The sequence below is a fragment of the Ricinus communis genome, chromosome 1 (genome assembly GCF_019578655.1).
Source record: "Ricinus communis isolate WT05 ecotype wild-type chromosome 1, ASM1957865v1, whole genome shotgun sequence".
NCBI lineage: Eukaryota > Viridiplantae > Streptophyta > Magnoliopsida > Malpighiales > Euphorbiaceae > Ricinus > Ricinus communis.
The window spans coordinates 8,122,312-8,260,876 of NC_063256.1; the positions used below are offsets into that span (position 1 = coordinate 8,122,312).

A 138,565-nucleotide genomic window follows, 5' to 3' on the forward strand; every position below is an offset into this window, starting at 1 on the left:
TGCCAAAGGGACACATCCATCAAATCTTCATATCCGGTGCACACGCAAAAGGAAAATCGCAAGTTCAATGCATTTGGCTGCTGCAGGCCGCAATTCTACGAGAATTAAACCAAAGTGCATATAAGAATAATAGTAATCGTACAAATTCCAGATTATATGTCATTTTTAACATGCTTTTGTGCCTTTGTGAAATCGGCATCTTTAGTGCTCGGTTATGAATTGACTGAAGATTTCAGCGAAACGACAAACTGTGATTGAGCATGACAGACACCTAAATGAAATACATTTTCCATTGAACTTGGTCATTACGGTTGAATCAAACCAAGCCCTGAAGATAGACTGAACACTGTATCAAGGGTTTGATAGCATTTCAACAAGCACGAAAGGACAACTTTAGTTCATTTGATTTAAAGAGAAAAAAAAGAAGTAAAGTTTCATTTCTGTTTTTAATTGCCTCTCATTTGCCGAGAGGAATGGACAGGCTTTCTCCATTATATTGCAATATTGCATGCCCTACCAAGATCTAGATCAGTGAATTTGATTCAGCATTGGATGGAAGAAGAGGACTAAAGCTGAATCATTTAGTAGATATTCCGTAGTTGGTCAACCCAATTACAATGGCACAAACCAACCAACTATTTTTAGCCATCCAGTCAGCCATTAACTAACATCATAAGAGACAAATCTTATCAGCTCGTCTTCAGTATCTACTAGGGGAGTATTGACCATCATCATCAGCAGACTTTGTTAAGATAATCTACTGCTTGCTTTGGAACTGTCTCAGAAAGAAATAATGATGCTTTCCCAAGGTGACAGCTTAACGCTTGAACTTCACCACCAAGGGAGAACAACAGCAAACTTGTTTACTTGTTTACTCATCTATATCCATATTTCTACTCCAAGCAAAGATGAGCCCCCAGATTACCTTAGGCATAAGCTAATTGGTGGATTTAGCCTAAATTACAGAGGAAATTACTTGTGTTACTTCTTTTCCTTGTCAAACCAAGGCAGCTCTTTCAGACAACGAATAACCCATCAATAATTGGACATCTTGTATCTAGCTCACAAACTAGCCCTTTTTTCTTCACCTTTTGCTAAAGCGTTCATGGGGCTCCAACTGAACTTCGATATGCATTCTTGACCAAAGTTCTCCAAATTTACTGTAATAAGTCTTCTTAAACCAGTGTAGAATCTCAGAATGCAGTTCATCAGGATTCTGTTTCCACAGCTCTCTTAACATCGCACAGCTATCAACGAACTTTGTATTTAACTTGTATAAAAGGTTTCCAACCCGACTTTCACCTGCGGCTTCTTGGTTCAAAATGATACTAGGACGGGCTGCCATATGTTCCCTGCAGGGTCTTAAGCATGGCAAAACCTGGCCTTCAAGCAAGGCACAAGCAAAGACCTTCACACGATCTATGTCATTGCTAATTGGCAGACTGCACAGTGGAAGCTGCCACAGATGAGGCTTAAAAGTTGGCCTGAGCCAACAATATACTTGATCAGTTTCAGGCTCATAATATGGTTTGGGATCCTCAACAGTAGAAAGTCTGCATAAAGACCCAGCATATTTGACAATCCACTCTGGTTTAACACTTGTTGCTCCATGAATGTATGGCCGCTTTGTATGCAGCAATTCACTGTATACCAGAAACTCAGGAGGTGAACTCGAAAGATATGACCAACGATGGAGGAATACATCTTCTTTAACCTTGCAGGCTTGATACCGTACAGAATTTACTCTTCTGTCCCCTTCAGATGACTTTGAATCTCCTCTGATTCGTTTTGCAATTCTATCTGCCCAGCCAGCACAGATAGCTTGGCATAAGAGCTCTTCCTCATCCAATTTAAGTTTTCTGGATAAGACCCTCCAAGCTTGTTCTACATCCCCCATGTTTCCATGACTCCAAGAGAAATCCTGCTCAAACCCATGATTAACATTTTTATTAAAGACTAGTTGGAGAATCTGCTTTCTTAGCTTGGACATTTCTTCCATGGTTTTAAGGTGTAGTGCATTTTCAGAGCAGAACTCAACTGGGCTATTAGAAAGTTCAAAACACTGTAATGCATAGGCTATAGTCAGAGCATCACTGGTCAGATTGGAAAACTTTTCTCGAGAGACTTTGAGTGTCTCTTTCAGTTTCTTTTTTCTCAATTTTTCCTGCTTGTCCAAGTTTTTCTTATTGTCTAAGGTGCCAGATCCCCCATCCTGATCTAAGACATTGTTATCATCCTGACTTCCTTCAAACTGTATCAGAAAAGGATTAGACAAGCTCAATGCTGCAGCTGCTGCAGCTGCATAACCTAGAATCAGATGCGGCCTGGCAAAATTTCTAAACTTCAAAATTTGGATAACAGTAAGAAGCATTCGAGAGTGGCGAGGACCCATGGGAAAATAAGACATGGCCTTCCCGAGGGCTGTCAATCTCCCATTTTCATCAAGTGCTTCAAGAATCTTTAAGCAATCTTCTGCTTCTTTCAATGCATTGGCCTCTGGAGGAGTTGGAAAAGGGAAATTTTCTACCTGGATTAGATAAAAAGAAAAAATAGAAAAAACAATAATTAGTAGAAGGATTAGATAGTTATGATGTACCTATAGCTTCTATGAACTGCGCATAATCACAAATTTAAGGAAACTTGTAAATGGCCATGAATGATAGATCCAAAACATCAAGCCAACAATGTACAAAATATTCATAGGACACAAAACAGATCAACAGGCTTCAGGCCTTTGCACTCCAAAGCCACTAATTTAGTTGTGCTGAGACTGAATACTTGGGAATAGCACGTGAACCAGAGATTTGAAAAAAAAAGCCCTGAAACACACTATTGGAAAATTAATTGGTCATAAAACCAATATGCACAGGATTACCATCAAGCAATCATCCATCATATTCAACAATTGGTTCAAAAAAAAAAATTCAACAATAAAATAGTCAACCACCAAAACATGCAATGAAGCACACCTTAACGCTCATGGATTTCAGGATAAGAACAATGTTCTCAAGAGGCACTTTAGAGATTTCAGCACAAGAGAAGTCAGGGAGTATGTTATTAAAGACTGCAGATGAATAGAGGCGGTAACAGTGGCCAGGCCCAGTTCTACCAGCTCGTCCAGCCCGTTGAGCAGCTGATGCCTTACTGATCCATTGTATTTCATATGTTTCCATGCCATTAGAGGGGTTATAGTTCTTCACTTTTTCCCTTCCAGTATCAACAACATACTTTATGGCTGGGATGGTTAAAGAGGTTTCAGCAACATTAGTGGCAACCACAACAAGCCGCTCCCCTTCCTTGACCTCATCAAATATACGCAACTGTGCTGCTGCAGGAAGCATGGCATAAAGAGGCAAAACACGCAATGCACCAATAGAGATGCCCTTACCTCCTCTACTATTCTTCCCTACACTGTGGTTAGACTGCTCTACCCATTCTTCTGGCACAAAAGGAGTCTGTTTACCCTCAGAATTAGTTTCAGATTCAGGCTTTCCAGCCAATGCTTCAAAAGCAGCCCTTAGAGAGGAAAGACTCCCTTCCTCTCCTAAAACATCTAAGACATTACTGCCATTTTTGTGAATGCTCTGGTCAGCGGAATCTACATCATCACTGACAAATTCCAATTCGCTCTCTGTTTCTGAATCATGAGAGATATCTGAGTCATCCTCATTAAAAAATGGCACATCTTCATCGAGGGAGCTAAATCTGTCAGTTTGATGTTCATCTGAGTTCCCCCGATTCTCAAATGCCTCATTGATGTCCTTCATGTTAATTCCCTCGATCGAATTTATTTCAGATGCAGTGGAGAATTCGTTCCCCTCAACAGCTCTAGTAGTCAGTTGTTTTGATGCTTTGTGTAACTTCTGGCACAAGTACTCTACCTCTCTCTGCCCCGTGACAAACACTAGTATGCCTCCTTGTGGCAGCCTCTTGTGGATTGACATGACCTTCTTATAGGCTTGGCCAATGTAGTCCACAATATCTGTTCTCTTCGAAAAATGCACAGTTACTGGAAACTGTCTGGTGGGAACTTCAATGACAGGAGAAGAGTAACGCAATAACTTGGTTCCAGAAACAAAATCTTCCACTCGCAAAGTGGCACTCATCAGGACTAGTTTGAGGGGAAAAATCATATTTTCAGGGGTTATGCTTTGTCCTGAAAGCACCAACTTTTGTTGGTGCTCATATGTCTTCTGCAATTGAGAACAAGATTGTATATAGTATATATAGAGGAGGCAGAAGAGCCATAACCTTTTTCTTTACTGCTTAAAGTTTGTTTCAAATTTTACCTGGCGGAGTCGAACGACATGAGAGAGCATTCCTATGAGTATGTCTGTGTTCACACTTCTCTCGTGAGCTTCATCCAGTATTATGACAGAGTAACGCTTTAATAAAAAATCACTCTGCAAGGCAAAATAATCCTATAGTGAAACAATAGAAAAAAAAAAATAATAGCATAAGGAAGTCCAGTTTTACTAAACAATTGTCATTATTCGTGCTCTTGACAGGTAATGCTAGCTCATAAACAGATGACTTTGCAAGCAATGCCAAAAAAGGCTTTAGCAGACCATATAGTCCATCAATATGCCACACATCCATTCAAAAAAGAATATGCTACAGATATTACAACAATATCAGAATTTTACAACCTCAAATCCAATTGATACAGCTACATATCCAAGAAACTTAAAATTTCCAGGAGAAATTTCCACTGGGGTTGGAAATGGATAGATATGTGGAGCAACATTATACTTTTCAGTTACTTCTTTGTTTTTTCTCATATTGCAGCGCTATCTAACAACGTAAGGCAAAACCTAAGACTATTATCACATGTATTGTTGGCACATCATCTTTTAGAACACCAAAATGCAGTTGAAGTAAACCTGAAGTTCTCGTAATAAAATTCCATCAGTCATAAATTTGATTGCAGAACTGTCTCCAATCCTCCTGTCATGTCTCACTTGAAAGCCAACCTCCTTACCAAGATGAAGGCCAAGCTCATATGCCACACGTCTAGCGGTTGCAAGAACAGCAACACGACGTGGTTGAGTAACTCCAATAACCCCACCTCGAGCAAGAGACTGATTAGAACCAAAGCCTGCTTCATAGAGGAACTGAAACGATGAAGCTGAAATTAGGATGCTCCTAAACATATAAGCAGTTTAAAAATTGAAAAATAAACAGTAAGAAGCGTCAAATAAACCAACCTGAGGAACTTGTGTAGTTTTGCCACACCCAGTTTCTCCACAGATAATAACAGTGGAATGATAATTTATAGCTTCCATTATCTCCTGCTCCATCATAACTATTGGAAGATCCTTCCTCTTCTCTTCCACCTCATTTGGCCTTACCACATGCACCACTGTTGGGGTTTCTATATGTCTTTGCAAAGAACAATCTGGTAAATTGCTAGGCTTTGCCGAATCTACGATTACTTTCTCATCTGATTTACCCTATTCCATGTAATAAACCAAGTCAGTAATCAGACAGCACCAAACAAAGATACAATTAAAAATATCTCAGTACTTGCAGACTTAAAGGTGTGACTTATTATATCAAATAAGTTTGCTGAATCTGTGATGCCAAAGTTACACAAATAACTTACCATTGACTGTGAGGTTTCTAATGAAGAATGCTTAGAGTCTTCTTGAATAGGTTTACAGGTATTGAGACTACAAACTTCTTCAGCTGAGAAGACAGAAGCAGATGCACCATCCAGGCCAGGTGTATTGCCACTACCTAGCTTTTGGCAACTAGCCATTGGATTAGAAGCATCAATTACGATTTCAGTTTCTGTCACCAAAGGCTGAAGCCAAAGGTCATTCTCATCCATAGCTTGCTGTGAGTGCGTTTTTTCTGATTCAGCTTCTGTCTCACGGGAAGTACCATCACCATGTGAAACTCCTAGACCTGCCTTGGAAAATTGTACAGCCATAATGCGTTTTTCTTTCACAGTTTCAACCTGAATGAAGATAAACTTAATAAGGAACCTAACACGCTCCTAATTATGAAAATTAAACAATGATACAGACCCGACTTATATTTTTTGATGATCGGAGAAGAGAAAAGGCATCCTCAGGTATCTTGTATTTCCTGAAAATAAATTTACATCGGCTAATGTCAAAGCTTCTTGGGGAGATAACAAACAAGAATGAGGCACTAAAAGGCGGTGACATACTCCAAGGTCTCAATGCTTTTTGCTAGCAAAAATTCTTTCTCCTTCTCCTCCTGCATAAGAACAAAAGCTTCCTCAAAACTTCAATTTAAAGGAAGATGAAATAAAGCAAGCTGGAAGCAATTAACAATCACACACCTCCAGCTTCTTCAATTTCCTTTGCTGGTATTTGCTCAGCTTTGGTTGTTTATTTTGTTGGAATCTTTCATCTTTCTGTACAACAATAGAGTTAAGCCAAGCAATTAAACATTAACATAAACCAATATCCGCCGCACATACCCGATTCATTCCTTTCCTTTTATTTGATTTCTTCGCAGGCAAGATTAATGCATTGCTATCACCTTCCAAACTACCAAATTGCAAGCAACGTTGTTAGTAGCTTTGTTTCCCATAGTTTTCTCAACAAAAAAACAGAGTAAAGCCGAAGGAACAAAGGGTAAGGGAACATTAAAAAGAAAAAGAAAATTTTCAGATTACCATGAATTTTCTATAGACAGTTCCATGTCGACTCTGTAAAGCTAAAACTAGATGTGGCCGCTGAAGAATTACCCAGAAATACAGAAAGAAAGAAATTTCACGTTCAAATTTAACAACGGAGATAAGTCTCGAACTAATGCTTTCTTATATATAAATATGAAGAGATTGTGAAGAGAAAAAACGGCAAAAGTCGTTCACTACACTGCGATATGAGACGCCGGGTATGTGTCTGAAAGAGAAGAGAAAAGCGAGGGTGATTTTATTTTAATTCTAGGGATGGGAAGGCCCATCTGATTAAGTAAGCCCTGTCTTTAAACACTAAATCAGACCCTAAGCGTAGGATGTGTCATTCAACAAGCCTAATTCCGTAATTATGAAGATGTGGCCCAAGTCCAAATTATTTAAAAAGAGACTGATTACCATTTTTTTTTTAAAAAAACAAAATAAAAGAGAAAAAAAATTGTCCTGAAGTGACTCCGGGAATTATATCTTGATTATTGTTTTAGAAAAGGTTGTTGGTGATTTATGATTTGTATTTTCGTTAATTTATTTTCATTAAATTAATATATATATATATATATATATCACTATGAATATTATTTTATATAAAAATGATATTTGATTTTTTTACGAAAGTTAGATTCACTAGTTTTGCCATGCATATCAAAATATTTATAGTTGACATAAGCATTATTCATTAGTTTATATTAATAAATACCACATTAATTTAAACTGACATATATAATATAATATAAATTATTATTGCAGTTAATAAATAAAAAAATTTAAGCTAAAATTAATATTATAAATATTTATATTGTGGTATAATTTTTTTTAACAAAGTAAAGTTAATAAACAGTGAATATTTAACGTTTAAATAGTAAACATTTTGTACATGTTTAATTATTATTTAGTACAAATTTAATCAATATGAATTTCTTTTAAAAAAATCCGCGTCAATACTTTGAAGCACCATTAATTTTTTACATATTTGTTAAAATTTTGATGCATATATTATATCTGGGTCGAACCATAATATAGTTTGAGGATAAGTATGTAAGACCCCTCCTAACCGCGTTGTTGAGCATATTTAAAATGGAAAAAATACATTTTTTTAATTGAAATACTTTCATTGTGTAATTTAACATAACTTATTATATTTATAATTTCCATTTCCACATAATTATTATATTTTTAAGTTTTTATATTAAATTATTAAAAGCTTAAAACTAAATTTCAGATAATAGATAGTTATTTTAATAAATAATAATAAATATTAATAATTGATTATAAATTTGATAGTTAAAATTATATAAATATAATATCCTGTGCTTACAATAATAAGAGAGATTTTAATTCTATGTTTTTTAATATTAACATTGTTAGGTCTTAAAATTTTAATTAACAGTTTAAATTTTTGTGTGGAATGATTTTTGATAAAACTTCTATGATTAAAAAAATCTAGAATTCAATTATTAGTTATGTCTGTTATTAAATAAATATTTTAATACAAAATAAAGTGAGGCTAAATTTGTTGATATTTCGAGCTGAAACCTGTAAAGTAATATAGAAGCACAGTAGATATTCAGGTCCAAAGATGTGATGGAGTAATACATGTTATATTTTAAACTTTAGTCTTACCAGATATTGATTGAATGGAACTCGACTCATATACGTGAAATCAAACTGGTATCTTTTGGCTTGAAAATGGTGGATTCATGCATAGTAAGAACCAGAATTCATGCTCAGGAAGGACCATAACAAGCGGTTCTGAGCTGATTGTAATCCAGATTGTACCATTGGCAGCTCCAGAAATACCCAAAGATAAGTTGGAGTCTTCTTTAACAAAATTATCTCTATTATGTATATTGTGAAATACATGAATACATTAAAAAAAATAATTATAAAAAATAAGCTTTTTATGAGAAAAGAAGTCTTAAAAATAAACTTCATGATTGCAAAATCAAGTGAAAGCCAATCCAGAAAGATTGAAGAATTGGTTGGTGTGAAGAAGCATCAGAAATAGTTGTTATAGCACAGCAATGTAAGAGTCACAAAAAAAGAATGGTGACTAAAGCTTACACAAATTGGGTGGTTTTATATAAGGCCAATTAGATTAAAGGTATAATGCAATCTTTTTCATTTTCATTTTAACAAGAAGAAACAGAAGTGGGTTCTTCAACTCATTTCATAATACATCTTCATTTACCCTTCACCTCATAATCATCAGCAAGCTAATTATGCTTATCTTAAGCATTAATTATATGGAGCCCATCAAATTGACATATTTCTGTATCATACTCTGCATGGTACTACCATCAAATCAATACAATAATTATGAAACATTAGTTTTTATTTCATCTACTTTATTTATGTAGCCTGACCTAAAAGGGCAGGAACCATGCGTGTAGTTTGAATTAATATTATTGGTACAACCAAACCTAAAATTGCCTAAACTTTTACCTGTAAATGCCTGCTATTTCTAACTGTATCCTTTTGGAAAAAGCCTAAAATATCAGCTATTTGGGCTATCTTCATTACTCCTTTTTAGTGATTAATTAAAAATCTATTACAACGTCAAGTTTTCTCATAACTTTGGAAATATTTTATAAAGCAACATCATATAAAATTTTAATAAATAATATACGTGGCTTTGATATGGTTATATAATAATTTATTATAATATTAAATACTAATAAAATAAAATAATAATTTTAAGTGCTTATTAAAATAAAATGATAACTAATATAATCAAAAAATTAATAATTATATAAATGCCATTAATTTATTATTTATATCTACTTTTTACTATTTTTTATGACCATTAAATTTTAAAAACATTAAAGCAAAATGGTAATTAAGTACATGTTAAATTAAAATATAGCTAGAAACAGTTATTTTCTTATAATATAATATATTAATAATTAAAATAAGATACTTTAAATTTAAAAATTCAAATTATAAAATTATTAATGATTGGCCATTAGCACAAATAAATAAAATGATATTACTAAATATTTATTAAAATAAAATAGTAATCAAATATAATAAGAAATGAGTGATTACATAATGACATTAATTTACTATATATTTATTATGAGTTTTCTAATTATTTTTATAACTATTAAATTTTAAAATTATATAAATAAAATAATAATATTAATTGCTATTAAAATAAATAAATAATTAAATAAATTATATTTTATAATATAATAACTTTTATTAGAATAAAATATTTTAAACTTAAAATTTATATAATAAATTTATTAATAATTATGCATTAGCACCGCCTATTATGGCGAGGTAGCACTTACTAGAAGAAATATGAATAGCATAACCGACTCTTATTTTGGGTTCAATTGCTACTTCTACTGCAAGGCATTGGCTATTGTCATTCTTCTGCATAAGTTGCTAATGATTTGCTATTATTGAAAAAATGAAAAAGAAAAAAAAAAAAACTAAAATCTTTGTAGGGTCAAAAATCTTCCATAAAGATGTGATATGAAAAGTACCCATTTGGAGAGACAATGGGAAGCTCTACGCAAGCCGGTCCAGAATCATAATCTCATACCAAGGAACCATAGGATATATAATTCAGTTTAATTATAGATTCTCAAGATATGCCTTGACATTACATCTAATCTGCTAATATTAATCACTCTGAAAATGAAGATAGTTAGTTACTTGTATTTGCTTTTATAATAAAGATCAAAGTAGCAAAGCTTTACATCTCTGTTTCATTGTTGCTTTAGAACCCTCTTAAAATAGTGATTTTTCAGTTATGGCTTCTCCATATATAAAAAAAATACACAGGAAGAGGAACCCCCACGTAAGCCTGAACTGTTCACAATTGAACGGTAATGAACCCACATTACATAACTGCAGATGTAATTGTGCAAAACTATTGTTTTCCAGAATAAGCATATACTGTAATCTTCATATGTGACTCCATCATTATCCTAATTTCTCAGCATCTCTTGGAAAATGAAGTTTTATGCTGTCCATTTACAAGAATTTTTCTCAAAAGAAAGTGACAATAATCATATATTTTTTTCTCTAGGGAGGTCGACCTATAAGTTACAAATATGAAATTAGATCAAATTCAACAATTATTTATATGATAATAATTGAAAAATAAATAATTTAAAAAGTCACTTTGCAAGTTGGCCTCAGAATGCAAACTTCATTGAGCTCAAATACTAAGAATTATAATAATAATATTATTAATTATTATTTTAGCCAATATTTATTTTGATAAATGTAATAGAAGTGAAAATCACTAAATTATTGAAAGAGAAATTAAAAGGGAGTAGCTAAGTTAATGAGCATCATAAAATTTACTTATAATAGGACCTTACAGTTATAGAAGCTCTCTATAAAAAAGGTGATTAATTAGTCTCTTAGACATAACATTCTATCATTCACTCCACAAGAACAAATTAATAATAACCAAAAGAAAGGTCAAAAAATGTTAGCAACATCTCTGCTTTACCCTCTCCTTACTACCATTGCCCTGTTCTTAGCACCCGGATCATATGCTATCAACCAAACCCAAAATCATTCTTCTTCTTTACCATCAACATCCTCTACTATCACCTACCATGGCGGCCATCTCTTGACGGAACCAAGTGGTATCAACGTGTACATTATATGGTATGGAGCTTTCTCTATAGAGGATAGAACATCCATAATTGATTTCTTTGATTCTTTCGATCAAAAAGATCATGAAGAGCCTAGTGTCTTAACCTGGTGGAAAACAACAGCTTCTTACAAGGACAAGGAAAACAACCCAGTTTCAGGAATCGTTAAACTCGCTAAACAAGCTGGTGATATATATTCTTTTGGAAAGAGGCTTCATCGTGGCGAAATTCAAGAGATTGTCAATAAGAAGATAAAGGGTGATAGATTACCTGTAGATTATAATGGTATATACTTGGTTATGACTTCTAAGGATGTGATCGTGGAGAAGTTTTGCATGGGCTCTTGTGGTTTTCATGAGACTAGTGTTGGGCCTTCCAATAAAAGATTGGTGTATGCACATGTAGGTGACTCTTCGCAATGTCCTGGTTTATGCGCCTGGCCTTATGCAATTCCAGCTTATGGTCCTCCAGGTCCTGCGCTGGTACCACCTAACGGCGTTGCTGCTGATGGAATGATTATAAACATTGCTACTGTTCTTGCAGGAGCTGCCACAAATCCTTATAAAGATGGGTATTTTCAAGGTGATGCCTTGGCACCATTAGAGGCTGTTACGGCTTGTCCTGGAATGTTTGGTGCTGGAGCTTACCCAGGAAATCCTGGACATCTAATTCAGGATAAAGAAAGCAAGGCGAGTTATAATGTTCATGGTGAAAATGGCAAGAAATTTCTCCTTCCAGCGATTTGGGACTTTTCGAGCTCCAGCTGCAAGGTTATTACTTAAATTAGAATTACTATCAGGTTTATGCAGATATTGATAGAAATAAGCTTGAGAAATTGCAGGTGTGAGTAGATACTGTAGTATTGAATAATTGGATATAGCTGAAGTCCATATCCAATGTTTTATTTCTTTTTCCTTGTTCTTGGTATCATGTGGCTGGCATAAGAGAAAAGGAGTGTATTTACATATAGTAATTACATAACAGATTTAGATGGTTGTGAATAGCCAATATTGTCTTTCTGGTTGAAACTAGACATTAAACAAAAGCAGATTCTACTTGCCTGCTTCGGTCTCCAGATGCTTCCAAAACTCTTGAAATGGATTTTTATTATGCAATTATAAATCTCGATTCCCCCTCTTTGCTTTAGATAAAACTGAAAATTAAACACTGAAAAATTAATCCCTTAATAAACTAATGAAATTCTTGATAACTACAATTATTCAGAATCATCGAAATTCCTGATCCGATATCTATGCCTTTGTTATATTAGTTTTAATATTGGCTATGAAATGCATATTTGAAATAATTATAAAAATATAAAAACAACAACAATATAGTGAAAATAATTTCTTTCAAAGAAATATACAACAATAGTATAAAAAATAACTTACCATATATTAAAGATATAAAAGTCAAATACAGAATTTTTAATGTGATAGTTTTGATTCAAAAATGTGTTAAAGGTCATAAAATCACTATATCAAATCTAAAATATATTGATAAACTAATAATTTAAGGTTTTAAGTAGAAATTTAAAGTAATTTACTGTAAAGCAGCAGTTCAAGTAATTTTTTACTTAACTGAACCTACTACTATGATCAAACTATCTTAAAAATAACAAAGAGTATATACTTAGTGATAAATTGAGTTATCAAAAAAACTACCCTTTACTTTTATTTATTTTAAGCCAAAGGTTGTCCGAATTGTTCCTAGACATAAGTTCAGTTTATGCCCTGTTTATAAATTACATTAGAGTATCATCTAAAAGAAAGCGTGCCTGCAAATCAGGACGAGAAATTGGTGCATGTTTAGGGTCATTAGACCTGAAAGTGCACCCTGAATTATCCAAGTCATGTTTGCTTTCAACTAAGAGAAGAAGGAGGGGAGAAGAAACTTAATCATGCAAATGCAAATAACATCTCCATGTGCAGCATAAGCTAGCAGATTTCATTAGGACACATACATAAAACAAAAATGCAGCGCTATACTAGTAAAGTGTTTTCGAAATCTCCTTCCAAAAGAATAACATTTTACATTGCCGCATGTGATTTCTCAATTACACTGGAAAAGAACCTTACAAAAAATGGAGGCGGCTTTCTATTATTAACCCCTTAAATAGTCGGTTGTTACTTATCTGATGAATAAGAGAAGCCAACTGGAGGAAAACCTCTTAAAAATGTGTTTTATGTTTTAACAAAATAGATTCTCCGCCTACATTATTATTCCCCACATGCGATCTGTTGCATAAACCACAATGAACATGCAATGTCCAAGCATCAGGAAAACAATCCTCAGAAGCATGAAACCCCTTGTAGGTTAATCAGTCAGATGGGCCAATCATTTTTTCAGGCACCACAAGGTTATCAAATTCTTCACCGGTGAGCACTCCAAGTTTCAATGCAGCTTCCTGCAGAATTAAATGTTGCAAGATACAATAGTTTATCAATCTAAAGTTTTCAAGGCCATTAAGGAAGAGGTATATACGCACACAAATATATAAACTATAAATATCCTGCTTTGCAAAAGCACTTCTTTCCTCTAAGGCATTATCAATCCAAGTTAAATTATTTTAGGTGCATTTTTTTGCCCTTGGCAGCTATTGAACTGAGAATTGTCTTGCATGATGTTGCCAGATTCATGAATCTAACTAGAATAGAAACCATCAAAGTATACATACATCACAGATCACATAAACATAGAATCAAAAGATAAGAAGAAACTATGACCTTTAGAGTACTTCCTTCCTTGTGAGCAAGCTTGGCAACTGCTGCAGCATTGTCATAACCAATTTTCTGAAGAAAAGCTAGTCGTGTAAGTCAAAAATTGAAAGTGTAGAAAGCAAAGAAGACATAAATATGGATGTGGAATAAGAACTTACAGGATTTAAGGATGTGACAAGCATTAGCGACTGCAAGATCATGCAATTTGTCACATGGCAGGAAAACACAATCAATCAGGTTTCCAATCTATCAAATCCAAGATTCATCTAAACATTCTGAATTTTAGCAGGAACTGACCTCATGAAGTAATTTGGAAATTCTTTCCCTATTAGCTTGAATTCCCCTCACGCAGTTCTTCTCAAAGGAAGCAGATGCATCTCCAAGCAATCTTACTGACTGTCACCAAAATATTGTAACGCAATAGTTCAGTAAAGAAGCCCTAATGCTCTCCATGACTGTCAACTATAAGTCCAAAACAATGATTGAGTAAAGAAGCACAGATATTCAGCCACATGGATAAATTCAAGTAAACTCAAAATTGCTGCATTGACAGCATAATATATTATTGTGCATTTTTTGCCAGTACAAAGAAACACCAAAATTCTTATCAGTTGCCTAAAGATGCCATATGGAAGTACATCATTATGCATCTATAGCTTGAAAACTCAAATAACATAGAGAATTTTCTTGCAACTGGTTTAGCTCAAACCATCTTTATTTTAACATTGAGCAAGAAGCACTATTTTTCCCTATGCAACCACCAATTAGTATAAAACTTCAAATAAAATCTTTCATTTCACTTTTGTTTCCAAGGATGTACAAAGTCAAAAACTGCTGGAATTAATTTACATAAGAAACCATCACATAATCTCATATCAGATAGTGTCAAGGAATTGATACTTGGAACTTATTAAAGAAGAAGAATAGCACATCAAATAACTAGGAAAATCAACATACATGTAGGAGATTGCTAGCAATCATAGGCTTGAATACATTTAGTTCAAAATGGCCATTTGATCCACCCACTGTAACAGCAACATGATTTCCCATAACCTGTGAAAGTTAGAAAATGCATAAATACAATTTCAGAGAAAGTTCCCATAATGCAAATAAAGAAAAAAGAGCTGAAGACATCACTCTCATCAACTGCTTTCAGATGAGTCCTCCAGTTGCCCAACTGATTTCATGGAAATGTAGATGACATCAAATTTTACCTGAGCACACACCATGGTAAGTGCCTCACACTGGGTAGGATTAACCTTTCCCTGAAATAGGAAAAAAAATTGGTCGCATTACATAAGGAATATAAGATAAAATAATAAAAATTATCTATTGTAACAAGTTTCTAGTCCATAAAGAAAAAAGTGAGAGAATATTACTGGCATAATACTGCTGCCTGGCTCATTTTCAGGAAGTATGAGTTCACCAAGACCGCATCGTGGACCACTGAACAAGGAAAAGAGTGTAAAACTAACAAAGCTATAGCAATTTATGACATGATGCAGGTAGGGAAAGGGTCATCCAACTAGTGTACAAACCTTCCTAATAACCGTACATCATTTGCAATCTTCATCAGAGAGGTAGCAATTGTGTTAAGGGCTCCACTACTTTCAACAAAAGCATCATGCGCAGCCTGTCACAACCCCACAGCACAATGAAATCAGAACAGCAAATCAACTTAATGAACTTCTCAATATAAGTGTGGTTGAAGTTTTTTCTAAGCAGAAAGGAAGGAGAAAGAAGATACAATCATGGAGACAATAGAAACTGACCAAGGCTTCAAACTTGTTTTCTGCTGTGACAAATGGTAAATTTGTTTCCTCAGCCACTGCTGCAGCTATTTTGACATCAAACCTAGATAGATGTTAAGCATCAGTAATTGTTTTCACCTCTAAATCTTGTCAGCAATGTATCTCTTTTTTCAAAGGCAATTAGTAGAAGTCATCAACTTTTCAAGTCAGCTCTCAAGAGAAGAGAGGCCCTAAATAGAGTAAAACCTTATATCAGTTTGTCCAATAGAATAGACTAATACCTCAAATATCTATGTTTTCAACTTTTCCTTTTTTGAGTACATAAACAAGTGACAGCTGGTAATCTTTCTTAGTTGCATATCTACATGTAACTATAGGCTAAGTAAGACACGTTCATACGCATTTATTAAATATTTACCTACAAAAGAATTTTACTCAAAATATCTGCAATACATAAAAAATCTGTAAATGAAAGCTCACACCTAGTGAATGCTTTAACTAGGATCATGGTTTCAGGCGAGTAATTATGGTAAACAAAATACAACCCATCAGTGATGTGCACTTAAAATGATACATATTTGCTTACAGACTAGTATAATTTATAAAACAAATGCATACAAAAATAATGCTGTGCAAGCATAGGAAAAATGGGAACAGCCTCTTCTTTTTTATGCGTGCAGTTTGTACAGGGAAGAAGGAGGGAAGGTGGGAGGGCAGGGTGGGGAGCATCCATTCACGTATAAAAGAAAAGCTAGAAGAGAACAATGAAAGCAATGATCATGAAGTTAAGATGATATAGATACAACCATAGGAGTAACAAAGCTTGAGAACAAAAAAGTTTACTTTTAACGCATCACATACCCCTTCTTTGTGTTCAATCCAGTTCCAACAGCAGTTCCACCTTGTGCAAGCTGCATAAATATTATCTCTAAGCTGTCAAAACTCTTAAAGGGGAAAAGAAGTGGACAGAAGGATAGAGATATTGAGTTTATCTAATATTTGTCTGGCCAACCTGATACATGCGGGGTAGAGTAACCATGATCCTATCAATTCCATACTTCACCTACGTGGCATAAACAACCACAGTAAACACAAACAATTGAAGAAGCAACCAAATAGGAGAGAATTGCTGCAGAAAAGATATCTAACTTGTGTAGTGTAGCCACTAAACTCTTGCCCGAGGGTCAAAGGTGTTGCGTCCTGAGTATGTGTACGTCCAATTTTGACAATATCTTTGAATTCTACAGACTGTACAGGACAAGCAACAATTAACCTGAGGTAATAGTAACAGCAGCATAATGCAAGAATATTCATTAAATGCATAAAACACCATCTCATAGATATGTTAAAATACAAAGCGCTGCTTGCTCTGTTTAAGCATGAAGCTGAGAGGCTTGATCCTAGTGCATAAAAATATTAAAAGAACAAAACAATACAGCCTATACTATGTGTAGGATATATAGAAGTTCATTCTATTTAAATGTTTGTATTTGATTTTATAGAAGAATAGTGAATATCAAACCTTAGCATGTAATGTTGTCTGCAAGTTTCTTAAGTTGGGAATCAATCTTTTATTTATTTCTGTTGCAGCCGCAATGTGCATTACCTGGAAAAGAAGAAGAGACAGCTGATTAAAATAAAAGCTACACGAACCAATAATTTCAACAAGGGAAATACACATAAAGGTTTCAGATAGACAATTTGTAAGTAAATAAAAAAAGTACTAGAAAAGAAGAAAAATAAACAAGACTTACAAGTAACTGCAAGTTAAAAAGTAAGCCACACTTACAGTTGGGAAGGTATCATTAGAAGACTGTGATCTGTTCACATGATCATTTGGGTGTACATACTTTTCACCACGCTTATGGCCAAGAATCTCAGCTGCTCTATTGGCAATGACCTGGAAAATCCATCACAAGGTTGCTTCATTTTCACCCCACTTAGTGACTAACAAAATAGATTCTACAAGTCCTTGACAGATAACGATACAGAATTCCACAGTAGAGAAGGCTATGCCTTTTAGTACTAATTCATCAAATAACAAAATTTGAATTGTGCTAACCTCATTGGCGTTCATGTTACTCTGAGTGCCACTGCCAGTCTGCCAAACGACAAGAGGAAAATGATCATTTAGTTTCACTTCAGCTACCTCTTGAGCAGCTTGCATTATAGCCTTCCCTATAGATGGATCAAGGCCATACTCCATATTCACCTACAACAATATAAATCAGCACCTACCTTATTTAAAGCCAAATAATACCATTGCAAAAGACAAACAATCAACACAGCACTAACTAAAGCAGAAAAGAATAGAATTTAATAACAACAGTAACAAAACCTTAGCAGCGCATTTCTTAAGAATGCCAAAAGCACGAATAATCGGCTCCGGCATCCGCTCACGCTCACCGCCAATTTCAAAGTTTTGAAGTGATCTCTGCGTTTGTGCACCCCATAACCTAAACCACAAAACAATTAAAGCAATAAACAAAGAAACTTCTAAGGGATTACTACTACGTGCTTAAATAGAAAAAGAGAAAAAAGAAAGAAAAAGAGAAAAAAGAAAGGAAAAGAAAAACACGAACTTGTCATTAGGTACTTGAATAGGCCCAAAAGTATCCCTTTCTTCTCTGAAGGCAGTAGAATACAATCTCCAGCTAGCATAACGCAATGATCCTACCGCACGCGTTGTCGTCGATTCACGAGAGATTCGCCGAGCTATAGTCCCCATCGCCATTTTCTTTACTTGAATTCAACTAATCCTACACAAACAAAAACATCATCGCCAAATGTTCACAAGCAGATTCATTAACAAATAACAGGAAGAAAGAGCAAGGATTCATACGATATCGAACTTGAGCCGAAACGATGAAGATTTGGAGGATCGCGCGAGTCGAGGTTGCTACAGAGAGAGAAGTAAAACTAGCTGGGACTAAGTAGAGCAGCGCTATTTCCACTCCAGAAGGCTTGATTATGGCGCTCCATAATATTCTTATTGACTGAATTACCCTCCGAAAAACTAGTATTATCATTACCCTTTTGGACTATACCGTCAATGAAGAAACCAAAAGAAAAGCAGCAGATATGATTTTTGCAGCATGGCACGTGACGCTAAAAGGTGGGATTCTTTCAGCATGTTTTTATTCAATTTAGGCGTCTGTTTGCGTTTTTGGTTTTGGGCTTTCCGGCATGGTTGCGGTATGGTCAAATGAAGGTTTCATGACGACTGTCAATTATTGGTTTGCTGAGGCCCACTTCTCTGTGACACTTTATATATATATATATATATATTGGTAGTATCAGTGACACATTTTTCTTTTTCCCAAGTGACAGATTGTATTTGTTATGTCTAAAAGAATTTACTCTCTTTTTCGGCCAATTTCGTCTCAGTTTCATTGATGGGAGGATACGAACAAGATCGTTAGGAGGGTCCAAGTACCCACCTGGTTTTAAGAGTAGACTAACATTTTTACTCGTCCACTCCGCGGCTTGATTTTTAACCCTCGTCAACTCTTTTCTTAAAAAGAACAATGTTGAAAAGATAAGCGTCATAGTTTTATACTTCTCTAAGATAGTTTTTGATTTTTCATGAGGACTCTTCATTGTTGTAATTATAATAACAATTAAAGAATCAGTTCACAATCAATTGGAGTCCATTTGTTCCGGACTGCGCACCTAATTGCCTGCCTCCCTTGGGGCTTCTACAGCCTGAGGGGAATCCCATTGATAGACAGCAACATAGCCGAATACTAGTCTGCCTCGAAAGTCTCTATATAAGGCTACAACAGTGGCCTAGTTCGTTAAAGTTGAATAAGATGCATCCAAATTGATGTTAATATGAAGAGGTCAATTTTGAAACTTTTGACTGCATGCTCATTTCTGGCCAGCCAAATTGCCCAACATGTATTAGCCGCAAGTGAGAGCTTCTCTCCTGCACCCTGACTGCAAAGCACCAAATTCATATTTTGCCACCAGAATCAAGCTGAAAGTTAAAGAATAAACATGAGCGCAGCCTAGAGTGGTTGTCAGCCATGCTACTGGCGAGTGATCACAAAGCAGAAGCATATATTGAATCTCAACGTCAGCATTCTCGCATGACAAGTTGGCCATTCTTATAAAGCAAATTCAATTGAATTTCTTCTAATTTAAATTTAAATTCAACTAATATTAAATGACTAAAACTAACCATCTGATTATTCGGACTTTGAGCTCATAAATTGTTTGTATTTTTTATTTTTTATAACGTGAAATCTCTAACAACATATTTACTAAACGACGGTTATTGATATACTATTTTAGACCAAGTTACAAATAAGTTATTCCAAGCTCAGCCCCTTAACTAGCATACAGAAAAGGAAGCATTGGGAAAATAGGTACCTGTTATTATCATAGCCAATACAAATTTAGATTTTGTGATAGACAGGGGCTTCATTTATTTCGCCAGCAACGTCCTACTAAACCTTCTCCAAACACCTAAAGCTCATATCCCCTTCCCACTCTGGAGGAGTTCTAAGGCAGAATGTAAGAAAATCAATGAATTTTCTTCTTTCCTATATTCTCACACCAAGGCTGTCTTCTCTAAGTTTAAGTTCACTCTCTAAAGCTCAAGTCTAGTCCAAATCTAACTCATAATGAATGTTGAATGATTGGGTGGAAGAGATGAGTCCAATGGAATGGACTCTGGGCTGCATTATTTGGTTTCAAACCTTATCACTTTGGGATTCAATATCATTATCACTGAATTTCATTTTCAACCTCCTTTTTTGAGTCTCGAGCCATGCATTCCTATATCATGTACGGAATCAAGCTTCAATTTGGCGGGTAGCCCCATAATCTGTATATGAAGAAGTAATTATAAACCGGCCACATATTTTGTTTGTTCTAGAGACTTCTCTTAAATGAGTGACCCAAAAGTCCCTTAAAAAACCTTCTCAAATGAACAGACATCAGAAACTTTACTGAAGTTTCCAGTTAATATTTCCTGCTCATTCTACTATACAAGAAAAAGAAGCTATTAACCTTAATTATTGCGCTATCTCAAATAAACCAAAAACTCAATCAAGATTTTCATTTATTATAGTCGTTTGGTGCATGTAGAAATTTCTTATTCTTAGTTAGCTTTGATTAAATCCAAACCTGTAAGGTTTGTCGTTGGTAAATAATGTAAGGCGTAGCTTTTAGCTTGAAATTGAATATATCAAATTGGTTGGCCAAGAATGCGTTAGATTCTTCCTCCCCCGGATTTAGTTAGATTGTTAGTCCAGGATGTTTTGAGGGTTGACTGCTCTTCCTTTGCTCTTGGTTGAGGTTTTCTTGCGTTGGGGCTTTGCCCCTCTTTCTTACCAATATATATATATACATTCCAGACATAGGAAGCAATTGCGATGGTTCATTATATACACATAAAATACAAAATTGTCTTCCAAAGAAATTGGAATCGAAAAATGAACTTCTTTCTGCTGCAGAATAATTCAGAAAAATCTGCATTAAAAATTGACAACCTGAGAGTAATTTTTGTGAGCTAATTAAGCAATCATAAGTGGGTAAAACGAGTCCTTTTTTTAGCACTTTGGGGAGTGTCCCAGTCAAATCCTAATTTGATTCTTTCATCCTCTGCGATCATGTCCATCAACAAACCTTGAAGATCTTCCAAATTGTCACCCTCCTGTTAACAAACAAAAACATTAGGCAACAAACATTGTCAATTAATCAAACCTTGATGAAATCAATAATTGCGCTAATAAGTCAAATCTCATTAACAGAGTAGCTGTAAAATATGTAAAAGAAGAATTGTAATTGTATATTACCTTTGTATTCACATTTTCCATCATCAAAAGCATTTCTTGCAAAAAATTACAGAATCCCTGTTTGAGAAATTTCATTACGCAACATCCAAGAACCAAAATATAAAAATATAAAAAAAAAAAAAAAAAAAAAAAGCTTCCCTTCAGTCAAAAACAATAATTAATAAGAAATAAGAGAAAGAAAGGACTCACTTCGTCATCATCGTCACCCAGAAAGCTTAACATCCCAGCATCGTAAAGTTTTCTCTTTCCTTTATCTGATAAAACTGAAAATTGCCCCACTGATGTCAGCAAACACGAAATCTCCACCAAAATGAGTACTAGTAACACTATTTTGATTTAATTGGGAGTTGGGTTTCTATTTAAAACCTGTATAAGCCTCTTGAATTTGCTGAAACCTCCTGTTCGCTTGCCCAGAAACAACAGGATCTTTCATCCACCGGTCTGGGTGCCATTTCTTCAAAAATCCCGAAATATAATTATCAAAAAAACTTGTAATATAAAAACTTGTCAATAAAAAGGAACAACGTAAGAAGAAAATTTTACCAGAGCAAGCTTTCTGTAGGCATCGCGAATCTCTGTAGCAGAAGCTTGTTTACGTAAACCAAGCACCGAGTAATAACAAGGCTCGCTCTCTGCCATTCTTTTCACCAGTAGTTTAACATGTAAAAATTGTAACAAAATAAAAGTGCCTCTGCAAGTTAGAAAGAAACTCGTGCATGCAAAACAAACATGGGTTTCTGCGAAAACGAGTACTTGTTTTTTAAAGCTACACAAAAGAACATTCGAGAGACTTCTTCTTTAATTAACTGTTCAAGATTTTTGAAGGACAGCCACCGATTCTGGACTTTTCTGATTATGGTTCCCTTGTGAGTACAATTTCTCGGCCACGTGTTTTGGCATCAATGGAATAATTTGTGGTGGTCCGTGGGAAGAGATGGTATGTGGCTCACATTAGAGTTGGAAGGCTCAGTTTAGATGCAAAATCAGAGAGGTTCGTAAAACTAAAGTTAATCCCAGTTTGGTTATTATATGATCAAGTCTCCTAATCATTTCTAAGACATCGTTCTTCCCTGTCATTTTCAAGATATCAACGTCGAGGCCTTTCTGATGTTTAATATAACATCCGAATCTAGGTTAATGCCTTTGATTTTTTTTTTTTTTTTTTGAGCAATTGAAAGAGCTTTTAATCTAATTGGATTTGCTATATAGTCTATGTTTTATAATGGTCTAACTACATTATTAAACCCTTAAATCTTTTAATCTTATTTTATTAATTTTTCATATTTTCATATTTATTTTTAGTTAGAACTCAATAATTTTAATAAAAAAATGATAAAATTACAACAACTCAATAAAATAAATAACAATTTCATAAAATATCTATAAAAAGGTAAAATATATTTTTAAATTCTTCAACGTTTAAGTTTTATTTTGTTGAGCTCTTATATTTTTATTTTTTTATATTAAAAATTTAATAATTATTAATCAAAATAAAAATAAAAATACGAGAGTTCAATAGAATAAATAAATATCTCATAAAATATGCATGAAAAGGTTTTAATAAAATAAAAATAAAAGTATAAGAATTTAATAAAATAAATTAAAATTTTAAGAATTTGATAAAATAAAATAAATAATTGAGATGCTAGTAATGGATTTGACCAAAAAGTTTTGAGGTCAGCATAAATGCTTAATAATAAATATTAGCTTTTCTAATTGCGACAGTTCAGAGGAGGCAAGGACTGAACAATTTAAGTGTACTAATCCATGGAAAATGGCCGGTTCATGTTTTGTAGGAGATCAAATTAAACGCCCTTTACAAATTTCGAATGAAAAAAGAAAAATACAAACAGAACATTCTTTTAATCTGTCTGTGATATACTATAAAACAATTTAAAAAGTTGAGTTCATATTTGAGTGTGGAATATTTTACATACGAACAAGCAAAACAAATGTATCCCTAGTCAAAACCAAGTAAGGGTACATCTGCTGAACTCTCCAATGGACAACAAGCAACTTGAATTATTGCCCCATTTTACTGTGTTATATAAACATTATAGGGAAAAATAAAAACCAAAAAGAAAAAAAGAAAAAACTCTCTTCTCTCAGAAAAAAAAAAATAAAGAAATATATATATATATATATATATATATTTAAGAAAAAGGAAAAAGAAAAATCTGAAATCTCACTTCAGCGTGGCTAACACTCCTATTTTCTATTTCCAGTTCTTCGTTTCATATCAACAGGAGCTGGCTGCCTTCCACTCCGGTGTTGAGGAACACCAACTCCATTTGGTAATTTCCGTGACGGCGAAGGGCCTAACATTGGATTTAAATTCCTGCTGGATAAGTTGAGAGGTTGTTAGGAAGCTTTGTTAAATATGATTCATGCAAGTATATACCAGTACAATTCACATGCCAAGTACCTCAAGTCTGAATTCTTTGTTGCTTTTGAATTTGGCTTCTTGGTCTTTGACTCGATTCCATAGGCGGTACCAGAAAGTTTGGACTGATTGAATTGCCACAGCAAATCAGGTTCTGATGAATCACTAGTACCAGCGTCAAGATCATCAATATCGTCAGTATTACTCATGTTGAACCGGTTGTTGCCTGTAAACATGTTATAGGATTGCTCAGGGTAAATTCTAGAAGAATCTGAGAGATATTTCTGGTAAAAGACATCTGGCAAATGGCCATTGTCTGCTTCCCAACAGCCTAAAGGGTCTTCAGCTCTGTTTACTGCATCTTGCTTGTTCACCATGACTTTATCTACCCATTCACCAGAGCCCATTTCCTTCTCATCGTCCCCATAATTTTTGTTAGGACTAATAACCGGAGGCCATGGAGGTGAATTGGCTAATAGCTCATCAAGATCGAAACTTTGCCTTTTTGGTCTCAGTGTGGAGCTTGTATGAACCTGATGCAGCAAAAAAGCATTTATAAGAATTAAAATAAGGACTTATTGTAACCAGAGGCGGAGAAAAGTAAAGAAGCCCAGGACTGACTGTCAACAATTTTTTTGACATTTGAAGTTTGTAAATAAAGATTGTATAATAATTCAATTATCGATTCGCTGTAGGTACATATTATGCAAAATAAGTCCAAAGTCAAATTATATTGTCTGATCACCACATTGGAAATGACCAGAAATCCTTTCTTGAACCAATTACTTTCAGTCTAATGTCTGTATCCAGTAGTGTAACTTTCATCTTGGAATCATAAAGATTGCAGCATTGCTAAGCTATGGTATTATATTAGTCAGTCCGCAAGCATTAAGAACAGGGACAACTGATGATCATGGGATAGCAAAATTCACCTCTATGTTGCCTACATCACCCATGGGTTGCCGGAAGCTATTGGCATCATTTGCATCTCCTAGGCGCTGGTTAGAATTAAACGGCGATGACTCATTTTCTTTTCTTCTATACCTTTCAGAGTTGTCAGATGCAGAATGTTGAGCGAATTCTGGTTCTCCCTCTTTCCTTGCCAATGCCGCCTTGAGGCTAGCAATCTAGGAAGGGGCACATAAAATGAGAAAAATCAAAATGACTTGTAAAGTGTATATTTAAATTTGAATTAGGATAATGACAAGTGTGAAGAAAGAAGTGCAAAAATGATAAAGGAGATGTAATAACTTGTTCCTTGAGCTCTTTAACATCTGCACCGTCTTTGTTCACTCGGGCAGCACCTAGTTCAACAGTCGCTACTCGTTCAGCAAATTTAAGCGTACTTATTGTTTCTCCAATAGCATCAGGCTCAGGGCTTATGTGAACAAACATTAATGTCTTGGCCTGCCCTCCTGAAATAAGAATCATATTCCCAAATCATAATCATGTTAAGATGGAGAATAGAGAATACTGAAATTAAAAAAGTGTTATTTGACCTTACCAAGTGAATCTTGGAGCAGCTGTGTGAGCTTGCTATTTCGGTATGGCACATGTGGATTCTTTTGAGCAAGTGAAGCAATGACATCACCTAAAGCTGAGAGAGATTTGTTAATATGTTGTGCCTCTTTTAGTCTATCTCCAGTCACTTCAGATTTGTCGACTCTCTCACTCCCCGCCAAATCAACCAAATGCATACAACCCCGAAGTAGAGTTCCAGATGTCAAGTCTCTTCCTTGAACATGAACAGTCAAGCAACTACAATTTTACAAAAACCAGAATAGTCGCTATCACTGATGATGAAGTTGTTTTAGAATCATGCACAGAGAAACACATAGAAGAAGAAGAGCAAACTTACCTATGAGAGCGACTGCTACGGTCATTTAGAGCTGTTGAACCAACTGCACGATTTTTATGTCCAAGGTTCATCAGATCAATGACATCAGAAGTTGATGACACAGGAACAAGATTCGCATCTGGTACATTTAGACCTGTTTGAGAGCTATTGCGAATTTCTAATGTATCACCAAATTAAGGATAGCCAATATTATTGTGCTTCTGAATTGAAACAAAATTATTTTAAAAGACTTTTCAAGCTAAACTTTAAAATAAAGAAATTCATTCTAAAGGATATCTTTTGTTACTTCCATCAGTGACAAGGAGATCCCTAACTTGCTCATTGTAAATCTCAATCATTTGAACTGCAACATTGTAGGAGAAGATGTCCTTTCTTTGCGCTGCTAGAAGAAACAAATCGCTCAATGCCCTATAATTCACCCCTAGGTTCTTCTCTGTAAGATCCTTAGGTCCTGTCTGGTAACATGAACAAAGAAAACATATTTTGTATACTTCATTAAGCAATTGTCACCAAAAATTAAGTTATCGCACTTATGTGTATATATCTAAATTGTTTTTACCATGGTATAAGTTTTTCCTGATCCTGTTTGACCATATGCAAATATGCAAACATTATATCCATCGAGAACAGACCGAATCAATGGCTGCATATCAAAGAAGACTTCCGCTGCAATTCAATGGAGTTAAATATGTAAATTGAATATCATCAATCTGAATAAACTTTAAATCAAAAACATACTACCTTGGGTTGCAGATGGTCCAAAGACCTTGTTGAAGCTGAAGGCCTTGCGCCCTTTTCCATGTCTTGATGGGGTGTTAATAATGATATTTCCATCTTCCATATGATCCACAGTGCTCAAAAAGTTTGATTGTCCAGATAAAAATGGTCTTACTCGACAGTAAACCCGAATACTTCCTGGTGATGCACACAAGATTATAAGGGCTCATTGATTATTAAAACAATAATGTCTAGACTTTAGGCAAGCAGTAACTTACCCTTAAGATCCTGCACTTGGTTGTATAGCTTGCGATTTTCCTCAAGAACCTTATGGTAACCAGAAGCAGCATGAGCTAGACCTTGAATGTGCATGCCTATTAAGAATGAAAGAGGCAAACTTAAATCATAGATAACAATCCTACTAAACCAACTCTTCCTACTTATTCTGCACAAGAAACTGAAAAAAGAAAAAAAAAATTAGGATGAATATAAACCTCAATATGTATATTAATTACCTAAATTGCTAAACTCCTCATGAAATTTCATTTGCATGAATTGCATTCCAGCTTTTGTGGTATGAAGTGCATGCTTTAGATCCTGGAGCAAAAGAAAATGTAATTTCAGACAACAGTTTAATTTGTTACAGGAACTAAGAAAGTACTAATCAGTGTACAACCTCAACCAACCGTACCTGAACATCTTTTTGCTGTTGATCAAAGATCATCTGTTGTTTCAGGTTTTTATTTTTAAGTTCCTCATCAGGAATGTGGTTTTTTTGAAAGCATTCCTCCTTTTTCATGGTTTTGATGGTTGTTTCTTCTGCCTATATGATTTCATAAAAAATACAAAAAATCTTTGAGAAAGTAGAATCGTATTCCAACTATAAAATTCATAAGCTTCCAAATTGTGGGAAATTTTTCTTTTTTTTTTTTTCATTAGTATCTTTGAATTCTGCAAGGCAGTGCAGTTAATCAGAAAGAAAAGATAAGGGGATTACCCTTTTATTTCCAGATGTAGATTTAAATGGAAATTTGTTGCCCTGGGATATAGCCATGTCTTTGGGATGTGTCTTTACCTTCAAACAACAACATTCATAAGATGGATAGAATAGAGTCCACTTTCTCCTGTGAACAGAAAAGTAGAAGGTATAATAAATGATCAAGTAGAATACCAGGTCATATTGGTTTGCAATGCGCTGCTCGAACTCTTCCACAACCTTACTTAGAACTGATTCCACCAACTATTGCATGAAAAAGGAAGCATCAGTGATTCAATGTTAGAAGCAATAACAGCAGAATTAGCCATATTCATCCACCATTTTTCATAGCAATAGAAATTTTAACTAGCAGCAGCAAGTGCGTAAAACTGTTACCATTGGAACTTCTTCAGGCTTTTTATCTAATAAAACAGCACGAACGAGCGTACTCAATGAACCAGAAGTAGACTGCACGAGAGAAGAAAACAGAACAGAAAAATATGTTCTTCATATTCAAAATAGAGAGAGAGCAAGAAGATGACACAATTTCAAACAGTTAAGCTTACCAACCATTTTATTAGAGTCAATGTCAGCTGACAAAGCAATTGAGGATCTTTCATTCATTGAAGAATTCCTGGACAGGGAATTCATGAACGGCTCTGTGTTTTTCCTTACAAAAGATTTGGTTGGAATGGCAGGTTTCATATTTCCACCAAACTTCCATACTCCATTACCGCCCGTTTGTTTCCACTCGCTGTAGGATTTAAGTGCCAGAACACTATTCACAACCCTAGCTGATTTTCCTCCCTTAAAATTTTATCAAATATAAATCAACAAAAAATGGTTAATCAAAATTCAAATAAATATAAAATAAACCTATAAATTATAAATGATTTTGCTCCCTTAAATTTGATTAAAAATAAATCAACAAACAATGGATACTTAAAACTCAAATAGAACTTATAAATTATAATTCTAAATGTTAGCAGTGCATTACATATCGGCAATGAAATACATACTTGTTCCAGATCAGATGCCTCAAAAGTTGGGAGCCCAATGTCTTGCACAGCCACAAGGAAATTCCTCACATTTTCAAAATACTGAAATGCTGATAACGCAGCTCCATCAGGAATAAGAACAGCATCACATGGACTTTCAACTACCTGAAATCGATAATCCATCAATCAATACTCATATCCTTTCATATTTTTTATGAAAGAAAAAGAAAATCAAGATCAAGACTCACCTTTGGCACAGCTCCAGGTTGAACCTTGTTGAGAGCATTGCAAAGAATGATTCCACTCCTCAATCCAAGCCTAAACTCCTCCTCAGAAGGCTCAGCTGGCAAATCCTTAGCTGCAACAACGCCAACCATCTTTCTCAACCACCCTGCCGCCTCATTTCTTCTTGATGCTGCAAATATTAGATAAAATGATTGTCTAAGATTCAAGAATTCTAAATTCAACTCGCACGAAAACAGGCCAAAAAAAGAAAGAAAAAGGAAAGTACCGGCTTCTTCAGCTTTTCTAGACTCTAAATCAAGATCCTTAAGTCTATTCCCATGCTGCTGCAGTACATCCTCCACCACAGACGCAACCGAAAACGACAATGCTCCTCCTTCCCCTGCCATTTCTCCTTCCAAACAAGGACTGTTACTATCTATCTCTCTCTCTCACTCTCTTCTCACAAACTCAAAAAGAAGAAAACTACAATCACTTAAATTGCAGCTTCATTTCCAATCTCTTCAAATGCAAAAAAAAGAAAAAAGAAAAGAGAAATTGAATTTAAAAAAAAAAAAAGACGGAAGATCGGACAAGAAACAGAGTAGAGAGAGAAAGTGAAGTTTGATATTTCTTTGGTTTGGTGCGATGAGTTTACTTTGATGACACTAATACACACTCACATTCTCCATTCCATCACCTTTTGCTTTTCTTTTTCTTTAATATTTATTTTTGTTTATTTATAAAAATTGCTTCTTCTACAAAGTAATACACAGAGGCCACAGCTTGTCTCTCTTTCTTTCTTTCTCTGCTTTATACTCTCTTCGCTACTTCTAACTCCCATTTCCCCTTCCCAAACCTATTCATCCGAACCTGTCTCCGAACCTCACTGCTCCAATACACCAACTGTTTCCATTTCATGTTCTCTTGAATAATAATTTCTTTCTTTTGAAAAAAAAAAAAAAAAGAGAAACACAAAGACAAAACAAAATCTTCGTTTTCTTTTTAAAATTTTTACTGCCGAGTACAACGTACTTCAGGTGCTTTTGCTACGTCGTGTGTAAATAATTATTTCTTTTTTAAGAAAAGAAACCTACTGCGTCGTGTATAATTGGAAGAACACGATCAGATTAGGGAAAAAATTAAAATAAAAAAAACAGGCTAATAATAATAAAGGAAAAATACTTATTCTGTGAGATTACAACTTGACATTGCAAGTCATAAGTAAGATATTAATTTTAATTACTAATTTCTAATAATGTCTCACATTTACCATACACATAGCATGGTGCTGTAATGTCTCCCTATTGGTATTTCCGAGAAAAGGCAGTTAATTGGTCTGTAGTTCGTAGATTAACTCCAGCAGATTAGCGGCATAAATAGAATGATGATATCTTAATTTGTTAGATCTCAAGTGGGTGGGTTTAATTATTAAGATGATGAACCTCCAATTAAAACTCCATCAACCTCAATAAATAATAGACCAATTTAGTATAATCTCTTTGACTTTTAATAATGTTAATGTTTTTCATTTTTCTATTTAAAAATCCAGCTAAACTGCTCCGATTAACTTTTCGTTTCGTTTCATATTTTAGAAAAAATTAATTTTGTAGATACGATAGATTTTTAAATTAAATTTTGTTAATTAAATCTAATTCACTCTAACAATTGAAATATTGCTCAAGTCGCAAAAGTGTTTTCTCTTGAAAGCGAGAGGTTTTAGATTTGAGTTTTTTATTACGCTAATGAGTTTTTACCGTTTTTTATCGTGTAGTTCATAATCCGTTAACTCTTCCATATATATATAGTAAATTCTCTAGTCATACATTTAGATTAAATAAAATTTATGATTATAAGGAGGTTATAGCTTGATAGAGGTTTGGATAACGAAATTTTTTTTTGGACTTAATATTTAATTTATCGGCGAAGTAATAAAAATCAGAGATAAAATACGTAAATATCTTTTCATATTATATAAATAAGATTGATGAGATAAAATAATACTACAATAAAATAAAAATATAATATAACGTATATTTCTTAAAGTTATATATATAAATATCGTTATATGTATATAATATTTTTGTAAAACGAAACTTAAAAATCTATAACTTATTACAATAGAGAGCTTATTCTTAATTATAATTGGCCCAAATAAGAACCATAACTTTTTATCCTATATAAAATATCGTTGTTGAAAAATTTTAATATATATATATATACTTTAAATAATATATGCTAAAAGAAATTTGGTAAAAAATATAAATAATAGTTTGCACACAAAGATATTTCAAATTATCAACCCAACTCAATTCATACAGAGTTCATACATAAACATTTTTCATTTAATGTGATGGAGTCGAGAACAATGAAAGAAAAAGAATGGTTAAGCAACAATTATCCGGGTGATTAATAATTTTTATTCCTTTTTGAAGGTAGAAATCAAAGTGTTTCCCTCCAATTGGAATTCAAAAACATTCAAACACAATATAGAAATACAAAACTGTCACATTATGTCTTGTTATGTTGAATTTGTATTATTCTTATAGCTACTATTATTTAAAGGTGGTTGAATTTAGTGGGTCCTTTTTTATTTAATTTCTTCAATTTGAAAAAAAAAAAAAGAGTACAAAACCTCTGCCGCGCCTACGATTGGCCTTTATATGTGGGAAATTGTTATATGCCAATCCTTAACGATTTCAGGGTTTCAAATTTTGAAACCCATAAATCAGTTTTATTGAGTCAAAGTAACCAAGATCACAAACTACTAATCTTTTCTTTGTATGCCCATATATCTCATCAACTTGTCATTGTTTTTTATATTTACTTTCATGTCATTTGCTTCTTTTTAATCAATTCATCAAATTATTATTTTTATATCATAAAGTATCCAATATTTACTAATTTAAGATAGTTATGAGTAGAACGCATATATCGTTGTCTTATAAATTAGAAGAGCTCGGTTAATACGATTAAAGAATATGAATATAAATTTTTACTATTCAAGTGAGGTTTCTTTTTTTTTTTCTTTTCTTTTTTGTATTTCTTGATTCTAATATTGTTAAATTTTTATTATTGATTAAGTTCTATATTTTATTTATCAAAGAATGAAAATTTTATAATTTCTATCAAAGAGAAAATTAATAATTTTGTTTAGAATATGCTTAGTATGTTCAAAGAAATTAAAACTCTATAAATAATCCCTCTTTTAAGAATTAAATTCTAATGATTAATAAGAGATAAAATGAAGTATTTTAGCAATTCAATTTGATTTATTATTACAATGTGTTTGGTTGAAATCTATAAAGTTTATGAAGTTCATTTACAAATCTAAAGTTTAAGTGATATAAATAAAGTAAATTTTGATTTATAAATTTTACATAATTAAATTTATGTGAGATTAGTTATAGCTAAACTAAGTGCTACAAAATAGGTAGAATTTTCAAATGAATTTCACATTAGTTTGTCAATATATTCTATAACATCAAAATATCTCCTTCAACTTTAATATTTATATTTTAATTTTTCTCTCATATTTTTTTTTAAATAAAATAAATTTTTAATATGTTTGATAAAGTTTGAATTTTAGCTTCAACTCGTAGCACTCTAACTAGAAGAATAAAATAAATCAAGTATGACTTCTATAGTAAAATAAATCATAGCAGAGTAAAAATATAGATTAGTAATTTAGTATCATATCTTATTTGGTGTATTAATGATAAATTACAAAATTATCTTTACATATGGTAATTATAATTAAGAATTCTATTTTTCAACGCTCAATTTAGAGGTATTTGGCATTTCAATTTAATTTCATTTTATATTATAACTTAAATTACTTTTGTAAATAGCAAGTAAATTGATATATCTTTTTAAAAATAAGTTTGAGAAAAATAATTTATAAAATAAAAGAACTAACATATTAAATAAATATTATAAAATCTACTTTTTAATTCGCAACAACACCTTTAGTAAGTTAAGAAATTAGAAGTTTTGATGGTTTCTAAATTAAAAATAAACTAGTCGTTATTATATGACCGTTATTATTATTTTGATTATAAAATTAAATAGATAAATATAATTTAATAGAATTTTTAATATTTAATACTAATTTATCAAAATTTAAAAATAATAGCAAACTAACTATTTTTAAATATTTTAAATTTTTTTAAATGTTAAAATATAATTAATATATTATTTTTTATGATAAAATTAGTATCATTATCTTATTAGAAAATTATTTGTTAGTTAATATAATATAAAATATAATTAATATACTATTTTTTAGGATTATAGTTAGTGTTTAATTAGGAATGTAATATATGAATCAATAAATTAATAGAATAATTATAAAATTACACATAAACTTAAATTTCATGTGTCGGAAATAAGTACACATGTCAAAACAAAAACCTTATGTATCAAAAATTAAACATGCATGTCAAAATAATTTTAGATCTCATATATATATATATATATATATATATATAAACCCTTTATTTTTTACTCTTTAATAATTTTGTGCTTTTCTTGAACAATAAAGATATATAATTAGAAATTGTGACAAAAATAAATTTATCACCATAAAAAAATTTTGAATTGCAATATTTCTCAACCATCATTGTCATATTATTTAAATATGATAATACGAGCTTCACCTAACTTTATTGTTTAAACCGTCGGATCGATCTTATTGAATCATCGACTTCTACATTATGATAATGATAATCAAATAACAAAATTAGAAGTTGCTAAATTCCAGAGATATATTATTTTACATGAGCAAATATAATAAAATTTGTTGAACTCTTGTGAATCCGAATATTTTACCAGTTAAAAACTTATCTTTTTAATAATTTATAATTATATAAGTTTTAAATTTAAAATAAATATTCAAAATTATCAAAAAAAAAATCACAGCTTACTTTCCTGTTTTTTTGTTTGTTTACCCTTTCCTTAAAAGTATATCTTTTAATTCAAACTCTTGTCTCAAACACTAAATCGTGATTACTAAACTTCATAAGAATGTTATCATACCATCAAAAACCATCATCTTAATTGATTCTATTGTTAAATTTGTGGCATTTAATAAATTGATGTACAATAACATACATAAAACATCACCTTTCTCATCCCATTTGTTATGCTAACTAATATGTATGTCTATTCAAATTGCCAATCAACCATAGTTTGAATTTTTCAAACATAAGCTCGCCTGCATGTATGGGGTCGAAAATAAAAATAAAATTTTTTTTTAGATATGTAATTCAACTTAGTCTTAAAAAAAATAATATTTTTGATAATAAAATAAACTCTTCCAAATTATACCAAAACAAGTGAAGGACATAAAATATAATAAAATATGGAATCATAAAATTTTCACTTAGATATCATAAATATAGAAAATTCATGTTTTTTAAGTTTTAAAGCGAAGAAAAAAAGACAGAATATTCAACATTGGATCAGAAACACAACCTTAATCAAGTAAAAAAAAAAAAAAAAAAAAGAAAAAGAAAAGAAAAGGTTGAAAAGCAAGCAAGCAAGCATTCCACACGTGTATCCAATAGTTACTAAAAAATGAACTGACCACATTGGTTAGGCAGTGTGTAACTTTCACATGGTGGAATGGTTGTTGAAAAACGGTTGCCAAACCTTCCAATTTTCTATTTATCATAATCATAGTTTTAACCAAATGCCCAATCCAATTCAAAGGATGTCTGTCTTCAATCTTCATCTTTACATTCAAGTAACCAATGTTTTTTTTTTTTTTTTTGTCTTCTTTGTCCGCATATGACTTTTTTGACGTTCTCAAATTAACTAACTGTATGTACAGTTATTGGGGCTTACAACCGATTTTTTTTTAGTTAGTTAATTATGGGACTCATCCGAGCTAAAACTTGGAATGTCATAATTTGAAAATGATTCAATTCTTAATACCGGTATTAAAATAAAATCAATTAGAAGTGATAAAAGCAACAAAATAAAAAATAAAACTATATAATCCAACTTCATTTATTTATCTCGATCATCGTGTAAAATCATCATATTTAATTTTATTTTTTATCTGAAATTAAATATAAAAATTTAAAAAAAAATAATAATTATATATTATTGATTACAACCCTATTATTATTTCATATGAAACAGATGCTTAAAGTTAGCATTATAATTAATTGGAAGTTCAATCTAGTAGATTATTCTAGAAAGATTAATTATGCTTTTCCTTTCCATTTACTAATTAAAGTTTCTTTTGAAAATCATTTACTAATTAGAGTTATATAATATTATTAACTTCTTTTTTACGTTTTTTTTTCTTTTAAAAGTAATAACGTAAAAAAATTGAGAAATATTTTTTTCGACTTATATAAATATTAAGTGGGATAGATTAGAAAGAAAAAGAAGAAAGAACAAAAAGATTCTCACATAGAATTTGAAAAGCATGAGATTGGCCATTGTTAAAGAAATAACAGACAAAGGAAGGATACAGAGAGAGAGAGAGAGAGAGTCAGAAGGAAGAATTAGAATAATGTAAGTGGCTTCAACGTTCAAAAATTTCAAAATTCTGGTTCGGTACCAAACCAAATAGGTTCCGCCCTTGTGGAGGCCCCACGGGGCGCGGGCTTCCCGGACCCACTTTCACGAATCACGGGCAATCGGCAGGGCTGCATTTCATGATTTATTTCCCACAGGGGGCTATGATCATATGATGACCTTTTCACCAGAATTTGTTTTAGACTGCACTCATATATGCATATACTTTTTTTATTAACAAGGACTCCACTGATAAGAAAGAGACACGTGGTTCTGAAAACACCACTGTCCTCTAGGTGGTGCTTTTCTAGTGGTGTAATAAATATAAATGGGCAAGGAAGAAGAAATAATGAAGTGAAATGAGGATTTTAAAGAAGGTTGGGTTCATTGCCGGCGGACATTGAACATTCTCTTCTTCTTTGTCAATGTAGAAGAAGGGGTACATGTTCAGTTAATTTGAAAAAGGATTCAATAAATTAGAAACTTCTTTAGTGCAATTGGCATTCTCATTTCTGAAAAATTCAGAAAGTTCAATATTATTGAAAGATGAATTAAGAGTTTAACATATTTCTTACAAAATTTCTACACCAAAGAAAAAAGGAACTCATTTAAGTAGAAATGTAACTTCTTATTCATGAGAATCATTTCTGGAAAAAAAAATGAAGAAGAAGGAATGATCGTCCACAGAGAGAGAGAGAGAGAGGAAAAGAAATAAAGGAGACTTTTTGGGAAATGCCCTTTTGGCCAGAACATAATTTATTGTAGTCCCAACACTTCAGTTTAATTGGATTCGATTAAAAATTTGGCACTTATGCTAATCATTCCTAAATTGTATACACAAAATGTAAACAATTGTTAAACCATAATTGCTAATTGTTTATCCAATACAAGGAAGATTGTATATCTTGTTAATTATCTCCTTCAGTAATAATAAATTAATCACTGTATTAGAACTTTCAACTGCCAGAGTTATCAAAAAAGAGGTAACTGTGCGTCACATGTCTGGTAGTGAATATCTTTGACTCTTTAGCTTTCAAAATGATCAAACTCCATGAATTACAAATGCAGCAGCAGCACGTCACTTTCTGTTGCAGGAATTGGCAGATTGATGTTGTGAAGATGGCAAGCCACATCATACAATGCGTCATCTTGTCCACAGCAATTCCTCTAATAACTCCTCAAAATTGCCCTTATCTGTTTCATCTGCTCTTCCCTTTTTTCTTCTGTTTTTCTTAAAAAAAATAATTACTTTTTATTGCTTTACTTAAAAAGTAGATTATAGATTTGGTTTAGTGGTTGAGGGTAAGAGGATCCTAGGTTAGGTAAGGTGAATCAATGTGTGTATATATGAACATTAGATACCCAATATTTGTAACTAACTGAAGTATAAAGATTTCCCGATATGAAAAACATCCAACCGAGGTACTAGGAGTAGCGTTGGATCTCTAACTACCTACGCTTTCTGTCATTTCTATTTGATTAAGGAAGTCGAAGAAAGAGAACAAAAAAACAGTTTTCTTTTGCTGATGAAACTGACGTAGTATGCTCAATTGCTAACAATCTATAATTACTTTATCTTTTATGCATTATTCATCCAACAAAAATGTATATCCTTGAAATATGAATTTACTGCGCTCATCCATCTAATTATGCATGAAAATAAATGCTTTAATTACAAATTAACCGGAGTAACCATTGAAATATGTTAATGTGTCTTATAATGAAATATAAAATATGAAAAACCCTTTACCAGAGTAATAATTCGATCTGATTCATGAGGTGTTTGTTACTTTATGCATCAATGATGACCTTCCAGTTAAGCCCTAGGAACCAGCAATGGCCAAAAATGATACATAAAGAAATGCCACTTCAGTATTAATAATAACAGTGACTTTTGAAGGGTGTAAACTTTAGGCTTCCCTACACTCATACCTCATACACGATACAGGTATCAACTTATATAGTAAAAAGAATAAAAACAGTGCCCATGTTATTGGCAAAAGTTCAAAAGAAAGAAAAGCACTCATCATCATTGCAAATTATTATTCTCCTTGGCTGGCCAGAATGTCAAAAGGACTTCAAGATAGAAAAATACTTATCCCTGTCCCAACTGGAAAGCAAACACCTGCAAATTCTCAACACAAATATATATATATAACAGTACAGATAGAGTTAGAAAAACTGCATTGGAAAAAAAAAAGAAAAAGAAAAAGAAAAAAGCAAAAGCAAAAGCCTTTGTATTCAAGAAAGGACACAGTTTGTTAAGAGACCAAACTTCCCTGGCTTGCCAGTAGGTAATGTTTAGTTAATGATGTTTTGCAACAAAGTGGTTCTCGTTAAGGTGTTTGGTCTAATTCAAGGACTTGAATATCAATATCGAGCATCATTCTGAGGTTCTAAGATTATGTAAATACCATACTGCTACTATCTTTAAAGAGAATATAAAATTTTTACTAAATCTGTTGGAATTTTGCATGAGAATCAATATACAATGCTGACATAAAAGGATTACAAGTGAGAATGAAGAGGGATAATAAGCAATAATGCAGCATAGATATTTTTCTTTTCCTAAACAAATGAAAAAAAAGGGGTGGGGCAACAACATTCCCAATGAATGATGAAAGCATTGCACTCCTAAATCCTTTGGTGGCTCAATCCTTTTGAACCGACCATACTAATGATGGGTGATGAAAGGGCAGTACTTTTGCTACTTAAAATTCTTCTGCCTCTCATGCCATCTAATTATACTCTTGTATGGCAGTGCTTGTTGCAATATATTGTTTGTAATATATCAGCACCACCAATCAAATATTTTTTTTTTTAAAAAAACAATAAATAAAAGAAGGAAAAGGAATAATATCTAAGAGGAAGTTGGAATTAATGCTTTCTTGCAAGTTACTACTTTCTTTCTGGTACTTGGAATGTTCTTTTGAACTCAGCCTCATGTGCCAAAAGTGATTTGATGAACATTGGGTCATTAACTAATGGCTGTATTTTGGTGCCTATATTAATATCTTAAAATTCCAGTTGTTTCGATTATAAGAATTAAGAATTAAGAATTAAGAATTGTATATTAAAGAAAGTTAGTAAAGGCTGTATTAATTTCCTAACTGGACTTATAAGGTTGCCTTAATCTGCAAGTGAGGAGATGAAAGTCATAGGATTCCCTTTCTTGTTTAATGAGTTGTCAACATAAGGCACCATCTTCTTTTTAAGTAAACTTTTAACTGGCATTGAGGATTGAAAGAGAAAATGATTTGTCAAATCAACTTCTTTGTTTTTCCCTTAAAAGCTTTTGAGTAGAGATGTTCTTCTTTAAGGAACAGCACATTTTACATACTAATCAAGACCTAAATTTTACATCTTAACCCAAAATTAATCCCCTAAAATCTCATCTTTTTTCTTTTCAGCATATTTCTCTCTTGGATGTTTTTTGAATTTGGCCTGGTGGAAATAATAGTGTCCCTAACTCGGATAAATTAACATCAACTTTCAGCGGAGGGAACTTAAGGCTGAAACTTTTGGGCCGATGTACAAGTTGGATGGCCTGGCAAGTGCCAATCACCTTCCAGTGCCCAACTTCACCATTACTTTTTAACAAGCCCTACATTTTGCAATCCATCGCCACTATTGCACTACCGGGGATAAAGGATCAATTTGTCCTCTCCACTTATACTCAATCCTCAACTATACTCAATTTAAAATAACCTTCTCAACTTATATCCAAAAATTAAATATGTTTAATCTAAATTTTTTTAAAATAAAATAACATTAAATTATAATTAAATTATAAAAATAAAAATATATATTTATTTTATTAATTTATTAATACAATAATTATTGTTATGTAATATAGAAAAGTGTTTAGTAAAATATAATAAAATAATTAAAATTTAAAAATTTGATATTATTTCATTTAAAAAAAAATGAAAGTATTTATTAAATACAAATTTAGAAATTATTTACTGAAGTTGAATATATTTGACACCGTGAGTTCAAAAGCAAATTAACTATTTCTCTCTTAGTTGGAGGGGCGGTGGTGACCGCTGAGCTGGTGGTGGACTGGATGTGTTAATTTAATCTTAAACATGTCACCATTGAACGGGCCTGCAACTAGAATGCCGAAGAAAACGCAACTGGTGTAAGTCAAAGTGATAATGTGGTTATTCAGAAATCCTTCGAAGAAAAGGTGTTAAAATACAGAATCCCCATAGGAAAACTCTGATAGAATGCCAAGCTTTTGGTAGAAAAAAATAATTGAACAGTCACTAATCGTAGAACAAATGTTTGAATCTTTTAAGTCTACAGTGTACCATTTTTGTCATCATTATCATTATCACTGTAACAAGAATTTTCTTCCCCTCTAGCGACTTTTAGGGGGATGTAGACTTTCCATAAATTAATAAAATACACAAGGAAACCACCGCCACAACGTAATGCTAACCTCATAAATTCGTCCATTTGCTGTCTACAGCGATGCAAAATGGCCTATCCAAAGTCTTAAGAACTACATCCACCTTCACAATGTGTGAGCAGCGATGCAAAATGGCCTATCCAGTGTCTTAAGAAATATCCACATTCACAATGTGTGAGGATGCGAGTCAGGGGAATAGCGAGTAACAAGAAACCGGTGTATCATTTCAAAGCTGGTGAACGTAATAACAGCAGCCGGGGTCGTCCTAAGAAGGTTGGTGGCACACCCACGATAAAATCCTTGGAGACCGTCTTGCTGAAATACTTTCTTAATGCAATCAACCACACCTGAGTATCGCTTCTCAGAATGGTGGCCTTGCTCTTGAAGCCTTGAGCGTACCACCTGCATGTCATATCAGAATTGATTCTCTGTTATTTAAATCAACTAAAGAGGCGAGATAGATAAGCACCCAAAAAATTACAGAAATGGGACCCTGTTTGGCAGACAAGGGCCCAACAATAGCCACTAGCTACCAAATAAACTGACCCCTAAAAGGCAGGTAGTGGTAGTCTTGCCTCTCACTCGGTTCGAGTTTTACACCCCCCTGCCCAACTAACACCAAACTAACAACTAACTATGCCTCTTGCCTTTTTCAAAAAAGAAAAAAAGAGGGATAACAGGCTCCTCAGCTCACTGACAAGGAAAAGTCCGAGTCCTAAGGCCTCAGCATATTGGCAGCAAAATTCACGTGTAGAAAAATGCATTGAGTAAATCTAACATTTCAATTTCCGGTAGAAAACATTTCAAGATCCCATTTCTTACTCTCTGAAAGAATTAACTTAATCTGCATTCAGGAGCTGCTTCTGCAACTTCCTAGTATTTTAGCTTTCAAAAATAATGATAAAAGATAGCGCCTGATGCAACTATTTCTAGTCTTTCTTCCTGCTAATATAAACCTGTTATTTAATTAACACAGCAATATAAAAATACATACCTCATGTGGATATGTCAATGTGGAAGCAAATATTTTTGAAACGGATGAAGCCACTGCAACATCTCGTGCACTCAGTTTATCCATTGTAGTATTATCTGGAACAACCTCTTTTATTAAAATTTAGCTGACAGATAAAAGTTACAGAAATTTCAAAACAGGAAAGCAATTACCTTGATTGGCCAAATAAAACTTTATCTTCTCGTAAGTTGGAAATTGAATGGCTACATGGCTAATGCCGGCCAATGCAGGAAGAAGACCACTGTTCACCATATACAGTTTAATGGCATTATTATGTTTTCATCTTTACAATTAGAGCAACTACTCACATTGTCTAATAAAACTGACCATAGAATACGATACCTGTATAATCCACGAATACCTTCCACGTGAGCTATTCTCCTCAACGCAGATAGTGTACCCCTATATGGTACCACACCCGATCTCATTCCTTGAGTCTAAAATCAAGAAAAGAAAGGAAGAAAGGGGGAGTAAAATGTCAGTGCTTCCGAAACTTTAACATGCATCATCTTGCCCCTCTAGCAAGTGGCAAAATAAAATGTTTCCCTTCCAACAATTTATATTTCATCTACTTTCTAACCAAAAAGTGACAATTACAAGGAAGTGGCTTTTTAAAAAAAAAAAGTTTTTACTTGATTATCTTGCAGAAACACTAATAACAGAGGGCAATCTTTCAATATAAGTTCCAACTCTATCTAACATAGAGAGTAAAACCAATAATCAAAAGCAACATGATGTTGACATGAAAGAAATCAAGAAAAACAAAAATCAAAGTACCAATTAATTTTTAAATTCTGGTGTAGTATTTACTATTTCAATATCCAATATTTATTTCTGAAATTTCTTGATTTGCTGGAATAGGGGTCTTCAATTTAATTGTTGAATCTTATTCCTAATTCTTGTTGGTTTAGAATAAATATTATTTCGTATTTTACCTAGATTCAAATCCTCTAAGGATTATATTAGTGTTATGAGTCTAAAATCTCTAGGCTTAGTTACCTATGTAGATACCTGGGCTTTCAGTTGAGAGTTTAATAGTGTTACTATTCTGAACTGTGTGATTCATTCTTCCCTAGGTGTGATTCCAAAGGAACCTTTTCTTGCCTGTGACTTTCAAGTGCTTCTAGGGGTGACTCTTAGAAAATAATATATTTTCTTTGTCTGTGTTTTTTTTTTTTTTTTTTTTATAATCTATATCAGATCTGAAATCCTTAACAGTTTCAGATTTTAGCCTAGCTTCCGCAAACTAATCTCTAGTATAAGTTAACCTAGATCTGTCCTACATCAAACAAGAATAATGAGAGAAACCCAAGACTGTCTTCTCTTCAGAACATTACCCTAATCCCTACCTTAGGTTGTGGCAAGCTATGCTCAGCAATGGAAGAAAAATCAAGGGAATGCAAAAATTGCCTACATAGCTAAAGCTATTAGTGCCTAATAATTTCCATAAATGCAACTAACGGCAAATCATGTATTAATTAAAATCTTCTTTTTCAATAATAGAGAAATAAGGACATGAATCTAGGGACGCACTTGAAGTCTTGTCTTCACAACCCAAAGAGGATTAGTGAAAATAGTTGTTGCAGCTCCAGCACCAGAAGCAGCTATCATGTTAGCACCTACTGAAAGATGATTCTCACCTATTCAAGCACAAGAATAAAAGAAACATTAACCATGTGTTCATTTTGACAGACATCAATGGAAAAGATAAGAAAGAAACTGAAATTAAATTAATTCCTGTGTTAGGGGGTTAAAATGAGCAAGAGCAAAGGAGAGAAAAGAAGGAAGTGATATGGATAAAGTTGTAGAGGAGAGAAGGGAAATCGATAAAATTTCACTAATATGCCCTTTCTTTTTTGAAGTTTACAAGCGCCGTTAAGAAAATAGTTGGAAATAAAAACACATAAGAGAAATTATCCCTCTCTCTCTCTCTCTCTCTCTCTCTCTCTCTCTCTTAAAAAAAAACCCTGACATAGGATAATTTCTATTTTTTTTCTTCTTATTTCCCTCTTTAATTTCATACTTTTCCCCTTGTTCAATTAGTGCACCCAAACATGGTGCAAGATTTGACACTGAGAAAAACTAGCAATTAAAGGGACAATATGACTTGAGAAAAAGGAAAAGCAAGCAATTGTGGAAGAAATTTAAGCACCACTAAAATAAGAATGAAGCATATATTGTGCTTTATATTATCTTCAATGAGAGCAGCATGTTAGCACCAACCATTAGAAGACAGAAAGCTTTTGAACTGCTCATACATAGTAAAGTAAACCTGCAAGAAATTAGAAAATTGGGTCATTTGAAAAAAAACTATAATTAAGAAAGAAAAAAAATGCCATAAAGCCATTAGACAAATGAGGAAAAACAAGTAAAGAGAACAGAGTATAAATCCAATTCCACCAAAACTTAAATATCTTAAAAATTAAACAATCTGCAAAAGAATTCCATGAGGAACCAAAAGTAGGGCTTGTAGCCACCTAATAAGGATAGGTTATGAAACCCCATGATGCTATTTGACATAATAAAAGAATAACTCACAGCAACTTCTATACTATGCTGCTCAAAATTACATTGATCTAACCATATTGCATGCTGTCACTAAAACATATAAGAAAACAGAGGTAATCTAAATCTTTTCTTGAATGATTAGAAGGTATTCAGTTCCTGAAAAAGTCGCATACAAAAATTAAGGAGGCTTCAAAAGAGAAGGGGAAAAACAGTATTCTATTGTTTTTCTTTATGCCCCTTTAAATATTATATCAAGAACACTAGACAGGATGCCACTCATTTACACGAGATATATACAAGTCTCTCCTTTCTAAAGACTATTAACAGAATTCATAACAGCAAAATGAACTGCATAAAAATATTGCTAGTTATTTACATCTGAAGAGCTCACATTTCTCTCTACATATGACCAAAGGCAGTTCTAAATTCTCTAAACCCTCAAGTTGCACTCTCTCCGTGTGCATTCTGTAAAGAATCAAGAAATTTTTATTTTTTTTAAGGAAGGAAAAACCTATTCCCTTTCGACCCATGAATGGTTTCTTTTTTCCAAAGAAGAATCAACAATGAACAAAGCATTATCAATAAGAACCATAAATCATTGAATTCAGTGATCTTCACTGCTTCGCTCTAGAGATCACATTGCAAAAAGATTGAATAGTAACTAAATTCAGGAAGGTACGTGACTTACTGCCCAATTAGGAAGTAGCGCCAGCACGGTAGGAGCAAGGCCCCGGTACATGCCACGTAACCCTTCCCTCTGGAATATTTGCTCCAAACTACCCACTATAAGACTTCCTGGCAAATGAAAAGAAATAATTTGTGAAATTTTGTACACCAATCCTTACAAAAAAGTTATAACTAACAATGAAATATTACATAGACTTAGCAACCCTTGAAACAAAACGTCAATTTGATATCTGATCGAGTACCGCAAACATGTATGCCGAACAACGCTTTGTGAGATGAGCGTACCTTTAATAGTTCCATTATCGAGCTTGGGCAGCCCGTGAACCTGAAACCTAGTCTTGATAACATCTAAAGGACACACAAATGTAGCAGCAATAACTCCTGCACCCAATTAAACAAAAGGAAAGGTCAAAATCACAAAATTTAAATAATAATTATAAGATTCTCGATTAAGACCCTTTGTCGAGTAGCAGATTAATAAAACAGGAAAAGGAAAAAAAGAATTACCGGCAGCAGCACCAGCGCCAGCGTTGCAGAGAAGACCTCTAGGATTAGGGGCATGAGTATCGGTGGACATATCTTGTAGTAGAATTAAAGAATTGACTAAGAGCGGAGAACTGAAGAAGACACAATAATATACTTGATGAAAAAGAATTCGAATCCTCTCTGGAGAGGGAGACTGCAGAGAACCAGAGTCGCATGGCCAGATAATGAATCCCTGTGGTTGTGTGGTACGACGCCTCAGTTTAGTCAATTCGGTCTGAGCTAGGATTCTTCTGGTTAGCGAAGAAAACGGGGAGGTCTTTGAGAAGCTATAGGAGAGTTTTCGATGGGATCGAGAGACGGAAGAAAAAGAAAAAGAGACGCGCCATAATGGAAAATTAGTTGTTATGGTGTAGTTTCGTGAGAAGTGTTTCCAAAAACGTGAGGCTTTTGTTTTTCTGCTTGGTTAATTATTTATTTATTTATTTTATTTTTGTTACTCTAGCCTATCAGCTCTTAGCCGGACGATCTCCCGACGTGGGTCCCATTTGTCGATTGTTTTCGTCTAAATAACCCTATTTGCGTGGCGGCTTGGGTTACCCTTTTCTCTTATCTTGGCCAAGTTTACTGTTATTTCTGTAAACAAAAGATACCTTTTGGTTGTTCAAAGTCGGGGTCCAAAGAAAAAAAAGCAACGAGCTTATGTTATTAGTTTGAATATCCAAAGTAATTAGACATTAAAAGAAATTAGTGCCTAATATGGTAAAAGTCTTTAGCAAATGTTCGATTTCTTTTAATGAATCCTAACTATTAGCTATTTTTTACCATGAGCTGGAGATAAATATATAGAAAAAAAAGTATATTAATATTTTTTTAAAATCAAAAAAGCAATTAGCTTGAAAAATAAAGAATTTTGATTGTTGAAAGTCGGGCCAAAAAAAAATACAACGAGCTTATTATATATTTACTATTATTACTTATTATAATTATTTATATTTTAAAACACTTAATTTTAATAAAGTCAATATAAATAAAGAATCCTAGATAAGGATTATTACTATTATAGAGTTTGAATACTATTTCTATAGAATTTGAGACCAAATTATATTATTGATATATGCTTTTTTAGGTAATTAATTTTTTTATATATATCTAAAATTTCAGAGGAGCGTTTTTTCCTAAGTGAAAAATTATTTAAGTTTTTGAAGTATTATTAAATAGTGGGTAGAAAAAATTATTGTGTAGAAAAAAGCTTTTTTATTTTTTCTTTTAAAAGGAAGAAAGTGTGTAGAAATTTGACATTTTATGAGAATGCAAAATCACACTTAATACACGTGCCATCCTTTTTCTTTTGAGACTTTCCAAATCCTTTTATAATAGAAAAATGGAATGATTTAATTTTTGTGAAAAATATAGGAATTAAAACTTTCTAACCAGTAATATAGAGCGGAAAAGAGGCACGTGATGCGTGCGTGTCGAGATTTAAGCGGCGAGGCGAATTTTGCCAACTTAGAGACGCAACCGTTGAAAAATCAAATTCTACATGAGCAGAAGCGGAGCAGTCGCAAAATTTCCAACAGAAAAATCATCATCATCATCGCCATCGTCGTTATCGTCTCCTCTTCCTTATCCAGTCAATACACTTTCTTGCTGTCTTCCAAATCTAAAAATTACAAAAAGAACAGATATAAAGAAAAAAGATAAATTTATATGCACACTTTTAAAAATAAAAACATTCTTTTCTTCCTTTCTTAAAACCTAGTAAAACCTCTTGAGAAAAAAAAAAAAAAAAAAACCTAGTAAAACCTCACTTTATAAATTATGACATAATGTCCAACGCTATAACTCGGACTCGCTCCTGTGACCGATTCTGTAATCCACCGCCGATAATGATACAGAAACAACTTCAGCGAGCGTTGAATACCGGCAGCCGAGTCTACTCGGACGAATCCGCATTGTGTATTTCTAACTCACTTTTGCCTAATGCAGACTCGTATTTGACTAATTTAGATCGCATAATTGAATCGATTACTCCTACTGTTCGTGCTCAAAACTTCGCCGAGGTATTTCGGATTAAGAAAATTGGAGTTCTTTTTTTTTTTTTTTTTTTTTAAATTGATGTGGAAGTATTTATTTGCTATTAAAAAAATTACAATGCTAAGCTTGTGGTGAAGTTTGTATTCGAGTAATACGTCGTTGAATTTGACTTTATCAAGAGAACTATTGCTTGATGAAATATTAGTTTAGTTAAGGTCAGGTGAAATCAAGTGATTAAGTAGAATGAGTTCACAAATTTGTAGTAGTGCATTGGTAAAATTCAGAATTTACATTGTTGTTTCATGGAAACACTCGATTGTCCTTTACGCTTTATTATTGGTTTAAGTTGTATTGCTTAATGTTCAGGAGAGGGAAATAAAGAAGGAAAAGGAAAAGGTGAAAGGCTATGACGTTTTGGTTTATTAATCTGTCAGCTTAGATGGCTCTTATCTTTCCAAATCACTGTTTATTAATATTAGGTTCGAAATTGCAGGAATTACTTTGTGTTGTTAATATTCAGTTTTTGTCTCCAGGCAAAATTAGGGGGTTGGAAAATACGTGAAGCTGATATGCGGCCATTCTTTTGCCTTGGGGATCTATGGGAATCATTCAAAGAGTGGAGTGCGTATGGAGTAGGAGTTCCTCTCCTATTAAGTGGGAATCACACTGTTAAACAGTACTATGTCCCATCCCTGTCAGGCATACAACTGTATGTAGAACCAAGTAGGGACAGGTGAGCAAACTTGTTTGCAGTCTTTTCTTGTTTTCTTTACTCAATGTTCAAATTCTTGGTGTTCTATATATGTGCTGCTCTTCCTCTACTAATCTTTGACTCTTTTTCATGTTTGACCTGGACCGACTACTGAGTACTGCGCTCATTGTTCCCTAGCTTCTCATGAGAGTACATTGTGTTTGTCATTAACCACCTTATGCCTTTCTAAATGATGTGATCATGGTGCACTGGTAGAGATTGTTCCTACATACTGGATTTCTTATGGATCTTTACATTATTATGATTACAGTTCTGAGATTTTTCGTGGGCAACTATTGCCCCTGGTGATTCTCATTAAAATAATTTCTTTTGCATATTGTTTCTAATTTTATTTTGATCCTTGAGTTATTTTAAAATCTTCTATATTTTCTCTTCTCTTTCTCTTTAGTTAGTCAAAAGAACCCCTTTGACTTATTAGAGGACTCTACTTGCAAGTTAGAACTTCTGCATCAGTTCATAGGCATTAGACATTTTGGGACCAATGATGTGTGAGGTAGCTTGCTGTTGCATCTGTGAGCTTTATCCTAGCTGTTATTAGTTCTGGTAGAATTTGTGCTAAACTATTGCACCACATGTATACCACTTGATGCCCTATTTCTCTTAAGACATGTCCTCAATATTTGGAGGTTACAGATCTAGATACAAGATTCTCAATTATTAGAATTTATCTTAGCAGAGCATTTTAAAAAAATATCAGTTGAGTCATTGGCATGCAAAGGTGCCTTCCACTAATTTAATGAGCAGTTAAAATCGGGTTAGTTTTTCTATAGCTATAATTATGGCAATCCAAGTAGCTGAGCAATTAGGTACAAGCAACTAATGATCATGGAGTCCAATTTTAATCTCCAGTTTAGAGAAATTGTCACTGTCATGATGTATTTTTTGTTTTTTATTTATAGAAAACTAAGAACTACTTAATGTTTTCCATTTGTTGTTTTTGAAAATAATTCTTTTTAATTCAGTTCACATAAAATGTGATAAGGAGAAAAAAAAAGAAAGAAAGATATAAGATGTGGGGAGAAAAAAAGTGGACGAAGAATGAGAATAAAAGATACAAGTTACACAAGAGAATGTGACGACAAAAAATAGAAAACAAAAATTATGAAAATAGGTTTTTTTTTTTAAACAATATGCAAGAATTTCTGAAAAGAAAAAACAAAAGCAACTCTAATAACACATCTTTTTTATTTGAAAAGATAAATGAAAAACATAAATAAAAAACAATAATAAATGCCTCCTAAAACTATGTGAGTGATTTTAGTTGCATTTTGTTTTATCATTCTCCTGCATGTCTTTAACTCTCTTGATTTTAATTCTTATATTGTGATAAGGATAGTGGATTAGGTTTAATATTACTTCAATAGATTTCATGCATTCAAGTGTCATTTACTTTCTCTAGAAGCAAATGATATTTATGTTAAGATGCCTGCTAGTAATTTTTGAATATTGTCTTATTAAATTCTATTAGGAGGCATGGCGAGGATAGTGACTTTGAGTCTTCACAGGAGGCAAGTTGTGCTGGTGGTAATGAATGTGAAGCAGAAAAGCAAGCCAAAGGTGGTGTTGATGGAGTGTGGGGTAGGCATAGGCATAATATCATGAACCTAAACCCGCAGGGACTGCAGAGACTTAGTTTAAGAGATCAAAATCTCAATAATTTATCCAGCTCACATGGGCTGCTTGTTTTTGAATATTTGGAGCAAGAGCAGCCTCGTCGTCGTAAGCCTTTATATGATACGGTAAGTCCTCGACTGTGATCATGAATATTAACTTGTCAAGTTCTTGGTCAGTTTTCTTGCCCAAACTCATGTGATTATATTGTCCTGACCCCTCCTTCAGGTTTCAACACTTGCATCTGAATTCCCAGATATCAAAACCTACAGGAGCTGCGATTTATCGCCTGCAAGTTGGGTTTCTATAGCTTGGTATTTCTTCCCCCTATCAGATTCCTGAGTATTGGATGTTGGAACGGTAATTTATTCTTATTTTCCTCTGCATCTTTTTTACACTGGAACTTGGATACAGGTATCCAATATATAGAATACCAATGGGTCCGATGCTACAAAATCTGGATGCATCATTTTTGACCTTCCATTCCTTGTCCACACATTCTAGAAGTATATCTCTCTCTTTTGCTCCCTCTGCATTATTAATTAGCTGACAGCATGTTCGTTATGCTGAGTCTTTCTTTTTTCTTTTGGTTTCTGTGACTGCCATAGGCAAGAATCCGATACAGTTTGATATGCTAAATGCCAGGACGGCCTATGGGATGGTTTCTTCTTCCAAAACTGCTCTGCCTGTTTTTGGCCTTGCTTCTTATAAGTTGCAAGGTTCAATATTAACCTCAGGTGAATGGGAGCAAGCAAGTTCATTATTGCAGGCTGCTGTCAACTGGCTTCAACATTTGGAAGTTAATTCTCCCGATTTTCAGTTTTTTGCTTCACATAATTAGAAGTGGTGATGTAGTGGGGGGATGTAGGTGAAGAAATTCAAGGTGAAAATGTTTGCGTAAAAAAGACATTTTTTCATGCCAAACAATTCATTCTGCTGTTTGTAAGTTCTCTCCCTCATATCAAGCTAGCAGTAGCATCCTCTTGGGAGTTGGACTCTCTCTCTTAATCTACATGGTGTCAAAAGAACTTGTAATCTGGGCATATTGGTAAGCAGTCACCATACCTACTCTCCAACGGCAGTAGCTCTGAGCACATGGTATCTTCTAATTTATCAGGTCTTTCGTTGCCTAGGTTTAGAGTAGGCTCTTAAAGTTGATTTTTGATTTTTTAATAGTTGTATAGTTCTTTTTCCCTAGGCTTTAGGGATTTATAACGATTTAAAAATGGTTTAATATTTCATAATGTTGTCATTGCCGGTGAGCACGGTACTGATTCCACATAGATTTTTAGCATTACGGTGCTCTATAGGAACGAGAATTAAATCTTGGAATTCGTTTCCTTTGCCCTTTCTGTACATGTTTGATTTGTTTGTTTTAGATTGATAATCTTTACATTCTGAAATTGAATTTTGGCAATGTCCAAATTCCGTCTGTGCTACAAAGAATTTGTGTTGGATTAAACACACATTGTTCGACAAGAATCGGCACCCAATTGGGACGGTTTAGTTCTGATGATATCTCAAAGCATCTATAATCTTTTTTGGATCGTCATATAGGGTGATGTTGTTGGTAGAACTGAACTAGAAACGTAAGGAGAATGCTATAAATGACTCGAAAAAAATTTCAGCCTCTACGAGATACCTACAGAAAATATATAGAAAAATTTAATCTATACATAAATAGGGTGTTTATATACAAGCATTCATCTATGTGTTTTGAACTTAAATTGTAACAAAAAATTTCAAGGTTGATATTTTATCAAGGTAATTTATATATTTTGATGTGATAGTGTTACAATCCTTTCCTAACGGTGGACAAAAATAAAAGTAAAAATGCATAGAGTATTAGTTAATGATAGTGTATATTTCAATTTGAATAAAGTTAAAATATTTAATTCACATTCTTTTTATTTGTAATTTAAAAAAATATTACAATTGTAAAAGTGTTTCTGATGGATTCAAATTGTATATAGATATTTAAAGATATTTTAGAGTTTTAATGATAATATTTCTATATATAATATGGTGAAAATATATGTTTTTACCTCATTTTAGTTTTTGTCTAAATTCATGAAATAATCAGCAAAAATGAGAATTTGAGCTAAAAATGTACTAACGAGCTTTAATTGGACTGCAGCTATAAAAAGCTCGAGAATCAAACACCTGGGCTATCAATAGCTTGGGTCTAATTTAATTCATTAAGGCTTAAAAAGAGGGTTTAAGTAATTATTATGTAATTAGTAGATAATTATCTTTTGAGTTATTTAGTTTGTTTAGAAAAATAAGGGATAACTATAGTAGTTATGTGCTAAGAAAAGAACTCTAAGAAGGGATCTTTACAAGAAGTAGAGATTAATCAAAACAGGGGGTTCTGAAGGCTATTAAGATTCTCTCTGCAGAATTTTCTATAGTTTATCATCTTCTATATCTAGCTAGCTTGAGTTGCATCATTTTTTGAAGAATCAGATAAGTTTTTTGAAGACGTGGAAAAAGACGACCAATCTTCTTCATTCCTTGAAGAGCCTTTGAATTTTGAGGGAGTTTTAATTTTTTGTTTTATGAATCTTAAGTCTTTTTATTTAATTACAATGATCATTGGATTAAATATGTTAGGCTATATTCCATAAGTGTTTAGTTTGGTTTTTTATTTATGTATGAACTTTATATATTTTGAGCTTAATGAATGATTTCTTTACCTTCATATGTTCATTAGTTTCATCTATTATTATTGGTTGACCATCGTATCAATTTAGTAATAATATTTGTTATGAAAATTTTTAGGTTAAAAATATTAGAACATTATTTTTACTTTAATCTATGTTGGTTTAAGAAACCTAAGTTGCATCATTAACTTGAATGATTTAGAAAAAAGACATATCACCATCTCATTTGTTAGATTAGGACTTAAGGAGATTACTAAGTAAAAGTTATATTAAATTCTACTTTATAATATATTTCATATTAATTATTCTAGTTGCATATTTATTTTCTAATTATTTAATTTCTTTTGTTAAACTTAAGATCATTATCAAAATATTGGCTTAGAGTGTTTATATTTATTTTCAGTATTTTGTGTAATAGATGGTCTTTATAATATATGCTTTATAATTTCTTGTGAGATCGATCTCTTGGTGAACTTGCCCGAACTGTAATTCAGTTCGTGCATTTGCGAGTACTAATTTAGACACATCATTCTTAAAATTAAAATAGAATATATTTATGAGTATTCAAACTTAATTTTTGAAAAAAGATAAATAAATTATTTTAAAAATTAAATTTGAAAAGTCTATAAAAATTTAAGAATAAATCATTCATATAAATATATCTTTTAACACTCAATAACAAATTTAAACAAGTTAGAATCTGAACATTAATAAAATATTTTTTTTAAAAGTAAAAGCATCTTAATAAATTTTTAAATTATACTTATTTTCTATTATATGAAAATAATACCAAAAGACTAGAAATCTAAAAAGTTGCTTAATTTATTATCTTTTAGCATGGGTATATTAAAAAATTAAGACTAATAAATTTCTTAATTTATTCTTTTCTTAATTTTATTTTAAAAGTTAGATTTTCCTTTTTTTTATTTTTTTTATTTTTAAAAATTATAAAATAAAAAGTATTATTAGAATACATATTTAACAATAAATCAAAATAGGCTATAATTTAATAGGAAAGTATAAAGAAGCATTAAAGCAGATGCATGGTTTTCATTACGTTCAAAGGAAAAGAAAAAGCTTTTATTGGACTGTCAGACAGTTTCTGTGACAGACATTTATCCCTTACAGACTGGGTAATAATCCGATCAAGGTTATCGCTATTTCCCAACAAGGACGCGATTTCAAACTTATCCAGGAAATTCTTATCCCTAAACTTGCAGAAGCGAGCAGCCGAACTGTAGCTGTTCCCGTCCCTGGTCTTCCTAATCGATTCCAAGGTACGTTTTAACTATCTTCTTTAGGGTTCTAGCTTTATCCTCCTTTCTTCTCTCTATATTTCTGCCTACCCCTCTAAGACATATTATTCTCTGTTTGATTTGATTATCTGATTATACACTCTCTTTATTTCGTCATTCATTGTTCTCATTTTTGCAATTGTTTTAAGCTGGTCTATATATCGATATAGCCAAATTTTATGCATTTATCTTGAAATTGTGATCTGGGTTCTCTGTGTTTGATTCAAATAACTGATGAAAGAGAGAAATTTTTATACAATGGATGCCGTGTTTATACTGCAATTGCCAGTACGAAGTATGTTATTGAAAAGAGTATATTGAATTTGTATGTGCAGTGATACACCCACATTCTTTAACAGTGTTGTTTGGAAGGAAATGAGGAAAGAGAGGGGGGGAAAAGAATTTTTTTGGACGTTTAGAGAGAGAGAGAGAGAGAGAGAGAGGGAAAGAAAATAACAGAACAGTAATTAGATTTCCCAATTTATCTTCATATTTCCTTCCAATTTGAAAGGAAAGCAAGGACAATGAGAGGAATAAAAGGTAAGTAAAAGGTAAAAATTTGCTTTTATATGGATAAATGGAAATATTAATTTTAAAGGATTAGTGAATAAATCTAAATTTCTCTAGTCTGTATCTCACATCCAAACAAACAAGAATGTTATATTTGGTTAAAATCTATTAGAAAATTTATCTTACTTGAGAAAAAAAAAATGAAAGAGAAAGTAAAATAAAAATGATAAAGTTGAAAGAGGTATTTGAGTGTTATAGAATATATTAACTTACGAATGTGGAATTCATTTGGGAGTTCTATCTATTTTGTTAGAATTTAGGTTAGCTATATTTCATTCCGCACAAGTTTGATTATTTAGAATTCTAAATTAACTTTCACTTCATTTAAAGCACAAAACCCTTAGATTTGCAAATGATTTTCATAAATTGTATGGATTTTAACCAAACACAATGTAAATACAGTTCTTTTATTTTCTTCTTATTTCTCACTTATTAGCTCTTTTATTTTCCCTTGTGCTTTTTTGTTTACGAAACATATTGTAGCATTATAGAAGCAGCAATGGGTATCAGAGCAAGAAACGGTAATGATCGTTTGAGGACTGTTTGGACACCTGAAATGGACAGATATTTCATAGGTCTTTTATTAGAACAAGTCAGTAAAGGGAACAAGTTTGATGACCATTTATTTAGCAAAAGAGCATGGAAGAACATGACCTTATTGTTCAATACAAAATTCAAATTTCGTTATGAAAAAGATGTACTTAAAAATCGCCATAAAACGCTGAGGAATTTGTACACAGCTGTAAAGAAGCTCCTTGATCAGAATGGGTTTAGCTGGGACAATAATCGACAGATGGTGACTGCTGATAATGATGTCTGGGATGAATATATTAAGGTGAGCATGGCTTCCACTATTTACTAATTAAGACTCAATATCTATTGGTGACTGTTGATGAGTTTTTATTGCAGATGCATCCGGATGCACGTGCATATAGAATAAAAACTATCCCGCATTATAAAGACTTGTGTTTGATATATGGAGACGCAAAAATTGAAGAGAAAGGTGAGGTCTAACCTTAATGGCGTGTTTGACAATCTTTTGTCGGGATTATGTTATTGGAACTTTCAAATCTGTTGCTATTTGTAACTAGGCGACAATGCGCTAGAGCTGTTGCCTGATTCAGTTGCAAGTGAAACAACTGAAGCAACTCAGGTGAAGAGTATTGGTGGGGGAGATATGGAGACCTTTCAAGAGATCACGGTTGATGAAGATTTTGGAATCTCTATGTCAAATGTGGCAGTAAATGATTCTGAATCAAAAGAGTTAATGCATGATGTACATCAGGCTACAACAAATGTAAGTGGAAGCACAGCTAGCAACCGTACTAGGACATATTGGCAACCACCAATGGACCGCTATTTCATTGACCTTATGTTGGAACATATGCGGAAAGGAAATCAGATTGATGGTGTTTTCAGAAAACAAGCATGGATGGATATGATCACATCCTTTAATGCTAAATTTGGCTTTAACTATGATGTCGATGTTCTGAAAAATCGTTACAAAACTCTGAGAAGGCAACATAATGTTATAAAGAACCTTCTTGAATTGCCAGGGTTTTCTTGGGATGATACTCGTCAAATGGTGACTGCTGATGATTACGTCTGGCAAGACTATATCAAGGTATGCTTTGTTACTTTGTTAGGAAGTAATGTGAGCCCAAAATTGGGTGTTGTGTATTGTTCATGATTAACAGTCAACTAGTAATGCTCAACTAATTAAAGACTTGTATGAAAGTGAACTAGCAGCATTATAAAAGCTTTGATGTGCTGACATGCAGACACGTACAGATGCACGACAGTTCATGACACGACCTGTCCCTTACTACAAGGATTTGTGCATGATATGCAATGATCAAAACTTTGACGAAAGTGACTGCTGCTCTGCTCAATACTTGGAGCTGCAAAATGACTTCCAAGATGTTAAGGCTCCCAGACCTTCACAGTGTTTTCATTCTCCAGCTCTGTCAGTTTCCACTGAAGAGGAAATTGGCGATATGTTAGAATCTGTAGATACAGGTTCAAAAACTAGTGTGCTTAATGAGAATAAGAAACGCCAGTCCGAAAACCAGTCAAATTCTGGTCACTTTAAAAAGGCTCGGGGCAAAGAGGAGGGGATGGCTAATGCTCTGCGGGAGATGGCAACTGCAGTTTCATCATTATCAGATAAAAGGAAGGATGAGAATACTAATTCTATATCAATAGAGAATGTAGTTAAAGCAGTCCAAGATTTATCAGACATGGATGAAGACCTTATATTAGACGCATGTGATTTCTTGGAGGACGAAATGAAAGCTAAAACATTCATGGCACTGGAAGTCAAACTAAGAAAGAAATGGTTGTTAAGGAAGCTGCGTCCAGAATCGTAGGTCTGAGGATTTTCTTTTCATTCTTTGGCAGGTCGTGCGTACATATGAGGCCTTTTCTCAGAGTCTGCACAGGTTTTAGTTCCTTGGTCGTTACCATTAGCTATGTAAATTTTAACTCATCGAGCATACAGGCTTAAATCGATGCAGGTTTCTTTTTTTTTAGAAAGGCAGTTTTGAGATGTCATGGAGCACGAGAATGAATGTCCATTTTGTTTTCGGTGGAATCCATGATCTTTGCTCCTCTATAAAACAGGTCAAGGTTTTTTTTTTTTTTTTTTCTCCTTTTCTTTTCCTTATTATTTAGGAATAGGCTTCACATAGTGAGGAAAGTTTGAATAGGTCTTAGTTAGAAGTGACTCCTTAATAGCAAGAGACTTGGCTAATAAATCATCAATGGTCATAAAAAATGCTGATAATATCTTTGTTGTTTTCATGCTGGAAGCACAACGGACATTTTTGCAGCATAGCAATCATCTAATTTTTCAAATCCAAGTCCCAAATCTAACGCCTCAAATTAACAGTGATTTTGCCATTTTCAAGCGAGATAATGCTAATTGCTCAATGAACTGGAAATGCCACATCTTCATTACTAGGAGGCTGCTTTCAATAGTGAATTTATATGAAACTCGATCTAATGACGATCAGAGCATATGATTGAAAATTCGGCGCCAAAGTGCTACCGATATTGATAACTATTGCACCTTCCTTCGCCTCATTTCCACATTCTCTCTTTCCGACAATGAACCCAAACTTTTTTGCGCCAGTTCTGCCAAGAAATCCATTATCCCTAATATCTTGTCCCGCCATTCACCACAGGTTTGGACCATATGACCTTTTGGATAAGGATATTCCAATTGTTCTAGAAACGCATTACAATCACTTGTCCTTTTTAGGTAATGATTAAAGGTTAAATTGTGATTATAGGGGCAGCAACGAGTCCTAGTACACCTTATAGTAATTGCCGATCTGGGGTGGCCTTGATGGATTGTGAAGGAAAAGGTTTATAGAGGGCTCATACACGGCGTTTGCGGGGCAAAATCCGACTTTAGCGGCGTCCGCGGCATACATGTGGGTAGTGGTGGTGAAAAGAATGTGGCTGCTGTAATGGTGGAGAAAGAAGAGGCTTTGAATTTGATGAGACAAGGGTTTCACTGAAGGATTGCTTTTTGCAGCTCGTGCATTCCAGCGTTAGAGCCAGATTAAAAATAACTGAAGACGAAGCTTATACTGTTCGATTGCATGCAGCATTCAGCTGCCTTTGTCCAAGCAAAAGATTAGAAGCCGAGACTGAGTGGACGTTTAAACCACTGTTGCACAACCACATCCAGCTTTCATAATAAATAAGAGGAACACTAAATTTCATTATATGTTACAGAATTCAATAACAGAGTACATATAGTCCTGGCTCTCACCTCGCTAATTGGTTAAATTGATTGGTATGATCACTTCCCCATTATGCCTAACCTACCTCTCCTTACCAAGGTACATTCAATACGAACAACATCGACAATGGAATTTTTTTGTTATGATCTAGAGTTAACAAACAATTGTGCTATACTATATCATAAATCATCCTCAAAGATTGTGGACAATAGCAGCCCCTGCACAAACCGGCTTCTCCTACCCTTCTCAATTTGTTCCTTCTCTGATAAGGGAGATTGGTGCATATCTCTGAAGTAGAAAATTACCATCATTGTTAGCATAACAATAAAGAAGGTTCAGTAGTAATCAGAAAATTAAACATCTAGACAGAAGAACGGTCCGAGCAGAAAAGATAAAACATATTTAATACTGACATTTCAGGACTCAGATGCAAAATCAAAACACAGATGCATACACTTCGACCGCCTCACTGCACTTGAAATGATATTTTTGATGTTCCTAACTATTATTTCTCTTCTCTTCCTATTGCTAATGTAGCAATCATCACCGTGATGTTTGCATTATTTAACTTAATTTTCCACCAAGTTGCATATTATTAAAATAAAATACCCATTCAAATTCTTCCTCTTCCAAGAGGCAACTATAACAAAATGTAACCAAACAACTAACCTTTCTAAAATATTTTCCTCAGAGCTTTTCTCTTCTAAGACTACATCAGGTAAACAATGTGGCTGTACACTTCCAGACTTATCAGCAGGGATTGCATTGTAAAGGAATGACATCAAAGGATCGGGCTCCATCTTTGAGGAAGAAACCGCAGGAGATGGCACATCAAGTAGGCATTGGAAATGCCCATCCTGTAATTCCTTCTTTAGAAGCGAAAGAGTTGAATAAGACCCATCTTTCTGGAGCTTTAATTTTTGCAACCTGTAATTTCTAGTCAAGGAATACTAGGCACAGTTTGAACATCAATAAGAAACAATATCAAAATGCAACTCTAACTGAATATAAAAGGAAAAGATGCAATAGAAAACCTCACCCATAACGAACACAAAGTTTTTAAGAAATTCCAATAACATATTATTCAAAAGGGAAATATGCGAAAAAGATGCATGATCTCCAAAATAAAATGAAAGAAAGGATATCTTGAACATGCTCCCATGCTGAGTGGTTAGATGTCGAACCATACTCACCCCTACTCTTGTGGCGCAGACTGGGCATATCTGCAACCATAATATCCATAAGCAAATTGCTTCAGGAAAGACACTATCAGAACCTGATTGCAGCATACTAACAAATATCCTAATTACAACGGCAAGAAGCATACAATTAACCTCCTAAATGCTAAACAGCTAAAGTAATGGACATGTTCTATCTCTACACCTCCTCTAAGCACAGCCCGAATTATGAACTACTGGAATTCAACCTTCGTTAAAAAGAAAGGAAAAAAAAAAAAACCTTCCACCCAAAATCATACATATATTCCTTGGATTTGGTATATCTAGGTGCCTCTGGGTTCTGGTCCTAAAGAATAGTTCAGCATCACACACCTTGACCATTCATTACTAAATTCCACTGCTTGAAAAACAATACTTCTTCTTCTTTTTATTTATCTTTTAATCCTTCATCTCTTTTGTCAAATAAAAATTACCAAAACCTGCGGCCCTGACCCAAGCTCCAGACACTAGGTTTTTTTAACCCTAGTCACTAACGAAGCAACAATAATCATGGTGTGAAATGATTGCCAAACTCGATGAAGATAGCACATTAATAATTGTTAATAAGTTTAAGTTGATAAACTCGTGCAGAGGTCAACTGAAGATCAGTGTGCATAGAGATACTAAAGCTAGAACGAGTTTTAGGATAGATGTTGTATTAACACTAAGAACAGTACTAGACAATAGTGAATAAACAGATTCACAATAATCTATATCTAAAACAAAACTAGAATAATATATACGACCCACAATTTATGTTAAAAAGGTGAAAACAAACACTATGGATTGAACTACTTTTCTAGCCCCACACTGAACTGTTGAGACTGAAGATTTACTTCTGTCAACCATTAACAAAACAAGCATTGGTAGAAAAAAGGATCCAGTCACAAATAAGTCAAAAGAACTCTTCCACACAAAAAATACAACCTGAATAACAGAAAAAGAAGCCAAAATATCCCCACAAAAGAAAACAAGAAATAAAGAAAGTCACCACCGGCACAACCAATAACTGACAAAATAGTAAATATCAAAAAAGGTATGAATGTTACCCCTGGCTTAGATTCAAAAGGATGGTCATCATCAATATGAGAGCACAATTCAACTAAATCAAAATCCTCAATGCAAAAGGGGCATGGATACTCTGCCCTAATATCATCATCTTCATATTCATTAATATTATCTCCATCTACCTCTTCAAAATCCAGGCAAAGATCTATTTCAAAAACAAACGAAAACATAATCACCACATGATAATCATCATATGAATCAATAGACAAAACTAAACAAAATCTCTAGCCCATGAAATTACCAGAAAGAGATCTGAGAGCTGATTGGTAGCTTCTAGAAGAAGTAGAAAGAGCAAAGCTCCATGTATCGTCTTCCATTTCTGAACCCACTCTCTGCTCCTCCTAATTTTCTTGTCAGTTACGATACAAAACCGAAGGCTTCTCTTTTCTTTCCTTTTCTTTTCTTATTGTAAAGTGTTGCGTTTGGAGTAATAAATAGCAGCGAAATAAAGTGAAGAAGCAGAAGAAAGGAGGAATTGAAATTCGGGGAAGAAGGGGAAGAAATTGGGATTCAATTGTATGGATACTTAGTGAGCAAGGACCTTCGTTTGGATCCCGAAATGACCTCCAACTCCCGCGATTTACCTTAAAACTACCCTTTTATCAAGACGGCTTTTAACTGCCCTTTGTTTTGGACCGACCTATTCCTTTCTTTTGACCTTTTTTGCCCCTTGAAGTTATTATGTCCAGGAGTTTATTTATTTATTTATTTATGATAATTCTATTTGTAGAAAGTGCCCGAACCGACCAAGGTTTTCCTGTCCTTTACCCCTGTCTCTAGGTTTTAGTTTTTTTATATTTTATTTTGTTATCACTTTAATTTGGTAAAACAAAATCAGGAGACAAATTTCGTTGAATTTTTCAGAAATGAACTACATAAAACTCATTTTTCAGTTACGAATTTCTCATGTTCAAGGTTGTGTTTATAATTTCTATTATTTGAAATTGAATTTACCTAAATTTTATTGAAATTTTAAATTTGAAATTTAAAAAGTGAAACTTTATACCTAAAACTAAAAAATAATAATAAATATTGGGCCAAGGGAGCCCATGCAAAGAGGGCCTCTTCTCTCAATATATGAGGCCTATTTAGTGTACAAAAACGCGCAAATTAGCGTCGGTTTCTACTTTTCAAAGCTACCTTGTGATTCGCAGCATAAAAATTTCAAGCTCACCGGCGGTTAAATCTCCAAAAGAAATCCTTAGTTTCCATGATTTCAGTTCCTCTCCCGCTCATACTCTCCAAATTCCACAGAATTTTGTTTTTCTCGCTTCCAAATCCCTCACCCACTGTCAAATTTCTTAATTTGCTTTCTTCCTGTTATCGATGGCAACGAGAAATCGAACCTTGCATTTCAAAAAACACAGAGACGCAGTGAAGAGCGTGCGTGCTCCTTTATCATCATCATCATCAGCCTCCGGTTCGAATGGTCCGGTTATTGAAATGGTCAGCACTTCATTTCTTCGTTCCAAACACGCCTCTTATGCTCCTCTTAGCACCGAAGATCCCGGTCCCTCTTCTTCTAGGTATTCTTTGTTTGCTTACTTATACTAATTTTAGGGTTAATTAGGGAATCTTTATTCCAATATTGGCTATTGAATTCTTGTATATCCACTCTAACAATACGTAATTAATCAACTAATGGCACAGTGCTAGTGATGCATTTACTATTGGTTTGCCACCAGCATGGGTAGATGATAGCGAAGAAGTGTCTGCAAATATTCAACGAATTCGAATTAAAATGGCTGAGTTGGTTAAGGCTCATGCTAAAGCTCTAATGCCTTCTTTTGGAGATGGAGAAGATGATCAGCGAATGATCGAAACTCTTACTCGAGAGATTACTGATTTATTGAGGAAATCAGAAAAGAGGTTACAGAAACTTTCCGCTAGTGAGTCTCCCGAGGATTCAAATGTTAGAAAAAATGTACAGGTAGTAGTTTATGCTTCTCCTTGCGCAAGTGTATGTTGTGTGTTTGTGCATCATTTTGGAGTTTAGTTGATGGTGTTATATGTCTCCTCGATGCAGCGTTCTCTTGCAACAGATCTTCAGAACCTCTCAGTGGATCTACGGCGAAGACAGTCAACGTATCTTAAACGCCTACAGCAGCAAAAAGAGGTCTGCTTATGCATATGCATGTATGTGCATTAAAATATGAATAAATTCCTTGACTATACAGAGTTACGTACATGTTATTAGCATGGAAAATCTTAAATTCAGTATATGCTTATTTGAACTTGTATTGCTTAGGTGGCTGTCCTTGCTTCTATTATTTTACAATCTTGAATTGCTCTTTTAACCCTTCTGCTATGTGTTAATGCTGTTATCTGCTTCAAATGGTGACTGTTTCTTTGTATCACTAATCTGTGCCTATGTTAAATCGTATTTGTGTTTTTGTTTTAAATTATTTTGTGGTTCAGGGACATGATGGGGTTGACTTCGAGATGAACTCAAACGAGAACAAATTCAGATACGAAGATGATGAATTTAATGATGTGGTATGCTGTTTTACTTCGTTGTAGCTTACTTTCAGCAGGGTCTACATGATCAGCTATTGTCTACTCCTAGAACTTGTCACTAGATATTCCTTCCATGAATTAGTATCTAAATATTCCTTTGGAAATGAAAAATGAGTGACATAAGTCATCCATCTGTGATGCATTAAGTTCATGTTTTGAAGATTTAACCCAAGCTTTTGGTTGTATAGTCATACATGAATTTCTTCCAGAAGTCAACCTGTTCTCTGAAAAAAGTTGGGTCCATCTGGAAACTTTATTTAAACTAGTTATTAATATTCTTTTGTACTAAATTTGATGATCATGGTTGGAAAATGCAGGGCTTTAGTGAGTACCAATTAACTAAGCTAAAAAAAAGCAAGCAGTTGTCCGAAGAAAGGGAGAGAGAGATCAATCAGGTATTTGAATGTACTTATTGATGGTTTAAAGATCATTTTCTGAGTACGGACGTAGTTGGATTGATGTACCCTTTCTTTGTAGGTTGTGGCATCAGTACACGAGCTCGCACAAATCATGAAAGACCTCTCTGTCCTTGTGATAGATCAGGTCTGAGCCACAAACTTCTAGCTTGTTTTTCTGATTATTTTTAACAGCTCGATTAATAAAGGAATTTTATGTTCTCGGGCAGGGTACAATTGTTGATAGAATAGATTATAACATTCAGAACGTCGCCACCTCCGTAGAGGAGGGCTTTAAGCAGTTGCAGAAGGTTCTTTTCCTTACTCTTTCACTTATACAAACACTTGAATGGGCATCCATCTACCTTTTTGTTTTATGGTTTCCGTGAGATTAAACATGCAATGAATGTTATCAGTGTCATTCATCTTTACTCAAGGTTTATATTGGCGCATAGTTAATGGTCTGTGCTAACACTAGAGGTCTGTTCAACAGTATGATGTTGGTTATCCTGGTGCAGGCGGAAAGGTCACAGCAGAAAGGCGGAATGGTGATGTGTGCAACAGTGCTTCTCATTATGTGTTTCGTCATGCTAGTACTCCTGATCCTCAAGCAGTTATTTGTGTGAATATGTTGAATATTGCTACTGACCCTTAGTCTGCTAGTTGTATATGCTCTGTTATGCACATTTAGAAGGATGGCAATCTGACTGGGTAGCTTCTAAAGATGGCCCCTATTATGGCTGTTTTTGTTACTGTTCTGGGCTTCACCCTGGGTGCCTTTTCTTTTTGAAGCCAGGTTGAGGATAGATCTGTTGTAACAATTCTTTCTTGCAAATATCCAATTTAATGAAAGCCAAAGGTGTATAGCCCCTTTTTAGATTGTGATTGGAGTACTTTTCAATTCTTTTTTTCTAATTTTTAAAAATTGAAAGAGAATAGGGCAATTGATATTTTTCTTTCAAAAAGTATGTTTGATACAAAACAATTTATAAAAATTAATAATTAATCCGATAAAAATTTAGATGTTTCGTTGACACCATACAATAATCCCAATTATCTTGAATTTTTGAATTTTAAGATTCAATATATAAATATAGTCCCATATGTAAGGGTGTTAATTGAGAGTTCTGAATCTCTTAAATAGTATGACCTTAAGTTGACTATGGTACTCATTATAGAGGAGGTCATAAATTACATTTTTTCAAAGGGATTCTTAAAAGAAATATTCAAAAAAAATATTAAAAACATCATTTTTGCTATTGAAAAATATTATAAATTAAAAAATTATTTAAAAAATATGATAATATATGTTAGATATAATTTTTTTTACAAAATGATATATGTTATTAGCAACTTAGTATATGTTTTTATAATTTTTATGATATTTAAATTTTGATATATGTTCAGTATATATATTTAACATATGTTTTATATTTATTTAATAATATTAATTTACTTACAGCTCAAACTATTGAAAAACTGAATATATACATAACTAGTATTTAAAACTATTTTTTAAGAATAATTTATTTTACATATAAATCACATTTATTTAAAAAGAATTTAAAAATCATCATAAAGAGATTTCCTTTTTTTATAAATGTACAGTGAAAAATATATATTAGGTATACGTTGGATATATTAATCAAGAATTCTAATTTGTTTAATTTAAATATTTTAATTTTAAAAATTATTTTTCTCAATAGTAATAATATCAGTTTTAATTGATTGATTTAGTTAAGGTTTATATAATAACTCTCGTGATTATTGGAAATTAAAAAAAATAGTATTATGATAATTATTTTCTCATTCTATATTTTTATAAAATTATAAAACATCAATATACACTTATAACATATTATAATAAAAAAAATAGAAGTAAATGAGACCCGTTTGATGAAATATATGAAATATATATTTGATATCTTAAATTTTTTAATATATTTATATGTTTATTTATTTATTTCAAATATAGAAAACTAAAAAAATAAACTCTAAAAATTGGTATACGTTATATTTATCTTAGTATCTGTTATATATATTTGTGTATTTTTTATAAAGATATAAATATAGTAAATACCTTATATATAAAAAATATATATTAAAATAAATTGAATGTTTTCTATTATTTGAATAAACACTGATATTATATCTTTGCTATTGAAAAAAAAAATTCAGAATAAAAACATAAACAAATTGAAAGTTTGATTAAAAGTTACTTAACATATATCTAATATATAGCTAACATATAAATTTTATATCCAATATATAATAAAATAAATGTAATGTAAAGTATTGCCTAAGAATTTACTTTCTTATTTTATAATTATACAATCTATATGAATTAAAACAGTTGCAAATACCAAATATGTATTTAATATATATCATATCTTATTGAGCGTATACCATTTACTGCTACTTTTGGTATTTTTTAAAAAGGTATAAGTATTTACAATATAATTCACAGATCTTGATATATGTTTCATATATATTTAGTGTATATATAGTATATAAATGATATCTGAAATTGTTTTTCGATTTATTGGTATATGCTTACATGTAAGTTTGACCACTATTTAAAAAACATTACTAATATCTTAGAACAAGCATATTATCAAACATTATCAGTGTAGAATATAATATCATGTAATACAATTTATTAGCCAACTCAAATAGTCATATCATTTCTTGTTCATATGATAGATAGCACCATTACAAGAAAAAAAATTGAGTTAAATTGAATAACTAACTAGCAAGTCTTGAATTAATGCTCTATGTCATCTCATTTATTTACTAGTTTTATAATAATCCATATACTCTTGATCATTCTAGAAATACATTTTTCTCTTTCTCCTTATTTATTATATATTTCTAAATATAATAATGAAAAGAAAACATCACAACATATAAAAGTTTCTAGCATATTAAAATAATAAAATTATAATAAATTTTTTTTTCTTTTTAAACTTGTATGAAAATAGTTACTATATATATATTTTAGTATTTATTCGTATATATATAATATATGTATATTTTTTTGAATATAATATCAAACTCATAGACACCATACACATTAAAACCATCACCAATATATATATATATATATATTGTTCATAAAATTAAATAATTATGCAACCAAAACCTTTTTTATAGAAACACCTTAATATCTGTTTGAAAATCATACAAAAAAAAAATTATAAAAAATAAAATTCTTCAAAAAATTCATTACATGAAAGAAAAGGTGATTTTCTAAAGGCGACTAAGGAAGGAGCAAGCACCACCGAAATAAGCAATCGGTATCGACAACAAGTTGAGTTCTTTCGGATTCTAAGACATTGCTAATTACTTAATAAAAGTGTATGTGATTTTTTTATGAAAAAGTGAAAAATAAAAGAAAAATGATGGAATAAAATAATGATAAAGAAAAGTTAAGGAAAAAGGAGAATAGAGTTTCTTTGTATATAATCCCGTAAAAAAAAATTGCAATATTTTTGAAAGTATGGATTTTATATATTTAAAAAGAAAAAAAAAAATCAGTATTTTCTATAATTTCTCCTTTTCTAAAAAGGTAAAATTTCAACAATCTTACCTGGAATGAACACTTGATCCATTTGTCATCTTATTTAAGATCCCCATTCCATTCTCCTAAACGGAAAAGAAAATGATACATTTTGCATTAGAATTAGAATTATTATTTATTGGGTGGCAGCTTATTTCTCACTCTAAAATGCCTTTTCAGGACTAAGGCAATTGCACATTATTATTATTATTCCCTTTTATAATCTCCTATATTAGCAAACCATTGAAAATGGAAATTAAGAGAAAAGAAGTAAAAAAAAAACGATATTGTTTTCTATATAACCTATAAGGGCTATTATCCCAAGAAGATGCTTCCTTCCTATGGTAAATCCTATGGGATACCACTCACTACGAGTCGCCAATGATCAAAATATTCTGAAATTATGTTCCCGTGATTCTAAAACTGAATCAATGATAAAAGTGATATAATTATGGCAGCTGCATACTGTGTTATGGTGAAATCATTCGCATTGAATTAGGGCTCCCTAATTAACAACCCAAATTGAAGGTAGCATACTTTAAAGACATGGGCGGGAGCTTAAGGTTTAGTAATTCTTTTTGTTAATTTATATATTTTTACTAACCATAAATGAAAGATTTTTTTCAAAAGATTCAAGATTCACTTATTTATATACTTTGTATCTCCACTGCGATATGCTCTTCAATGTTTTTCTCTTTTCCTCTGTCGCTCGTCTTCAATTCCTGATCTTGTGTTTGTCTTTTCGGGTACTTTATATATATATATGTTGAGGGATGGAAACAAATAATGATAATAACAAAGGAAAGGCCATTATACAAGGAAGTAGTAGCCTGGAGAAAACGAGTGACTGCGTTTCAAATGAATTTCCTGCTGGTTTAAGGGTTCTTGTTGTTGATGATGATCGGACTTGTCTCTTAATCTTGGAAAAGATGCTCCGAAATTGCCTATACAAAGGTGCACATATACATTTGATCACACCATCCTTTTCTTTATAATCATGCCATCTTTCTCTGTTTCTTGTATTTTTTTAATCTGACTGAAATTTATGAATCACTTTCCAACTGAAAGAGAAACTATTAATTTCTTAATCTTTTTGTTCATTAAAATCTGATTTTTCTTTTTTTAATTTAAGGTGTGCGTGAGGCCCCACGCATACAAGGTTGATGAAAATAATATTTTATTCATGGATGCAGACTATGATTAGTCCGAACCACCTTATAGACATCTCTTCTTATTTTCTCCTATAATTTGTCTTCTTCTTCTTTTCATTTTAGTAAAATAATTGTCACTTTGTTTGAATTTTTATTGGGTTTTACAAGATTATGAAACTTTAAATTTTCAATTTTTACTATATTCTTCTATTATATTATTAGATTTTGACCTATTGTAAATAACTAGAAAAAATAAATATTAAAAAAACAACTATCCATGTTTATGCTTATGTGTCAAGATACAGAGAGTTTATACATAAAATATCCACTCATCATATAATTTACAGATATCTTTATTTTAGTGAAACACTGTTGCAACTAGGACTATTAAGTTGGAATGTCAGCTTCATAGTATAATTTCTCGAAATTTATAGGGCTAAATTCTAGGCTAAGAGAATTTGGTTTTCCATGTTCATGAGTGCTGTAGCATTTTCACCCATTTTCCTATTCAAAACACCAGCCTAAATCCATCCTGGATTCAGAACTGTATTAATTTCACAGATAAATGTGTTTGCCAATGATTTTTTATGGAGATAACCCTTAAAGAACCAATGTAATATTTTCAGATAGATGCATAAAATGGGAAAAGTCTTGGAGAACTGTCTCGATTTCCACTTTTTGGAGGGTTTAGACTGAAAGTTGATGAATATTTTTTGCTCAAGATTATACTACAGATTCAATTATAGACGTTCCTTTCTTTAAGAACAAAATGTGATATATGTCGTTAAATAGTCAACTTTATACGGTTATTTCTAACCTCTAAACTACATGTTTTAGTTACCAAATGTCGGAAAGCGAAGGATGCTTTGTCAATGCTTCGAGAGGATAAGAACAAGTTTGACATTGTTGTGATTGATTTGCATATGCCGGATATGGATGGGTTTGAGCTCCTTGAGATTGCTGAATTTGAAATGGGTTTGCCTGTTGTCAGTAAGTACTAATTCAAAAAACCATTTTGACGTGTTGTATTCGTTTGCTCTCTCTACTTAACATGAATTCTGTTATGTAACTCAGTGATGTCGTCAGATGATGATCATGAAGTTATTAAGAAGGGTGTTCTTCATGGTGCCTGTGATTATTTGATCAAGCCTGTTAGGATGGAAGCTCTTAAAATGATATGGCAACATGTGATTCGCAAGAAAAAGAATACTGCAAAAGATGAACTCGAGCAACTGATAGGCTTGGAAGATGATATACTGCTTTTGACAAAACCTGACAGTGACGATGATATGATCCATGGAAACTTGAATAATACAAGGAACTCAAAACGGAGAAGAAACAATGAATATGACGATGAACCCTCAGATCCTGCAGCCACAGGAAAGAAGCGAATGATTTGGACTGAAGAGCTCCATGAAAAGTTTGTTAGAGCTTTTAATCATCTTGGCCATGAAAGTATGATTCCTTACCACCTGCGATTTAATTATACCGTAAAGAAACAACTAGATTGAACACTAAGTCATAATTGAACATTAATCTATCATTAACTAGTAGTAATATTGGCCGTTCGAAAGCTATTTAAAACATTCTCTTAGTGATTTGATATGTTCTTTAATATTCTGCTTTTTTAACAGTTTGATTCTGTGAATAATTTTTCTTTTTTAGTTCTTTATTCACACTTTCACTTTCTGCTTTCATTTCTCATGTCATCGCAGATGCAGTTCCTCTGAAAATTTTGGAATGCCTGCAAAGAATGAATGTTCATAGCATTACTCGAGAACATATTGCTAGTCATCTTCAGGTATCGTTTGTTGGTCATATAGTAATTTACTGAGAAATGTTTAGTTTGATTGTTTAGAGACTAATAGAACAACTGTATGACAGAAGTATCGCATGTATCTACGAAAACAAGATGACATTCCACAGCTAAAGCAAGAACATTTGTTGCCTTCAAGAATGAACAAAACATCTATTCTTGAGCAACCTCATCCATCAGATAACCTCCAATTCTGTACAAATACATTTCCATTTCCTTTGCCTTGTCACACTACTCCACAAGCAAGGCTGCGTGCACCATTGAGTACGATTACAAACAGTGACTGGACTTATGATGATCAAGGGAAGCTTCTGTACCCTGGAATGGTGGAATCAAGCTACTATCCTATGACCAAAAACTCTGCAAATAATTTTCCTATCATCAGTAGTACCTTTGGAGCAGCAGGACCTTCGTGCAATACATCTTCTGTTGCCATTCAATCAGTTGGTAAGGAGTATGAATGGAGGAACAAGGAAAATGTTGCTCAGAATTCCAAAAGCCTTTCAGCTCTTGATTCATTCCATGACTTGTATGAGACAAAGACTGACAGCACGCCTCAGCTGATCTATGAGCCTTCACTTTATCTCCAGCATTTTGATCAAGATGAGATCTTTCATGGACATCTTTATCAGGTTAGGTTTCTAAGATGTTTCTTTTTTATTATTCTCCAAGTCTTTTGTAAGCGTCTGAGAGTTAATTGAAATTACGTTTTGTTTTCTCACAGCAAGGTGCAGCGCCACTTGTAATCAAATATAACAATTCTACACAACTTGATAAATGAGCCTTCTGAGAAGACAACCGAGCCCTCTTTTTGAACTGGATTTCTCATGCAGTTTTTTCTTCCTTCTTCTTCTTCTTCTTCGTCTTCTTCTTCCTTGACAGCACAGATAAAATACTGTTTTCTAATCATTAAACTTGCAGTTTACCTCTTTCGTTTTCTCATTAACAAACAATTTTCTTTTTTTATTTATCATCACTTTCATTAGCTATGAGAGTTAACCGGAGAATTTGATAGTGATATCTATGATCATGAAAATCTCAATATGCCTTGTCACATGGAAATAGAATTTTGAGGGTCTGAGATTGCTTTCCGGAACCATATATACCTGATTGTTGCTGGCAAGTTAACTGCAGTTTCGGAGAAAAAGAATTTATATATTAGTACACAGAATATGCTGAAAACCGAAGGAGGTCGCATATAAAGAAAGGAACTATATCAAAGAAAGTTACATCCTTAAAATATTAATGCCTTCTCTATTTCTATTAGGAACATCACTACCATACCACCGTCGTGATCAGTCCGTGTAGAAATATGACCTACAGTATTAAGATACTGAACTTGATTTACAATGTACATCCATTCCTGTCAAAATCGCCCAACACATAATTTGGCACAGACAAAAGAAACCGTACAGACTAACAGAACAAATAAAGATTGATGATTCAGAACTTGACTAACTACAAGAGGAAAAATTTCATGAATCGGGAAAGATTAATAATGCCTCTACGATTGCATCAAAAAGAGCGCTAGAATTAATATAGAGCTGAAAACACTAGCGGCTGTGCTACTCTTGTGACCACTGTTGATTGGACGTACTGTAGGGATCGCACAGTCCTCACCATTAAATAAGACTTTAGTTGGGAATCCATCCTCACCAGGCACATCAATTCCAGGTGTTTTTTTCTTAGTAAATGAGATTACTGATTGTAGCGTACCAGGAACCCGAGGATCTTTCCTTGGATTGTCGCCATCCCTTTCTGCCAGAAGATAATTGAAGTCCGCAAGCCCTTGCATAAAGATTGTATTGGTGTAATTAGGGAGGACGCTTCCATTAAAGGAGTATACCTTTTCGAAGCCTGGCATTGCTTTGTCCAGTTGCACTGCAGCAAACCAATCTGCATAATCAGTTTCTCCCCAGTTGAATAGGGTGATTCTTGCAGTCCAGCCATTTCTGTAATCTGAGAGCAAATGCCAATTTATGCTAACCCCACAGTTATCCCCACATGGAAGTGGATTAGGCACAGCCCTCTTTTTGATACTAGCCCATTCCAAGGCTTCAAGAGTCCGGTTCTCAAATGGAACTAGAAGAGCATCTGGACGCATAAGAAGAGCTGGTTCATTTGCATTGCAGGTTTGACTTGGATTGTTGTTGCAGCCGCAAGCGCAGGTGTTACAGGGGACAACAGAATCATTAAAAAACGCAGAAAATGATACACAACATTTCGGTTTCTCCTCTTTGAAATGTGTTATGTTGCAAACCACTTGCCAACTTGCCACTGCTGCTGTTCTTGAAGGCAAACCACTTGGATCAGGGAACTGGCTTGGACTTACCCTCACCGGAGATCCACATGTAAAATCTGAATTCATTGTGCCATTGATCTTCCAATTCTGGGGTGGAACAAGTTCTGTCCTATTCAAATAAGGAGGCATCTTGAACACTTGCATTAAAAAAACTGAAACAGACTTGCTGAGATCCATATTCGGCGGTAAAATAGTCCCATTTCGACAACAGAAAGGAATCATGCCAATGGTAGAATCATTAGCTCTAGTTGGAGGCAAGTCAACAATTGTAGGCCTTTTCTCACAATTCAAAGCATTAGAGAAATCCATATCCTTGTAGTGCTGACCTTGCTCGCCAAAAATGCAATCTGATGTATCGACAACATAGGGGTAAGCTCCTTTCATTGCAAAGATAAATTCACCTCTCATCCAATCCCAGCTTAATTTCCAATTATCAAGGCGGCCGAAAGGCTTATGGTTTGAGATGGAAACCTGAGCCCAATAATTGGTGTCGTATGTGTTGATTACGTCATACATGATTACAAGATCACCATCTTCCCGAGGCTGGAAATTATCTTCAGGAGTGGTGTTTGGTGTAGCATTCAAATCTTTAGTGCAACAAAGTTGCAACTCATTGCCTACATTAGTCAAAGAAAGTAGAGTATTATGGCAGATGATTTGCACAGTTAAGAACATTCATTTCCAATTTCAAAAATCATTAGAGATTTACATTTATATTTCTCTGCAATAATCAGTTTGTAACGCAATTTCAGGGTGAAATTTCTATATTTTCTGCTACAATTTTCTATCCTAATATTTATTGTGGCTGTACTGTCAAGAAAGTGAAAACTGATAAGCAAACTAATTCTTTGATCAGGGTCCAGAATAAAGTCGCATACAGAACTACGAGGTGACAAGTCCCAACCTTATTCAGAGCGTAATTAACAAACTGATAAACTACCAAATTAACAGAAATATAAAGAACTGAAAGATTCTATCCAAGCACTTAAATCAATGTTTAAATGAAAATGTAAAATTGAATAATTAATCAGTACCTTGTCTTGTTGGAACAGGACAAGAATACCCATGATTAGCCAGAGTCAAATTAGCAGGCAAAGGATCATCGTCCGGGTTTCCGTTTACAAAACGGGTCCCGACTAGTAAGACTGTAACCTCTGTCTGGGTCGTATCTCCAGCAGTCTCAATAGCCGTCTTGAGGTCAGTTCTGGGAAACCCAACCAAAACGGTACCGTTGCCAACAGAAGCAGGAAAAGAAGTGCCATCAGCCAACACAGCATTAGTTGCAGAAACTAACAGCTCATTATCATTAAACCCAACAAAAACCCTCCATGACTTGAGCTCATCGCGTCCGTTGTTGAGCACCTTCACAGTGGATTCGAACCTGTACGGTTGGTTTGTGGAGTCATCAGTTGGAGGGATAAGGTAGCCTCTGGTGTAGCTGTATGACAAGTAAACACCATTGCAGGTGGCGTTTGGTGGCGGTGACGGTGATGGTTGAGAGAAACAAGTGTAAAAAAAGAACGACAGTGTAATGGAAATGATGATTAAGAGATTATTAATATTATTAGCCATGGATTGATTAACTAAGCAGATATTATGAGCTGATTAACCAAAGAGAAGGAACATAATAAGCAGAGAGATGAACATGGATGGAACAAATGGAGGGAAATGAACTAATAGCGTGCCGGCAGATGTTTCTACTTAACCTCAAAACAAAAATTGAAGAACCGGTCTTTTGTTTTACTTCTTCGACAAGATTTAATTATATGTTTTTGATGGGTAAGTGAGGTTTGAATTGGACAAGAAAATGGCAAAAGAGTTGAGAAAAGAAAGAAGCAGAAGAAGAAAATGGTAAGACCAAGTCTATTATCTGCGTCGTTTTGTGTTTGTATTATTACCAAAGTCTTCTGATAATTTTCTCACTGTATATTATCTTTCAAGCCAGTTGTAAGAGGTTGATTACGTGTTCTGTAGAAGTTTCATGGATGCATTACTTCTAATTATTTGCATGAGGTTTGTTGAATTATCAACAAAAAGAAAAAGAGTTTACGTTTGCTAAATTCTAAATCGAGTTTATTGATTAAGGAATGATGAGAAGTTGCCTTAATTTTACAACAAGTTTATGTTTCAATTCAAATTCTAATTTGCTCAGTGCACCAGACCTCCCTGTAGAATAATGTCGACAGCCAGGCGTCTCTGAACTTTTTATTTTTCTTTTCAGATATTTGGTTATATAGGGATAATGGTTACTGGCCTGCAGCCATTACGTAAATAGAGGTTACATCCGGGACGAAGCTTAATGATATACTACTTTTGCGAATAGCTGTTAATCCTGCATACTATAGCATCTCGCCCGAGACTAGAACCTTTTATCATGATTTCTGGCCGTTGCATATTTTTACACTGTTCGAATAGCGACTCGCCATAAATTTTAAATTTTATAATTAATATATGATTTTTTATTTTTTAAATATTTAAAAATAATATATTTAGTATTATTCAAAAAATGTCAGTGATATGTTATTTTAGTAGGAGTAATTTCTTAATTTTTAAAACTTTTAATGAGAAAAAATTTTCTTATCATGAGTTAATAATTTGCATTTGGTGTAACCTAAAGTAAAATAAAACCAAAATTAGAAATATGCGTTCTTGACAATATCATAATTAGAAAAACTGAAATAATTGAAGAATTTAAAACTTTATATAATATTCGGAAATAAATTTGTCTTTAAAAATATATGAGTTATCCGCAATACAGCATTTGATTTACCCGACTTATATGTTTTCTTTCGAAAAAGAATTCTTTTTTCTTTTCTGCAATAAACAGATATTATAATGAAATTATATGGTAATTTTTATTTCTTACTAAATAGATAATACTCTGATAATAAAATACTATTAATTATATGGTAATAAAATAAAAAATACAATACAAAATGATCTTACAAATTAAATAAATATACATTTACTCGCACAAATAAATGATTAATTAATTATAGTACACTTATATAGTTCGAGAGAATCTGGAAATTTGGAAATCTTTAGAATTGTATTAAATATCAAAAATTTTAAAATTAATATTTACAATTGTACTGTACATAAATTTTTTTATCTCAAATCATACTAATTTTCAGAACGGTGCAGTATGGAGATTTGGGTCCAATAAAACAGTTCAGTTCGATACGATAGGATATGCAATGATAGAAATTTAGAAAATTCTCTAATTTTAATAGTTAAAAATATATTTTTTTAATTTAAATTAATTGGACTAAAGTTAATTTAAAATTATACAATAAAAATAAAAATTACTATAATAATATTATATTTGTATTCAGCAACTATATAATAGAGAAGTTTATTTTCAATTTACTAAGCTGAATATTTGGAATATCTTATTGTCCAATTGATTAATACATTTCATATGACCCCTTTAATGCAATATAATGTGTCAGTTGATCTCAAAGGTAATGCCTTTTTTTTAAAGATATTTTTTTCCAGTAAGGATTCATATCGTAGTTGGCTTTCTCCCAGAGCACAACGAGATCTGTTGGTAGAAAAGATGCGGATCGGATGATCAAGATGGTTCGGGCTTCGCATTGGCATCAAGAGTACTACTTACTAAGAATTATTTTATAAATATGATTAATATCATATTAGCACTATATTCATCATAACTTAATAATTATTTGATACGAGAATAATTTTTTATTTTTAAGAGTTAAAAAAAAAATTAGGTTCTATTTTAATTATGAATTGTTAAAAAATTGAGATAAACTTAGTAAATAATTAATATTATAATAAAATGTAAAAAGATAATTACTATTTTACTTCTTTATTTTTTCATATTATACTAACTACCTCATAACATTTAAAAATTATGTTTTCTATCCTTCTATGTTATAATTTTATAAAAACTCCTTCCGTTTATAATTTTATACTATTCGCCCTCTAATTTTTTGTATAATAAACAAATTGTCCTCCATATATTTATTTATGAGTAATTACTATTTTACCCTTTGTATTTATCTATATTATACTAGTTACCCCATCACATTTAAAAGAATATATTTTTTCATCCTTCTATTTTGTGATTTTATACAAAAAAATCTTTTTCGTCAGAATTTCTGTTAAATAACTGTTAACTAGATTTAGTTTTATATTATTTGCTCCTTGATCTTTAATGTAATGTACAAACTACGCCTTATAGCTTATTTATTATACTAAAACCTCCATTATCTAATTTTTATACAAAAATTAATTTTAGTATTTGTACAAAAATAATTAATTAGTGTTCTTTAATTATTCTAATTTTTAGCATAATCAAATTCTAGTAAAATTTAAATATCTTAAAAGTACTTATATTAATTAAAATATTAAAAATTCATAAAATTTAACTTTAAATTGTTAAAATAAAATAGATAGTATTATTATTATTATTATTATTATTATTATTATTATTAGAGTATAATTATAACTTTGATAAGAAATTTGAGGATCAAATTATATTTTTTTATCAATCTATATTCTTAATTACATCGACTTTTAAAACACAATGGGAATTTAGTGCAATAAATAACGTACAGGAGGCAATTTGTATATTGCATAAAAAAGTCAGAGGGCAAATAGTATAAAACCAAACATAATTAACGATTCCCTAACATAAGTTCTAAAGGAAAGGGTTTTTAGTATAAAATTATAAAATAGAATGATGAAAAAATATATTTTTTAAATGTTAAGAGATTACTAGTATAATATGAAAAAATACAGGAGGCAATTAGTAATTACTTCTTTTATCTATTACATTAAAATCCCTTTGTATTTTGAAAATCAATGCAATTAAAGAACTATATTGATAGAAATTATAATTTGATCTGCAAACTTCTAATCAAAGTTACAGTTTATGAGTAATAAAATTAATAATAAGAATAATATCTATTTTTTTAATAATTTAAAGTTAAATTATATGAATTTTTAATATTTTGATAAATATACGTACTTTTAAAATATTTAAATTTTACTAAAATTTAATTATACTAGAAACTCAAGTAATTAAAAAATACTAGTTAATTATTTTTATACAAACACTAAAATTGATTTTGCATAAAAATTAGATGAAAAGTTTTAATATAATAAATAAACTGTAAGAGGCAATTTGTATGTTACACCGAAAATCAGGGGGCAGATAGTATAAAACCAAACCTAATTAACGATTGCTTAATAGAAATTCGAATGGAATGGATTTTTAGTATAAAATTATAAAATAAAAAAATAAAAAATATAATATTTAAATATTAGGAGGTAACTAATATAATATAAAAAAAACACATGAGGCAAATAGTAATTACCTCAAATGTAAAAATTTTTTTTTAGCAACTCAAATTTAAAATTTAGTGCTTCTATTTTATATTTGAGCCTATAAATTTTTATATTTGATTTTACGTTTGAATTTAAGATTTGAACTTATTTATTATAAAAATAATTATATATAAAAATAAATACAATTTAAATGGATTTTAATTTCGATTCTTCAGTTTAGGACAATATGGGATGATTTGGTATAGAGAACTAATAATATTTAGAATTGTACGAAAAGAAAATTATGATACAGTTCAATTAGGAAAAAATTAAATAGTGAATAAATATTTTTAATTTAAATATTTTTAGTTTAATTTTTCAGTACAATTCAAAATCTTTGGATTTAATATGGTGATATATTTTTGGTCTGGATATTCTTTTTTTTTTTTTTTTTTTAATGGAATTGGGTTATGATTTAATGGACTGTACTTTTGTTTCTTGAGATTTTGGGAGTGACATGTTTAATTTGAAAATCCACATCTAATTACAAATAGACATGAAGATGAATAGTTTCTACTGAATATAATCAGGATAATAGTGTATTTGTTTCCTTTTGTGCCGGTAAATAAATTTTAACTAATAAATATAGTATAGATTTATATTCTTCTAAAATTTAAAACTATCTTGAGCTATGATTCAGTTTTTTTTTTTAAAAAAAAAAAGAAATTCACTAAATTTATTGGAATATTTGCATTATTTTTTGTGCAGCAATTTCTTTTATATATTTTCTTTTCTTTAGCTTGATAAAATTTGAATTCTGACGTCTATTTCTAAAATGTCTAGTACCTATTAAATAGTTATTATATAATTATCTAAAATTAATAAATATTATGTTGCTCATTCGTAAATTTAATATATAAGTACAAATATATAGCTGAGCAGTTAACAACTTTCTCATTTTGTTGTAATATTTTTATTGATCCATCTTAAATTTTTTTGTTTCTTTAGAAAAAAGAAGGAGAATGATCTCCAACATAAAGCTATCATAAAGGAAGTTGGCTCACCGTGATATATTCAATTAAAATTTTTATTGGAGTTTATATGTCAGGATATATTCAATAATAACTTTGAAAAATCGTGTATAAGTGATGAGTTATTCAATATAAACTTTTAAAGATTTTTAAAAAGTCTTTAAAAGTTATGAAATATTTAATTATAACTTTTATAGAGTTTTTAAAAGTAAGTCAGTATTTAAAAAGTTATTGATTTTTTTATAGATATGAACTTTCATATATATTTTAATGATTTTTTATGTATTGTTATCGATAACAATTCTAAGATTTTTGTTTCACTTTTCATTAAGATTTCAATAGATTTTTTTTTAGAAAAAATTCATATTTCTTCTTTTTAAATTTTCTTACATTATCGTCTTCATTTTTCTTTATTATATTATCTAACTTAAAAGATATAAGAAATGATGAAATTTTAGAAGTTAAAGATTATTTACTAATAATATTAATTTTTGTACTCACATAAAAAATAATTTAATTTTTTAATTTAATTTTAAAATGACCTCATAAAAGTATAAATTTAAAATTATTTATACATTAACGGAGCGTGTAAAATGTGTACTAATTTATCATTAAAAAAAGACCTAATGGTAATAAAAATAAAAGTATAAAAATTTAATATAAATAAATAAAAATGCAAAGAAGAATTGTGAAAATCAATAAAAGTATAGGGGCGGAATATGTGTTTATACTTTATATTAAGGATGGAATTTAATGTCAAATCTCCACTCTTACAAGCCCTTGTTCCTTGGTTCCCTCCTTTTCCATTTGAAACTAATCACAAGCTTTTAATATTAACAAGACTTAATCCTCAATTACTACTCATCATCAAACTAAGCTATTTTCCTCAACCACAATTTATTTATGCATTCATAAGATTAGTAATTAATTTGTTGAATAATTTTCATAAATTTTATTATTATGTTCATATTAATCAAGAAAAGTATATTATTATTAAGTGGGATTGCAACTTTTAATCCTTTTTATGCAGTGTACAAATCCCAAATGCCAAAGAATATCCTTTTAAGCAAGAAAGAGAGCTATACTTTTGAATCACACCACATTTATTATTATTAAATTTTATTATTTTGAAAGCAGTACCATCTCAACGGTTTAGACCATTTAAAGCAGGGAGGAAAAAACCCTTTCGACCCTTAGCTTTTTGACTTTCTTGTCTACGTTGGACCACATGGACTTGTCACATCTCAAAACCGACCGTTTCACTTAAATACCAGCCCTCCGATCTTGTACCACCAACGGTCGTGATCATCTGACCGTTATAAAAAACTCCAATCCTCCAAAACTCTCTATTCACTCAAAATTTCAAATTGAACCACTTGCCCTCAATCCGCAAATACTAATCCCCTTAAAACTTCACTCTGTTGTTCTCTTCTTTTCACTTGAAAAGATTTTCCCACCTTGCTTTTGCATTTCATTATCTGGGTTCTGTTTGTTTATGCGTTTCTTACATTTTCCCTCACTTTCTAGGGAAAAAGATTAAACCTTTGAATGCTCTTTTGTTGAGACAGGGTTCAAATCAACGGTGAGATGGTGAAAACGGCTAATTCTCCATCTTCTTCTCCGGTGACGATAACGGTATCATCAGGAGGCAAAGAAAGAGGAAGTAGAAGCATGGGTTTGACAAGTCCAGTACCAAGAGCTTCTATATCAAATAACCCAAATTCTCCACTCACTAACAGTAAAAACCGGACCTCGAGTGGGGGTAGATATTGTTCAATGTCTAGAGATGATACCACTGAAGAGATCAACTCAGATTTTGTCACTTACACAGTTCACATACCTCCTACTCCAGATCACCAGCCTATGTCTGTCTCACAATCCAGTCTAGATATCAAGAATGACGGAAAGCCTGATAGGAGTTTTATTTCGGGTACTATTTTCACTGGTGGTTTTAATTCAGTCACGCGTGGTCATGTTATGGACTGCTCAATGGAAATGACTAAGTCACTCAAATCAGGGCTTGTTTGTGGAATGAAAGGCTGTGATGAGAAAGCAATTCGAGGAAAATGTGAATGTGGATTCAAGATTTGTAGAGATTGTTACTTAGATTGTGTTGGGGCTAATGCAGTGGGACATTGTCCTGGCTGCAAAGAGCCATATAAAGATGTTGATGATGAGGATTTTGATGATGAAGAAGATGATGATGAGGCTAAAAGTGAAGAAGAAGATCAGGCGTTGCCATTGCCTAAGTTGGACAAGAGACTTTCACTTGTGAAGTCAATTAAGGCAATGAATCATCCTCCTGAGTTTGATCATACAAGGTGGTTGTTTGAGACTAAAGGAACTTATGGGTATGGTAATGCTGTGTGGCCTAAAGATGGATATGGAGGTGGATCGGGAGCTAATGAATTCGAGCACCCTCCAGATTTTGGAGAGAGATCTAGAAGGCCTTTGACTAGGAAAGTTGGGGTTTCTGCTGCAATTCTTAGCCCTTACAGGTACACTCAAAGTGCTTTTGTCTCTCTTTTTAATATTGAACTCGAGTATGATTTTGGTTATTTGTTTCACTCTTTTCCTTGTGGCCCATACTCCATTTTAATTTATATTCAAATCATAGTTCCTGGTTTCTGATTTCTTTCATATGCTGCTTTCTTGATCTCATTCCTTATAAAGACTGTATAGTGAATACTTGCAATTGTAATTTATGGTCCTGTGAGTTGGTAAATACATGTGATTAATTAATGAATTTGTATTATATCCCTAAATAGCATCTATCTTAGCTAGCTGGTCTTGAACATGAGGGATTCTGTTTATGTTGGGACATTAGTATCTGAATGTGAGTTGGTAAATGCATGTGATTAATTAATGAATTTGTATTATATCCCTAAATAGCATCTATCTTACCCAGCTGGTTCTTGAACATGAGGAATTCTGTTTATGTTGTGACATTAGTATCTGAATGTGAGATCAATGTTATTGCTATGCAGACTACTCATTGCAATGCGTCTCGCGGCCCTTGGTTTGTTTCTTACATGGAGAATTCGTCACCCCAATCGCGAGGCAATGTGGCTGTGGGGGATGTCCATAACTTGTGAGGTCTGGTTTGCATTATCATGGCTTCTTGATCAGCTTCCTAAGCTCTGCCCTGTAAACAGAGTGACTGACCTCTCTGTGCTCAAACAACGTTTCGAATCTCCCAATCTTCGAAACCCAAAAGGCCGTTCAGACCTTCCGGGAATTGATGTGTTTGTTTCAACAGCAGATCCTGAGAAAGAACCACCTCTTGTCACTGCAAATACAATTCTTTCAATCCTTGCAGTTGATTATCCAGTGGAAAAGGTCGCTTGTTACTTATCAGATGATGGTGGTTCTCTTTTGACATTTGAAGCTCTAGCAGAAACTGCTAGTTTTGCAAGAACTTGGATTCCTTTCTGCAGAAAACACAACATTGAACCCAGGAATCCTGAGGCTTATTTTGGGCAGAAGCGCGATTTTCTTAAAAATAAAGTGAGGCTTGACTTCGTCAGAGAGAGGAGAAGAGTGAAGAGAGAATATGATGAATTTAAGGTGAGGATCAATTCATTGCCTGAATCAATTAGGAGAAGATCAGATGCTTATAATGCCCATGAAGAGCTGCGGGCGAAGAAGAAACAAGTGGAAATGGGAGGCAGTCTATCAGAACCTCTTAAAGTACCAAAGGCAACTTGGATGTCAGATGGTTCTCACTGGCCGGGGACTTGGACTTCTGGAGAGAGTGACCACTCAAGAGGAGACCACGCTGGCATAATTCAGGTAATTCCTGCTCTCTGAGAATGTGAGGTTGCTACTTGGAATGTTTTGTGTTGGACTATGATTTAACAATATGCTTTTGTTTACAGGCAATGCTAGCTCCACCAAATTCAGAACCAGCTTTTGGGGCAGAAGCAGATGCAGAGAACTTAATTGACACAATGGAAGTTGATATTAGATTGCCAATGCTGGTCTATGTGTCTCGTGAGAAAAGGCCAGGCTATGATCACAACAAGAAAGCTGGAGCTATGAATGCTCTAGTTAGAACTAGCGCAATCATGTCCAATGGTCCATTCATACTAAATCTTGATTGTGATCACTACATTTATAATTCTTTGGCTTTAAGAGAGGGAATGTGCTTTATGCTTGATAGAGGTGGTGATAGGATCTGTTATGTTCAATTCCCACAAAGGTTTGAAGGTATTGATCCAAGTGATCGATATGCAAACCACAACACGGTGTTCTTTGATGTGAGCATGAGAGCTCTTGACGGATTACAGGGTCCAATGTATGTAGGAACAGGCTGCATTTTTCGCAGAACAGCTCTGTATGGATTCAGTCCACCTAGGACAACAGAACACCATGGATGGTTTGGCAGAAAGAAAATTAAGTTGTTCTTGAGGAAACCCAAGACGACAAAGAAACAAGAGGATGAGATAGCATTGCCTATCAACTGTGATCAGAATGATGATGATGCAGATATTGAGTCTTTGCTTCTACCGAAAAGGTTTGGGAACTCAACTTCTCTGGCTGCGTCTATTCCAATTGCAGAATACCAGGGAAGGTTACTTCAAGATGTACAAGGAAGGGGTAATCACGGAAGACCAGCCGGTTCACTTGCTGTACCTAGGGAGCCTTTGGATGCTGCAACTGTTGCTGAGGCAATTAGTGTTATCTCTTGCTTCTATGAGGATAAAACGGAGTGGGGAAAAAGGGTGGGTTGGATATATGGTTCTGTGACAGAAGATGTGGTGACTGGTTATCGTATGCACAATCGAGGATGGAGGTCTGTCTATTGTGTAACAAAAAGGGATGCATTCCGCGGCACAGCTCCAATCAATCTAACAGACAGGCTGCACCAAGTCCTTCGATGGGCTACTGGCTCGGTTGAAATATTTTTCTCAAGGAATAATGCGCTCTTTGCTAGTCCTCGGATGAAATTCTTGCAGAGAGTGGCATATTTCAATGTAGGAATGTACCCTTTTACCTCTATGTTTCTCATTGTTTATTGCATCCTACCTGCAGTTTCTCTATTCTCCGGCCAGTTCATCGTTCAATCTCTCAGTGTTACCTTTCTAGTGTTCTTGTTAGCCATCACAATGACCCTATGCTTGCTTGCGCTCCTGGAAATTAAATGGTCAGGAATCACTCTCCATGACTGGTGGCGAAATGAACAGTTTTGGCTGATTGGGGGAACAAGTGCTCATCCTGCAGCAGTATTACAAGGATTACTGAAGGTTATAGCAGGGGTTGATATTTCATTCACGTTAACATCTAAATCTGCCATGCCTGAGGACGGAGATGATGAGTTTGCTGAGCTATATGTGGTCAAGTGGAGCTTCTTGATGATACCTCCAATCACCATAATGATGTTGAACATGATTGCAATTGCAGTGGGAGTAGCAAGGACTGTGTATAGTACTTATCCACAGTGGAGCAAACTTCTTGGAGGGGTGTTCTTCAGCTTCTGGGTTTTGTCTCATCTCTACCCCTTTGCGAAAGGCTTGATGGGAAGAAGAGGGAGGGTCCCAACCATTGTGTATGTCTGGTCAGGATTGCTATCCATCATCATTTCATTGCTATGGGTGTACATTAGTCCTCCTTCCGGGAAGCAAGATTACATGAAGTTTCAGTTCCCCTGATGATGTGTTTAGCAGTGTTATTATATGTCCTGGTTAGGTTTATTTTATAGGAACAGCAGAAGACCAAAGTTGAAGTTTCTCTCAACTTCATATTTGTAGTTTGGTTTTGTAATTGATTTTAATTTTTTCTTCTCTGCTACTGTTAAAAAGTGTAATCTTTAATTACTGTGTGTAATTGCACTTGAGGATCATACCAAGGCACCTCAAGTTTCATGTGTTTAGGCAAGATTATTACCTGGAAAGTATTATCCTGAGCCTTGAGGTGTTCCCACTGCTTCTATTTGTACTTAGTATTCCTCTAACTCAATTCTCTGAACCACATTATTACCTGAATGAGTTTGGACGCATTCATTTTGTTAAGTATTATTTCCATGTGGCCCAATTGATTAGAATTTAGATAACGAACCATTGAACATATGAAGTATAATCGTATGTCCCACTTGCCTCTACTTGCAGCTATAGCCCAGCTGTGCTTATCCATTAATTAGTTTTGTGATGTTTACAAGTTTCGTCCCTTTAATTTGGAGCAATTAAGCACATTGGAAAAAGGAAAATGGTAAAGTAAAACCCAGCAGAAATTCAAGGCACCTTGTATGATGATTCCATGAGTTGGAAGGCTAAAGAGTATCATCATAGATGGTAGAGACACCAATGATTGTCCTTAAAATTATCCTAACAACATTGATATTGATTAGCCTAACTACCAGGTTAATTATAGTGCCTAATCATCACTGTCCTGCTGGAGTTTGGTGATTAGTTATTAATTGTTCCTCTTTATTCACTTGTATTTTTCTGACCCAAACAAAACTTGCTCCTTTTCATGCTCGAGTAGTACCCTCTTGTCATATACATTGATGGCTTCACTTATTCCTGGATTGTATGATATTCTTGCTACTAACTGGTATGTCCCACTGGATAGGAGAAGCTGGCTGCCCTTGTAGTTAAGAGGTTAGGCTTAGCAAGGTTTTAAATGCATTACTGCCCTGATAAAATACAAAGATTTATATGCTAAGTAGAGAACAAAATTATAGTGGTGGACCATGGAGAGATAATGTTCTTTTGTTCCTCATATCAACCTAATGGCTGTTTCTAGCTGTAAAGATTGTGAAGTTCTCAGCTCTCTTTTTGGCTTCCATTCATGTGTTTTTGCCCTTTTTTTCTCTTTTCGTCATTCTTTTCTCCACATGCCACGAGATGTTTTAGACCCCAAAATGAATACGGCTCCTGGTCCGGCAACATCTAAGTTTCCTTGACGATTTGAAGATAACAACAGAATGTGTCTTATAATTATTCATCTAAACTCTAGGCAGATGTTGAACTTGATATGGTTCTAAGCCACCTGGCCTGATTTTCAAGAATGGGGCTAAATTTAACTACGTAAGTAGAAGAAGAGAAAGAAGATCATCATCAAGCAACTCGGCCGTCATCTTGGACACACTAGACATTATAGCCAAAATAAATTTAATAGTTCTATGCTATATATATATAATATGGGTCCAATTTGCTTTTTGTTTGAACTTCGAAGCGTTCATATTGCATAATTAGACGAAATGTAATAAAGATAGTAAGGTAAAAGATAACAAAGACCTAATGGTTACGGACCCAATTAGATGAAGACATTTTAATGGTTTCCATCTCCCATTTAATATATAGTCATTTACCTTGAATGATAAACATGCAGAAATACGCATATCATCCTGCAATTCCATCCACATGAATTACCCACTCTATCTTAAGCCCAGAAAATTGAAAAGCAATGAAAATCTCGTGTGGGGGCCAATCTATTCGGTGCAATACAATAACTAATGGTTGCAACAGATCATTTTCCTGATGTGCTAATCTAGAACCGTCAAAACCTTCTAAATTGATTTAAGATCTTTTTTCAAAATTATAAAAAAGAAAAAAAAAAAAAAAACACGCAATAAACAATTAGTTTGGTATAAGAATAAAATAACTGGGGAAACAACAAATCTGTCAAGGTCAGATTGATCTTTCTATGATTTATTTGCTCAGAGGCTGTTGCTAAGTCCTAATCAGTTTGCTTAAACATATTAATTAAACTTTATCTACTGGTTAAAGAAATTAAACCTGCAAGTAATAAGAGCAGCCAACAATGTAGAACAACAGCATAATTTAATAATACCCCTGGAGCTGGAGAATTAAACTATCTCTCTCTCTCTGCATAACAAGAAAAAAATTGAATTAAATACAAACCAATCATGGTATGGCTGAGAACTACACCCACATGTAACCAGCTGATTCCAGGAGAGCCAAAGCAAATGGCCACGTGTGCTGCCAGGGCAAAAGGAATCGGTCCCCATCTCTACTTTTGGACACTTCCTACGCAACAATTCAATTCTGGATCCCTCTTTTGATGATACAATAATGTTTTGATTGTTCAACCCAAAAAAATAATAATTGTAAATTATAATTATAATAAGCTATTAATCATACTTGTATACGGTGATCCAAGTAGATTTTTCCAGAAAAACAAAGATGCAAATCTAATGCTAACAAGCGAATAAGGGATGCCACCAAAATGCGCAAAGTGACAGAATATGAAGTTGTTCAAAAGCCGCTGCCACCGAAGCCAGCCAGCCAGCCAGCCAACAATATCCAAAAGTCCACAAAATAGCCCGTAAACTTGGCTGCCATTTTATACAAAATGTTCTTAGGTTTTTCCGGTGCCTAATTCAACCAAATTCCTCTCCAGCCGGCCACTATTCTTCTCTCTCAACTTTCTTGTTTTGGAGGTTTCCTTTCGGCCATTACACAAAATGGAGAGCTTTTTTTTTTTTTTTTATCATTTGCGCCCTCCACCTACAACGTATATATAATATAACTTTATCATTTATGGGTTTTTTTAATTTGCTATGCTTCTACTTATAGAAAAATTGGCGTGCATAAAGCAAAAAAGGCGTCCAAAAATAATAAAACACATATGGCCTACCAAATTGTACGCAGAAAAAAATAAATCAAAACTGTTACCTTCTCTCCTCCTTCCACTCGCTGGCAAAGGGTCACACTGTAGCTATTAAAAAAGGGAAAAACCCCGAGAACTTAAAAAGACTTGACCGACAGTAGCTGGATGCTTAATAATTTAGCAGTAATTTAATGAAATTAACAAGTGCAACTTGGCCATTTTACAGTTCATACATCCGCAAGTACCTTCTCCGTCTATCGTTTCGCCGGTTGACCACAGAAGTTGTATTCCTAATTGCTACTGTAGTTTATGATACGCTGATAACAAATTGAATTGATTTTTTTTTATTTCCAGGGACAAATAACAAAATAGAATACAAATCGCCTGAGAAATGATTTTATAACTAAATAAAAAAAAAAATGAGTGAAGTCTAGTAAGACACAAAATAATGAAAAAGAAGAAGAACAAAGTGATAAAAGAAAAAAAAAAATTAGTGACAAAAACAGTAGTCCTGGAGGGGAATTTACCGGCGAGTACTACTAGTACTCAATGAGAATGTCCGTACAAATCATAAGGTGCCCATAGTGCATCAAGCGGACACGGTCGCTTCGAGTCAATCCTCAGCCAAGGCTTACCACTACCGGACCAATGCAAGAGACTAACTGCACCAGGATGCAAGTCACGACAGCTGCCTCTCACATTATCACCACCTAATCCGTGCTGATTCCACCGGTGCTCGATCGGCGCCACGTGTCCAGAAAAAACCAAGAGAAACGGCGGTAGAGAACCTAATTCATAGATCCGTTCACTCTTCTGGATCTCCATCCACATCTCTATCCGTTTTGTATATCCGACCCGTCTCCATTTCACCAGATCTATCACCATTACTCCAGTATTGAAATAACACGGTTTTCTACCACTGAAAGTACTGGAAAACCGTTTGTTTGACCAGAAACTTGAAGTGAAATACTTGGTGAAGTTTGCGTGACAATATTCCGGTGCACCGATTGTTCTAGAACCTAAATTTGTATTCCAAAGCTTTGCAATATCATCAACCACAACTAAATCGGAATCTAGATATATCACTCTGCGTACGCAAGGCTCTAATAGATCAGCCAGATAATTTCTCGCGTAATTAAGTGGCTGTTCTAAGGCTTGCCTCACGGAAGTGGAGATCAAGTTTCTCACGATTTCTGGATCGAAGTAATACACTTTGAACTTCAACTGAGGGAAAGTAGACCTCACTAACGATTCGAGATTAGTTTCGGAGACCAAAAAGTGAAAGAACACACTCTCTGGACACAATGAATGCTGTAAAATAGAGTGAACAGCTGCGATTGAACCTCGTAAGTACTCAACATCAAGTGTAATTGCAACGTGCACCAAAGAAGGATCACAGAGACCGCCGGTTTTTACGGAGACTCGGCTGTTAATCAAGCCACATTTATCGGCATTGCGGAATACCGTAGCTCTTCTGAAGGAGAACCGGTTTAATGAATCAACGGCTGGATTTCCAAAAGATGATCGAATGGCTTCAGCTGGAGCGAATGATTGGAGCGATGGTGAAAGCACAATCATAACCATAGCTGCAGAGAAGAAGCCCGATAAACGCACAATCCAAAGCATTTTGCCACCACGGTAAAAGAATATATTATTGCCTCTCCTCTTCTTCCTCTTTGATTTGAAATCGAAACGATCTGTTAGAATCGAGAAGAGAGAAGAGCCAAGTAACGCTAGGGTTCCTTTTAGGTCTGCCAGAGTGAGCGATTAAAAGAACTTAAAAGTTTTTCTTTTGGAATCGATCTTTTCTCTGTATCAAAGCAGAATTGCCGTGGGAACGAAGCGAAAGACAACAGGAGAAGAAGAAGAATCCATGAAACCAACACCAGGGCGGCGCAGAATTAGGTCCCGGTGCTAAAATGCGCCGCCTTGCGCACTACACCGTCAGTCTGTATTTATGTGTATCTCGCACTCTTTATCTCTGGGTTTAAGTGAGGAAGAAGATAGAAGCAAAAACAGAGACACGAGTGGAGAGTGTAGAGAGAGAAGGGATTATTTTCTGTTTGCTTTCCAGCTTTTGCCTTGCGTTTCCCACCATAGAAATCCAGGGGCAAAAAACAAATTATAATTTAATCTAAATACTACTACATTATTTTTATAAAGAATTAATATTTTCTAAAATAAAATAGAAAACATATATATAAATTGCATTAAAGTTCTTTCTTTTTTCCTTTTGTTTTTGAGAGAGAAGAAGAATTATAATAAACATTCACTGATTATATCTTATTTTGTTTTCACCATTTGCTACAAGGGAAACAACCAGCTGTACTTGTCTTCTATCACAATGACAATTGCATCCTTTAACTAAACGTATCTCTAGCTTTTTATACGTCAGTCGTTTCGGTGTTTTTAAGCATTTCACTGTCTGCCAGTTATCGGAGGGATCGGGCCAGAATCTATAAGCGAAGCAAAGTGGGTTTAACAATTTCCGTAGCGGGGATGGGAGTCTTTCCTTACTTTCTTATGATTTTATTAAATTTAAAAATTCATAATTTATACATTCTAATAAAATATTACATATACTTATGTTACATACTAAATATTCTAATGTAGATTTCTCAATAAATAATTTTTTATATAAATTAATCTAAAATTTTTTATTTAATAAACATAAAAATATTAAAAGCTACTGTAGATTAGAACATCTTAGGATTCACTTAAGTTTTTCATATTACTAACTACTATTAAAAAATTAAAAGAGAAAGTGCATAATTTTATATGTGGTTTTATCTTTTGGACACAAAGGTTCCTTAAATTTTTATTGAGTGAGTTTAGTAGTTTGAGAGTTAAATAGTATAGCAATTTGCATTCAAATTTATTACAGACCATTATACTTTAAACAAATTCTTTTCATTGCATAATTGACATTGTCAAAAAAATGATAAAGTAGTGTTGTCATATATCATCCAAAACTATTTAGAGTAAACTAGATATAACACTATTTTATTTCTTTTTTATTTTTCTCTTTAAACTTTATAAAAATTAATACAACTAGTCTTAAATAAAGGATAAGTTAGTAAAAAGTGAAATAATGGTAGAATCACAATCAATTAATATCAAATGAATGAATTACCAATATTACCGAATTTATATACAAATTGTTAAAAGTTTAACTCTCATAGTATTAAAGTATCACAAAAAACTATAATTTTTTTTATGTTAAAAGATTAAAGTACATGGAGAAATTTTATGCCTTTTCTAAAATTAAATACTAAATAATACACTTATAATGAAAAAAATAATATTTTTTTATATAGTTAAATTTTTATGTAGTTATTCTTTTTAATAAAAATCTTCTATATAATTATAAAAAAATTATTTTTATTTGGACCAATTATAAAAATAAAAATAAAAAGCTACGTATTATAATTTATTATATCTTATTATAAGACTATTTACCTATGTTAAATAATAGCTATATAGATTTTTAAGAAATAATGGAAATAAAAGTTTAAGATAAATGAAATTATTTTATTTACTAACTATAACGATCCAACTTTTAGAGTTATTAATATATTTAGACTTTAAACTGGTGTATATTTTCAACACTTCAGAGATAAATATAATTTTAAAAAAGATTATATCTATCTTAAATTTAAAATGCTTTATTATTTAGTTAACTTAAATAATTTGGCTTCTCAATTAACGTTTTTTAGAAATAATGGTTCTCTAAGGATTTAGTGTACTAGAAATAATATTTTATGGTCAAATGTGCAACCTTCATCGCTTCAAACTTTAAATGGTTGTATGAGTTTGCTCTTGCAATTTAAGGAAGCTAGGAAGAGTGGTTATACTGGTTTTCATGAGACTCTAAATTCTGGAACAATACATTGGATTATATCTGTTGTTGGCGTTTTTAAAAACAACCTTGATACTGCAATAGATTTGAACTCAGGCACTATTGGATTTGGATGGATTTTACGTGATCATGAGGAAGTAGCTCTGGCTAGTGTGACGATGCAGGTGGCTGGCAGGTGGAAGGCTCGACTTGCAGAGGCTTATTGTTTGAAAGAAGTTGGGATCTGGGCAATATTTTGATTGAGACAGACCCAAAACTTATTATTAACAATTTCAATGGTTATGCAGCTGATGTCTCAGAGTTTAGTGTTGCAATTCAGCAGTACAGAAATCTTGCTTCTTCTTGTATTTTTGTTAGTATTGAATTTGTAAAACGACAAGCAAATGTAGTCGCTCATGCTTTGGCAAAATCGGCTTGTTTTAGTGCTTGTTGTAATGAGTGGCATCCTTTGGCTCATAAGGAACCTTTTGTAAATTGATGTTAATGTTTCTACTTAATAAAATTCTAATTTGAATTCCAAAAAAATATATATTTTAGTTTATTGGTTCAGTTTAATCCAAAATTTGCTTTCTTGGCACAATCCATCTCTTTGACGAGAGGGTAAAAATCACTCTTTTAACAAATAATATTCTTAACAAACTATTTTATAATTAATAATAACTTAAATTTAATAAAACAAAAAAAGAAGACTCTAGTAACCCTGCCATTGCTACCACCACCAAAGCTACCATCACAATAACTATAGCAATAACAAAAAAATGGTAGAAACAAAGGATGAGCCACTATGAGATAGGAGAGGAAGGGTTGAAGGTAGGCATTGGAGAAAAAAAGTAAGGATATCTATTATCTACAATGGTGAAGGAAGAGGTGAGATAGCGGTGTATTTTTGGTTGAGATTATGGTATTGGCACCGGAGATGAGATAGTAAAAGAAAAATATTTAAATTTTTTATAAAAAATTATATATTGGTTTTAATTTATAAATTCTAATAGAACTAATATCTTATTATTATATTATTCTCCTATTAAAAAGAGCAAAATTTATTCTAAGAAAAAAGGCAAAATAAGTCAGAAAGATAAAATTTTAAGTTAGATTATTTAAAAAAAAAGAAAAAAAGATTAAATTGGTCTCCCATAAATAATTGGAGGGCAAAATTGTATCTTATTTCCATATTAGAGTATTTACCACTCACAATAACTATAATAACTAAGTTTAAATAAAAATAATGGTAGGTTATTTGTATGAAGATATAGTATTTCCATAATAATAAAATTAAAATGAAATTTAATTGTATATAATATAAAAATGGATGTGAGAATTGGGATGAGCAACTCAATTGTATCCTTGCCTTATTATCACAAACATAATGAATAAGCCATCAATTAACTAGATTAAAAGTCTCTGTCAACCTTTTGTGTTTGGATAAAAGTTTTATCAATTCGCCATGCTTGTTTATGGTTTCCTATTCCTTTTCTTTTTCTTTTTTCCTTTGTTAAAAGTAGGTTGGATGATCCATCAGCATCATATTAGCTTAATGAAGAGGTCTTTGGCTATTTCCAATCATTGTATTACACCTAAAAGAAAGTTTTCACAGACTTCTTGAGATGCTTGCCTTTTCTTTTTCAAGGTGTTTGATTTATGTATATTTTTATTTATAATAATATTTATTACTTTTCAGTAATAAAATCTCCAATCTCTATTATTTCTTCTGCTGCTGCGGTCAAAGCCTTTACTTTTCCTACTTTTCATGTTTTTCGTATATGCCATTTCATTTCTTTTTCTATTTATTTGTGTATTTCAACGTTTGTAACTTGTACCATCAATTGCCGCATGATATCTAAAATTTAATTTCTCAATGTATATACTTAAATTAGACCAAACTATATGCTATCTACTTTTATTTTGGTATTTAACTTTATTCACTAAATTAGTTAATATTCAATTATAATTTATGAATAAAATTATTGCATCACTTAATAAATAATCATACATATTATAACATTATAGAACTTATATTTGTGATTTTTCTTTTTTTTTTTGCTTTAAAATCTTTTGGAGAAAATATGAGCACAAAGAAAATTAAACAACTTAATACTTAATTTTCTTAGATAAAATGATAATAATCAGAGATAAAACCTATTAATATCTTGTCATATTATACAAATAGAATTGATAAGATAAAATAATAATATAGTAACACGAAATATATAATAATATATATTTTTAAAATTATATATATAAATTTATTATAATAAAAAAATATATTATTTACACAGAATTTAAAAAGTTTATAAATTATTTATAATATAAAATTTATTTCTATTTATAATTGGCCCAAATTGAAATCGAAGATTTTTGTGATTATATAAAAGTTATTTTTAAGTATTACTATAAAGAGATTTTATTATATATATAAAATATAATTATTGCATAATATATTTTATAAGATGTGGTAAATTTTATTTATTTAATTTGACTCTTGTTTTTATTTATATTATATTCTTCCATATTCTTTTATATTTTAATTGGATGAATGTAGTTTTTATTTTTGCATGCGCAAAAATAGTTATCCAGTCGTAGACGTAGCATCCTTCTTTTTCTACAATTTCAATGCCAAATATTAATTGCAATAAATTCTATGTTATTATAGTTGAAAAATATATTTCACTTCTTTCATTGGAGTATATCTATTGTTACTTATTTTATTATTATTATTGTTATTATTATTATTATTATTATTATTAGTCGTTTATCCATGCATTGTATAGTCTTTATTATTATTTAATTTATAAAATTAAGTTAATAGATATAATTTAATATAAATTTTAATATTTAATATTAATTAAAAAAATTTAAAAATAATAGTAAACTAACTATTTTTAAATATTTTAATTTTTATAAAATCTTAAAATTTTATTAATACAATAATATAAAAATTATTCTAAATTATTTATTTATTAATTATATATTATATAAATTAATACATCAATAGGATTAAAGATTTATTATATAATAAAAATTAATTTATTATTAAATGTAGTTTAAGATTTTATTTTTTAGAATTAGAATTATCTAATTATAAAATTAATTTATTGGTTAATATAATACTAAAATAGAAATAATATACTATTTCTTAAATATAAATTTAAATTTTATATGTCAAAAGTAAGCACACATGTCAAAATTAAAATTTTATGTAAAAGATGAAGCATACATATAAAAAAAATATATATATAGATTAGTTTTTCTTTTAACATGTATTGTACACAAATTTAATATTTATACTCATCATTATTTATTTAATAAAAAGTCAAAAACTAAAAAATAAGAATTAATTATGTCTCAAGTAATAAATACTACCAAAATATCTAAAAATAATCAAAATAATTTTTATATATTATTAGTAGTATTTATATATATATATATATATATGACTATATTAAAATTCTAGTTCAAATATAATTCAATTTTATTTAAAATATATAAATCAACTAATTAAGTTAAATTTGAAATATATAAATTAACACTATAGATAAATTAACTTAGATAAGTAATAATTCAAAAATTAAAGTACAATAAAATATAAATGATTTAACGTAGGTATGGGTATCTGATTTATCCTTTCCTGGTCAAGAAACAATTCCAACCTATTGTTATCTAATTGTTTTTTCTTACACAGGAAAGTAGTACCTACGTTAAATCATTTAATATTTTACTGTACTTTAATTTTTAGAATTGTTATCTATGTCTACGTTGATCTATTTATTGTCTTAATTTATATATTTTAAGTTTATTACTGGATTAGAATTAGAATTGTGTTTTAATATAGCCATTTTTATATAAATGTTATTAACAATACAGAAAAATTATATTGAAATTTACTATAGCTAAATAATTTGCTTTAACATATGTATAGGTATCCAATTTCTTTAACAATTCTAAATAAATTAGGTATCCAATAACAATGCTAAATAAATTAATTAATGTATTCTAAACAATTTGCTTAACAATATATATATATATATATATATATATATATATATATATTAATTTATAAAATTTAAATTTTTTTTGACATTTGTGCTTAATTTTTGACACAAATAATTTTTATTTTGACATGTGTACTTATTTTGATACATGAAATTCAAGTTTATATGTAATTTTATAATTTTTTTATAATTTATTGATTAATAAATTACATTTATAATTAAACACAGATTCTAATCATAAAAATTATTTTTTAAATTAGATAATAATTAATTTTTTAATTAAATTATAACTATTCTAAGAATATAACATATTAATTATGTTTTAATGTTATATTAACCAATAAATTATTTATCTAATTAGATAATAATTTTAGTTATAGAAAATAATATTTTTAAATATTATATTCACTGATAAATTAATTTTTAATTATAAAATAATTTTTGATTTAAAAAAATAATAGTATCAATTATATTAATAGAAATAATAATATTAGAATTAATTAATATATATTTTAAAAATAATTTTTATATTATTATATTAATAGAAAAATTTAGATTTTTAAAAATAAATTAAAGACATTTAAAAATAGTTAGTTTTTTATATTTTTTTTTAAATATCATGAATTAATATTAAATATTAAAAAAATTATTTAACTCTATTTATAAATTTAATTTTTTTATAATCAAGATAATAATAACGATCTTGCAAAGCATAGATAAACCACTAGTTTGATTTAAGTAATAGGTATGAACGACAATTCTAAATAACTTAAAATATATTCTAAATTATTTGATTTGAGTAAAAGTTCAATTCTAAATAAATAAAAACGTATCCCAAACAATTTGATTTAAGTTACAATTCCAAATAAAATAGTTAAAAAATGCTAATTCTAATCTAAAGGCTTTTTTAGTATTTTATTTTGTCATCTTTCTCATTTTTATATATGTTATTATTATTATTTTTACTGCTGTAAACTAAAGTATAGCATTAGTGTCATATAATACAATTTGAAAAGACAATTAGCTTATTATTTTAAAAAGAATAGTTAAGATAGCAATAAATTTAAAAGGATATTTTTGTTGAACTATGCATTTACATTGGTTGAATTTTCAAAAAGGTATGCTCAGTTGCAAAATAACAGTAGATGAAAAGAAATTTCAGAAATCATAAGCAATGGTAGGCTTTTACTTTAAACCTAATACATTTTGACCCAATTTCATTCATTTAAACAGAAGTAGTGCGAGGCAACAGCAAAATCACAAACCCTAAAGCAATCCATTATTAAACACACATGTGTATAGATCTGAAGTGGCAACCCAGAAATTAAAAAGGGAAGAGAAGTATGAGATAGATGATCTCCAATGCAACTTGACAATTAAATAAACAGATTATTGGAATAAATTAAGCAGTAATCATAGACAGAAGAGCTCAAACTCATGTGATCAAAGCTTGCTAATTGAAAACAATGAACACTGTTGCTACAGCAATGCATGTTCCCTCCCTGCAATTAAGTTCAGCAAAATATCTAAAATACATAATTATCAACTGTCCAATTTAAGACGGTGACTTCCTAATCCTATTCCTATAATGGAGTGAGTTCTCTCGAAGGACAAAGGACGTAAGGCCCCTTGATTTATTTTTTGTTATTTTATTTTATTTAGACGGACATGTTTGTCCCGATGGGTCGGGACCCGCAGAATCTATAGACCCCACCCGGCATTTATGATTTACCTCACATTTAACATGTCAAAATTAAAAATACATGAATATCTATAAAAATCCAAACCCTAATTACCAAACTATTAAAATAAAATAAAATAAAAAGTATAATACAAACAGAAAATAATGAACAGTGAAAATCTAATCAGAAAACACAGAGGTTTCAGGCTTTTTTGACAGAGCGAGTGATTGAATGAAGCAGAATAGTGTAGTGTAGACCAGCTGTTGGAATCAAACCAATGATAATGGACAACGTGGATAGATCATAGACCACTGGCGTCATGTCCCAATTACGGAGTGCAGGTGTACGGTGCAGGTGCAGTTCTGGACAAGAGGACATCACACAGCTGTGCATTACTTGATTATACCTTGTGAAGCGTGTTCCTCGGTCACAACATTTTTTTTTTAAACAGTCCGTACGTCTCTGCTCCTTTTTACACTCCAGCCTGGCCTCCACTACTCCATTTTATGGGTCGGATCTCCTTCTTTGGATCCAAAATGCCCGTGAAGTTTTTTCTTTTCTATTTATTTTTAAAGCTAATTCAATTGTTGGGCTAATGGCTCAGTCGTGTAATCTATAATATACATAAAAGCATAGATGGGAAATAAACAAATTTATCAAAGAGTCCGTGTCAAACTCTTGATAATTCTTAAATACGATGAGGATATAATAAAAAAGAGAAAACAAAAGAAAATAGTACTGTAAATATGAAAGATAATAAATTTTTATCAAATAGTTTCCATCACAAACTCTCACTAAAACATGACAAAAAAATTAAAAAATAAGAAAAAAATATTTTTTTATAGTATATTACTACGTATATAAATTCAGAAAATATATAATCCTTTCTCTAAAATAAATAATTAAATTCATTAAACTATATACAACAGTTTCAATTCTTATTATTATATTTATTATGAATTTACATGTTTGTGAGGATAAAAAGTTTGAGATCCTCTAGAAATCGGAAAAATTCATGCTTATGTTGTTGTTTGTGATCTCAATCAATATATCAAACAACAACAATAATAATAAATAAAATATCTAAAATTTCATAAAAGCGTTTTACATATCATAAAAAAATTAAAATAATTATAATTGTTTTAAGAATGTAAAGTTTAATATATATATATATTTTATAAACAAAAACATGTAACAAATTAATATATAATTGATCAAACTAGTAAATATTTTCGTATTCTGAATTCTGTAATAAAAATCATTTGCAATGCACATGATTATATCTAAAGGATTAAAAATTACAATTGTCATTTTTGTTAAAATTTGCAAATGTACAAATTTCAAACAGTTATTATAAATCGGACCATAGATGTTAAATACCAAAAGTTTATTGTAATTATGATTACTTAAAAATAAAAATCTATTAAAATATACTCTTTAAAGTAATTAAATTAAAGAGTAGTTACTATTTACTCCCGTGTTTTTTTTTTTATATTATACTAATTACCAATAACATATAAAAATATATATTTTTTATCTTTTTTATTTTATAATTTTATAGTAAAAACATCTTCATCATTTTACTAAATAACTGTTAGTTATGTTCAGTTTTATACTACTTATCCCATATGATCTAATATACGAATTGCTCTTTATAGATTATTTATTATGCTAAAATTATTTTATCTAATTTTTATGTAAAATTCATTTTTAGTGTCTATATAAAAATAAATAATTAATTTTGTTAAATTACTATAATTTTAGCATAATTAATATATAGTAAAATTTGAATATCTTAAGAGTATTTATATTAATCAAAATACTAAAAATTTATATAATATAACTTTAAATTGTTAGACTAAAATAGATATTATTATTATTATTATTATTATTAATTTTGTTACCAGAGTACTTAAATAGCTTTAAAAAAAAAAAAAAAAATCGGGCGCACCCAAAAGTTGGGTCAACTTTGATAACTAGCTGTGTCATGTTTAGAAACAGTTGAAGGTTGGACGTTTTAGCCACAAGATTGAATCTGCCATCACATGCTTGGATCAACTTGAAAATCAACAGAATTTTTATTATTTTTAGCTTTCAAATATGAATATCAAAACTTATATTTCTTCAATTATTTTGTATCTTGATGAAATCCATATAAAACCAAGATTAAGGTCATTTATTAATTAAACTTATAGAAAATACAAATGAAACTGTATACATTGGTGAATCATGTATCCATATCCATTTTCTTTTGTATAGTCATTATATCCAATTTCAAAATCTCATATGAACGCACCACATGCAAAATTAAATTATTTAAATATAAAAAAAAATATTTATATATTATGATACATATTGTCTAATTATGAGACATTCAATAAAAATATTATTAAAAAACCATAGATTATATATTATCCGTCTTTGTTGTATAAGTGTTTCTCTTTACTTTTTACATGGATTTCTTCAAAGGAAGTCTTGAGATGAATTGTCAAAATGTAATCTTCTCTGTTATTGTTATTTACCCTTTTTTTTTTTTTGCCACCGTTGATTAAATTTTAGATTGGTGGTGATTTCCTTATTTATTTATTTATATCACTATATTTTCATCAATAAATATAAATTTTTTTAGCTCTTTTTAATTTTTTCTACTATTAGAATTTATTAATTTTGCCATTTATGGAATTTTTTATTTCCTTTATAATCGACATTTTGAATTTTTTATAGAACTTTTAATTATACTTTTTATAAAATTTGAATATTTTTTTTATAGATGCATATATAACATTTATAGAATTAAATAGTTAATTTAAAGTTTAAAATAATCATCCAATAGCCAGTTTGTCGAATTATAAATTAAAATAATTTTATCACTGTAGTTGAATAATATAAATATACATTTTTATTATTTAAATGAGATTTTTTTTTGTATTTTCTAATTGTAGAAATTTTTATTTGTATTAATGATTAAGTGTACTTTTTATTTTTAATAAATAAAAAATTTATAATCTTTATCAAATAGAAAAATATTATAACAGGAAGCCAAAGGTGATCTATATAATAAGCATCAATTAAAAAATAAAAATAAAATAAAACAAAACAAAAATAAATGTTGATTGGCAGACGCAAGAAAAGCATAGCCTCCACATTTGAGAGTCAGACAAAAAAAAGATAAATTTATTATTAAATCTTTAATATTTCCAAATTGAGTTCATGATCTTTTATTTTCTTCCATTATATTTTGTTTTTTTTATATGTAATAAGATTATTAAATCCTCTATTAATGCAGAATTATAAACAAAAGGCTCAAAAAATAAAAGGAGGTATTAAAAAATTGAATAGAATAAAATAAAAAATCTAGTAGCTTAAAAATAAAATCTAATACATGTAACATTGCATCACGAGAACGAAGTTGTGCATCTGTTGTCACCTCAGTGGCTACATCAAACAGCACGGACGTGAATGCTTTAATGTGTAATTAGCAGATGTGTTATTCATTGTTAAGGTCGGCATCCAATGGACACGCCGCACGTGAAGGAAGGGAAGGGATGCTGTCAGCTTCTTTTTTTTTTTTTTTTTTAATAAAAAGAATTTTCATTAACAAAAATTAATTTTAATTATTTTAATTTTAAAAATAAAAATAAAAATCAAATTTTAAGCAATATATGTAAAAAATTATTTTCGTTAATCGTATTATTGGAGCAATATATTAAAATTTTACTTAAAAATGTTTCATTTAATGGCACTAAGTGACATAAATATTTTTTAAAGAGTTCAATTATTTGAATGTTAAAATTATTTTTTTTTATTTTTACTACTTTTTACAGATAGAAAATTTAATATTTCTGTAATAAAAAATTATAAAATTTCTATAAAAATGAATTCAAACTTCTATAACGGAGAATTATAAAAATCTATTTTTATTTATTTATAAAACTAATTAATAATAAAAAATAAAAAGATAACTGATATAAAAGTGACAAATGACATATCAATAAATAAAATTTTAATAAAAAATAAGAGAGAAAGATACGAAATATTGCCTTTTTACTTATTAATATATTTACATTTTTCTTTTGACACTGCAAATAAAAATAATAAGGACTAGCACAAATAAAACCGAGACCACTTATTGGTAATTCAAGCAGCACAACACAAAAACCAATATATTTCACATTAAAATAAAACATATTAATTACCTTAAAATTAGAATAATCAATTTTCATGATCAATGAGGAATATAAACTAAGCTCTACTATATAAGTTTATTTAGAAAATTAATTAATCAAAATATTCTTAACTTTTTTCCACGTCACCTTTTTTATTTAAATGAAAAGAAATTATCTCGTTTGATAATCATGTATTTGTTGATTTTTTTATTCGTCTTTTACAATCATATGCCAATTATTGAGGCAAGTAATTGAAGATTTGAAGCTTATGGTATAAGATATTTTGGAGAAGGTAGTGGGAATTAGCTTAGTGAAGGGGGCAAATGAAGTTGCTTACTTGGCAAGTTATTATATATAAAAAAGTAAGAATTAGATTAATATAATAATGTATTAATACTTTTATAGTGACATTTGATAGGGCGGTGGTGGCGGCGGCGGGGTCAGATTATAGACGTTAATTTGGGTAGCCGTTGCAATTGGCGCTTGGAAAGTGGTTATTAAGATTGACCAAGGAAGGAGAGCCCAATTTTCAATACCAAACCCTTTCTCACCTCACTGTTTAGCCGTTGGACTGGTGTATGGCGAGGGGTGAGTGCTGAGTGGTCACGGGCCGTTTTCCACACCTGCACCACATTGACTCGGTTTTCATGATACAGTGATACACTGAACTAGTACTATTGTTATTATAAAAAAAATAAAAAGAATTAAAATGAAGCATACATGTCGTCTCCTCGTAAACTGGCACATGAAATTTTTTTCATTTATTACAATCTGGAAACGTTTTACGAACATTTTAACTAGAAACCCTTTTTTTTTTTCCTTAAATAAAAATTTGAATCTTTCTTTAAGACACTTTTGCAGCAGTGCAGTGGCATAAATAATATACAGTAATAAATTATATCTATAGATGAATTAATTTAATAAAATATAAAAAATTAACAGATTGTAGTGTACCATAGCAGCAAAGTGGATTTGATTGACTAATTAAATTTTCTTTTGGGGGTTATAAAGGATAGGAAGGAAAGATGTGCAAGTCATAGCTGTTTCTTTTTTATTGCTTCTTTTATTCCAGGGAATCATAAAAGAAGACTTGGAAAGTGAGTTTAGAACCCAAAAGAAAAAGGGAAAAGAGCATAATAATCCCACTTCTCAGTGCTTAATGGACAAGAAAGTTCTAAAAGCAAGGAAGCCGAAGGGATTATGGAGATGAAGGCTTTTATATAGTTCCTCAACACATTATTTTGTTTGTTCCATTTGCACGCTACGATTTGTTTGGAATGGGAATCATAAGCGAGGAAATGAAATAAGAGAAACAGATAACACTGAATTTAATTTGATACATTTAGATATGGTTGGAAAATAAAAATGAAAGGAAACTAATATATTTTTAGAATGGAGAGAACAATAATTATTAAACTTTGGAATCAAAAGAATTAATAACAGGAAAAATGCATTAAAATGCCTCGTGGGTAAATAGTACATTGAGTTTTTTACATTACCTGCACACACAAAAAAAAAAAAAACTGAAAGATGGAAATAATTTAGGACATGTTTACTTTTATTTTCTAATTTAAAAAAAAAAGGAAAAAATTATTTTTATAGAAAATTTTGTAAAACATGTTTATTTTATATTTAGATAATGTTTTAAATATAAAAAAAAATTAGAATAAATGAAATAAAAATTATAACTGACATAATTTTTTATAAGTAAACATATTTTTGGTATTTGTACGTCTTCTTTCCTCCTATTTATTTATTTATTTATTTTTTTGCTTTTCCAACAATAGAACTAAGTTTATTTTTATTCTCTTTTCTTTTACATTTTTCAATCCAAACAACAAGAAAAGGTAAAAAATATATTTATCACTTATTCTTCGATTTCTTAATCAACTTACTCTAATAATAATAAAATAAGATAACAATGCCTTAATAACCCAATGAAAGATTGAAAATAAAGAAAATATATTAAGAGTAGACGAATTATGATGTCATTATTGATATTTTTATTATGAGTTTGAGAAGTCCTAACTATCTATCAATATAAATAAGAGTTTAATATAGGTTTATAATAATTATACATTTTAATGTACTTAATTTTATTCATTAAGATCAATGAATATAGATATTTCATTAATAAAAATTAATAAATATATATTGATATAGAAGATAAAAATAAACATAAAACATTAAAAATTACAAGTAAAAAAATATACTTATAACAATTATCAATCGTGTTGATACACTGGTAAATTGTCATTTTACGTATTGAACACTCCATTCGGTGATACTAAGCCACATATCGACTTTATAAATATCTTTTGATAAATCAGATAATTTAAATGTTGGATTTGATTTTTTTCTTTCTCTTCACTACTTCCACAGAGGGAGAATTTAATATCTTTGTAATAAAAGATCATAAAACTTCTTAAAAATTATTAATATTTATTTATTAAAATTAATTAATAACAAAAAGAGAGAAAAAAACCACCACCGATTTAAATTTGACCGACGGTGACCAAAAAATAAAATTTTAATAAATAACAAGAAAAATGAAAAAGAAAAGGAAAAGTGGCTAGGATTTTCCTAATATTCCTACTCCTCTTGCAAAAAATTCTCCCCCATTATTAGCATCAAATTGTAGATTAATTCACATTTTGGGGAACAAATGAAACAAAAAATAAAAATTACATACTGGCTTGATTGAGCTAATCAACATTTATAGCCCTCCATCAAGATTCGATCGGGTCTACCTCATATATACATATCAAAATCTTTGCAATAAAAAGGAAAATGGAAAAAAGAAAAACAAAAAGAATCGTTTGGGCTCCTTTGTCACTGTTCAATTTTCATTAAGCCCATTGGTGGAGGCATCCATAATTTTAGCAAGTGAATATCAGATTTTCATTTTAGAGTAATTTTTTTTCATTAAATCCATTGGTAATGTGAACCAACCTGAAGAAGGGAAAAGTTAGCTGGAGGAGGTGTTTGTTGCGAGATTGGGAAGGCAACTGGCTGTCTGGTTATACTATGAACATAAGCTCTTGTTCCGCTGTGGAAGCCGAGCTTTGGGCTGTCGTTCAAGACCTTAAGCTGGCGTGGAATGAGGGTCATAGGGAAGCTTGTTCTGGAGACTGACTCGTTGCTGGTCGCTAATTGGCTGCGTAATTTACAATGTCCTAGGCACTCTCGTGCTAACCTGGTGAACGTGTATTGTAACCTCATTTCGCAAATGAGGAGGTCAAGGTTTGCCAATTTAGCTATTCAGCATTCCAGGGGCATCAATATTCTGAGTCTTCCTCCTGCTGGAGTTCGCCAGATCGTTTGGGATGATTTAGTTGGCGTGGCTTATTTCCGGCTGTGGATTAGTTTTTATTTTGCGTGGGTGTCTCCCTTTCTCTGAATATATATATATATATATATATTTTAAAATGGAAGCCAATTTTGCTACTAGTATTTCTCCACCACTTAAAGCGGAGGACAAAGCTTCTCACTTGAAAAAAAAAAAAAAAAACTTAATTAGTTAATTTCATATTTTTCAATAATGTAATTTATTCATCATACTAATAACTAATAATAATGTCACTATTTTCAATTGAAATATATATATTTTAGTTAACAATAAAAAATACCCCTATCATGGTCCAGTAAAATTTCTTGCTAGAGCTATTTTAGCAGGTTGATCTACGCCATGTTCTTTTCTTTTTTTTTTTAGGCCTTCAGGTGAGGAAAACAATAGAAGTTGACAAGCTACGCTTTTGGATTCTCTTAAACTCATCTGTGTGATGGATCTTTCACTTTGAACGAAAAGTTGATGACATATGTGTCATTTGGTAGGATCATAATCGGAGCATTTATGGATGGCAAAATCATACTTCTTTCTTGCTTTTCTATGATGGCTCAGCATTAGCAGTTATAGAAGACATTTTATTGGCTACATTTTTAAATATCTCTTATGGGATCATTGAATCTGGTTCTTGGCTTCCTGAAACTTGCATCCTCAACTTTGCTCAATTCTTCATAAATATTGCAGCATTGCAACAAGGGTGCAATTGTATTTTCAATTTTTTTAAAAGGTTAGGAAGCATTCTTGTCCTTGCATTATCCTTCAAGTTACTTTTCTACACTTTTGTCAATTTATGTATGGGAATTGATGCATATCCATCAAAATGAATCACTTAGAATAAGCTATAAACTCGTCTAAATACATATCATCTATTAATTTTGAAATCGTCATGTAAAATAGATAAAAGGTAATAATTATTGTCATAATTAATCCTACGGTATATGATACCACATCTTCCACTTTCTAAAATGCAACTACTTTTGAGCATATAAAAAATTAGATCTTTAAAAACAGTCATTGAAATATCCCAAGGCATTTCAACAACAAGATAACACAATTACAATTTCTTTTTAGCTTAAATAGTTGCTATCTTACATATCAGAGTAGTTCTCCAAGCATATTACACGAACTCTCTAACTTATTGTTTTTCAAATTTAACCAGCTCATATTATTCCCTGTGTGAGATCAGTTTTCGGTTCATTCTCATCATTTGGTTCGATGAATGTAAAACACTACTTTGAAGTCTTACTGTTTTGGAATTATATTTGCGGGTGCTAAGTTGGGAAGAGTTTTCCGTCATTGCCAATGGCTTGCAACTCAAACGACTAACACACAGAAATCACCGACCAAGTAGGGCCACAATCGGCCCAAATTTTTATTTTTTTATTATAATAAAATGAATTTAAAGCTAATATTGTACTAAAAATAATATTTTAAATATATGTTTTTATATATTTATGAAAGCTAATCATTTACTCGCTTGTTGTACGATGTCGTAATTATTTTGATTATAAATAATAATATATAATTAAATTTATATATAAAATTAAATAGATTTCTTAATATTTTATAATTAATTAAAATATTTCAAAATAATAATAAATTAAATATTTTTAACATCTTTGTTAATTTTTTTATATTTTAAGATTTTAGCAATATAAAAATATAAATAAATTAACAGAAAAACTATAAAATTATACATAAACTTGAATTTTACGTGTCAATAATAAGTACATGTGTTAAAATTAAAGGTCATAAGTATTAGAATATAGTAACACATGTCAAAATACTTTTGTTAGAATAAATATATATTAATATTATTTTGTTCATTTAGAGGTACTAACATGTCTTTTTTATATATATATATATATATATAATATCCATTAGATGTAATATTATATAATAGTTAGTTTTTTTTGTATTTAAATATTCATTATGGTTAATGTTCATGTTGATTTTGTTTAATGTATTATCATTAGTGTTAATATTAATGTTCATTATCTAGTACTGCAATGTTCATTATCTGTATATATAATATTTATTAATATTCTCAAATAAAAATATTGACTATTCATAAAAGTTTTTATTGTTTTTATGGTACATGTTGAAAATATTTTATAATTGATATAAACATTCATCATTTATAGGCATAATATTCATTAATTTGTCAAATGATATTCGTAATTGATAAGAATCATACGCACTAATTCATTCAAATGATTATATATAATATAGGTAAAATGTAAATCATCCTTACACAATTGGTAAACAAAAGAAACATCAAACTAAAATTATAGTAAAAATATTTATATTGTGATATATATATCTTTTCAAAAAAATAAAGTTAACAAATAATGAACATTTAATATTTTTAATAAAATTAAATTAACAAATAATGAATATAAGTTATTTTAAAAAATTACATTAGCATATGATGCGCGTCAATATCTGACAGACGTGTAAAACTTAAAACAGATTTTTATATAAGTAAAACGATGCCAAATGGACTTCTAGAATAAAACTACATAGACATGGGTCCATCTTATAATTTGTATATAAATTCTAATTTTTATAACATGGACCGAAGTCCATAACACATGCGTGGTGTATTTTCTTTCTAAGATGTATGGTGCATTCTATTTCTAAAATGTACAATGTAGGAACTTTTATTTCCGCTTCTTCATTATTTTAAATTATAATAAAATAAATTTATAAGAATGAATATTATATTAAAAATTATTCATAAACTTGAATTCTACATGTTAATAATAAGTACATATGTTGAAGTTAAAAATCATATGTATCATAATATAGTAACACATGTCAAAAAGTTTTTATTAGACCATATACATATTAATATTTTTTGTTCATTTACATATACTGAAATGTTCATTTCTATATGTATAATGTCCATTAAATGTAATGTTCTATAACAATTAATTTTCTTTGTATTGAAATATTTATTATCAATGAATTTAATATTCATTATAGTTAATGTTTATATTCATTTTGTTTGAGGTATTATTCATCAATATTTATTGTTTGCATATATAATGTTTATTAATATTTTTAAATAAAAATATTTATTATTTATGAAAGCTTTTATTATTTTTGTGATGTAATTTCTGCCAACTAGTTCCTCTTCCTGTTGTCCCCGTGAGGGAGAGCTACCGCCGGTATTAATTTTCCAATAGCTAAATACTCTGATTTTTTTAAGAACAGGAGCTTGGGATTGTTATCTGGTTTATACATTATTTTTGCTTGCCACATGCCCCGAATGCGAACTTGATATAGGAGGAATGTTGAGTTGGCACCAAACTTGGTTACCAGATTTGGCGGAAAGAATATTGCTAGTTTTGGTTTTATGTCTTTTTCTTAATTTGTCTTATTTGTTTTTGTTGCAAAGTTGGTAGGAGAATTATGTTATAGTGGAGCTAGCTTTTTGCTTAAGCCAAACTATTTTAAATGTGGTGTAAGCGGTAATTTGGGGATAATGAATTAAATTACAATCTTCTTCTCCAAATACTCTTCTTCTCCCCTTTCTCATTTCTCTATTCTATTTGTTCCATTTCTGCAATTTCAGTGTTATCTCCCTGATAATATTACAATTTTGGTTCCACCCTTATCATTGGTATCAGAGCTGGCACCTCATGTTACCAGACAAGCATCAAGAATGGAAGCGCAATTAGCAGCCCTGGAAAAGCGAGTTAATGAACAAAACTCAGCCACCAACCAGAAGTTTGATGAGCTTCTGAAAATGATGCAGACCCTTAAGGAAAACATGCTGATTGCTTTGGAAGTCAGATCACCCAGATTTGATGAGCGATCAAATCAGCCTAGACTAGGGTATATTCCTAAGCTGAAATTTCCTAAATTTGATGGCAGCAACCTTAGACAATGGATCAAAAAATGCTGTAAGTATTTTGTTTTCTGCAAAATTCCTGATAAACAGAAAGTTGACTTGGCTTCCTTAAACATGGTTGATAAGGCTGAGAACTGGGTGTCTAGTTACTTAATTAATAGAACTGCTGTTGATTGGAATGATTTTGTGATTGATGTTAATAGTCGATTTAAAGATGAGTCAGGGATTAATGTAGTGGAGGAATTTAACAAGTTGCAACAAACTAATAGCCTTGAGGATTATATAGATGAGTTTGAGAAAGTAAAATCTAGTATGCTGCAAAATAGTTATGTCTTGCCTGAGAAACATCTGATGGAGAGCTTTGTGGGTGGCCTTAAACCGGGCATCAGACCGTTTGTGAGAGCCTTTTAAACCCTAAACTATAAGTGCAACAGTGGATTATGATAGACTGCAAGAGTAGTCAATTGCTGTGAATGCACAAAATCCATCCAAACTAAACACTACCTATGCCAAAACTTACCAACCAAACTTCTCATCTACCAACAATAAACCACCTCTCCTTCCCACCCACCTACTAAACCACTCACCTTGTCCAAACCTAACACCAAACCCTATAAACCCACATAATATGTCCCAGTTCATGTGAGAGCCGAGAAAATAGCCAAGGGGTTATGCTATTACTATGATGCATCATATGACAGAAATCACAAATGTCAGTTCAAGGAACCCCAACTCTTAGTAGTGGAGATTGCTAGCCTGGAATAGGGTGATGCAACACAAGTTCAGTGGGAGGTAGATGATGAGGCAGAAAACCCTGACCCATACATATCTTTGAGTGCCCTCATTGAAAGGCAGAACTTCAGCATTATAAGAATCAAAGGGGTGGTGAATGGAGCCCATTACACACCTTAATCGACTCTGGCAGCATACACAACTTCTTAGATATACAGTTAGCTAAGAAGTTAGGGTGTAAAATTGACAACATAAACGGTCAAGCCATTGTTGTAGCTGATGGAAATCAGTTATTGTGCCAGGCAGTATGCAAGGAGTTTACTTGGTCTATTAAAGGGCATGAGTTTACTACCGATGTTATGCTCATTCCTTTGAGAAGTTGTGATATGGTCCTAGGAATTCAGTGGCTTAACACTTTAGGTCCTATATCTTGGGACTTCAAGCAACTCACTATGAAGTTCTGCTTACAGGGCTGTGACATCTTGCTTAAAGGAATTCCATCTAAGAAGATTAAGGTGTTGGAAAAAATGCCTTCAGTGAAACTGATGAGCACTGTAGCTCAGATTTGCTTGTTACATGTAGTGGAAAAGAATGAAGTTGAAGTACCTTCCTGTTTGGTGCAAGTCTCAGAAGAAGTTAGGAGCATGAAGAGCTGGAATTTTTTAAAAATAAAATTTGCAGCAGTGTTTAAGGAACCAATAGAGTTACCTCCTAGTATGGGAGTACTTTATCATAGGATCAATCTGGAACCAGGGAGTGGGGCTGTCAATATCAGACCGTACAAATATCCTTTGAAGTAAAAAGATGTTATTAAGCAATTAGTCCACGAGATGCTTGAGAGGGGCATCATACAAAATAGCTTAAGTCCCTTTCCTTCCCCAGTTGTGCTAGTTGGAAAGAAGGATGGCACTTGGAGACTATATGTGGATTATAGGGAGCTGAATAAGAGGACTATCAAGAATAAATTTCCTATACCAATTTTAGAAGAGCTAATTGATGAGTTATCTGGTGCATCAGTGTTCAACAAATTGGATATCAGAGCTGGTTACCATCAACTGAGAATCCACCCTAATGATGTCTTCAAAAAAGCTTTCAGGACTCATGAGGGACATTATGAATTTTTGGTTATTGCCTTTTGGCCTTACCAATGCTCCTTCTTCATTTCAGAGCTGGATGAATACAGTTTTTAAACACTTGCTTAGAAAATGTGTTATGGTCTTTTTTGACGATATTCTTATGTATAGTAAGAGCCTTATTGAGCACTGGAAACACTTGACAGGTGTGTTTGAGTTAATGGTGCAACATTCTTTATATGTAAAAATCAGCAAGTGTTCGTTTGTGACAAAAAGGGTGGAGTACTTAGCGCATTTCATTTATGAAAATGGAGTAGAAACCAACCCAAGTAAAATCAATACTATCAGTTCTTGGCCTTGTCCCACCACTGTTAAAGATCTAAGGAGCTTCCTTGGACTTGCAGGGTACTATAGAAAATTTGTTAAAGAATATGCTATCATCAGTAAACCTCTAACTAATCTACTCAAAAAAGGGGCTTTTGCTTGGAGTGATGTGGCACATAAAGCTTTTGAACAGCTCAAGAAAGCTTTAATGAATACTCCAGTCCTTGCCATTCCAGATTTTTCAAAACAATATGTTATGGAGACGGATGCATCTAAGACTAGCATAAGGGCAGTGTTGATGCAGGATAATCACCCACTAGCTTTCATTAGCAGAGCTTTGGGTCCAAAATGGAAAAAGTTGCCTGTATATGAAAAGGACTTGTTAGCTATGGTGTTTGCTGTGCAAAAGTGGGAACAATACCTCATGGGAGCTCATTTATTGTCAAAATTGATAAAAAAAAATCTTGAAATGGCTACTCCAACAGAAAATCTCTACTCATTTTCAACAGTTCTGGTTATCAAAGTTAATGGGTTTCGACTATGAGATCCAATACAAAGCAGGAAGAGAAAATGTGGTTGCAGACGCATTATCTAGGGTGCAAGGTTCAAAAGTTTTCTTCTTAGCCATATCTATGGTTGAGTCTGATCTAGCTCAATGTATTAACGCTAGTTGTGCTTTGGACGAAAATACAGAAGCTTTGTTCCAGAAGAATCACAATCAAGAAATAGTTCCAGGTTTCTGTATACAGGATGGATTGCTCAGAAGGCATGGAAAAATTATGGTGGGTCTAGATAAAAATCTCAAAAAGAAATTGATGCATTGGCATCATGCTTCCCTTGAAGCTGGACACTCAGGCAGGGAGCAAACTTTGAATAGAATACAGGGCATTCTCTATTGGAAAGGATTGACTAGAGATGTTAGTCAATTTGTGAGAATGTGTGTGATTTGTCAAGCTTCCAATTATGACACATATGCTAAGCTAGGGGCCTTACAACCACTTCCAATACCTGAGCAAGTGTGGATAGATATTTCTATGGACTTTATTACAGGTCTGCCTTTGTCTATGAGCATAAATGTCATCTTTGTGGTGGTGGATAGACTCAGTAAGTATGCTCATTTCATGGCCTTAAAGCACCCATTTACTGCTGTTAAGGTAGCTCAGGCATACCTAGACCATGTTTTTAAACTCCATGGTTGGCCTCGGAGCATTGTAAGTGACAGAGATTCAATCTTTTTGAGTCAATTTTGGAAGGGCTTATTTTCTTTGCATGGTACAGAGTTCCTGTTATCATCAGCCTATCATCCAGAGACTGATGGATAGACTGAAGTGGTCAACAGATGCCTCGAAACTTACTTGAGGTGTGTTACTAATGATTGACCAAAAGAATGGTGGTATAATACCCATTTTCACACATCCACTCTTAAAACTCCTTATGAAATTGTGTAGAACCAGCCTCCACCACTTTATTTACCTTATCTTCCAGGGGAGTCAGATAATGCTCTTGTTGTTAGAGGCATGCAGAAAAGAGAGGAGATAATATTAATACTTAAGGAGAATTTGGCTAAGGCACAGAACAAAATGAAGGTTCAGGCAGACAAACGAAGAACTGAAAGAGAATTTTCAGTTAATGACTAGGTGTGGCTTAAGTTGCAGAGCTACAAACAGCACACGGTGCAATTTCGGAGCAACAATAAGCTTGTTGCAAAGTACTTTGGGCCGTTCAAAGTAATTGCAATCATAAGCAAGGTAGCATATAAACTTCAGTTACCTCCTGCAGCTAAGATACACAATGTATTCCATGTGTCATAGCTTAAGCCTTTCAGAGATGAACTACCACTAGTTGCTGTTATTCCTCCATGGTCAGATCAGTCGGATACATCATCTCTCATGCCTGCTGCTATTATTGACAGTAGAGTGCTTCCAGTAGGAGATCATACACAAGACCAATATTTGGTTCATTGGACTGACAAGCCTATTCATGAAGTTACTTGGATGAACAAGGCAGATTCTGAGGCCCAGTATCCTGATTTCCTTCCTTCAACGACTTGAGGTCAAGTTTTTTTAAAAGGGGGGGTATGATATAGGAGGAATATTGAGTTGGCACCAAGTTGGTTACCATATTTGGTGGAAAGAATATTGATATAGGAAGAATGTTGAGTTGGCACCAAAGTTGGTTACTAGATTTGGCGGAAAGAATATTGCTAGTTTTGGTTTTATGTCTTTTTCTTAATTTGTCTTATTTATTTTTGTTGCAAAGTTGTTAATAGAATTTTGTTATGGTGGAGCTAGCTTTTTGCTTAAGCCAAACTATTTTAAATACGGTATAGGTGGTAATTTGGGGATAATGAATTAAATCATAATCTTCTTCTCCAAATACTCTTCTCCTCCCTTCTTCTCCCGTTTCTCATTTCTCTGTTCTATTTGTTCCAGTTCTGCAATTTTAGTATTATCTCCCTGATAATATTATAATTTGGTTCCACCCTTATCAGAACTAAGCAGGAACCTGTGAACTAAGCCCAAGGCATGATCCTGGATTGAACTTCTGGAATTGTGGACTCAGGGCGGAGGCATACCAGACTTAATAACAATTAAATTGAAATTTTTTTATGATTGATATAAATATTCATAATTTATAAGCACAATATTCATTAGTTTGTCAATAAATTTTCATCATTAATAAAAATAATACCACTAATTCATTTAAATAAACATATATAATATAGACATAACATGAATCGTTCTTACACAATTAATAAAAAGAATTCAAACTAAAGTTATACTACGTATATTTATATTTATATTGTAGTATATATCTTTTTAACAAAATTAAGTTAACAAATAATGGACATTTTATATTTAAACTATAAACATCCAACACATATTTAATCAATATTTAATACAAAATTAATCAATATAAATTATTTTTTCAAAAAAAATAAATCTGACGTGTGCGTTCAGTGTATGACATGCATCAATATTTAGTGCACGTGTCAGACAATGACTCAAATTTTTTTATAAATAAAATAGGACCAGATAAATCTCAGGATCTACAAAGCTACGTGCAACCGACATCCATCTTATAAATTGCGTACGCTCAGAGCCATTTTCTACAAACAGAAACTCCCCGGTTTAGAAGCAAGACTGGATAACAAATTTTTGACTACTCAGAAAGATTGCATCAGCTCAGTGGTTGTTGATGATGCTAAATTAGATCACCCAAACTGACATTGTTAGAGTCACACAATAATATCAAGTACTATCAACAATCTTGCATACGATACAAGCTAAACTAAAACAAATAGTAGAGAATTGGCAATTAACAATTTCTCTGAAAGCTACTTGCTCGTACGTGGACTGCAGTTTAAAGAAAGCAGTGTAGAAACGACCATGAAGGAACCCAACTAACCTTCCACAATCTTGATACTTCCAACAACAGTATCTCTAGCCTTTGAAATGCAATTTTGGAGTTCCATTAATACAAAAAGAAAAAGGGAAAATAAAATCATAACCCTTTCTAGTTCCTGATTGTCAGTGCTTCCTGCAAAGGAAATACAACTGTTTCATTTATACACGTAACAAATTTTGTTTTATTCGTTTCTGTAAAATATGTATGGAACAGTAACATGAAGAAGAGCATTGGGAGAGTTTGTAGAAAATTGCTAGTTGGCATGTAGCACGAAGAAGAGTAGGATTAAAATCAGGGTGTCGGTCACCCATTGAAATTGTGGAAAAGGGAAGAATCATACGAGGCATGCAAATATGAAAACTGAATTGTTTAGTCAAAACTTCCACATGAGAGGTTGCCTTTAACTTTGTTTCTTTCTCAGTGGATCTGATCTGTTGCTGCATTTCTTTACATAAAAATGCATTGAAAATCAAAGGTTCGGTTATTATGCAGCGCTTTCTTTTTATATACCTCTAAGTAAATAACGTTTTTCTTTAAACTAAATTTAATATAAGTGATGTCCTCTGAAGACATTCCAAACATTTATCTGTTAGGGGAATACAAAAAGATTTAGGATAGCATGTCAGTCTCTTGAGTAAATTATTATTAGTATTATGTTTTTGTGAAAGATAATATTAATGTATACACCGACAAGAAGATAAAAAAAAAAAAAAAGAAATGCATGCATGCATGGGTAGTACGAAATTGCGGAATATTATAGTTTTTCAAAAATTAAATACAACCTATCTCCTAATTAAAACTTAAAACTGCTTATAATTTTTAAAGCAGGAAACACGTGTCTTTTTTTACTTGCGAAGGACTGTCTAAATGTAATGCTGCAGCAATGGCTGCAAGCTAAGCAATGACACATGTTTAGTCAGCTGGAATTCACTTTAGAGAATCAAATATACAAAAAAAGAAAAATTAGAAAAAGCTAATTGCATAATAATATTACTAAAATAAATATATAAAAATTATTTTCTAATATAACCGTTTTATAACTTTTAATACATAATTTTTTTAGATAAACAGAATTATATAATTATAAATTATAATAAAATATATTTATTATTAAAAAATCTCAAATCTGAATACTTAAATTATTTCAATTTCTATTAGTTATTATTATCATATTGATCATATACTTTTCATTTTGTTATTTAACCGTTAAATCATAGTTTAAAAAATTATTAATCCAACAATATCAATTTAATATCAAATAATAACATTTTAAGTTATTAAATACTAAAATTATATTATTAAATATAAAAGATATAATAATATCGATTAATAAAAAGAATATATAAATTCTTAACAATTATTATTTTTTAATAATAAAATATTTTTTATCGTAATTTTTAATGATAATCTTTTTTTTTCAGAAAAAAAAAATTATACTCTAAATTACCAAACAGACAGTGAAACCATAAAATATTTTCTATAGACAGTGAACTAAAATGGTTAAAAAAAATAAAACTACATAAAAAGTATCATAAGTTTTGGAAAGTAGGAGGGGATGTGGCTGCCAACTAGCCCCCTCCTCCGTCCGCTCTTGTTTTTGTTTAGTATTTATAGGATTTGACAGATCACTGTTAAAAGCTTTCACAGCTTAGAGATGTGGGATATTCACGTTTATACAAATGGAAAGATTCCCCAAACTATGATTTGATCGCACTGATGAACAAAATCCACTTAATTGATTTTTGAGTTCAAGCACATTGAAAAGGGTTTTGGTTTATCTAATAGTTCAATGGGCTATTTACTTAAATCTCTTCCATTAAAGACAAAAACTGACGACTAAGCACAAAAAGGTAATCCATTTGTGCCTCCTCCGTCATCTATTGAATAGGAAACTTCCCGTTTGTCGCCCTTTATATGATCTCCAATTATATTTTCTCTATATCCTCTTATGCTTCCTACCATAGTTAAAAATGGAAATCTATTTCCCTCCAACGACTGCTAAAACAGTAAACCCACAAAAAAAAAAAAAAGCTAATATATTTATATATATTTTTTATTTTCCTTCTCTTGATCTGAACTAATGAGAAATTAGTTACAACAAGTATTTACCTGCAATTACAACTGAAAAATCTAATTATTACAATTACAACAACTTAAATAACAAAAAAGGGGCAAAGTGAGGTTTAATTAAGCTAGAAATCAGGAAACAATCCCATTCTCTCTCCCTTACCATTTTCTTTGAGAGAGTTTTGATTTAACTAACTTTGGATTGTGTCCATGGGTTGAACTTATTTACCCAGAGAAGCACCGTACCTTTTTAACTTTAACTATTCTACTATAGCAGTCAGTCTAGGCACGGAGCCAAATGCGGCAGCATCATGTGGAACCAATTGGCCTTGCCCGGCAACCAAAGATTTATAGATCTGAATGATCATCTTTTCGTCATACTCCTTAAGTGGGCCCTTACCAAAATTAGTAGCGATTCCACCACCGCCACCATAGCCAGGTCCAATCACACGCGAATTGGCAAATCCAAGCATCATATTAACATAAGCGTCACGTAGCCACACAAAGAACTTCTTTGGAGAAGCCCTCTTAAAGATTTTAAGCTTAGGCTTGATCTTGATCCTCCAAGACATCTTCCTCCTCCTGCTCCCCCGTGTCGTAGTGGCTGAACCACCTCCGAGCTCCACCGTGTTCATCCGTCGCCTCCTGCCGGACTCATTTAGTCTCTGGTAACCTCTTCTTCTCCAATAGCTTCTGATCTTGGTGTACATGCTTGCAGAAACACCCTCCATAACTGATAAGATTACTTTTTTTTTTTTTTTTTCCTTTTTCCTTTCTCAGTGACTTGTTTTAAAGATGAAAAAGAAAAAGAAGTGGGTAGTGGGGAGTTGATAAATCTGGTGTTAAAGAAAGCCAAATAAATGTCGGCATAAATATACACGTATCATGTGGGTAATAGTCATAGATGTATAGAAGAAGAAGAAGAAGAGGAGGAGGAGGAGGAGGAGATATGTGTATATGATGGAGAGGGTTGGGGGGGGTGGTGGTATCTCTTTAAGAGATGGGATAATTAATGAATGTATACCTACCGGCATTCCTTTGCTGGTGAACTGTCCTTAAAAGCTAATATTATTTTGTACTTCGCACGTGCCAGATTTATAAGATCTTGGCCGTCCGATCTTTTTCCCTCTAATCAGATTTGCCATGTGCAGTGACCAAGGCTTTTTCTGTTTTAATTGACATCTCCTTTCTAGCTAATGATAGATTGAAAATTGTATTACTTCAGCAAAAGTCTTAAGATCAAAGGCTTTTTTCTTCTTTTTCTTTCTTTAATGGACATCTAAGTGACTCGTATTTTGTCTAAAATAGTTACTACAATCTGGTAATATTCAAGTTAAATCTCGACAGCTCATGGAATTCTAATGTTATAGTTTGATACATGAGAACATGATTGGATTCCACGTATGGGATCATAATAGATACAGAATGATTTGTGTCTGATCTAAATTTGTTGGCATGAATAAGAAAATGAACAAACGATTCTTCAGGGAAAACAAGCAAAGACCGAACTAGGAATTAATAAAGAAATATTGCGATTATGGTAGGTGTGGAAGAAAGGTTTCAAAAATTAGGAGGTGTGATCTGTGCCTTGAGTTGGCAAAATCCTCAAGTTTCACGCCTCGAGCTGAAGTGTATCGTCATCAACAAATACATGTCCTCTCGTAGCCCACAAGCTGAATAATTCAATTTATTCAGCTAAATTTATCTCTTAGGTTAGTTAAATTTTCGAATTTGAACCTTAACAATGTAGACATATTAATAACTTTAAGATAATATTCTGCCCCCGCGTAAGGGTCTTATCCGTAATGATCTTTTAAAGAATAAATTCCTCAGAAAAAAAAAAAAAAAAGTTTAGCCCGTTATGATTATTGAGTTCCGTAAGTAGAAAATAGAGTATGCAAGACTGGAACACGTAATGATTTTCGTATAATTCAAGTTTCAGATTGTTTCCAAATTACCAAATTTATTTATTTAGCTAAAAGAAAGAGTTCAAGATAGTATCTTACATAATCTTCTCCTTATCTTTTAATATATATGTCTTCGTTTTGACTGATAAGCTCATTACACAACACTTGAGTCTTCCCGAAAAGGTCTATGTTAAAGTGGTTGATCAATTTATGCTATTTAAAATAAAAATCCGGCTTCTTCAACTTTAGTATAATAAAAGGAAAAGTTTAAAACTTTACCATCTAATTTATTTTTGACACAAAGCATCTGTGATATTCTTTTTAGTCAATTATACTTGAGGTTAGGAAAATATGAAAGCATGAACCGCCATGACCAGCAAAAAGAAAAAACAAAAAAGGTCTAGTAGTAGAGAGCTTAAAACTAATAATCAATTAAATAAAGAAAAGCCATGATAATGGCTTTATAATAAGTTAAATTAAGACTCTAATATTTATAAATCCGCGATAATGGTAAAATTAATTTAAACAATGCGCTTTTTAAATAGAGACAATAAATTTAGATAACTTAAATCATCACGATAAATTATTAATGTGGAACCTAACCGTGTCATTATATTGAAATTTCTTAAAATCTTTCAAGAGTTTTTTTATTTAGAAAATAATATTATTCCTCAAGTAAAATCTTTTAAAGTTTTTAAAAATTTAAATTAAGATAGTGCTGAATGATTTTATTATGATTTCAGTTTTTTTTTTTTCATACTACATAAAATATTATTTTAATATAATAAATAAAAGAAATAGCTTTTATTATGTAATTTACGGTCTGTAATCGCCGTATGAATGAAAAAGTAAGGCATATCCATTGTATTTGTGTCAAAGCTGACAAGGCAACACTTCAAATTTTAGTATTTTGCCGCATAATAAGTGAGTTGGTTTGGGAAGTGTCCGTCTATTTATTGGGACATTAATGATTAACGTAGAGACACGGTGTGAAGAGTGAACAGAACGTCCCACCACCAATTTGACAATGGCAGCAAGAGAACAAGTTTAGCATTGCATAACTGACCCTAAAAAGGTATATATATTAAGTTAGCTTCCATAAATAAATATTTTAAAATAATTTTATTTCTTACATAAAAAAATACTTTTCGAACCAATAAAATATTAAAAGATTTAAAGAATATCTAAAATTATTTATTTTATTTTATTTTTTAAATATAATAAATAATTATTAAATATTAAAAATTCTATTAATATTATTTATAAAATTAATTTATATTATTATTTATAATCAAAATAAATATAACAATATTTCATGAGTGAAATACTCATTAACTGACATAATGAGATTAGTTTGATCAACTATTGGTCAACTTATCTCGTTAAACTTTCCATTGACTACAAACACATGGTACAAGCATTTTTACACACATTCACACTTTATCATCAAAGTGAATTACCGACCCCTTTTAACCTTGCCTTATAGTTATTTTGGAGATTGAAATTAGCCTTTAAAAATCTTTGATGATATTTCGCCTCAAGCGACCGAGTTATCTGTCACATCACCGATATATCCAAGATTTGAACTAGTAAATATTAATAGAATAAAAAAAAATAATAAATTTCTATGAAAAGAATTACGATAACAGAATAAAATTGTTTTTGTTGAATTTGGATGAGAAAAGTAATATGGATAACAAGTGTTTTTTTTATTGAGAAAGTAACAAAGAAAATGCTCTGATACTATATTAATTTTATTAGACTTGTCAACTCATCCATTTTTATTTTCCAATTTGTAATTATTGAGTATCAAATTAGAAAAATTAATACTATATTATTCAAAATTTATAATTTCAAAGTAAAGAAATTAAAATTTTATTTTAAATGATAATATTTAACCACCTAATAGTCCTCGTACTAAAGAAAAATATGTGCAAGTAGACTTTGTCACACTCTTCTAGGCAAAGACATCGGTACCGAACTCTTAATTGCATATTGCTAAAGAAAAAACCTATTAATCACATATTCTTTTCGAAGGAAAAGAATGTAATATTTTTTTCTTTCATAAATCAATATATTAAATAAGAAATTCTAAAAATTCTCTATTAGCACTATTGAAAAGATGTAACACTGTTGTTTGAGAAAAAAAAAAGGATTCAGACTATAATATATTAAGTTAAAATAATAATTATATTTTTAATATTCGAACTTGTTAAGCAATGATAATCGAATGATTGAATTTTTAAAATTAATAATTGAGTACGACAATTTGTTAAAAATAATTAACAAAATAATATTTTTAGCAGATGAATTTTTAATTTTTTTAAAATTTTTATAAATATATAAACAAGAGAATAAAAATTATTAAATAGGTCAAAAACTAAAATGGATTCATGAGTGATATAGCGTTAGGATAAATTTTATCTTATATTACTTTTTTTTCTCTAACATCTATTAATCACTAATTTAGCAGTTTTAATCATTAATCTCCAATTCATGAATCCTAGTATTTATTGCATGATAAAATTCTAATGACTTGGTATAAATACGTTTGTATATGATGAATACATTTATAATTTTATTATTTTCACAATATATCATTACCAAATGTCTGTTATTTTTTTATTTCATTTAGCATAAAAGTAAATTTACATCGGTATTTATAATATATGACTTGCTAAAAATATTATTTTATTATTTCTTTCACAGATTATCACATTTAATTGTTAATTTTAAAAATTAAACCACGGGATTGTCAATTTTTTGACACAAAAGATATAATTATCTCTAAATTAAAAAAGTGTAAACATGTGGTTACCTCTCTCAACCGAAAAAGGAGTTGATTTTAATTACATCATTTATGTAACCAGCCAACTAAATTGGCGGCCATCTCTAACACACCCTTACATTTTCATCTGCAAAGAAAAACTCCCTAAACACATGATCACAACCCCACAACCACAGATATTCACTCTGCCACATTCTGTATTAAATTCAGATACTTCCCAATTAACTGATCAATTTTTTATTTTTTATTTTTTCCATTAACTGAAAAACTGAGAGTTAATTGACCAATTTTTTCATTTGACCAAAAATAGTTAGGGGTTTTTTTTTTTTTAATTTAAAAAATGAACCGCTCCGGTCGAAGGCAGAGTCCAATTAACTGAACTTTGTGGTTACTCCTACTTATTGCCATCCTAATTGGAGAAAAATTGTTTATAATTGAGATGGTTATCTAAAAATCGTTGTATAAATAACTCAATCCTGAGATGTAACTTCTTCAAATACAGCACTATACTACACTTATATATTAGACAATACGTCCGGCCTAACAATTATTGGTCAATTTCGTTGTTAGGGCTCACCATTCTTCTATAGTCAATTATAGTTTTTCTTTCTCTGATAGAAATCTAATCAAATAGGTTAATAAAGCTCAAAACGAAAAATCAATTAACACAAACCAAATAACCATATACAGAGAAAAATAATTAAAAGGGAAAAGCCATTGCAAATTTGATGAGCAATAAAAAAACTAATTGAAATCTTCAACAAAATAACTATCTATTTCTACGTTGCAAATTACAAACCTTAATTACCATTGACAAACATATAGCTGCTACCAAACTTTTCTAAAGTCTAAAAGAAGCAGAAAAGAAACTACAGACCAAACTTTAAGACTTCCTTCTCTTAATAACTGAAAGCAATCGACATCTAATAATCCACCATTATATTTCTACGTCACTTCCTAGCCTTTGAATTCTGTTTCTTGTCGAACCCATCTGGTGTCTTCACTTGACTCAGTCTCTTCATCTTTGCACCCTTCACATCTTTATTATTCTTCTTTGCCTTCTTTTTTAACACATCAGGTGTCTTAACCTGGCCAAGCCTCTTAGTCCTGGCAGCCTTTTCTTTAGGTGCCAATGCGCTCTTTGGTTTCTGCGCTTCTCTGATGACCAGTTTAAGCTTCTCAGTAGAAGAAATCTTGTAAGAATTCTTGATCTTGTCAAGTTTTTCAGATTTCACAAACTTTTTCAACTGGACAGAGAGCTGTTTCTTGAAATTAGGAGGCAATTGAGTTTTATATTTGTGCTCTATAAACTTTGCAATCGCTGGCTGGCTGGATCCAGTCCTTTCCTTTAATGTTGATATGGCTTCACTTATCATCTGCAAATCATAACAGCATAATCATTTTTTCAAAGGAAAAACTTAGGAATTAAATGGGATAATTTAAAAGGAAAAGAGAGGATGAAATTCTTAAAAAGAAAACATAAAAAAAAAAAGGACCTCAAAGTAAGGAGGGTGGTTCAGAGCAGGAGGAGAATTTTTGGTGGCTTTGCTTTTAACAGCAACCGTTCCTTTCGCCATTTCTTTTCTGATGGTTTTCTTTAGATAGAGAGAGAGAGAGAGAGAGAGAGGTGATTACTGGGTTTTAATTTTTGGGATCTGAAGTAGAAATAATGGGTAGAAGATTTCAATTTCAAAATCTTTTGTTTAGGCGGGGAGTTTGTGACATTTTTATTAGGCGTAAATGGCGCAAGGAGTGCTAAAGTTGATAAGACGTGGCTGCAGCGGTTATCCAATTAAGGATTGGGTTTTGGGTTGATGGGCTAACTCCAAGTCCAAGTCCAAATTACTTTATTCTCCATGCTAATAATCATGAACGGTTAAAGGAATTAAGTACATTATTACTAAAAAAGTTTAAAGAGAAATTACTCTCTATCGGATAGAGTTGCATTATTTAAGATAATGTAGTTGAAATATAGCATTAATTGGTAAAGAACTAGTTGTATATCTCACATGTTACGCGTATTTTTTTAATTCAAAAATTACCATTACATTTCTTTTAAAAACTCTATACATATAAAATTTGACTATTAATATATTAAATACATATAATAAAAATTCAATAATACATGACAATTAATAATCCCAGAACCATCCAATATCTTTGATTATTATTTAATAGAATTTCGATATTATCTTTAAAATATGTTTTTATATTTTAATAATATTGTTATTTTTTATATTAGAAATCATTTATAAATGTATCATTATTTACTATTTGTATTTGGTGAATGACATTAAATCAAGTTGAGTTTTGGATTGAGATATTTAAAAGAAATTTAATCTGAAAAGCATGAGACAAGGCTCATTAAATTTTAATCTTTTTTTCTTTCTTAAATGATACTAATTATGAGCTCAAATAGTGTAACAACTACATTTGAATAACTCAAATGGTAAGAGTATTTATGTTTACAAGAGATTTCAAATTCTAATAATTCTCTATTCACTAAATGAATTTTTATTTTTATAACAGGTGTAAGAAAATAAACATCGCTTGCTTGCTAGAGGAATTGAGTTTTTGTATGACTTTTAATCACTTTTTCTACGTATTGATAGCAGAGAGTAAAAATTTTTTTTTAAAAAAAATTAATTATCAATTAGATTTTATATTTTATATTTTTATAATAATTTTATATAATTATTTTAAAGTTTATAAATATTATATTTTTAGAAACACTTTCTAATTATAATTTCAAAATTTCATGATAAATGAACTGTGTTTATCAAAAAATTAATAATTATAAATCAACAAAAGAATTTATTATAAATGTAACAAAATCATTATAGGTTTCATATATATATCCTTTCATATATCTAAATAAAGTAAATTCTTTTGTCGAATTACTATTTTTTTCTAGTATTTAATATTAAATTTTTATATGATTTTTTTTATTATAAAATTTCAGAGGTTATTATTAAAATATATTAAAAGGTTTATGTTTATTTAAAATTTTAAAATAATTAAATAGTATTATTAAATAATGTAAAATTTAAAATCTAATCAGTAATCTTACCTTCTAAAAACTCATTAGACTATTCCTCTACCTGGACAATGTCTCACTTGAAATTTTATCGACCGTACATTTGTTTTCAACCAATTATTGATCTCTGTATATAAATATATTATATATTATCAGTGATTTTATACTGTCTAAAAAACCTGACCCATCTTAAATCATATTTATAAATTAATTAAATAAATGAATTATATTTATATAAATTAATAGAAACAATAAATATAGAAGTAGTACATAATTTTGGGAGACGTCAAAAGAATTTTAGAATGAAATCAACTTTCGTTTGTGGATTCATGGATTACAACTGTACAAGACTCTAAAAAGCATGAACGACAGCCATACCCATAAAATTCCACATCTTTTTGTTTTTCTTTTTTCCAAATAAGAATAAAAGAGAATCGCACACATTGTAAAGTCAATACTTTGGAAATTAAAATGTCAGCATTCATATCTCTTTTTTTCATTGATAAATTGATTACTTTCTTTAAGGTAATATTAGGTGACTTTTTCTCGAATTAATCTCACGTGTAATTAATTTTACAAAATCTTATAAAAATACAGCAATGGTTTACAGATTAATTTAGGTTCTATCTGTTTCATAATTTGGAGAACACATAAAATACAGCAAGCAAAGACATCATGTGCAAGAACTTAACCAAATACATTTTTGAAACGCCTAAAGTCGTATCTCCATATGTTGTCAGTGATTCCTTTAGCAATCAAAAATTGCACATGGCATCCAGCTTTACCAAACTTCCTTTCCTACCTCTCAAAGCAAAGCTGGAAAGGTTGTACCTTATCCTTCTTTTTGTTAATTTTTTCCCCATCTATTTTCAACTCTATGCATGTCACCAAACAAGTTTAACATCGCCATTAATAAAATGGCTGCTCTGACTATGATGTCATGCTTTAATAAATCCATAGCTATACGCAAAGCAGCATGTTTTTAATCATAACTCCTATGAGCAACACATGATACAAATTATGTGTCAAATCTCAATTCATTTGGGTGTTATAAGGAAAACACATGTTAAGACTAACTGGGTATTACCAATACAACCATTATATCATTTTTTGTCCTACCAAAAATGTTTCGTGTGCTAAAATAAAGAAGAGGAAAACAAATCACACATGAAATAGTAACGGCAAAGAAAAACATAACAAAGTTGCCAATTTATTACAAAAGTGACATTGAAGAATACATATAAGTATAGCGGAACTCTTTCTTATCATAATTTACTTTGTAAATAAAATCACCTAAAAATAGAAAAGCAATCTACTGCTTTGACCATCTTCGTAAAGACTTCTTTCTTTTGCTTCATCACATTGCTATGGTCTTTTGATCTAAAGATTAATACGCTTAATTAAAAGAAGGAGAAAAAGAAACCTGTCTATGGATCAATTATTTAGTAGGAGAAAATAAAAGAAAAGAGAAGAAAAATATAAAACAGGAAAGGATGTTTCTCCAAGCGGACAGAGTGAGAACGAAAAGAAGATGGCGGCGGGTTATAATAGTAGAACGGAAAGTAAGGAACTATCGGGTTTGGTGGCGGCGGTCCTTGATAGCTGCCGTAGTTTGGTGACGGATAGAATCCACCGTCATTTGCAGGCGGAGGCGGGGATGAGTAAACATAGGTAGGCTCTGCTGGCGGTGGCGGAGAATAGTAATATGCTCCGGAACTCGGTGTCACTGGAGGCGGGGGGCAGTCGGAGACAATAGCTGGAGGTGGTGGAGATGGGGGCGGAGGTGGTGGCGGACAAGTGGAAACAGGAGGAGGAGGAGATGGCAAAGGTTGACATGGGTTGTCACAAGCAGAGCACATTGTGCATGAAATTTGGTCTTTAGAAATAGCTGTTATTCTTGATGAGGTTACTGAAGAAAAGTTGATAATTAGGAAAATAGAAAGAGGGGAGAATGAGAATAGGGAATTGAAGTTTCTCATTCTGAAAACCATGAGTCTTCTTGTTTGATCGAAAGATCCTTTTTTTTGTTTCGAGTTATGGAAGAAAGAAGAGGAGAAAACGAGGTTTTCTAGTAAAGGGGAAGTGAGGAGTGGCCATGTGTGTATTGTATTGGTGAATGAACCATCTCTCCTCCCGTAAATTGTCTTCTACGGCACCATTATCAAAAGAAGAAAACAAAGAAAAAAGAAAAGGTAAAAGCAGAATAACCCTTGTAGTTGAAGAGGTACAGTCCTTATTTATATCACCCACACATATGTAGCCTAGGGTTGGTTGGTGACCATTAGAGAAGGGTTCCACTATTGTTACCCTCTGAAAGGAAAATAAAGATTTCATATAATCATCCTAATTTTGCAATTAATAATCAATTTTGAGATCTTTAGAGCATCATTAGTGGAAGTATATATATAATTGCATGAAATTGTTATTAATAAGATTATGAGATTTATAATGATCTCCATTTATAAGTAAAAATAACAGAAAGATTATATTCCTATATAGCACAGATTACCATAAATAACCCCTTTGTACTAAAAAGCACATTGAATTATAATATTCTTCTCTATTTAACTTATGTTAATAATAGAGACATGGGTATAAAAACTCTGCAGTATATGCAAATTTAAGGGTGCTAAGCACTTTTCTTTTTATTTATATTTTTTCTACTTTAAAAAAAAAATTAAAAATAGTATAAAAAGATGTAAATATATAGATTGTAATCGCTTAATACTCCTTGCAAATATCTTACATTGTGTTTAGTTAAAATTCATAAAATTTATTTATAAATTTAAATTTTATATATTTTGAATATGGTAAAAATTAATTTAAAATTCTACATAATCATCTTTAGGTTGAATTAGTTATAGCTAAACTAAATAAATAGATAGAATTTTTAAATAAATTTCATATTAGTAAGTCAATATATTCTATAATATAAAATATCTCTTTTAATATTATTAATTTTTATTTTATTTTTTCTTTCACATTTTCTTTTTAAGTAAATTTTTTTTAATTGAGTTTAAACTTGACACAACATCAATCAATATTTTAAATTGATTTTAGTGGTTATTCTTAAGAAATAAGTGGTAAATATTGCCTGAAATTATACATTTTAAGTTCCGCACAGATTATATATTTAAACAAACTATGTGGCAGCGGAAAAGAAAAATGGAGTTGTGCTTCCAGAGATTTTGTTGCTTAGGATTTTATTAGGGTAAAAGTATAGAGAGGCCCCTCAACTATGGTTCGTGGACCATTTAGCTCTTCTTCTTTTTCTTTTTTCTTTTTTCTAATGGGGATTCTTGTAAAGTGGAAACCAAGACCCTTTGGTTACTTTAAACCCAAATGTCTAGTGATAATTGTGGATATGGATAAATGGCATCCAATTTAAGCAAGTAAAAACGATAAATATACACATTTTGGACCAAATCGAAAATAAAATTAAGAAAGGATTAAAATGCATAGTGAAATATTTTATTTCTACATTTACACCACAGTAGAGAGAGAAAGTGTTCTTAATGAGAATAAAAAGAATGGAAGTCTAACGTGGCTCACAAGCTGCAGTTGAAGGTCGAGTTTACACCTTTTTCTGCATTTTATTAATGCGATTTGTAAGAGGAAAATAAAAGAGGAAGAAAACAAAAAAGGAAAATAAATTCTGTTTGAAATTGAGAAGAAAATAAAGGGAGGAAAGTAAATAATTTAAACTCCACTTCCTTTATTTTTTTCCAAAATAATAAAAAAATGAAATAAAAAAATTACAATTCCCTAGCTAATTACTATTTTGCCCCTAACAACTTTTAGTCATTCTTTAGAAAAAATAGGCAAATCTCATTATTAAATCCCTAAAATTTTCTATTTTATTTTATTAGACTCTTAAATTTTAATTTATTCTATTAGCTTTTTATATTTTTATTTTTATTTTTATTAGGGATCTTTTATATATATTTCATGAGACTTTATTTATTTTATTAAATCCTTGTACTTTTATTTTTACTTTGATCAAGAACAATTAAGTCTTCAATACAAGTAAAAATAAAAATATAAAGGTTCAATAAAATAAAATAAAAATTAAAGGACTCAATATAATAAAGTTTAAAAATTTAAAAGTTTAAAAATACATTTTGTCAAAAAATTATATGTATTTTACATTTGAGATCTAGATCAAATAGTAAGAGCCTTTGCTCTTATTATAGCGAATGTAAGTGAGATGATTTTTAAAGTTCTTCCTGTGAAAAATGTTCAAAAATTTTCTCACCAATTCTTTTATTTTACATATCTAAAATAGTTTCTTTTCTATATAAAAGAATATGCATCATGATTCTTAATTGATTGACTATAATTAAATTTTTATTTTTTTATAAAATAAGAAGTAAAAAAAATAAATAAATGTAGAAATATTCCTTTATTTGAACTTTCAAGCAAGTGAAATGAACTTATTTTTCTTGTTCATTTTTTTTTTAAAATTTTCTTCTACCAAACATAAAGAAAGAAAATAAATAAATAAAGATAAAAATTATTTTTGCTCTTTATTTTTTTGAAAGTGCATGTGCATGTGCACCCTTAACATTAAAGCGGAGAAGTGGCTTAGTCTTAAAATCTTTTTAAGAACAAATAAGTCATATAATTTTATACATTCTATCTAACTAAAGAAATAAACGAAATAAATTTTCGTTATTTACCATCGACCTACCTAATAAAGTTGTTATTAAACTGACATTAATAATTTGATTAATTATTTTAAATGAACTACTTTTATTAATTAAAAGAAATAAATGCGCCTTTTCCCTATTTTCTTTCCTGTCTATAAAACTTCCCAAACATAGGATAAAGCCCACACTTAAAGGAAAAGACACACAAGAATTATTACTAACATACTATGGTACAATATTTATGGTGTCCTTTACTTCAAATTTAAGAATTACATTTTCAAGATTACTTTTTCTGAATCCCAAAATAATGAAGTAAAGGTCACACTTCCATTAATTATATTAGAATGTTGATTAGGAAAATTTAATGAAGATAGAAAGTGTGTACCCCCTCGTTAGACGTTTACGAGTGAATGCTCAAACACTTCTCTGAATAAATATAAAAGTGAAAAACCATTATTTATGTAAATGTAACCTTGAAGAAATATTTCAAACAAATATTACCCTCGTAATTTATGACCCACTGCTATGAGCAATGCATTTATATGCAAATTGAGTTACAAAAACTTGAAAAGGAATACGAATTTATTATATAATGCATTGATCATAAGAAAGTGGAGAACATAGAAAATAGAAAGTAGGACTACAAACAAAGCCTTATTCCAATTTTCTTCTAACGTTGGCATTTACAATCAAACAGGAATAGCTACTCTAATAATTCAGATTTCTATTTACTGTTAACAAATATTTTCCTTATTTACATATATGCAGAGCAGCATAGACTGATCAAGGAAAGAAAAATAGCGAAAACAGCCATCTCAAGTGTCAAACGGGCGGAGTTAAAGGCAGAAGAAGGATTGTAATCTGAGAAATAAGGCTTTGGATTGTTACCATAACCTGGACCTGGAGGCGCATAAAATTGACCGCTGCCAGGAGGAGAATATGGAAACGGAACAAACAAAGGAGGGGCATGTGGAATCGGAACATATATAGGAGGAGGCGGGGCATGTGGAATAGGAATTGCGCACGCAGGGCACTCTTCCACTGGCGGTGGTGGACATTCAGGGAGAGACGGTGGTGGAGGAGATGGCGGTGGAGGTGCTGGTGGCGGGGGACATTCAGGGACTGGTGGGGGTGGCGATGGCAAGGGTTGGCATGGATTCTCACAGGAGTAGCACATTGTGCATGCCGTTTGGTCTTTGGAGACTGCTGATGCTGATGATATGGTTAATGGATACGTGGTTAACGCTAGTACACAAGTGAGCAGAAATCTAATGGCGATTGCCATTATAGATGAGCTAAAGCTAGGATTGAAGATGAGAGAAGAGAAAGAAGTAAAGTGTAAGCTTTTGAATTTCGATGGAGAAAGGGCCAAAAAGAAAAAAGTTATGGGAGCATATAATGTGCGTAATGCATTGGTGACCGCACCATTTTTATAGACCATTATCACAACACATTAGAAAATAATAACTAAATATTTTGTTGTTTGTAAATATAGTGAAAGTGGTCCTTATAATGCATTCCACAACGAATGAATCGAATAAGTTTCACGTTGGTTGGCCTATCAGTATCTGGTCCAGAAATTTAACTGAATTTTGTTACAAAATATAAAGACAAGAAGAGTTGAAAATGAAACTGTACAGATTAATTTCACAGCCTAATGTAAGTTGTGCGCAATACTTGATAGTAGAAACATTTGTCTTTAATGAACTCTGTCTTCTTCGACCTCTGCAGGGCAAGGATGAAACCTGGCTTCAATTCGTATATATATGCTGCAAATTCTTTTCTGATAAGGTTGCCGACATTTTGTATCCTTAGCAGCTCGAAATTAACTGAATAGAATTTCCGATTTTCTATATTGTCTTTTCCCCAACCAATTAAAAGAGATTACCAGCAATATATAAAACTTAAAAACAGTCCCAATTGAACATAATTACAATCAATAAACCCTCAAAACAGTATAAAAATACATAACGTATTAATTTATTTTTATTGTTTTGGATAATTTATTTTCATACAAGAGTTAAAAAGGCTATTTATTTATTTATTTTGGTAATAAAATTTCTTTGAAATATTCGATTGTCAATAATCCCCAAGTTCCAATTACAACTTATATATCAATCGAACTTGCATCGTATTCGTTAGCCAAATTGTTTTATTATTATTATTATTATTTTTATATCATACAATTGGGATAGCCAAGTCAAAATCTGAGCTAACACTCAAAACGAAATACACAAAGCCACAAGAAATTCAAAACCACTCCCCACGAAGAACTCTAAGAACCCGTCCTTGAGGAGAATCAGGATCACCACGCGTAGCGTTCTCTGTCCATATCCTACGAGCTCTTTCCATCGTCTCTTCAGCAGTCTCGAGCTGCTCCGGCAGCCAGCCAATTACATCTCTGCCTTTCCCAGCATCTGCACTGCCATCAGTTGCTCTCGTTATCGGCTTTCTAGTATCTGCAATCTCAATCTCTGATAACGGAGATGCTTTATGATGTCTGTAATACTCGTTCTCGTCCTCGTCTTCCTCTTCTCCCTTTTCTTTCTGCTTTGGCCAGGGCGTTCCATCAAGCCCAGCGCAACTTGTTTCTTCCAAGGTTGAATTCTCACGTTTTTGTTGAATATGAGGTTCTACAGGATTATTCACTCCAATGCTTACAAGCCTTGGAGATGAAGCATGTGGCGGTCTTGGCGGTGTTAGTGCTTCTGTTCCTTTACTGGATGTCGTTCTGTATTCTGTTTCTGCTTCTGATTCTACATCTCTCTTGGCTGATTCAGGCTCGTATTTATTTTCCGTCTCCTATAATATCAAATTTCTCATTCATTAATCCATTTTCCATTAATCAATCAGATGAATAACGACAATATCACCGTAAAGAGAGCAGGAGAAAGAGATCAGAGAGACTTACTTCAGGATCTCCTGAATAAACAGCAGGTTTCAGTTCACGGTTCCGTTCCTCGGAGTAAACAGCTGGATCACCTGTACGACCAGTGGCAACGGCTGCAAAACGCCGCTGTGCAGCTTGGTTGTGGCGGGCTAAATAGAGCAACCTATAAAATCTCGTTGCAGCGGCAGCTAATCTTGATTGTTCCATTTTTGCTTTCAAATATTTTACGTCGAATAGAAAGCGAGCAGAGATGATTGTGGATTGCTACCCGTCCATGAAGCAAGATAAACACGAAAGGGGAGCAGATTCTAGAGAAAGGAAGATGTTTCATGAGGACACGTGTCCCAATGTAATTGACGTGGCAACAGCATATTGTGCTTCGTTGTACTTTATGTGTCCCCGTTTATTCTAGTTCTTTCTTGTATCAGGACGTGTCCTTGGTCGTTTGGACAGGCACCTGGCTGGCTAGGACTCTGGAGCATGGAGAAGGTGCTTCCTGCTTCTAGGACTTTTGACTTCAAAATCAAGGGCAGTCAACTCAAACTTATGCAGTCAATATGTGATCATTTTCACTACATCTTTGAAGAATCTCTTCATATTATATATATTTAGTAGAGTAGAATTGGTTCGACAATAATTTATGTGTTAGTAAAAAAAGAGGAAAAAGATCAAGAAGTTAGAATATTTAGGAAAGTTTTCAAAAAAAAAAGGCAAAGTTCGATTAGGATTTTCACAAGTGTTTTAGAAAATTCATGAAGTTAGTCGAAATTCGTAATTTTAATGTGAAATCTATTAATTTTTTTAAGAATAAATTATCTATTAAAATGTAATCTTGAATTTTGAAAATTGACATAGAAATAGGGTCTCGGGAATCTCTTATTTTAATATGTGAGATTCTTTATTTCAAAACTACCTTCTATATGCATTACTAAATAAAAGCTCACTATAGTTTTAGGTCTTTTTTTTTTTTTCAAATTCCATCGAGTTTCGACACTCTTTTATTCTAAAACTGTCAATTCAAATGCATCCTATTTTTCACAGTTAATAGCACATTTACATATACCCGGACCCAAATATATGTTGAAATTAGAAAAAGATCAACAGATAAATGGGAAAATTTAATGGCCTATCGTTCTTTCTTAAACTGTCTTTCAATCTCAAGAAAAGATAGCAGGTGGGTGCTTCCCTCTTTTAATCAAAGAGATAGTAGAACTGGAAAATAACAATAGCAAGAAATATTTGTTTAGATTTAGTATTAGTGCTGAAATTGCTGATACACCAGTGCCTTCCCCTCTATGGCTCTCACTATTTGAGCTTTAAACTTTCAGTTTTGCTGCTTATCACTTTCAGTCTTAGGTGTTGGATACTTGCTCAGAAAAACAGAAGGAAAGAAGCATGAAATTTCAAGACAGCAACAAGACTACTAATCGTGTCAAAAAATATATTTGAGAAAAAAAACATTCTCTATATTCACTTGTTAATCCTTTTCCCTATTACACCATCAAAAACTCAAGATTTCATGGTTGAATGATTTTGATCTTAAGCAGATACACAGCCGTAGGATAAAGCCATCAAAAGAAAGGCGGCCTGTTCTTCCTCTCCAAGCTTCCTCTTCCATTGTTCCTGAAATATATCTTTGTATCTTACTTCTGCCGCTTTTACCAATTTTCCTTTTCTCTTCTCTGCTCCTCCTTTCTCCACTCCGAGAATCCTCCTACTCTTCTTCCTGTATCTGATCCCACAGGCATTGCACAAAGTCTGCAAACGTAAACCCCCCAAAAAAAAGAAAAGTTACATTTAGAGAAGACTAATTAAAATAGAAAAATAAGATAAAAAGACGAGTAAGGAAAGTAAAACCTTAGGACCAGCTGGACCGCTTCTCCAGCAAGGTGTTCTTGTTGTTTGGCAATCTATACAGCTTTTCTTGAACTCACTGCTTGTTGTACTATTCTGGTTCTTATCCATTCCTGATTCTTGTACCTATTACAAAACCAAGAAAAGGATTAGCAAATAATCACTGGATTAACAAGTGTATTATGCAAGAAGGATGATATACTTCTCACTTACATTTGTGTTCAAATCGAAAATCATCATTTTGAAGAGATTAGAGCAATAGGAATTTCAGAGAGTAGATAAAAATTTCAGTAGAGATACATTTATAAAGGTGACAGGATAAGGAGTTGTTATGTGTTGTCTAACAAAGTAACAATACAATAATTTCCCCTTTTTTTCTTTAAATTTTTTTTTTAAGAAAAAGAACAGAGAGAGAAAGAGAGGGATTTCAGAGTAGAAAATGAAGCATTATTAAAGATGTGTGCAGGCAGAGAAATAGTAATGGCGAAAGAAGAGCAAACAGAGAAAAACAGGGAAAATGGTTCACCAAAATAATAGCATTTGGCTCCATTTGACTCGATATGTACATTGATACAGCTCTCGCATCTCAGGCCATTTTTAATTTTGGGGTGGCGGCGTAGGAAAAACCCTAAATAATTCTAATATTTTTCAATTGTCCGAAATACCCCTTCACCGAACTTATCTAACTCTGTACTCTCTCTCTCTTTTCCCAAGCGAGAAGGGCGACTCCAATTTTGGAAATATGCATTGCCAAGTGCCAACTTAAAGGTTTAGGGCCAATTTTTAGCTACCAATAAATGTTTTATGTTTAGAAATTAAATTCTAGATTAAATAGAAAATATTTTAAAGTATATACACCTGTCATTCGTTCAATTTATAATGCTATATATCTTCTTTGTTTACTTGTTTTTTTGCTGATAAGAATATCCACACTTAACATTCACCTGATGATGATTTTGTTGTTAATCTTTCACTTTTCACTATTCTCTGATTTATGATTTAACATTCTTATCATTTCTACAATAATGTCAAAAATCAATTTAAATAATACTGACAAGCTTCTGTAAAAGTAAATAAACAGCGTGGCTTTATTCAAAAAGAACCCATAAAAACAAATTCACTTTTAACTTACCCTCATTGTTATTTTTAAATAATATTATTATATATTGATTGTTGTTTTCATTATTTTTCGATTTGTAATTTGATAGGGACTTAATAGGCAGCATACAAACAAGTATTAATTTGATTGAGTATTAATTTAGCGTAAATAAATTGATTTTTTTTTTTCAACATTTCAGATTTAAATTTTACTAGCATTAGTGATGCTTTTATATTATGTATACAAACTTAACAATGACTCAATTTTAAATTCAGATTGCGGATTCTACTTCCTTTAAAAAATTAAGAATTAGAATCGATCATTAAGGAACTGTGCTACTTTTTACTAGAAAAATTGTTAAATGTTTATTTTAATTTATACTAATATTTGCTCACACTGCATAATATATAATATTTTTATAAAATTATTACATATCACATTAAATGAACAGAAATTAGTCCAAATCAAAATAGGTTATGGAATAATGTTATTTTTTATTATAGTTTCTAAAAATTCTGATTTCAATTCGTTCAATTCCTAATGGTTCAGATTTAGAGTTTCTTTTTTTTTTTTCATTTAATGTTGATATGTATTTCTTTTATTTCATAGTTTGAACCTAAAATTAAAATTGGTAATTCAGATTCAAGTCCTTGAAAAATTGAGACTGATGTCATAATTGGTCTCTCTATCCAATTTACTATAAACCAATTTTGGTCAAATTATGAATGAAAAACCGGCTGCGATCATAATGAATGCAAAAGTTATTTATGTGCAAATAATATATTTAACAATTGCATGTATTTCACGCTCAACTAATTTCCATGCAAATATCACTAAGGTATTGAAACAAAAGAAATTACAAAAAAGGGTACTGATCTAAGAAAAGTGGCGGTAATGGTTTGTAGTCTATTGAATCAAATGGGTTTGGCATTGATAAGATGCTCTCATGTTGTTGTTAATATGAATGATAGGTCATATTTATGTAATTTTGATGGTTGAATTCACAAAATTTGTTATTTAGAAAATAACTACCTATTTTCAAAATTAAAATTTAGATTTTTAATAAAATTTTAATAATTTAATTTAAAATAAAATATAGAGATATGGAATATGACAAATCATATTCAAGATGAACACGAGCGGGTCTCAAAATATAATTAGGGAAAATGTAAAGTATTTAAATTGAGAAAGTGGTTAAGTTAAAACAGCTAAACTAAAGAAGAACAAAGAGAAAGGGGAAGGGGAACCGTAAATGACGACGAGAGTGATAGTAGGAAGAGGCAGAGAATCAAGTGGTTACTTTTGTCTGGTAACAAAGAAGAGAAGAATAGGGCACACCAGAAGTTGAAAAGCTCAGGGGTAGTAATTTTCAAGAGATAACGATACACAAAGAGACAAAACCCAGCCCATGGATTCTGGTCCACAAGCACAGACAGCTCATTCATGTCTTTATTTACTTTTGTCTTTATAATCTCAAGGCACAATGAGAATCTCTTTGCCTAACTTAACTTCAATTCCAACATTATTTCTCAACACCCAAAACACACACTCGCACAAAAGCAAGGTTGTTGTTTGTTAACTCTTGTTTTATCATTGTTGCCCTAATAATTCATTGGTTCTTGTTCTTGGTTTGGTTTTAAAATTTATTCTAACAATTCCTCCATTGCTATCTTATGTATTCTCATGGATAATGGAGCCATGACTCTGAAGTATCAACCAATTGTTATTAGAAAAACAAAAAATATATATATATAAAAGGATCTCACTTTTGGATTCAAAAAGTGATTGCTGGTTATGGCTAAAAGCTGTATCCTCCTTGATAACAGGAAATCATGTTTGCAACTTTATTTTTTATTTACTAATTGCTTCCACTAAACATTTAAAAAAAAAACAATTGTGTAATTGCAGTTAGTATTATATTAGCTTGGAAAATAAATGTTATAGATTACTTAACACAACTAAACCTTCAGTCCAAGCAGAATGATGGATAAATTGCTGCAGTCAAACATCATTGTTTAGTTTCATTACTTTTAATTAATTAACAGTTTGGTTCTTGTGAGAGATTTTTATTTTAAAATTTAAATTCATTTTTGAAAATAATTTTATCATAGAAGTGAGTGGCGAGATAACTCCGTCCGACACTTTTTAATATTTTTTATATATACTCTCGAGATCGAGATCAGCTTTTGAAGATCTTTGTTAATAACTCGTCTCAGCTAACCGAGTTATCAATCTTTTAACTGTGATTTATTTTTATTTTTTCTGCTACAGCAATTTATGATTTGGAAACGCTATGCAAATAAATAATACTAATATAGCTTGTACATCTGATCAAACAAGTTTTCTACCTCAGATTTAACACAAAGTCATGGAGTTAGCTTAACTTAATATTTCAGAATCTCTCTCCACAGCCAACTAAAAGGACATAGCAGTATTACTGAACACGTCAATATACACATATAAAACCGATCTATATATGCTTGCTTCCTTCAACTTGATGGTTAATGCTTCAACTTATTCCTCCTTTGTCCAAGTGCTGTGCAAATTTCAGCTAAGAAAGCGAAAACAATACCCAGAAAGGACATTAGCCATGACAATATGAATATTGCCCAATCCTGGAATTTTTTGCTTGGAAAGTGTCCCCTATCCGAGATGAGTAATGCCCTGTATACTGCTTCAGCTACTGCATAGGCAGTCACAGGATCAGACTCTTCTGCAAGGAATCCATATTCCGTCAGGCATACAACATCATAGACTCCATTCGTCTCTTGTATACCTAGACGTTCGCATATCTTGATCCTGCCTTCTATTCTTTCCTCGTTCGTCAATAAGTCGCCGTGGGTCAAGATCAAGATTGGATTCTCATCTACAATAACAACAGATCAGACATTTATTAGTGTCTTCTCGATCAAGTTCCTAAAATTACTGCCAACAGCATATGTTATTAGTGCACTATAATATAGTCACTCAATCAGTGAACTATTAGTCTTAAATGTAAATGCGTTGTAGTGGGAAAAACACAATTAACAGTCTTATCAAAGGGGAATAATCAAGTCTCTATCATTTCGAGGAGTCAAATTTGAGTACATGTCCTGTCATTCAAACTAAACTTTCAAAGAAAATTGATGTAAAGAAGGAATTCTTCGACTATGGCCAGTAAATTTTGTAGATATGCCGCTTCTGCAGTAACTGAGTATATGCGGAGATAATGACCATTCTTAATTGCGCATACAATTATGAAAGGTCTGATATGATGCTACATTAATTTAAGTAGTCATCATGTTATCTTGGAGATAAAAAAGGTAGGTAGCTGGTCCAAACTGTCACAATTACAAAGTCAAGTATTAAATAATGACTAAGAAAGAACTTGCTGGGGAGATCTTACTGCACTTTCTTAAAGCAGGGGAGCAAAAGAGCTCTCTTGTGGCTTCTAATTGCTTGGAATCACCAGCTTTTAGAGCTTTATAAACTTCAGCAATATTGACCACAACCATTGCGCAATTCACTCTCCTGATTAGAAACTTTGAAGATGATCTTGAAGCTGCAGCTTCTATATCGTCTTTCAACAAAGTAGCATCTCCTGATCTCAAGCAAAGCTGGTTATGGTGGACTCCATCAGTCATCCAACTAGACAATTCTTCAAGGGCTTCTCCAATTTTATCATAATTAAACCCTCTAGAATCAAACACGCAAAACCCACTTTGCATCGACCTCATCACATTGTGTTCCTCCATGTACATGGTAGTGTAGTTTTTAGCACCCCCTACAATTAAATTAGGAAAACAAAACCAGTACTTTCTCCACTTGCATATCCTTCACATAAGAGATAGTAATTTCAGGGAATATAAACACACTAACCTGATGAAGTTTGAGCAAAAGGTACAAGTCCAGTTCGACCTAGAACACTGTACATTAAGTTAACAAGCGAACTCTTGCCAGAAGAAGAGAAACCGACCAAGAGAATAGTGATTACTGAGGGAATATCCATTTCTTCCTTCTCAATACCTCCTGTTGGCACCCAATAATCACCTGATTTATACATCTGTAGCTTGTAACGCAGTTCATTGAGTCCTTCATGAGAAATCAAAGCCAATCTCTCTAGCTCTCTAAGTACCCTAATTCTTGGAGTAAGACTAGAAATGTTTGGTAAGCCAAGCTTGAGTCTTGCACATTCTTCAAACTTGGCGGTTGATCTCCACCAGCAATACAACATTCTTGAAGGTGGGTAGTCATCTTCATCGCTTGAAGATAACTGATTTTTCATCTTTCCAGAAATTAAATGGTGGCTTGATGAGAAGATATGATCTTTCTTTGGACTGCTTGAATTAATTAGTGCAGTTAAATTTAGTTCTTTGTTTTTTTCTCTGTAGCAAAAGAATGATTGAGGAAGAAGAGACAGGGACAAAAAAACTAAAAGCTTATACAATCTCGATCACGGGTTGTATTATATGTACAAAAACTTGTTGGGTTGTATGTTAAAGGGCTACTTCCAAGCTATTTCCTTCTGGCAGTGGTACTTTCTACTGGTATTTCAAAAGTATTGTCGTTTTGTTGAACACCCACGTTATAAGCTGGAAGTAATTGGGTTAACCCGGTGATGTTTTTTGTCACGGTGACCTACGGAATGGTGGGGAACTGGAAGCAGTAGGATCGGGGCGTCCGGCTGCTGTGTGGCTGTTTCTGGATAATGCTTCTTTAGTCAAATCGACCATCTATCGAATTAAGAACTAACTAATAACTTTATCCAGATATCTTAATCATGTATCCAAAACATTCCTACGCAAATGAATATTTTATTTATCAATAATTCGCTGCTACTTTTGTTTGAACTTTAGTTATAATTATTTAATGTCAATAATTTGCCACTTCTGTTTCAACTTTAGTTAAGTACTCATAAAAAGATAATTGGTTAAGTACTTAATTATTTGTTTTACAATAATAATCAAGTACGTTTCGATAGAATCATTCGACCACAGACGCCTCATTCTTTGAAGCAATTAGGATACGTAATTATTCAAGAACCAGATATTGTTTTGACATTCACAATAATAGACCAACCAAAAAAATTATTGTACTCCAAACTAAAACTTTGATACACCTTTCCAATCAAGAAAGACAAAATTTTGAGATCCAAATTTGTCGTTCAACGACCTCTGGGAAGCAGAGTATTTTAGCACTTTTAGCCTCTATTCCTATAATTGAGTAAACAAGGAATAATGCATGCAGGTTGCGATGGGCAGCCTCACATGTCCATCCATGGAATCAAAAACTAGAGGAAAAAAAAAAAAAAAATGACAGAAGATTTTAAAAAAAGAAAACAAAAGGACTCTATTGTTTGTGTAATCTCCACCAGCAATGTCAATGATCTGCGACAAGTATTAACCATTTGATGAAACTCTTGGCGTGATAACCTGCTTTATTCAATTGCATCTGGATGTGGACCAAATTAGGAGAAATGATAAAATGCTTGCACCATCCAACCAAAACAGGAACCTGGACTCTCAGCTTCATTCCACCAGTCATCTAATATTCTGCAAATTTAAAATATATAATATAACTATCGAGTACAAAACTAATTTTTCCTATTTGTGTGAATATTTGAAAACAAAAATAAATGAAATGATGAAAAACCGTCTGAACTCAAAACTCATTTGGAAATTGCTAAAAAGGCTGTACAAACCTCTATTGATCAGACATGGTGAATGAGTTGCATACCTTAACCAAACTTAAATCCACCAGAAGGCGCAGGAACTTCATTGCCTCCAAAGTGAAATCCTGATTGGGAAGCATCAGCTGGAGCCAATGCTTCGTCTTCATCCTCCTCCAGCCAGTACGTCTCGAGAATCTTCACTGCT

General features: G+C 31.8%; 22 protein-coding genes and 1 long non-coding RNA gene across 31 annotated transcripts in view; 7 read left to right on the forward strand and 16 right to left on the reverse strand.

The window, feature by feature from the left end:
- Nucleotides 1–382: 382 nt before the first annotated feature.
- LOC8259916 (ATP-dependent RNA helicase DEAH13) lies at nt 383–6,928 on the reverse strand. Its single transcript, XM_048375095.1, has 11 exons — nt 6,653–6,928; nt 6,455–6,524; nt 6,314–6,388; nt 6,179–6,228; nt 6,033–6,093; nt 5,606–5,962; nt 5,208–5,453; nt 4,884–5,114; nt 4,290–4,403; nt 2,970–4,193; nt 383–2,527 (listed from the first exon to the last, which is right to left on the reverse strand). The coding sequence occupies exons 1-11, from the start codon at nt 6,676–6,678 to the stop codon at nt 1,085–1,087; spliced, it is 3,897 nt and encodes a 1,298-aa protein (XP_048231052.1). The 5' UTR covers nt 6,679–6,928; the 3' UTR covers nt 383–1,084.
- Nucleotides 6,929–10,995: 4,067 nt separating this feature from the next.
- On the forward strand, nt 10,996–12,367 carry LOC8259917 (protein EXORDIUM-like 2). The gene has a single exon (XM_002523086.3). It carries the CDS (start codon nt 11,121–11,123, stop codon nt 12,072–12,074), a length of 954 nt encoding a protein of 317 aa, XP_002523132.1. The 5' UTR covers nt 10,996–11,120; the 3' UTR covers nt 12,075–12,367.
- A 910-nt stretch (nt 12,368–13,277) lies between these two features.
- Nucleotides 13,278–18,862, reverse strand: LOC8265466 (fumarate hydratase 1, mitochondrial). Its single transcript, XM_048377573.1, has 18 exons — nt 18,606–18,862; nt 18,346–18,522; nt 18,102–18,219; nt 17,826–17,975; nt 17,553–17,663; nt 17,286–17,369; nt 16,913–17,011; nt 16,776–16,826; nt 16,625–16,674; nt 15,785–15,866; nt 15,551–15,645; nt 15,392–15,458; nt 15,227–15,277; nt 14,970–15,065; nt 14,310–14,408; nt 14,171–14,200; nt 14,019–14,084; nt 13,278–13,699 (listed from the first exon to the last, which is right to left on the reverse strand). The coding sequence occupies exons 2-18, from the start codon at nt 18,495–18,497 to the stop codon at nt 13,613–13,615; spliced, it is 1,488 nt and encodes a 495-aa protein (XP_048233530.1). The 5' UTR covers nt 18,498–18,522; nt 18,606–18,862; the 3' UTR covers nt 13,278–13,612.
- Nucleotides 18,863–21,129: 2,267 nt separating this feature from the next.
- LOC8265467 (dnaJ homolog subfamily B member 3) lies at nt 21,130–22,423 on the reverse strand. The gene is made up of 5 exons (XM_002523088.4): nt 22,111–22,423; nt 21,934–22,021; nt 21,757–21,830; nt 21,568–21,624; nt 21,130–21,425 (listed from the first exon to the last, which is right to left on the reverse strand). The coding sequence occupies exons 1-5, from the start codon at nt 22,204–22,206 to the stop codon at nt 21,294–21,296; spliced, it is 447 nt and encodes a 148-aa protein (XP_002523134.1). The 5' UTR covers nt 22,207–22,423; the 3' UTR covers nt 21,130–21,293.
- A 1,036-nt stretch (nt 22,424–23,459) lies between these two features.
- LOC8265468 (kinesin-like protein KIN-14I) lies at nt 23,460–29,567 on the reverse strand. Of its 2 annotated transcripts, none has more exons than XM_015721746.3 (19): nt 29,011–29,567; nt 28,748–28,914; nt 28,521–28,664; nt 28,072–28,308; nt 27,898–27,969; nt 27,697–27,765; nt 27,523–27,600; nt 27,217–27,348; nt 27,041–27,122; nt 26,804–26,899; nt 26,550–26,723; nt 26,368–26,474; nt 26,085–26,263; nt 25,809–25,970; nt 25,455–25,708; nt 25,202–25,365; nt 24,883–25,077; nt 23,993–24,483; nt 23,460–23,905 (listed from the first exon to the last, which is right to left on the reverse strand). In XM_015721746.3, the coding sequence occupies exons 1-19, from the start codon at nt 29,129–29,131 to the stop codon at nt 23,776–23,778; spliced, it is 3,054 nt and encodes a 1,017-aa protein (XP_015577232.1). In that variant the 5' UTR covers nt 29,132–29,567; the 3' UTR covers nt 23,460–23,775. The 2 variants fall into 2 exon arrangements, with proteins under 2 accessions (XP_015577232.1, XP_015577231.1); XM_015721745.3 differs by having other exon boundaries at nt 23,460–23,908; nt 29,011–29,566.
- Nucleotides 29,568–39,490: 9,923 nt separating this feature from the next.
- LOC8265469 (nicotinamide adenine dinucleotide transporter 1, chloroplastic) lies at nt 39,491–44,796 on the reverse strand. The gene is made up of 9 exons (XM_002523090.4): nt 44,381–44,796; nt 44,159–44,254; nt 43,875–43,981; nt 42,902–42,950; nt 42,212–42,318; nt 41,021–41,115; nt 40,831–40,919; nt 40,661–40,755; nt 39,491–40,068 (listed from the first exon to the last, which is right to left on the reverse strand). Exons 1-9 carry the CDS (start codon nt 44,448–44,450, stop codon nt 39,832–39,834), a joined length of 945 nt encoding a protein of 314 aa, XP_002523136.1. The 5' UTR covers nt 44,451–44,796; the 3' UTR covers nt 39,491–39,831.
- A 967-nt stretch (nt 44,797–45,763) lies between these two features.
- On the forward strand, nt 45,764–50,128 carry LOC8265470. Its single transcript, XM_048376532.1, has 6 exons — nt 45,764–46,419; nt 46,927–47,126; nt 48,634–48,904; nt 49,005–49,090; nt 49,191–49,282; nt 49,385–50,128. Exons 1-6 carry the CDS (start codon nt 46,186–46,188, stop codon nt 49,615–49,617), a joined length of 1,116 nt encoding a protein of 371 aa, XP_048232489.1. The 5' UTR covers nt 45,764–46,185; the 3' UTR covers nt 49,618–50,128.
- Nucleotides 50,129–52,531: 2,403 nt separating this feature from the next.
- Nucleotides 52,532–55,947, forward strand: LOC8265471 (L10-interacting MYB domain-containing protein). 5 transcript variants are annotated; one of them, XM_048375011.1, is made up of 6 exons: nt 52,532–52,716; nt 53,070–53,274; nt 53,788–54,139; nt 54,214–54,307; nt 54,396–54,928; nt 55,086–55,947. In XM_048375011.1, exons 3-6 carry the CDS (start codon nt 53,804–53,806, stop codon nt 55,671–55,673), a joined length of 1,551 nt encoding a protein of 516 aa, XP_048230968.1. In that variant the 5' UTR covers nt 52,532–52,716; nt 53,070–53,274; nt 53,788–53,803; the 3' UTR covers nt 55,674–55,947. The 5 variants fall into 5 exon arrangements, with proteins under 5 accessions (XP_048230968.1, XP_015577195.1, XP_048230970.1 ...); XM_015721709.3 differs by lacking the exon at nt 53,070–53,274 and having other exon boundaries at nt 52,533–52,716; XM_048375013.1 differs by lacking the exon at nt 53,070–53,274 and having other exon boundaries at nt 52,535–52,716; nt 54,045–54,139.
- A 1,067-nt stretch (nt 55,948–57,014) lies between these two features.
- On the reverse strand, nt 57,015–59,936 carry LOC8265472 (protein DEHYDRATION-INDUCED 19 homolog 6). Of its 2 annotated transcripts, XM_015721715.3 has the most exons (5): nt 59,583–59,935; nt 59,323–59,486; nt 58,202–58,279; nt 57,726–57,985; nt 57,015–57,344 (listed from the first exon to the last, which is right to left on the reverse strand). In XM_015721715.3, the coding sequence occupies exons 1-5, from the start codon at nt 59,656–59,658 to the stop codon at nt 57,236–57,238; spliced, it is 687 nt and encodes a 228-aa protein (XP_015577201.1). In that variant the 5' UTR covers nt 59,659–59,935; the 3' UTR covers nt 57,015–57,235. The 2 variants fall into 2 exon arrangements, with proteins under 2 accessions (XP_015577201.1, XP_048230974.1); XM_048375017.1 differs by lacking the exon at nt 58,202–58,279 and having other exon boundaries at nt 57,726–58,006; nt 59,583–59,936.
- A 508-nt stretch (nt 59,937–60,444) lies between these two features.
- LOC8265473 (tlg2p-like protein a) lies at nt 60,445–63,135 on the forward strand. Of its 2 annotated transcripts, none has more exons than XM_015721728.3 (8): nt 60,445–60,867; nt 60,992–61,271; nt 61,368–61,457; nt 61,760–61,837; nt 62,176–62,253; nt 62,336–62,401; nt 62,484–62,564; nt 62,772–63,135. In XM_015721728.3, exons 1-8 carry the CDS (start codon nt 60,668–60,670, stop codon nt 62,877–62,879), a joined length of 981 nt encoding a protein of 326 aa, XP_015577214.1. In that variant the 5' UTR covers nt 60,445–60,667; the 3' UTR covers nt 62,880–63,135. The 2 variants fall into 2 exon arrangements, with proteins under 2 accessions (XP_015577214.1, XP_048226371.1); XM_048370414.1 differs by having other exon boundaries at nt 61,027–61,271.
- A 2,232-nt stretch (nt 63,136–65,367) lies between these two features.
- On the forward strand, nt 65,368–69,706 carry LOC8265474 (two-component response regulator ARR2). The gene is made up of 7 exons (XM_048375744.1): nt 65,368–66,340; nt 66,584–66,766; nt 67,801–67,953; nt 68,038–68,418; nt 68,679–68,764; nt 68,848–69,411; nt 69,504–69,706. Exons 2-7 carry the CDS (start codon nt 66,586–66,588, stop codon nt 69,558–69,560), a joined length of 1,422 nt encoding a protein of 473 aa, XP_048231701.1. The 5' UTR covers nt 65,368–66,340; nt 66,584–66,585; the 3' UTR covers nt 69,561–69,706.
- Nucleotides 69,707–69,952: 246 nt separating this feature from the next.
- On the reverse strand, nt 69,953–73,057 carry LOC8265475 (COBRA-like protein 7). The gene is made up of 2 exons (XM_002523096.4): nt 72,116–73,057; nt 69,953–71,698 (listed from the first exon to the last, which is right to left on the reverse strand). Exons 1-2 carry the CDS (start codon nt 72,651–72,653, stop codon nt 70,284–70,286), a joined length of 1,953 nt encoding a protein of 650 aa, XP_002523142.1. The 5' UTR covers nt 72,654–73,057; the 3' UTR covers nt 69,953–70,283.
- A 5,724-nt stretch (nt 73,058–78,781) lies between these two features.
- Nucleotides 78,782–83,312, forward strand: LOC8265476 (cellulose synthase-like protein D5). Its single transcript, XM_002523097.4, has 3 exons — nt 78,782–79,905; nt 80,395–81,199; nt 81,286–83,312. Exons 1-3 carry the CDS (start codon nt 78,995–78,997, stop codon nt 83,056–83,058), a joined length of 3,489 nt encoding a protein of 1,162 aa, XP_002523143.1. The 5' UTR covers nt 78,782–78,994; the 3' UTR covers nt 83,059–83,312.
- Nucleotides 83,313–85,174: 1,862 nt separating this feature from the next.
- On the reverse strand, nt 85,175–88,168 carry LOC8265477 (probable galacturonosyltransferase-like 7). Its single transcript, XM_048371890.1, has 2 exons — nt 86,509–88,168; nt 85,175–85,878 (listed from the first exon to the last, which is right to left on the reverse strand). Exon 1 carries the CDS (start codon nt 87,605–87,607, stop codon nt 86,528–86,530), a length of 1,080 nt encoding a protein of 359 aa, XP_048227847.1. The 5' UTR covers nt 87,608–88,168; the 3' UTR covers nt 85,175–85,878; nt 86,509–86,527.
- A 26,271-nt stretch (nt 88,169–114,439) lies between these two features.
- On the reverse strand, nt 114,440–115,590 carry LOC8265169. The gene has a single exon (XM_002515285.4). It carries the CDS (start codon nt 115,215–115,217, stop codon nt 114,747–114,749), a length of 471 nt encoding a protein of 156 aa, XP_002515331.1. The 5' UTR covers nt 115,218–115,590; the 3' UTR covers nt 114,440–114,746.
- A 4,339-nt stretch (nt 115,591–119,929) lies between these two features.
- LOC8265168 (histone H1) lies at nt 119,930–120,903 on the reverse strand. Its single transcript, XM_002515284.3, has 2 exons — nt 120,678–120,903; nt 119,930–120,557 (listed from the first exon to the last, which is right to left on the reverse strand). The coding sequence occupies exons 1-2, from the start codon at nt 120,756–120,758 to the stop codon at nt 120,132–120,134; spliced, it is 507 nt and encodes a 168-aa protein (XP_002515330.1). The 5' UTR covers nt 120,759–120,903; the 3' UTR covers nt 119,930–120,131.
- A 2,509-nt stretch (nt 120,904–123,412) lies between these two features.
- Nucleotides 123,413–124,463, reverse strand: LOC8265167 (extensin-2). Its single transcript, XM_015716851.3, has one exon. The coding sequence runs from the start codon at nt 124,207–124,209 to the stop codon at nt 123,661–123,663; it is 549 nt and encodes a 182-aa protein (XP_015572337.1). The 5' UTR covers nt 124,210–124,463; the 3' UTR covers nt 123,413–123,660.
- Nucleotides 124,464–127,431: 2,968 nt separating this feature from the next.
- Nucleotides 127,432–128,274, reverse strand: LOC8265166 (leucine-rich repeat extensin-like protein 3). The gene has a single exon (XM_002515282.4). It carries the CDS (start codon nt 128,150–128,152, stop codon nt 127,622–127,624), a length of 531 nt encoding a protein of 176 aa, XP_002515328.1. The 5' UTR covers nt 128,153–128,274; the 3' UTR covers nt 127,432–127,621.
- Nucleotides 128,275–129,005: 731 nt separating this feature from the next.
- On the reverse strand, nt 129,006–130,036 carry LOC8265165. Its single transcript, XM_002515281.4, has 2 exons — nt 129,779–130,036; nt 129,006–129,669 (listed from the first exon to the last, which is right to left on the reverse strand). Exons 1-2 carry the CDS (start codon nt 129,962–129,964, stop codon nt 129,118–129,120), a joined length of 738 nt encoding a protein of 245 aa, XP_002515327.1. The 5' UTR covers nt 129,965–130,036; the 3' UTR covers nt 129,006–129,117.
- On the forward strand, nt 129,980–130,362 carry LOC125370743. The gene is made up of 2 exons (XR_007216839.1): nt 129,980–130,106; nt 130,186–130,362. It is a non-coding gene; the product is annotated as an uncharacterized LOC125370743 (long non-coding RNA).
- Nucleotides 130,363–131,201: 839 nt separating this feature from the next.
- LOC8265164 (GATA transcription factor 16) lies at nt 131,202–132,288 on the reverse strand. 2 transcript variants are annotated; one of them, XM_015716858.3, is made up of 3 exons: nt 132,138–132,288; nt 131,615–131,737; nt 131,202–131,515 (listed from the first exon to the last, which is right to left on the reverse strand). In XM_015716858.3, exons 1-3 carry the CDS (start codon nt 132,177–132,179, stop codon nt 131,297–131,299), a joined length of 384 nt encoding a protein of 127 aa, XP_015572344.1. In that variant the 5' UTR covers nt 132,180–132,288; the 3' UTR covers nt 131,202–131,296. The 2 variants fall into 2 exon arrangements, with proteins under 2 accessions (XP_015572344.1, XP_002515326.1); XM_002515280.4 differs by having other exon boundaries at nt 131,825–132,260.
- Nucleotides 132,289–135,004: 2,716 nt separating this feature from the next.
- LOC8265163 lies at nt 135,005–137,429 on the reverse strand. Its single transcript, XM_002515279.4, has 3 exons — nt 136,569–137,429; nt 136,096–136,473; nt 135,005–135,576 (listed from the first exon to the last, which is right to left on the reverse strand). The coding sequence occupies exons 1-3, from the start codon at nt 136,972–136,974 to the stop codon at nt 135,212–135,214; spliced, it is 1,149 nt and encodes a 382-aa protein (XP_002515325.1). The 5' UTR covers nt 136,975–137,429; the 3' UTR covers nt 135,005–135,211.
- Nucleotides 137,430–137,756: 327 nt separating this feature from the next.
- Nucleotides 137,757–138,565, reverse strand: part of LOC8265162 (importin subunit alpha) — a 4,717-nt gene continuing 3,908 nt past the window's right edge. Inside the window, exons 10-11 of the mRNA XM_048374514.1 lie at nt 138,426–138,565; nt 137,757–138,241 (exon numbers count right to left, since the gene is read on the reverse strand). The exon at nt 138,426–138,565 is cut by the window's right edge and continues 237 nt beyond it. Coding sequence (XP_048230471.1) covers nt 138,427–138,565 — 139 coding nt within the window. The 3' untranslated portion in view covers nt 137,757–138,241; nt 138,426. The remainder of the gene's footprint in view (nt 138,242–138,425) is intronic.

Coding starts and splice junctions, on each gene's coding strand:
- LOC8265473 (XM_015721728.3), top strand. CDS start 60,668: ATGGCAACGAGAAATCGAACCTTGCATTTCAAAAAACACAGAGACGCA. Junction 60,868..60,991: donor CCCGGTCCCTCTTCTTCTAG/GTATTCTTTGTT, acceptor CTAATGGCACAG/TGCTAGTGATGCATTTACTA. Junction 61,838..62,175: donor ATGATGAATTTAATGATGTG/GTATGCTGTTTT, acceptor TGGAAAATGCAG/GGCTTTAGTGAGTACCAATT.
- LOC8265466 (XM_048377573.1), bottom strand. CDS start 18,497: ATGGCGATGGGGACTATAGCTCGGCGAATCTCTCGTGAATCGACGACA. Junction 17,370..17,552: donor CTAATGATACCTTCCCAACT/GTAAGTGTGGCT, acceptor CTTCTTTTCCAG/GTAATGCACATTGCGGCTGC. Junction 14,409..14,969: donor TTGCTAGCAATCTCCTACAT/GTATGTTGATTT, acceptor TTTTGGTGACAG/TCAGTAAGATTGCTTGGAGA.
- LOC8265470 (XM_048376532.1), top strand. CDS start 46,186: ATGTCCAACGCTATAACTCGGACTCGCTCCTGTGACCGATTCTGTAAT. Junction 47,127..48,633: donor GTAGAACCAAGTAGGGACAG/GTGAGCAAACTT, acceptor AAATTCTATTAG/GAGGCATGGCGAGGATAGTG. Junction 49,283..49,384: donor CTTGTCCACACATTCTAGAA/GTATATCTCTCT, acceptor TGACTGCCATAG/GCAAGAATCCGATACAGTTT.
- LOC8259916 (XM_048375095.1), bottom strand. CDS start 6,678: ATGGAACTGTCTATAGAAAATTCATG. Junction 6,525..6,652: donor CTGTCTATAGAAAATTCATG/GTAATCTGAAAA, acceptor GCAATTTGGTAG/TTTGGAAGGTGATAGCAATG. Junction 5,115..5,207: donor AAACTACACAAGTTCCTCAG/GTTGGTTTATTT, acceptor TCATCGTTTCAG/TTCCTCTATGAAGCAGGCTT.
- LOC8265477 (XM_048371890.1), bottom strand. CDS start 87,607: ATGCTTTGGATTGTGCGTTTATCGGGCTTCTTCTCTGCAGCTATGGTT.
- LOC8265475 (XM_002523096.4), bottom strand. CDS start 72,653: ATGGCTAATAATATTAATAATCTCTTAATCATCATTTCCATTACACTG. Junction 71,699..72,115: donor TCCTGTTCCAACAAGACAAG/GTACTGATTAAT, acceptor TGACTAATGTAG/GCAATGAGTTGCAACTTTGT.
- LOC8265169 (XM_002515285.4), bottom strand. CDS start 115,217: ATGGAGGGTGTTTCTGCAAGCATGTACACCAAGATCAGAAGCTATTGG.
- LOC8265165 (XM_002515281.4), bottom strand. CDS start 129,964: ATGGAACAATCAAGATTAGCTGCCGCTGCAACGAGATTTTATAGGTTG. Junction 129,670..129,778: donor TTTATTCAGGAGATCCTGAA/GTAAGTCTCTCT, acceptor TTGATATTATAG/GAGACGGAAAATAAATACGA.
- LOC8265467 (XM_002523088.4), bottom strand. CDS start 22,206: ATGGCAGAGAGCGAGCCTTGTTATTACTCGGTGCTTGGTTTACGTAAA. Junction 22,022..22,110: donor CCTACAGAAAGCTTGCTCTG/GTAAAATTTTCT, acceptor GGATTTTTGAAG/AAATGGCACCCAGACCGGTG. Junction 21,831..21,933: donor AATTCAAGAGGCTTATACAG/GTTTTAAATAGA, acceptor GGCAATTTTCAG/TTTTATCAGATAAAGGAAAG.
- LOC8265469 (XM_002523090.4), bottom strand. CDS start 44,450: ATGTCCACCGATACTCATGCCCCTAATCCTAGAGGTCTTCTCTGCAAC. Junction 42,319..42,901: donor AAGCTTTCTGTCTTCTAATG/GTTGGTGCTAAC, acceptor GTGCTTGAATAG/GTGAGAATCATCTTTCAGTA. Junction 40,069..40,660: donor CATTGACATATCCACATGAG/GTATGTATTTTT, acceptor TATGACATGCAG/GTGGTACGCTCAAGGCTTCA.
- LOC8265164 (XM_015716858.3), bottom strand. CDS start 132,179: ATGTACATATCGAGTCAAATGGAGCCAAATGCTATTATTTTG. Junction 131,738..132,137: donor AGCCAAATGCTATTATTTTG/GTGAACCATTTT, acceptor GTTTTGTAATAG/GTACAAGAATCAGGAATGGA. Junction 131,516..131,614: donor GCGGTCCAGCTGGTCCTAAG/GTTTTACTTTCC, acceptor TTACGTTTGCAG/ACTTTGTGCAATGCCTGTGG.
- LOC8259917 (XM_002523086.3), top strand. CDS start 11,121: ATGTTAGCAACATCTCTGCTTTACCCTCTCCTTACTACCATTGCCCTG.
- LOC8265167 (XM_015716851.3), bottom strand. CDS start 124,209: ATGGTTTTCAGAATGAGAAACTTCAATTCCCTATTCTCATTCTCCCCT.
- LOC8265168 (XM_002515284.3), bottom strand. CDS start 120,758: ATGGCGAAAGGAACGGTTGCTGTTAAAAGCAAAGCCACCAAAAATTCT. Junction 120,558..120,677: donor ACCACCCTCCTTACTTTGAG/GTCCTTTTTTTT, acceptor TATGATTTGCAG/ATGATAAGTGAAGCCATATC.
- LOC8265471 (XM_048375011.1), top strand. CDS start 53,804: ATGGGTATCAGAGCAAGAAACGGTAATGATCGTTTGAGGACTGTTTGG. Junction 54,140..54,213: donor TCTGGGATGAATATATTAAG/GTGAGCATGGCT, acceptor TTTTTATTGCAG/ATGCATCCGGATGCACGTGC. Junction 54,929..55,085: donor TCTGGCAAGACTATATCAAG/GTATGCTTTGTT, acceptor GCTGACATGCAG/ACACGTACAGATGCACGACA.
- LOC8265163 (XM_002515279.4), bottom strand. CDS start 136,974: ATGAAAAATCAGTTATCTTCAAGCGATGAAGATGACTACCCACCTTCA. Junction 136,474..136,568: donor TTTTGCTCAAACTTCATCAG/GTTAGTGTGTTT, acceptor ATTTAATTGTAG/GGGGTGCTAAAAACTACACT. Junction 135,577..136,095: donor CCCTGCTTTAAGAAAGTGCA/GTAAGATCTCCC, acceptor TTGTTATTGTAG/ATGAGAATCCAATCTTGATC.
- LOC8265166 (XM_002515282.4), bottom strand. CDS start 128,152: ATGGCAATCGCCATTAGATTTCTGCTCACTTGTGTACTAGCGTTAACC.
- LOC8265468 (XM_015721745.3), bottom strand. CDS start 29,131: ATGGCAGGGGAAGGAGGAGCATTGTCGTTTTCGGTTGCGTCTGTGGTG. Junction 26,900..27,040: donor TGAGGAGTTTAGCAATTTAG/GTAATTAATATA, acceptor CATTCTTAATAG/GCATGCACATTCAAGGTCTA. Junction 25,709..25,808: donor CGTAGCAGTCGCTCTCATAG/GTAAGTTTGCTC, acceptor GTAAAATTGTAG/TTGCTTGACTGTTCATGTTC.
- LOC8265476 (XM_002523097.4), top strand. CDS start 78,995: ATGGTGAAAACGGCTAATTCTCCATCTTCTTCTCCGGTGACGATAACG. Junction 79,906..80,394: donor GCAATTCTTAGCCCTTACAG/GTACACTCAAAG, acceptor ATTGCTATGCAG/ACTACTCATTGCAATGCGTC. Junction 81,200..81,285: donor ACCACGCTGGCATAATTCAG/GTAATTCCTGCT, acceptor TTTTGTTTACAG/GCAATGCTAGCTCCACCAAA.
- LOC8265474 (XM_048375744.1), top strand. CDS start 66,586: ATGGAAACAAATAATGATAATAACAAAGGAAAGGCCATTATACAAGGA. Junction 67,954..68,037: donor AATGGGTTTGCCTGTTGTCA/GTAAGTACTAAT, acceptor TATGTAACTCAG/TGATGTCGTCAGATGATGAT. Junction 68,765..68,847: donor ATATTGCTAGTCATCTTCAG/GTATCGTTTGTT, acceptor ACTGTATGACAG/AAGTATCGCATGTATCTACG.
- LOC8265472 (XM_015721715.3), bottom strand. CDS start 59,658: ATGGAAGACGATACATGGAGCTTTGCTCTTTCTACTTCTTCTAGAAGC. Junction 58,280..59,322: donor CTTTTGAATCTAAGCCAGGG/GTAACATTCATA, acceptor TTATGGTTGCAG/ATATGCCCAGTCTGCGCCAC. Junction 57,345..57,725: donor GAGGAAAATATTTTAGAAAG/GTTAGTTGTTTG, acceptor TTTCTACTTCAG/AGATATGCACCAATCTCCCT.